Consider the following 116918-nt stretch of genomic DNA (forward strand, 5'->3'; position numbering starts at 1 on the left):
AAATAATTATGAAAATTTATGACATAAATTGTGCTGGTAATGTAATCAATCTTTGGCTATAATGCTGACATGGACCACTAAGTGCACTGATGAAGTAAGAATCTGTTTTTTCTTTAAACTGAGAGGCTGAAAACTTAATTTCTTAACTATAACTAGGCTGCTCAGCTGGCTAACACTTAGCAAACAGGCTTTAAAATGCCATCATTGATTTTACAGCCTTGAATTGATGTATTTATGATTCACCCTATAAAAGTCTAAAATAACTCTTCAAATGCCTTTCAGTCAGAAGTATCATCAAACACAGGCTAAATCTCAAATGGCTCTATGTTGCCTAAATAGTGAACAGGGTTGGGTAGCTACTGAAAACTTACTAGCTATGTGCTTAGTACTTTAGCTACTTTTCCAAAATATGTAGCTAGCTACAGTTTAGCTATCTTCCAGAAAATAAGTACTGGCATCTTTTTAGCTACTTTTTGAAAAGCAGTGTACTACTTTTTTGGTTACTTTCAAAGTGTGATTGCATTTCACTGCACAGATGGGTTAAAATGCAGAGGTGAAATTTCCCCACTGTGGGATTAGTAAGGGTCATCTAACTTAAATATTAATATTAATTATTTTTCCAGCTTTTGATATTTTGACCATGAGACCATTTCAAAATTCAAAATGTAAAGGTCAAAAATATAAAATAACAGGAGCAATAATAATAACTAGAAACTGATGAAACTTGTGTGAAGTGTGATGCCCACTGTAACAACATGAAAACTATGCTAAATGACAATCAGTACCCATATTGAGGTATCCTGAGTGCACCTGGGCTGAGGTGGGTGGGAAAGTGAGAACGTTCAACTGAGCAGGAACAGCGTTTAGAGCTGCCTATGGAAACCTCGGCTTCAAAGGTTTTAAAATGCGTTTGATGAAGATCAGCTAGATTGGTGGACTGGTTCTGTATAACCATGCAGTTCTCTAGAATTCAGAACATTCTAGTGTGTGATATTTTATAAAAACTAATAAAAGTAGTTAGCAAAGTTGCCAAAGCTTAAAAATAATAAACTGCATATAAATCATGCTGAAGTTAATTTGGAAAAGCTCCCCTCAAATAAACAGAAAATGTGTTTTATGATCACACATATTTGCTTACAATTTACTGCTGAAGTCTAAGTCTAAGTCCAGTCTTATATATATATATATATATATATAAACATTTTTATAGAGCATATCACTGCAGAGACACCATCTGGGATCAAGTTTATAGCTCAGCTTTATGGAAGATGGATCAACTTTCAGTAGGAAAAAAAGCTGAAGACTTCAGCTTCTTTCATCACAAGGGTTTAAAATTACATTACCCATTTATTTGACTGGAAAGAAGACAGTTTCAGCTCTCATATGACATTCACCTTTAGAATGTAGATTATGAAATATGAAAGTTAAGAAGAATATGATCGGGTGTTTTGGAGACCATTGGTGGTCCCAAAGAGTTAAAAAGGTTAAATGTTGCTGCAGTTACTCTGAGGTGCCTTACATGTAGAACGAATTTAAAAGTTGGCGAATACGAAGCCACATCAGCTCAATAAATACATCAGTTTACCTCAATAAATAATCCTTGATCAACAAATGACCTCAGACTTTTGCTCGGAGACGTTTACTGAGCAGTTAATGTGCAGCACAGCGAAGCTACAATCAGCCGTTGGAGCTGCTGATCGCGTCTCACTGGCTGATCTAACGCTGCGACCCAAACCACACACTGCTGTACTTCACCTACTACACTAAAGAGTGCAGTTCTGATAGTACAGGCGGTATGTTTGTACACTATTCAGGGTGCTAGTGTGCGGTTTGGAACACGAAAATAATATCCCTGCGGAAATGTCAGCCGTTTAGAGTTCAGCTATCGTTTGTCATCAGTACAAACACAAACCGAAAGAAATGAAGTCAGTAGACTCAAATACACTGATTAATGTGCTTTACACATTTAAAAAGTGCTTCAAAAATGTTTTTCTGTCTTTGCTGGATCGGTTTTGGCTTTATTATGTCATTATAAACCGCCACAGCACCGCTGAGTGAACTTGAAGTTGACAATCAGATTGGTGGTAGCGCGACTGTGACGTCATCGGAATACTATCTGTATGAAACTGCAGGCATTAGAATGTTGGGGTTTGCTGCAGAATGATTGGATAATACAAATAGTTATAGTGAATGGCGTCAGAATGGCCGTTTGTGACATCATTCGGAAAAACCTATATATTCGCCAGTAGAACATCAATTCTTGAGTACCTAACAAACTATCACAAGATAAAGAAATTAGGCATGACAGCAGCATATTGTAAATGAATGCATCAAGGAATTTAAAGAGCATAAAAAAGGCTGCTTCTACATCATATACCTGTATATGCATCACACTGATTATAACTATCACTCAGTGAAGTAAAGAAAAGAGTAAAATCAAAATGAAAATACACACATCATACCACTATATGCAGCTTATGCAAAGTGTAAACCAAACACATCAGTCTCTGCACCACAGTTGAGGCAACCCATGAAATGAGAGAAAAAGCAGGTTAACTTCTTTTTAGCCTTAAAAAAAAAAGAAAAGAAAAATACAATCTTAAAAATTAAGCTGCCAAAAAGGAGTTTTATATATTAAGGATACCCACGGTGGAATGAATAAAGATCACGAAAAGAATGAGCCACCTGCCCTGGCCGATCAAGAATAATGAGTAACTGAGTCCAGACTCGACCGAAGAGGGTGCTCATCATAGGATAGAGTCTCACACGGACATGATGTTGGATGATTACTGGAACTTAAAGTGTGCACTGCCTCCAGTTCTGCATGAGAACACATTGTCCATCAGGAGTTCACTAGGGACTTGCATGACCCTCTCTGTAGCCAGAAAACAAAAACAAAGTAAAAGTTAGATGCTTTGCTTGAGCATGATGCCCACACAAAGATAAACACAAGGCCTTCTGCTGTTAAATTGAGCAGTGTAGTAAATATATGAGAAATCAGCATTCAGCAATACAGTTCTGCAGGTCACTTTTTGGGAGTGAAACATAAACAAGCACACATTTCAACACGACATCATCAGCATTTGTTCCACCTCTGTCGACTAGTAGACTAAATCCGCAGATGCCTCCAGTCAGACACCTAAGCAACAACTTAGAATCATCCCAGCTGCCAATTGGTAAATCCTAGTATACACCCTAGCAACTGCCAACAAACACAGTAGTTCACCTTAACAGGCATAACAACCTGGCAGCCACCTTGTGCACCTAAACTGTAAAAGTTTGCACAAGAAAAAAAAAACAAAAACCTAATATCAATTAAACCCCTGGCTTTATCTTGTTCAGTCAACTTCCATAAATGACTGGCTTTACTGTCTGATATGTCAGCACTAAAATATTTATTTGAGCTAACATAAGAATATTTACTAGTTTATTTAGTACAACTAGTCTCAAGCAAAGAGGAGAAGAAGAAGTACAACACAGGTGAACACAGTTAATTCATATCAAAATCCAAATACAAAATAGAAAACATGAGTAAAGTGTCTTAAAAATCACAAATACATAATCAAGCTTCAAAATAGAAATGTAATGTCAAATATGAAGCAATTTATTTTATGTTTTAATTCGTCTTCCAAGTGAGACAAAGGTGCATGACACACTGGACATGTTAAGGTGGTACAAGTAGCAGCTAATGAATGCATGATTTACTCTCAGCTGTGTTGAACTGTTCAGGGCAAATTATGCTGTTTCACTATATCATTCAATAATTTAAATATACAATAATCATGAATTTATAAGACATCAAAACCTTTTGACAATCCAGAAACTGTATGTGTGTGTATGTGTCTGAGAGAGGGGGACTCTTTGTATTGCTGTGTCCAGCAAGCCACCGTGGCATCATCACATTCAACCGTCATACACAAACCTGCAGTTCTGAACAATAAACCTAAAAATGCACACATTTAGTATTAAGTCCTGCATACAAAGAGCTGATAAAAGTAGCAAATATATTCATGTCTTAATTTCATCTTTTATAGGAGTAAAAGTCGTATGCCATTTAATCAAAATATTGAACAGTTTGCTCTGTCATAGAAAATGTCCTGATTGAAAACCTGCAGTGCTGAATTAGTACTAAATTCCAACTGAAGACAACTTACAGAGCTCTGCAAGAGTTATTAAAAGCTGGTGATTCTGCTATGTGGTTACACCTGTTGGGGAATTCTGCAATTGTTAAAATTTGATTTTCTGCTTAGGTTCATTTACCTAATGTTTTGCTTCTGTTTTTATTTATATTTTAATTTTCCACAAAGACAGAAAGCTCAGTGAAGCAGTTTCCCAGAGCAGGAGTTTCCTGTTGTAGTTTCTCATAACTGCACTCACTTCAGAGAGACTCACACTAACACACAGATCAGCATTAGAGCACTGAGAGCTTAAACACACTACTGACTCCATCTGATCACATTCACAATGAAGAGAAACCTCCTCATCATCCTCATCATCACATCAGGTACTCACTGTGAGGATGTGCTTAGAAATATTTAAACAACATTTTATTAAAATTTTAAATAATCTTCAAATTCTACTTTTCTTTCAGGTGTGTTTGGTGCTGAATATATTAGACCATCAGAAGATCAGGAGACTGATGTTAATATAAAAGAGGGAGAACCTGTTATACTGAAATGCTCTTATGACTCAAGTAGTGATTATGTCTCTCTCTACTGGTACAGACAGTATCCTAACAGAGCTCTACAGTATTTACTGTATAGAGGGGCTCGATCATGGAGTAGTTATAGCAACACTGCAGACAGAAGATTTGAGTCTACTGCAACCAGAATACCCACTGAACTCAGAACAACAGAACTAAGACTGTCAGATACAGCTCTCTACTACTGTGCTCTTAGAGTTGGAGCCCAGTGATACAAAGTCTCAGAGACGCTTTACAAAAACTCACACACCATCTGTTTGCTTTGAACACAAGTAGATCAAAGTAACATCCAAACCACAATGTATTATCTGTTATTACACTCTCTCTGAAATGGCTGTGGTAAGAAAAACAAAAAAAAATTAGCTGCTTTTTTGGTGGGACAAGGTTTCCCATTGTCAGCAGCTAAAAGAACAATACATATCTTGGCCGTGGAGTTCACAGACCTTTACAAGGCCAGGGGCTGTGTTGTTTGAAAATAATAATAATATTATTCTAACAACAACAACAACAACAACAACAACAATAATAATAATAATAATAATAATAATAATAATAATAATAAATATTAGTAGTAATAGTAGTAGTAGTAGTAGTATTTTCTGTAACAGGAAGCGAGGAGGCAGATGCATGTGCTGAGATAAGCAAGATTTATTAAGAGTAAATCCAAAATCAGGGTTGAGACAGTCCAGGGTCATAGAGCCAACATGGATAGATCGGGGGGCAGACATGACATAAACCAGAATACAACAGAGCAAACAGAACATCCAACACAGCATATAACAACTAACAAAGATCAACACAAAGACCAGCGAAAACAAAGGGCAAACACAGGGCTTAAATACGACACCGGGAAGACAAGGGACAGGTGAAAACAATCAGGGGCGGGGTTACAAAACAAGGGGCAGGACTACGGATACCAAAACAATGAAGCACGTGGACTATACCAAAACACAAACACGTACAGGACTGGGAGGGGCCAATCATGACATTTTCAGTGTTTGAAAATTAGAATATATTAAAATTATAGTCAAAGTTACTCTGTTATTCTAAGCAGATCTGTTATTCTGTAAGCAGATCAAATTCTAAATTGAATGTGAATGTTCGAGTAAATTTTCTTTTTGCAGGAATCAAGAAAAGACCTAATCCTAAAAATACCCTTTTAAATAAACAGTTAAAATGTAATATTAAAATTCCCAGGCTAATTACACACTAAGGCTTATTAATCAGCCTTCAACTACAACTACAACTACAGGGACTCCAATGCAAACTTGAGATATTCTTATGTTATAAAAGTTTGTAATAAAACTGGCCTTTAAATGGGTCAATTAGATTATAGCTTGCTTGTCATTCAACTATTATTATTAGAAAGTGATAAACACTGCCTTCATCTTTTCCGACTAGTTTTTGCAACCGTTTTGTAAAAGGTACTGGAAAAAAAGGCAGTAAATATCAAAACGTTCTTGATTCACCTATAGACTTGATAGTCATTATCCAAAGTCGAATCAAAGGTATGTGTTAAAGCTATAAAACTTATCTTTAAAAAAAACAACACATGCACACACACATGCACACACCCTAGCAAACCCCTAGCAATCTCTAGATACAACCTAGCAATGGTGTAGAAACATTTTAGCAATTACTTGCGTGACATTACTCTGTGTTGTACTTGAAGTGAGAGGTTGTACAGGTTGAAATTTTATTTCCACTTTAAAAATGACTTACAGTAGGTCAGCATTAGACCAATATTGTGTCTCACTTAAATTTAGAAACAATCCTTAAACAGCCTGTCTGAGTTATTTAGTTCTCCCCTTAGAGAACTGTGTTATATAACCTAAAGAGAATCATAAGCATTAGAGCCTGTTTAGTTCAGTGAGATTTGCCCAGTAATCATTGTACACCTGGAACAACGTGTCCCCTTAAATAACATATTGAAGTCATAAATTTTGAATATGACCCTGTGTTTCTAATATAGTCAGTCATACGAAATTTATCACCCATATCACTGAGCCTAATTTCAAAGTCTGAATTGTGGACAAATGAGATGCCTGTTTATTAGCCAAATTACCTTGTGTCTGAACAGCGTTTAAGTTTATAGATAAGTCTAAGACCTGAATATTAATGTTCACAGTTTCGGTAATAAATGTTCACTAACGACACAAATACCAAACTCTACTAACAACCCACAGATGACTCACACGTTAAGAACAATGATGTCATATATCATCATGGCACATCTTCAACTCAGTGGTCATGACAGCAGCCAAGCTTCTGCTTCACTTCAACATCACAGGCTTAAGATGATTATCTGACTGTAGCTTGCCCAGTTGTTTTGATGAGAAGCATGTTCATCAATTTAAAGATTTAAAAGCTCAGTCGTTGGGGCGAGGTTCACCACTTTGTGAACAACTGCGTGAGCAAATAGTCCAACAGTTTAAGAACGTTTCTCAACGTGCAATTGCAAGGAATTTAGGGATTTCATCATCTAAAGTCCATAACATCACCAGATTCAGAGAGTCTGGAGAAATCTCTGCAAGTAAGTGGCAAGGCAGAAAACCAACATTGAATGCCCGTGACCTTCGATCCCTCAGGTGGCACTGCATTAAAAACCAACATCACTCTGTAACGGATATTACCACACGGGCTCAGGAACACTTCAGAAAACCACTGTCAGTGAACACTGTTCGTCGGTCCATCTACAAGTGCAAGTTAAAACTCTGCTATGCAAAGCGAAAGCCATATATCAACCACACCCAAAAAAGCCAGCATCTCTGATGGTATGGGGGTATGTAAGTGCCCATGGCATGGGTAACTTGCACATCTGTGAAGGCAACATTAATGCTGAAAGGTACGTACGGGTTTTGGAGCAACATATGCTGCCATCCAAGCAACGTCTTTTTTAGGGACGTCCCTGCTTATTTCAGCAAGACAATGCCAAGCCGCATTCTGCACGTGTTACAACAGCGTGGCTTCGTAGTAAAAGAGTGCTGGTACTAGACTGGCCTGCCTGCATCTCCACTGGTACAGACAGTATCCTAACAGAGCTCTACAGTATTTACTGGATAAAGGGGCTCGATCAAGGTGTAGTTATAGCAACACTGCAGACAGAAGATTCGAGTCTACTGCAACTAGATCATCTACTGAGCTCAGTACTAGAGAACTAAGACTGGCAGATACAGCTCTCTACTACTGTGTTCTTCCCATCATAGCCCAGTGATACAAAGTCTTAGAGACGCTTTACAAAAACTCTCATACCTTCTGTTTGCTTTGAACGCAAGGAGATCAAAGTAACATCCAAACCACAATGTATTATCTGTTATTACACTCCCCGAAATGAGTGTTTGTGGTAACATATGCAGGAAAGAAAAAAAAAAACAGATCTTTCCAGTGATGTACACAGACTGTTCAAAAGATAATATTTTGGATCTATTTGTGGATAAGACCATGTTAGGATTTTTCATCATTATATGAAAATACCAGACAAAATATATAAAAATTAAAATAAATAAAAATCTAAATTATTGACAAATTCTAATATAACAGAGTATAACATTATAATATAACATATAACAATATAACATTCTGTAAGCAGATCAAATGTTAATTATAGAAATGTTATATATGTTCAAATACATTTTTCTTGTTGCAGGAACCAAGAAAAGTCCTAATGATAATAAATGCCCTATAAAATAAATAGTTAAAACTTGATATTCAAACACATTATTTAATCCCTTAAAATCTCAGGTTTATTATATACTCAGGCTTATTATTCAGTAACTACATGGACTCTAGTGCCACCTGGATGAGCTATACTTAGGTTACAGAAGTGTGTAATAAAACTGGCTTTTTAATTTTTTTATAAAAAATTATATTTAACTCATAATTCAACTATTATTATTAGAAACTATTCGCTCCGCCTTTGTCTTTTTTCACTCGTTTTTTTTTTTTGATTGAAAAAATGCTGGCAAATGACAAATTAAGTATAAAACTTTCTCAATAATCTTACAAATGTCATAATCATCAACCAAAACACAAACACACACACACACACACACACACACACACATATGCATTAGCAATCCCCTAGCAAAGTCCAGATATAACATAGCAATTGATTACTTGGTGTAACATACCAACAGACCGGCTTAGCAAACACCTCGGTGACACTTTATTTTGAGTGGTCCTTTTCAGATGAAACAAACACTCAATGCCCCCCTTGAATAACAGTAACGGATAATAGCAAATGGATAATAACAGAAACACCTTTATAACCTCCTAGGATACAATTAATGCCCTAGAAACAGCTTAATACTCACCTGGGGTAACATAGCAAAGGTCTAGCATCACCTTAGCCTGGAATTACAACAAAGCCAAATACTAAAAAGTTGACACAGTATAAGAAACACAAATAAAGACAGAAAGCAGTGATTTATAAATTTACTTTGACCTGTATTTGAACAAAGACACTTTGCTAAAAATCCATTAGCGACCATCCAACAGTTAAAATATTTTGCTCCACAAATGATTGCAAGAATTTGAGGTATTTTACCTTCCATGTTGCATAATAACCAGAGATATTTCTGTAAAGGGCAAAGCTTAAAGCAGCTGAATGCCTGAAGCCTCAGTCAGTAGCAAAGTCAGTTTACTGGAACGTCCTGTACTGATTAACTGTAATAGAAAGTGTTTTATATGGTTCTATGCAGAACCTTTCTAAAAAAAAATGGTACTTTATTGTTACATTGTCAACTTTATAGCAATATAAATATAATATATAATATAACAATAGAAGAACCCTTTTGGTGCTATATAGAACCATTTTATCCATCAATCTGAAGAACCATTTCACCATGAAAAGAACCATGTTAGCATGCCAGTGGTTCTTTGAGTGTCCATGGCTTTAAATAAACCGTTGTCCTAACAGATGAACCTACATGTCTGATGTATTGGTATGCACTGGTATGATCATTCTAATTCACTGTATCTAGTGATGTGTAGATGCTATCATAGGGTCTCAAACTCACTGGGGGTGGGTGTGCAGCTGTAACAGACATGGAATCCTCTGAGAGTGTCAGAAGGTGGAGCTGTGTGCTTTCACAGAAGACAGGCCTCATTTCTGACTTTTCCTCTTGCTGTTATTTTCTTTAACCATCATGTTCTTCTGTGCATTTCTGATTCTTTCAGTATTAACAGGTAAGAGATACTTTAAACCCCTGTTTTTCAGTTTATCATCAAAATTTCTTAACATTAGTGTTTCCACTTTCGTTTCTAACAGGTGACTCTTTTGAACATGTGATAACGTCTTTACAGAAACTTAAAACACCTTCTATTTGCTTTGAACACAATCAGATTGAAGTAACATCCAAAACACAATGTATTATCTGCTATTACACTCTCTCTGAACACAAAGTGAAGCAAGGTTGTAAGACATCCCACTATTCTTCAGATTAAAATGCATGTAGTTTGCACCCCAATCTTATCAATAATAAATCACGCAATAATAATGCAAACTCTAACATGACTAGAGTGACATACAATGAAAGCTTTATTTAATCACAAGAATACCAATGTATCTGGATACTGATGCTACATTTGAAAAGGGTTAGTGTAAACCTGCCATATCTGCACTAAATCATGATCCAATATCCATGATAAGTAGTTGCATGCTGTATTTACACCATTACATTTACTTAGGTAACTCTCTGAATGAACTGTACTTAGACAAGTCATTTTAGATGATAATTTATATTCTTCAGTTTATGGCAGTTTCCTATTTGGGTTACTCTACTAAGTTGTATGTGTCATATTAAAGCTATATGGGTTTTTGCTTGTATGACTTCTGGATATTAAGTGAATCTGAAAATTTGAATCAATACAAAAACTGAACACTTTTTAGAAATTGAATTTTGAGAGACTGTAGATCATCATCTGTACATTTTAGTTACAGATTTAATATTACTTTACTGCAAACCCTAATTCAGTTTCAGTTTAGAATTCAGATTTTTTATTTCAAATTCAAATTTCTAATGACATGAATCTCAACTCCATCTCATTAGCTGTCGAAAATACCCAGCACTGAATCATATGCTGTTTTGATGTGAATGTGTTTTGATTCACAGAGGCATAATTATAGGAATCTTCCAGCAGAGGGCAGATTTATTTAAGAAATTCTTTAAGAACTGACAGATGTTGTCATGTGTTCCTGTTTTAGGGGAAACTGAAGTAACATGAAGCACACACAGCAAAACTGAGCTACAATCAACTGCTGTTCAGTCATGGCATGCCTTGGTGGATGGTGGCTTCTTTTTCTCATGTTAGGTAAGATACATACAACTAATGCAGCACTTTTTATGCAAAATCTCCAAACATGCAGTGGAAAAAGGGTTTAATTTGTTAAATGAATCCTTAAACCTAATTTTTTAAAAATCTTATTGATGATAGATGATTTATCTCTTCAGCAGGCAACACGTCTGGTGAAGGAATAGAACCAAGTTCTTCCACTGTTAATGTCCTAGAGGGAGATTCTATAACTTTGTCCTGCAAATACAATGGATCTATAACAACTGATGAACTGCTGTGGTATCGTCAGTATTCCAGATCCAGACCTGAGTTCCTGATCTTGGTCAATGAAGCTAACATTACACAAAAAGCTGTTCCTCCAGTTGCAGGAGTGTCTGCGAAAGTAAATGAACAGAAAAACCGTGTGGATCTGTTGATCTCCTCTGCTACAGTATCAGATTCTGCACTCTACTATTGTGCTCTGAGGCCCACCGTGACAGGAAACCATGAAACACTGTACAAAAACTCTTTGGCACTCAGAACTCAGAAGCATTTAAGAAGGTTTCTGTCTTGTTTAATCCCATGCCGCATGTGTGCTCAATCCTAGTCCTGAAGATCTACCACCCTCAAGCTTGCATGTACCATGTCACGTCCCACCTCAGTACACTATGGATCATATACAGCTCATCTTTAACCAAAATGTAGTGTAACTGATGTGTGACGTCTGGTGTCAAATTTAGCTCTTCAGATCAGATTTTCTTTATCTCTCAATGTAGTGTCATGTTTTTGTTTTCTTTTTTAACACACAATGTGATTTTGGACAGTGTCATTTTGGTTAGTTATTTAGAAAGTAAGCCAACTTGCTTAATTTAGTAAACAATTAAGCTGCTCAGGGACTGAAATAGCCAGATCTTATTAAGTTCAGTCATTTGATCTGACTCACTGAGAAGAACTACAACAACCACATAGTCAGTATTTCCAGAATTTCCACTGATTTTCATAAACTCATAATTACACTCATAATGACGCGCATGCGTGGAGCAGCGTTTAGAGTAACCGTTACCATGACAGCGAACATCCCGTGAGGTCCAGTTGTGTTGAACGGAATAAACCTTTCACTATGACGCGACGCGCATGCGCAGAACGTACTCACACATTCCGTTTGGAGTGTAATCGGATTCAGGCGTTTCCAGGACTAATATTCTTCTATTTAATGGGTTATTTTGAGGTTTACCCACCTCATTCAATCAGACAGAAATTGTATTCCGAATGGCATCAATCGGACTAGATCATTCCGATTAAGGTGTTTACATGGACGTATTCTATTCCGATTGAGCTATTATTCGGATTATTAATGCATTATTAGGCTGCATGTAAAAGTGGCTAATGAGTAGCCACGTTTACATGCTGTTTACAATGCTGTAGCACTGTGGTATGACACTACATGTCTTTAATGAAGTCCAACTTTGTGTAATTTATTTTTGTTTGCGCAGGACTGTGAAGTCCTATAGGCTGTGACTGAATACAACTTCAGCACAATTGAAGATTTATGTAGTTTTTATTTTCCTTTGTTACACATATCTGAGCTGAGACACAGTAGTATGAGACTACATGTCTTATATTTGAGACTACAGCTCCCCAATCTACTACGAATCCAATTTTGTGTTTTGTAGGTTCAGTATTACTGCCTAGTATGTGAGTGAATAAAACTCCCTTACAGTTTTCTCTTGTCCCAGCAGTTTTTAATGTAAGTACATTTAGCATAAATGAGTTCACCATTTCAATTGTAACATTTCACTTAAAAATCCTTATTTTCTACAACATTTACACAGATTTAAAAAAAATGTGATTAATCATGATTAACTATATGAAATTCTGAGATTAATCACGATTAAAATGTTTAATCATTTGACAGCCCTAATATATATATATATATATATATATATATATATATATATATATATGGAAAGAAACTTGAGAATATGGAATGAAATCTGACATCATCGAGGCACTTGCTGCACCGTCTTGTGTTTTTGATGTGTGAGATTCTTTACGGATGCAGCCAGAAAGTTGCTTTGAGTGAGTCAGCAGGAAATCTAGTAGCAGCAATCCTAAATAGTGAGGAGAGTTAATGCCCTGGTGAATGCATGCGCAAGCCAAAATAGTACTGGTAACCATATTTAATACTGTTCTACTGATTAAGTTCAGTCACTGTTTTACTGTGAAAGGCTGAATGCAGTGAACTTTACAGGCCAGACAGTTAACATTAATCAGGCAAATGTTAACGCAGACAGAAAAAGCAAACATTCTTCATTTTTAAGGTGGGTTAATGTAAAGAGATTTTGAGATCATGAAATTTTCACACACTGTGCACCATGAAAAAGTATTCACACCCGATTTCCTTTATTTTTGCTGGTTTGTCACATCAGATAAAGATAAAGACAACATGATTAAACACAAGAAGCAGCTTTTAAATGATTAATCTATTCATTGAAGATAAAGATTTCAAAACCTGTATCACCCATATGAAAAAGTAATGGTTGTGGAACCATTGTCGGAAACACACACACACACACACACACACACACATATTTTCTAAGCCGCTTCTCCCTCAGAGTTGCAGGGGGGTGCTGGAACCTATCCCAGCGGTCATCAGGCGGAAGGCAGGATAGACCCTGGACAGGTGCACTGAAGACATTGCACCAAAAATCAATGTCAGATCATTTCCCAAACAGAAACCCTGGATCAATGCTGAGGTTCAAGGCAAACTAAGAGCTCGGGCTGCCACCTACAACTCTGGTGACCCGGCTAGCTACAAGAAGGCCAGATATGACCTTCAAAGAACCATCAAGCAGGTCAAAAGGAGCTACAGGGACAGAGTGGAATCCAGCTATCTTGGCTCTGATCTCAGACATATGTGGAGTGGCCTGCTCACTATCACTGACTACAAAGAAGGTGTGATCTGTGATAGGGGCTCTTCCTCCTCACTTGCAGATGAACTCAATGCTCATTATGCTCATTTTGAGGCAACTAACACCTCACCTGCTGAAGAACTCCCAGTAGATGAGGAGAGCTGTGCTCTAGCCATTCCCCTATCTGAGGTGGTAAGATCCTTCAGGACAGTTAACCCATGCAAGGCACTGGTCCTGACGGCATCCACAGCCGGGTGCTTAAAGCATGTGCCAACCAGCTGGCTGAGGTTTTCACTGACATCTTTAACCTCTCCTTAAGACTGTCAGTGATTCCCAAGTGCTTTAAGGAAACCACAACTGTTCCTGTCCCCAAGAAATCGTCTGTCACCTGCCTGAATTACTGCCACCCTGTTGCACTGACATCTACAGTCAAGAAATGCTTTGAGCGTCTGGTCAAAGCTCACATCTGCTCAACGCCCTCCTGTACTCCCTGTATACACATGACTGTGTAGCCAAACACACTTCTAACATCATCTTCAAATTTGCTGATGACACCACCATCCTAGGCCTCATCACTGATGGAGATGAAACAGCCTACAGAGACAAGGTCAGCGCTCTGTCAGAGTGGTGCCATGACAACAATCTCTGGCTCAACATCAGCAAAACAAAGGAGATGATCGTGGACTACAGGAAGCTGCAGAGGGGTGGTCACTCTCCCCTATCCATTAATGGAGCCGAAGTGGAGAGAGTCAGCAGTGTGAAGTTTCTCGGCGTACAGCTCACTGATGACCTCACTTGGACCCACCACACAAAGACTATTGTGAGATCTGCCCGTCAGCGTCTCTTCTTCCTGCGTAGGCTTAGGAAGTTTGGTCTGCATCCTCAGATCCTCACTAACTTCTACAGGTGCACCATAGAGAGCATCCTCATGGGCTGCATTACTGTCTGGTATAGCAGCTGCACTGCCTGTGACCACAAGGCCCTTAGAGAAGTGGTGAGGATGGCAGAAGCCATCATAGGCAACAGACTACCAGCCTTACCGCACATCTACCAGTTCCGCTGCTTCATCTACCAGTCCCGCTGCCTCAGGAAAATCAAAAAGATCCCGTCAGACAGCGGTCACCCAGCACACAGCCTGTTCACCATCCTGCCATCAGGCAGGAGATTCCACAGCATCCAGGCTAGTACAACCCGGCTAATGAACAGTTTCTGCCCACAGGCTGTCAGGCTTCCTAATACGCTCAAGTCACAAGTCACTTTTAATGTACAGTATATTGTCTCTGTGTCTTGTGTGTATTGTGTCTATATTTAGTGTATAATTTCTCTAGATATTGTGTAAATTTAATATATTTCTTTTTTTAACATATATTTTACTTTCTGTAGAGTGATTATCTGAGCCTCAACACAAGCATTTCAATGCATGAATGTTCTGACATGTTGTGCAAATAACAAATAAACTTGAAAACATTGCCAGCAGCAACTGCAGTCAAACAATCGCGATAACTTGTAACGAGTCTTTTTTACACCATTGTGGAGGTATTTGGACTCTGTAATTTGGCTACACTGGAGGCTTTTCAAGCACGAACTGGTGTAAGGTCTTAAGATGGGATTCAAGTCAGGACTTTGACGCGTTTGGTGAAGATCAGCTAGATTGGTGGGCTGGATCCGCATAACCTGCAACTCTCCAGAGTTCAGAACATTCCAGTGTGTGATATTTTACAATAACTAATAAAAGTGGCTACCAAAGCTCATTAATAATAAACCCATGCATAAAAATCAAGCTCAGCTTAGTTTCTCATTTGAATTTTCCGTTCCACCTTAAATGTTGCTGCAGTTACTCTGAGGTGCCTTAAATGTAGAATGAATTTAAAAGTGACGAATACGATGCCACATCAGCTCAATAAATACATCAGTTTACCTCAATAAATAATCCTTGATCAACAAATGACCTCAGACTTTTGCTCGGAGACGTTTACTGAGCAGTTAATGTGCAGCACCGCGAAGCTACAATCAGCACCTACTACACTAAAGAGTGCACTTCTGAAGGTATAGGAGATATATTTGTACACTATTTAGGGTGCTAAGTGTGCGATTTGGAACACGAAAACTATATCCCAGCGTTTAGATTACAGCTTTCGTTTGTCATCAGTACAAACACAAACCGAAAGAAATCAAGTCAGTAGACTCAGATACACTGAATAATATGCTTCACACATTTAAGTGTTGCAAAAATGTTTTTCTGTCTTTGCTGGGTCGGTTATGACTTTGTTATCTCATTACAAACCGCCGCAGCACCGCTGAATGAATTTGAAGGTGACAACCAAATTGGTGGCAGCGCGACTGTGACGTCATCGGAATATTATCTATAAGACACTTCAGGCATTAGAATGTTGGGGTTTGCTGCAGAATGACTGAGTAGGACAAACTTCTATATGGAACTACGTCATAATGGCTGTTTGTGACATCAATTGGGAAAATCTATATGTTTGCCCGCTTCTCGTCCAGTTACAGTAAATATTTCTATCGAACAATAAGGAAGTTGTGGCTGATTTGACCCTGAGACTCAATACACGGAAATTTGTTCACAAGCAGATCTTGACCGCTCCAAAATGGCGGACGCGCAGACGTATCGCACACCAGAACACCAGAGATTTCGACTTATGCAGAAAATATCTGGAAGTGAATGAAGTGAGTAAGTTTTGCTGGCTGGGCATGTTAATATCACGGAGTACCCGGGTGTTAGTCGAGCATTTGGGCCAGAATTCGGCCTAGATTCAAACCAAAGTCTCAGCCAATAAGGTTTGAGATCGGCGTGCAGTATTGGGCCGAGATGTGGCCAGAAGGAATTTTAGTATCTGCCAGTTTATAGTTTGAAAGGTAAGACATTGAATTAACAAGCTGGGTCTATTACATTGCTGTTATCTGGATTCAGGTTACAAGAGTAACTATAAATTATCTTCTTATTCTGCAGTTGGCTTAGCAGCCTACTGTTCTTCAGATTTTTCTTCATTAATACTTTACACTCAAAAATCTGTAAACAAAACAATCTGTAAAACAATCTGATGTACAGTGTTCACACAGTGACTGTCCAAACTGTTTTTTTCTTAAATGAAATGAATGACAGACAGTTCAGAAAATCCAAATCTACCTGCCACAATGTCACAATGGACGACCCTCACAATGACCTTCATAGACATTACATCTATGTGTGTGTGTGTGTGTGTGTGTGTGTGTGTGTGTGTGTGTGTGAGAGAGACTCTGCTGTGACCTGAGTCACTGTGACATCATCACAATCAACCCCACAAGCCCACAAATAAACCCGTTAGCTTCATGTTACAATCAACATACAATCCACATATTCAGTATTCAACCCTGCTTAAAATGTCTTCAATGTTGTTGTTTAAAGAAATGTAGCACAATCCAGGATTTAAGATTCTATTTCTGTGATATGAATTAGTAAATATTTTTGTTTTCTTTTTAGCAACATATGTCTGTCCTCTGTACTTTCTATAGTATTCCTTAGTCTCCCAGCCTCTGAGACTAGTAAGAGTTATAAAAACATGTATAATCAACATAAGCTGAGCAGTTAAACATTAAACTGAAACTCTATGCTGATCAAACTGCTGGTCTAACAAATGGCCAAATGGTCAACTGTACCTGCTTTTCATGTTTTGATGGGAAAATGTGCATCAGTTTTTACTGGTGATGCCAACACTAATTGATTAACGTAGGAAGCAATCAGTATTGTTTTGTAACAAGAGTCATTGTGTGTGTGTGTGTGTGTGTGTGTGTGTGTGTGTGTGTGTGTGTGTTGTATGTATGTTCTTGTTATGCCCATTTTAGAAACTTGGGGTCTAAGGGTTTTAGAACAGTCACCTCTATTGATCCTGTGTTAAATTAAAATCTCCAGAATTTTTGTCTACCTGCAAATTTGATGTCACTAAGCTACACAAAACTAAGGTGGGCTGTATCGATGCTCTGACGAGCTGTGCTGTCTTATCAAAATGTTCTACTTTAGCACATTTACAGGTATACTAATAAATAAAACCTCTAGGTGGGATATTTTGTTAGGCTAAAACTCATTATCAAAAATACTACCCGTGTTAAAAACTACGAGGCTGAATTTAAGCTTTAATAATGAAACCTCCCCATATCACGCCTTTCAACCCTCCATGAAGCTGAAGTCAGCTTCTTTTTCGCCAGGTGCTTGTCATGTTCTGAACTGATGCGCAATTAAAGGTGGAACAGGAAAAGTTGAACAAAAAGCTGGAGAATGTCCTACCAGCATTAAAATAATAATTAGGATATTCTGAGAGCCTAAACCAGTTTATCAGTGGTGAGCAGTGATATTAAACTGGGTCTTACTGGATCAGCCAGAATTAAGGTATGTTTGAAGATCTTTTCAATTCAAACTAAAAGGAGAGATCTATCGTGTTTCATTGAGAATCAGATGAAGAACTGAGAACTGCAGAGAAACCTCCTGATTTTGTTCTGACTTCTGTTCAGCTGCCCTCAGTCTGTACATGGAAATGTGCGCTGCCAAAACCCACTTAAGGTGGCTGCCAGTCAAATGACGTGAATTCAGTGCACAGTAGCTTTAGCTCACATGTAGCAATATTCATATTTTAACTTTAATGACATCGTAATTCAGAGATAATTGAGAGAAGAATGTTCACAAGACAAAACGTATCAGGTTCTGAACGTTTGTATTTAACACAGGGGGCGATAGAGACGATCTTTCAAAACACCCTATGAATTCTGGCCATAGAGAAATGAAGCTTAGACCCAGAGTTCCTAATATGGGCATAAGAACATGGCACCAACTACAAAATGACAACACGACTACAGTGGTCTATTGGGTGCAAGAAAGGCACAACTACCATGAGTGCACAAAGGTCTGTAGCTGTTTGTGGTAGGGCTTTATGAGTTCCTGTGTGGAAAAGGTCCAAGACAATTCAGAGCCAGGTGGAAAAGAATGTATATCTCTAGTTCTTTCTGTACTTCTGAATGTATATCTGAGTTCTTTCTGTACTTCTGAATGTATATCTGAGTTCTTTCTGTACTTCTGAATGTATATCTGAGTTCTTTCTGTACTTTTGAGTGTATATCTGAGTTCTTTCTGTACTCATGCTGTAGTTTCCAGTAGAGAAAGGATTTTACTGAAACTTTTCCAATTGAATCTCCAATTGAACTTTTCCAATTGAATCTCTGCTCCAGTATCCTTGCCAATACTGCCCCCAAGTATAATCTATTGGTGTTCCTCCAGTGTGGATAAAGACACCAGGATGTCAGTGATGTTCATCACTGGTTATAAACTGTCCAGCATAGTTTTCTCTGGAAAACCACACCTGAACCAGGTAATTATCAAGCTATTCATGAGATTCGTTCTTATGCTAGGATTCTTCAAACATGTTAGCGAGCAAAGTTTCCTGTCTGAGGGTATATTTAGTGATGCACAGGGTCAAACACTGACACTGTTCATCAAAAGATTTACATAGACCTGCTATTAACATGACATGAAAGGTAGTTTTAGTCTGTTGCATAATTGCATTTTCTTTTTTTCTTTTTTTTGTCCCACCAGTTTTGGAAATTTGTCACCGCCCTTGTGTTTTTTACTTTGTTTTGTTTTATTTATTTCTTTTAAACGTCCACACTGACTGTGTATACACTGATTCATTGGTATGTTTTAAATTGTACATCTATACTTGATTTATTACTTATTTAAGTAATTTTATAAATCAAAAAGAAACCAGGAATTGTGGTCTACACTCTCAAAATAGACCAATTCCTATGATTCCCACCATCATACAGTCAGCAAAAATCTGGGCTTACTGATTAATATAGATACACGTCTCTCAGTAAATAATGACCATGAAGTATTCAGCCAAGCCACAATATAAATAGTATTTTATATTTGAAAATGTATAAAATTAAGTCTGAGGGAGGCAGTTTGAATGAGTCTGATGCACTAATAACATTAATAATAGTATTACCTGTAATTCATTAGGTGTACTTAATCTTAGCCCAGCACATTTTGGAGTCTGACAAGTAATTTTCTATGGAATAACACATTTATAATATATTATATAATGAAATACATACTTGTTCTGGTACATATAATAATATATAAGAGCAGAGCCTGGAGATAAAAGTTTGAAAAAGAAGTGGTACGAGAGCAGACTTTGATCAAATAAATTTAAAAAACAATGGGACTGTTTAGTTCACTGTAATCTGAGACATCAACATGAGCTAGCCCACCTGTTAAATTTACTTTCTTTTGCCAGTGTTAGCGTGAGACTGGCTGCTGTCTTCTTTTGCTGACTTATAAGGACTAATAGCAGCATTTTAAGAATCTACTTTACAACATTGTTAATTTAACATTTAGCCAAAACAGTCTAAAAGGCATCAAATGAAACTACAGCTACAAAAAGGATTTAGTCTATAGTTAGGATTTAGTCTATTTAGTTAATAAAGCTACAAGGTGAAAAAGTTGCAAGCAGGTGGCTTTGGCCCCTGTACACGTGCCCATAAAACCCATGGGATGATCCAGGCCTGACCCAAAAACAAAAGACATCAGTTTTTATGATCTGAAAATAGAATATCAATTTCATATTCAACAAATATATTATAAAATATAATATTATGAAGTTATATTGTGTTTTTTTTTCACCTCATGTGTACTCAGCAGCTTATCATTCCCCTTTTTGATCTCAGACTAAGAACTGAAGAAGTATATGATGTGCCAACAGAGGGAGCTATTTTAACATCTATCATACTTCTAGCCTTGAAAATGCTGCTCTAAAAGAATGTACCTCAGTAAAGAATAAACATAGCGGCAGAGAGCAGCTTGCATGGTTTGCTGTTGATGGGTTTTCATGATGAACTGCTTTACCAGGACACATTTTCTGAGGACTCTGTTAATACTTCTTGCATGTTGTTTAGGTAATGTATGATCTCCATTAATAAAGTACTGCTTTACTGTTCATGTCAGATACTGCAGTTTTAGAAACACTGACATATTCCATCTTCACAGAATGTCGAGGAAAGGACACAGTTTTCCAGCCAAGAAGACAGCAGTGGGCATCTGAAAGAGAAACAGTGACTTTAGATTGTGAATACAACACCACAAGCTTAGATCCAACTCTGCTGTGGTACCAACAGAAAGATCAACACCCTCCAAAATATATTTCGCTAAAATCTAAATTTGGGGCTGGAGATACAGCAGCAGAGTTCAGAGAGAGATTTCACTCCAATTTTAGCACAAGAACAGCTCCACTGATGATCCAGAAGCTGAGTGTGAGTGACTCTGCTGTGTATTACTGCGCTCTGCAGCCCACAGTGACTACATAACACTCACAACTCCAACAAAAACCTACTCAGCTCAGCTCACTCTGATGATAAGATACATGTAACATTCAAACCAGCAGTGTGTGTGGAACTCTCCAATAGGAAATAAATTATTATTGTTTATGTTTATGATATCAGACATTAAATTGAATATTGTTATTTTACTTTATATGTATTATTATTCATATCATTTCTATCATCCTTCCATTACAAAAATATGTAAATACTATTAATTTTTAATGCAGGAATGAAACCACTATAGAGACCTCAGAATGTGTAAGTGTGAATATTTGTGAAATGGTTTTCACCAGCAACACTGACAGTTACAGCTTGTTACTGTAGAAAAGCACAACCTACGTTTAGGTTTGCTGAACTCAGTGTAGAGAATCTATACAGGCAGCAGAAAGACAGACTTGACCACATTCAACATACAGAGCACTGCTACTGATTTATACAATCAAGTCAAGTCAAAAGGTCTTTATTGTCATTCCTCAATATAATTTGTATACTGTTAGAGGATAGCTGAGTGGAGGTTTAAAAAAACTGGAAAACTGGAAGTTCCGATGCCGGAAGGTTTATTAAGTCCATAGTAAAAAGTGCACGGTGTTCCAAAATCCCAAAAATAATTAATTAGAAAAAGAAAAATGAAAATAAAGGGAAAACAAAACAAAATAAACTGATCAACTTGATACAAACTCATATCAAAAAATGCCTTCAACCATGGCCTTACAAACAGATCTGCACGCCCAAGCCAGCTTCCCCCTGACTAACAAAACATGCAGAGTTCTCCATTTTACAAACCCCTTAACCTATTGGATTCACAGGTGTTTGCAGGTAAGTTTTAAAATGTACAAATTCAATTTATATTTATAAATTTTACTTTAGTTAATCTATTTTATTATTTAATCAATATTTTAATATAAATATAAAACATTTAATATTAAAACACTCCTACTGCAACACTACTATTTGGAACCATGAAAGCTGGTCCCCCTCCCCCTGCTAAAGCATGGGAGATGGAACACTCCACTTGTTGTACAATGCCAAGACTACATAACCCACGAACCCCCTAGGCTCGGATCCTTTGACCTGCAACAGGCTGCTGCCATGCTGGAACAAGGAGGTAAGTCAAACTCATTTCAAAACAAACAGTTATTTCAAATAAATAGAGTCATAGATAAATTGGTCATTATCTACACCATCAGTTGGCCACCCTGAACAGTGCAAGATAATCACAATTGTTTTGATTTGTTTTGCAGAGTCTCAAAAAGGTCCACCTGGTGTTTGCCACTGCAGCCATGTGGGAAACAATAAAAGAGTCTTTAAAACTTTGAGGTTGTCTTGTGTTTTTGTCCATTACACTAGCTAACAGCATGGAACGGACGAGAGCTCCGTTACATATACACTGAAATGAAATTTCATTCCTCAGACCCCGTAGTGCTACACACAACAGCAGTACGTTATACAGCACTACATACAGTGCAGATACAGGACAGTGAGAAACAAGTGCAGAATACACAATAAATACACAAGGCAATAAATACTACACAGGACAACAAAACAATACATACAAACAGCATCATACATGTATATACACACATACACATATATACATGGGTGAGCATCAAAGCAGCATGTCTTTATATTTGGTCTTTTTTCAGGTGTGTTTGGTGCTGATCAAATTGAACTTTCAAGAGATCAGGAGACTGATGTTTTTAGAAAAGAGGGAGAATCAATTACACTCACATGCTCTTATGAAACAAGTAGTGAGGAAGTTGCTCTCTTCTGGTACAGACAGTATCTTAACAGAGCTCTACAGTGTTTACTGCTGACAGGTGCTCAATCAAGCAGTGGTGAGCAGCACACTGCAGACCATCGATTTGAGTCTTCTGCAGCCAGGTCATCCACTGAGCCCAGTCTCAGCAAAGTAAGACTGACTGATACAGCTCTCTACTACTGTACTCTTCTAGTCATACCTCAGTGATACAAAGTCTCTGAGACGCTTTACAAAAACTCTCACACCATCTGTTCACTTTCAAGATCAAAGTAACATCCAAACCACAATGTATTATCTGTTATTACTCTCTGTCCCAAAAACACCCAAAAAAGTTTTGCAAAAAATAATGCAAATAATGCAAATTCTAGACTGACATGACATGAGTACATTATCACATCAGACAAATATATATATGACCATTAGCTATGACCAATCTAATGAAACGACTATAAGAAGTTGCAGATACGCATGAAAAGTTGAAAAGTTAGATTCAACCCATCCTAAGAATAATAGAGTAAATTAAAAATGTAATCAGTGAAATCTTTGATGGACCCAGAATCAAACTAAAGGAAGCAGAGTAATATTATCTGGACTGTGCAGAATAAACTGACCAAATGATACACGTTGGGGAAGTGATGATGCTGCATTGTGTGGGGTTATTTATTGCATATGTGATGTGCCTGTAAGTATTATATTGTGAACGAACTTTGCAAACTTAAAAATAACCAGTGTGAAATGTAGATCAACAGCATCCATGTTAAATACTTTGAAATACTTTGATCAAATAGTTTGATCTATTTGATATAAAAATGTAATGAACTGATTTATGTTTACTTAATTATCTCAGTGAAATATCAAGCATTTTGTCTTTGTGTTTTGCCTCATTCATTTGGGCTCAGGTCTTCACTCTCCAGTCACAAGTCTATTTAGAGATGCACCAAACTCAATCAGAGTCACCTGCCATCCAAACCTCTGAGATCATTTTGTACATCAGCATCATTTCTTTACATTTATATTCCTGTTGAATGAAGATGATCAGTTTGACAGCAGATGAATCTTAGGACAACTTACATACAGTGAGGGAACAAACAGGGCAACTCATAATCCTGTCTTCTCTAACACCTCAACCTCCTTGTTACCATTTGCAGCCTTACTTCCATCCAAGCATCTGATAACACATATTTAATTTGGTCAAAGGGCATAAGAGCAAGAACTGTTAATGGATATTTATAAATGAATGTATTTCTTTTTTTATCATCCACCTTTGTAATTATGTTGTGTTTATTAAAAGTCATACAGTGACTGAGCTGTTTAAAATATATTCCAGTCACTGTTGATTAATTTCAGTATTTAGCTAATGAAGTGATTATAAACTACTGGTAAAAGCAAGAGATTAAGTAGGTAATATGATCACTTTGCTTTTATGTTTTCTTGTAATATTTTGAGCAGATCACTTTCTGGGAAAACGGTACACATTTTCTGAGTACTGTGATAATCCTTCAAGGATGTTGTTTAGATTATGAATAGTCTTCATCTATAAAGTACTTATTTACTGTTCATGTTAGCAATTTTGCAATAGAGAAGAAATAATACACAACATCTTTACAGAATTTACATTAGGAGCAAATACTGTATAAGAAGAGGTATATAGACTTATATTCACAGTGTTTTTCACAGTCTGTCTCTTTTTACCTATAAAAGACTTGAGCTCATCATTCTTTGGCTCAAAAAGCTCAAACAGAATGATTTTCAAAATTATATGAAAGACCTTGACATCATCATCCTACAGGCTGGAACAATCACTCACTGTCCCAGAGAATACAGAAACATTGTAGTACCGTCCCAACAGCTGAACACAGTACACCAAAGCAGATGCTCAGGATGCTTAATGATCTGGTACAGATCAAATTTACACCAATTCATGAACAATTTGAAAACAGGGCCATACAGTATTTGACTTAAAATACTAAGTCAATATCAGAAATACTAGTCTTTTCACATGCAGATGGGAGTTTTAGCTATTGTGTTCTGAGGGCACAACAAAAATGGTTGGTTCAGAGAGATAAGCAATGAAATTGTAGAGGAGGTGGGGAAAAAAGGCTGAAACCAAAAAAAAAAAAAAAAACAACATCTCTGGCAGTTGGAGACCTGCCTTTTGCATAGACACTTACTCCTCTGTGCCAGATACCTCCCCTTCTCTCAGAGTCACCCTACTCCTCAATCCATGTTCTCTGAGTTGGAAAAAGAGGTGTGCCATTTCCAGGCCCAGGGAAATGTGCTTGTCTGTGGTGATCTAAACAGCAGAACAGGGTACAACCTGACTTCATACACACACAAAAAGATCATTTTCACTACAGAGGAAATGTCTTTTACTAATCACAATTCTCTTCACCCCCACAGAAACACTGCCAGCGTAACAGACAGATTCTGAAAAGAACTGCAGCTCACTCAACTGTCAGTCCACGTCTGCATCTTATCAATAGTAACACTTGACTCTTTATGAAAAACACATTTTGCTCTCTTCTTGGGAATAACATAGTTGACCATATGATGACAGATTTAGACCTTTTTATTTCAGGGCATAAACCACTGACCCCTCTGTCTGATCACAGCCAAAAGGACAGTTACAATATTTAGGTATTCATCTGGAAATGTTAACTTAGAATTCCGCCAAAAATTAGGTTAAAAATATTTGAATCAATCGTTGAACTAATTGCCCTTTATAGCTGTGAAACATGAGATGTGCTTATAAATCAGTAATTCATCAAATAGAACAAACATCCAACATGGATGCTGCATACAGAGCTCTGCTAAATGATTTAAAAAGTGCACAGGAACATCACAAACAATGCACGTCGAGCAGAATCAGGGCAGTTTCCATTGGCTACCCAAAGAGGAAACACTGTGCCTGCACAACCGGCAGAATAAGACTAAGAAAGAGCTGCAGTACAAAATATTTGTCATACCAATGAAGCAAACTTTAACTGAACAAATTAATGAACAGATGCAGCAGGTGCAAATAATTTAAAATATTATAACCCTACAGTTAAACTAAAATAGCATAGTTAAACCAGACAGGTACATCCAGAGCAGAGTCCAGCAAAGAGATATAGAATGGGGGCAGGGCCTGGATCGGCAATTGACATAAAAATGGATAGGACTGTGGGAGTAAATGGGACTGTATGCAACTGCATATGACCTGGATCAGGACAAGAGACAGGACAGATCCTGGCTCAGGGTCAGGGATGGAGCCAATGTCTGGATTAAGCCTAGAGTGACAGCAGAATCCAGGTTGAGAACCTGTTCAGCAGCAAAAGCCACAGGTGCTGTTTCAGTGGCAGATGATGGAGTCACTGGTTCACTGGTTGAAGCTGGTTGAGCACAGCAACTGCATGAGGGGCTGGCAGAGGAGCTCTACAAGACACAGGAATTGGAGTGGTGTAGCCCACTCCAAAATGTTCTTTGGGTTTTTCTTCCACTACTTCTCCAGAGAGCGCATTCACCTGCAGAGAATGTCCTGCAACTGGGCCAGCAGTCAGTTGCTGACACACGCACCCCAATCCAAGATGTCACTTTTCATCACATTATGCAGCATTCTACCTGAAGGTGGAGCTCTAGGCTTCGTTTTAACTAAAGCACATGGACCACAGTGAGATTAACACATTGGCATCCTTGAAGGGTAAATTCACTACTGCAGTCATTTTGTCTGTCTGAAGATCAGTCATGATGTTACTCTGTGTCTTACTGATCTTTACTCAGTTTGAAGGTGAGTAATTCAGCTGTGTTTTGATGCCCATGACATGTGTTTCTAAATTCAGCCTTAAAACCACGATAGTTGATACATCTCACACATAACCATGAAATTTAATTTGAAAAACTTCAGTGTTTCTTTTTCTTTCTTAGTAAATACTGCTGCAGATGGAATATACTCACTCTCCTCTGAAAAGCATGTTTTGGAGGGAGCAGATGTCACTTTCTCCTGTAACTACAATGTAACTGCACCACAAGGCTTGCAGTGGTATCGTCAGTATCCTGGATCCAGACCAGAATTCCTCCTTTTTCTTAATGAGTACAATAACATATCTGAACCTGCTCTCCGTCTGACAGCATGGGCAAACAGACAGATGAAACATGTGGATCTGAAGATCTCTCATACTGTAGTGTCAGACTCTGCACTGTACTACTGTGCTCTGGTGCCCACAGTTACAGGAAACTCAACCATACTGTACAAAAACACACAGAGCAAAAGGCCTATTTGTGGCTTAATATGTTCTTACAACTCTATAAAATGATTTTATCTAACAAAGCAAATGTTTTAACAATACAAAGACAGGTGAACTATAAAAGGATCAAGTTTGTCAGCAATATATCAACAAAACTGAACTGGTTTGATGTTGTTGTTAAATATCTTATTTGGGAAAATGACTGTCAGAGTGTCATATGCATCAGCTGTGCTGTGACCAAGTCAGGGCATGAATTAAACATTTAAAGAACAGGAAAAAAACTTTTAGAAATGCTCTTATTGTAATTTCACTGTTCTTAAAGTTACTGCATGTAACTTAATTCACAATTCAAAGACATGTTACTGATGTTATTGCAAAATGAGCACAAATTCTAAAAAGAAATCTTTCTGAGGCTCTAGGAAAAGTTTCTTCATCTATGCAAAAACCTAGAACCTTTTCCAGTTATCACCACATGTAACACCTACAGCACTCCCATTACTACATTCATCTGTCTTATATAGTTATTTTACAAAATCTTAGGGGTGGCATTCAATCATTTTGCTCTCAGAACAGCCTAAATGTGTCAAGACCTGATAATGTGTTGAAAGGACCTCAGGTGTAATTCAGCGGTTGTGTTTAGTTCTGTTTACTTCAGATGGAGATCAGGTGACTGGAAATATTGATGCAATAAGTGAAATTCACTGTCAAGTCATGTGGACAACTTTGGACTTCTGACTGTGCATCTGATTGACAATAAGGTTCCCATGTAATACGTTGTTCAAATGTCATTCCAAAGAATCAGGAAAGACGTGTGTGTGCCAGGAAAATATACCCCATACCATCAAGCCACCACTAACAGACTGACAGAGGCACAAATTCATGTGTTTTCTTCATACTCAAATTTGCATTACCAACTGTTGCTTAATATTTTGTACAATGTGCTGTTTACTTCATTGTACCCACATATACAACCTTCCATCCATCCGTCCATTTTCTAAGCCGCTTCTCCGTCAGGGTCGCGGGGGGATGCTGGAGCCTATCCCAGCAGTCTTCGGGCGGAAGGCAGGATACACCCTGGACAGGTCGCCAGTCCATCGCAGGGCACATATACAACCTTTTAGAGTCAAAGACAGAAATAGATGAAAAATCTGAGAGATAATATTTAGCATTTATGTGATCTCACAGAGTGGTGGAGTTACACACATTTCTACTGAAACCTCTAAAAATAAAATGTTCTCCAAGCTGTCTATTGATTGGCCTGTACTGGTCAGTGAAAGTTTTCTAATACTGTGCAACAAAAAAGGTCCTTTCTCATGGATGAACTGTAGTTTAGCATAATTTAGTAAACATTTATCTAAAATTTATCTATATAAACTGCTAAACTGAAGATCAGATTCCGATGTGTTATTATTTTTTTCTCTATCATGAGCTGAGTTTTGTGTATTCTGGTATTCTGGCTTTTTAGCAGTTTTTTTTCTCTACTGCATTTTGACTGAGGCTTAGCAAATGTTTCCGATATAGTTTTGTCTTGTAACCTGTATGTTAACCAAAGAATCATAGAGTCCACACACACGTATAAACTCCACTTGGCATTTTGCAATATGTAGCAAACTATCTACCCACCAGTTCTCAGATTATTGTGCTGCAGAACCATCTCTTGACATCAGATTGTTTGTGTTCCTGCTTAACATGCTGAACTCCTGGAAGCCATGTCCACTAATGCTCTTAGTCTTCTGTGAAATGTTTTCTTTGAATGTACATTGTGAATAGACTTCTGATTCTGCCTGATATGCAGGGCAAGTAAAATAAAACAAGATCATACTTTGTTCTATAAAAACAAATGGATAGTCTAATCACAATAATTGTAGTCAGAACAGAGATGTTCAGAAATTCTGCCATAATATGTAAGCATTACAACAATCTCATTTATTTATTTATTTATTTATTTATTTATTCATTTATTTATTTATTTATCAGATGACCACTACTGAAACATCTTATCCAGTTTATTATTCTAATCAGGAATCATGTCAACTGACTTCCAGTGTTTACATGTTATCATTGATTTAATAAGTGTGAAACACAGGGGATCCGTGGAGTTCCAGGACCCAACAAGTGTACTAATTAAGTAAGAACCTGTTTTTATAATTTAACTGAGGAGCTAAAAACTTATTTTCTTAACTAGAACTAGTTTGGTCAGCTAACAGCTAGGAAACATGCTCCATTATTGAATTCACTGACTTGAATTTAAGTACTTATGATTCACTGTAAAACTGCAGTGTATAAGTCTAAAGATAATCTCTTGGTTAGTTTACATCCTTCAAATGTCTGTGTTTCAGTCAGATGTATCATCTAATCCAGGCTAAATCGCATACGTCTAAACACAGCCAAAATTGTGAGCTATGTAAGTTTTGAAATTCTGCAGCCAGATAGTTCACTGTTTGTCCAGTATGGATGTGGCCCAATGACTAATATCATGTCTATATATCGTGTCTCTCAGATCTCAATGCACTGTATTCCCTAAACTGGCTTGACAAATCCAACTTACTTTTCTTTGCTAACCTCTTCTTATTTTGCAGTTGGCTTAGAAGCCTACGGCAGAATGTTCAGAAAATCCAAATCTATCTGCCACAAATGATGTCACAATGGACAACCCTGTAACATTGGGGAGCAATGATGAGGCGGATGCATATGCGAAGATAAGCAAGATTTATTTGGGGCAAATCCATTCTCAGGGTCAAGATGGTCCAGGTTCAGGTAGCCAACATGGAGAGATTGGGGTACAGACATGACAAACAACACAAGAATACAGACTAAACAAAAACAGAGACGAGGACAAATAATGGAGGCCGGAAGAACGAACACCAAACAATATCAAACACTTCAAACAACTCAAACAGCACAAACAAAGACCAGTGACAAACCAGGACAGATGGATAACAGGTGGTAACAATCAGGGTCAGTGTCTGGAAAGTGTCTGGGCAGGACTGGGAAGAAACAAAAACAAATGCACGTGGACAGGACTGGGAGGGGCCAATCATGACAAACCCTCACAATGACCGGCATTGACATTACGTGTGTGTGTTTGAGAGAAAGAGAGAGAGATAAATTAGTAATTATATTAGGAGAGGGTCCATCAACGTCCACTGCAGCCAGATATGTGAACGAGTGCCATACACTCAGGGACAGTGAGTGACCACCAAACCACAGCCTGTCCATCCATCCATCCTCCACCGCTTATCCGAATCCAGGTCGCAGGTGCAGCAGCCTAAGCAAAGAGGCCCATGCCTCCCTCTCCTCCGCCACCTCTTCCAACTCTTCCGGGGGGATGCCGAGGTGTTCCTAAGACAGTCGAGAGATATAATCCCTCCAACATGTCCTGGGTCTTCCCCGGGGTCTCCTCCCCATCGGACATGTCTGGAACACCTCCCTAGGGAGCCTGTTCTCACAGTTATATATGTATACATGTAATATAGATGTCCTTTTTTTAATTCTATTCTTTCCCTGCTTAATCACAGAAATATAATTGATTAAGTTTTTTCCTCTTTATATGTTATAAACTACATACAGATATTCAGAAGGTTTTAGTTTATTGTTACATATACTTCTATATTATTAATTGATAATTAACACTTTTTCCTCTTAATTATTAAATGATCATATATTAATCTTGGTTTATATTTTGTTTTATATTTTTTTATTATTTATTAACTTTTGATATATATATATATATATATATATATATATATATATATATATATATATATATATATATATCAGAGAGAAAGAGAGAAATAGAGAGAGAGACTGAGTCACTGTGACATCATCACAATCAACCATCATACACAAACATGAAGTTCTAAACAATAATCCTAACTTCAATCCTAAACACAAACAAATGATGGAAAAGGTTTTTTAGCAGGCTTGGATAGTCCCTTCATACAATTTTCAGTTTTATTTCAAATTTAAGTTCTTGTTATACATTACTTTGAGTATTTGTTGATCATTAAGTTTTAGCTTATGCTTGTGGTTCTACTATTATTTCTGCTTTGATCTTCCACAAAGAGAAAGCTCAGTGGAGCAGCTCCCCAGAGCAGGAGTTTCCTGTTGTAGTTTCTCATAACTGCACTCACTTCAGAGAGACTCACACTAACACACAGATCAGCATTAGAGCACTGAGAGCTTAAACACACTACTGACTCCATCTGATCATATTCACAATGAAGAGAAACCTCCTCATCATCCTCATCATCACATCAGGTACTCACTGTGAAGATGTGCTTAGAAATAATTGAAAAATGATACTTTATTAACATATCTAATATTATTTCTCTGCTATTTTTCTTTCAGGTGTGTTTGGTGCTGATGAAATCAGACCATCAAAAGATCAGGAGACTGATGTTTCTGGAAAAGAAGGAGAACCTGTTATACTGAAATGCTCTTATGACTCAAATAGTCAATATGTCTATCTCTACTGGTACAGACAGTATCCTAACAGAGCTCTACAGTATCTACTGCTGAGAGGTGCTCGTCAGCGGAGTGACAGTAATATTGCCGACCACAGATTTTCATCAACTACATCCAGCTCTTCCACTGAGCTCACTCTTAGAGAACCAAGACTGGCAGATACAGCTCTCTACTACTGTGCTCTTAGAGTTGGAGCCCAGTGATACAAAGTCTCTGAGACGCTTTACAAAAACTCACACACCTTCTGTTTGCTTTGAACACAAAGAGATCAAAGTAACATCCAAACCACAGTGTGTTATCTGTTTTTATTCTCTCTCTGAAACCACCAAGGTTAAATTTCTGAGGTAAAAAAAAGTGAAAGCTTGTGTGGCAGACACAGGATATAGTTTCAGCTGCGCTGTCTGACAACAAACGCAGCAAGAAACTAACACAGTAAATGTACACGGTGCCCATCGTCATGAAATCCGTTCACATGAAGTCACTGGAGACGCGCTTGAGATTCATAGAAATACCAGCTGTAAATGACTTCACATCTCACTGTCCACTTATAATCAGATAGATGTTAATACCCTGTGAACTGTGGGATAATGTTGAGTATTCCAGTGATTTAACTATTAACATCAGAGGCCAGTGAAGAATATGACACTGCTGTAAAATTCATTGACCACACCCTAACAGTGGAGTGAGGAGGGTCATCAGTTAGCCAGTCTATGAAGATACAAACCATCTGACAGAATTTTCTGTTCTAGACTGTGTGATTTTGGCTCTATTGGTCAGTACATGTTCTCTGAACTAGAGTATCATGATACTATACTGTTCTAAGACAAACCAATGTTACTGTTAAAATACAGGTCAGTTTGAAACAAAACCTTGTGGAAATGAGGTTATAGCCTAATTTAGTAACACAGGGAAAAGATTCCAATTCATCCATGCTTCTATTTTTATTTAGGAACACAAATCATAGTACAGACAAATCATGGATGAAACAAATTCAGGGAATGTGAGGCAAGAATAATAATCTAAACATAATGAAAAATTATACCTTCATTACCTTAATCCATTTAAAATCAAAAAGTTTGGTAACACTTTATTTGGATGGTCCACTGTAGGTTCTTTGTAAGTGTGAAGTGTATATTTAAGTAACATTGAACTAAATATCTGTTAAATTAATCTGAATTTCAAGTTTAGTGTGAAAGGGTTTATTAAATCTATCCCTAACCCTAAACCTAACCCTAACCTTAAGCTCAAGGTAAAACCTACACCTACTCATAGCCCTAACCCTTACCATAATGTTATTGATAATCAACTGAATATCACCAGAAAGTTTGTTTATGACCTGTAGAGCATGTAGGGGACCTTTAAAATAAAATGGGAACAAAGGTTCTTATGTATAAATTTGGAACATAAGACACATATTCATACAAAACCCCTTAAATTATGATTAGGATCAACCTGTAGATGAAAAGATCAGAAGATGAAGAAATGAGGCATGACATCAGTGTATTGTGATTGAGTGTATGAGCTGCATTATGGGTGGAGCTGTGTATCTCAGCAGAGAGCTACACTGATCCCATTCAGCTCTGAGTGACTCAGTCACTTCACATCTCTATCAACATGCTGCTCTCTATCCTTTCTCTCCTAGCACTGCTTTTAGGTAAGAGAACTTCAATGATATTTCCGAAATGTTACAAAAAATAATGAGAAACACGAGAAACATGTTTTTTTTATTTTAAATATAATAGTAGGTACTTTTAATTGTTGTGTGAGAGATTCCAGGGTTTTATATCTTCAATATTGTTCTGTTTCCAGGGGAAACATCAGCGCAGACAATTGAGCCTCTTGTAGGAGAAGTGCATGTTTCAGAGGGTGATCATGTTACTCTGTCCTGCAAATACAGTAGCACTTCTTACCCTCTTCAGTGGTATCGTCAGTTTCCCAGATCCAGGCCAGAGTTTCTCCTGTACATTACCCTACAAGGAACTATGAGTGATCCTCGTCCTCCTCGTATGTCTGCTGAAGTGTTTACTGACAAAATGCAGGTGGACCTGGAGATTTCCTCTGCTGCAGTATCAGACTCTGCCCTTTACTACTGTGCCCTGCAGCCCACAGTGACAGGAAACCCAGATACACTGTACAAAAACCTGCCAGTGTTCCCCTTAAACCCACTGTGTCAGCTTTACACTATTGTTTATACTCTCTCTGGCATTTTCATGTTTGTTGCTGCATAACCTTGATGTCTGAAAATGCGCTTGAATACTGTTTTTAAAAATAATCCTTAAAAAATAATAATTCATTAATAATTTCAGTCTTAACCATACTTCTATGCATGTTTATCACTGCAGTTCAAAATCTATCCAGCAGGTGGCAACAGTGCATAAATAAGTTGAAGCCTTATTTGCTTAGGCACTGTTTGCTGATATGATAATATCTGTGATCAATGTTCTCATTGCAGAAAGCTTTTATGAGACATTCTATCACTTGTACATCACTTACACAGGTTGGGTTGAGCTCAGTCATGAGTCGCTGGCTGGAGTGGCTAAAGTTATTTTCATTCCTGATCCAGACTCATCTGTTTGAGAATGACCACAGCAGCGTGTTCTGTCGTTCAGTACTGCCAGAACTCACTACAGCAAGCACACATGTTTAGCTGCATCTTTACTACAGACCAGTAATACTGCTCCTCTAAAAAAGATGGTTCTTCAAGGGTTCCTTAGTAAAGGAAATGTTCTAATTAGAACCATGAAGCTTTGCATGGTGAAATGACTGAGAATGTGTTGTGTGTGATTCTGTACAGAAAGTTTTATAAAATGGTTCTATATAGCACCAAAAAGGGTTCTTTAATAACAAAATAAGAACCATTTTGGTGCTAAATAGATCAATGTTCATTCTGTATAGAACCATATACAACACATTAACAATCAATCTGAAAATCCATTTCACTATGCAAAGAAATATTTAACAATGACAATTATGGTTCTAAACAGATCCATTCTCTTTTCTAAAGAACCCTTGAAGAACCATCGTTTTGAATACTGTAGTATTATTAAACGTATGTATGTGTAAGTATTTAGTGTGTGATAGACTGGGTCTCCAGGAAGATGATGTGAAGAGGAGCTTGTTTAAGCCGTGTATTTACACTCATTTCTATTGGCTACTGATGCATCATGTTAATGGAGCACATCTAAAGAGACAGACAGAGCTGCTGTACTACCGTGTAACTATTCACAGTTAATCAGTACTGGAGAAAATGTTTTTTGGGCTGAGGGGTGACCTAATGAGGAACATCTGGTGTAGCATTCTAAAATAAGTCAGTCCTCTGCCAGAGGCGAATTCCCTGAAATATCCATCCATCCTTACAACAGGCACAGATGAAGCAAAAGTACTGAAGGCCGGCAGTGCTATCTCCTCTAACTTAGACACAGATTATAGATCAGTTCAGTCTGATTTTTCTCTGTAGGCATGGTTAATAAGCTAGGTGAGAGAATTTCATGGTCATGATGACAAATATTACATTTTCTCAGTCAAGTTAAATTAAATTCAGTATTACTTTTAACCAATATTCCAGTGTGTGGCAAAAAAACTGAGAACTGAAGAGAAATTTAAAAACAAAGAAAGTGAACAGCTGTCAATAAAGTTATTTCTATCTCACTTGTTCTTTCACACTCTCACACTCATTATGACTTGAAGTTAAACTAGTTGGCTTGTCAGCTTGTTCACTCTGTTTCACACTGTTTCACTCTGTATATTATAGATTTTTAATAAAGTCTAATGTTTATTTTAGTGAGCTTTCAGACAAAATCCTGTTTTCGGCTTGGTTATTGATTACTTTGCAGTGCATAACCAGAAACCCTCCTCCCGAGGTCTGATATGATTGGTTTACAATGTATAAGGTCTTATATGATTTGCAGAATGATAAGTTGGTCAGTCTCTGGTAGCAAACACAGAGCCTTCCCCAGGTCACGCCCTGCTATTACAGTATATTGGGAATGAGAATAAACTATAGATGATTTGGACTAATAATGTACATCTACTCAGGAAGGGGGGGCTAAATAACATCTACATTAAAACTGGCCTGCAGTGTCCAAGATACACTATATTCCAGTTCATTTATTCATCCACATCATTGAATTCAGGTGTTCCAATCACTTGCATGGCCACAGGTGTATAAAACTGAACACCTAGGCATGCAGACTGCTTCTACAAACATTAGTGAAAGAATGAGTCGCTTTCAGGAGCTCAGAGAATTCCGGTGTGGTACTGTGATAGGATGCCACCTGTGCAACAAGTCCAGTCGTGAAATTTCCTTGGTACTAAATATTCCACAGTCAACTGTCAGTGGTATTATAACAAAGTGGAAGCGATTGGGAACGACAGCAACTCAGCCACGAAGTGGTAGGCCATGTAAAATGACAGAGTGGGGTCAGCAGATGCTGAGGCACATAGTGCACAGAGGTCGCCAACTTTCTGCAGAGTCAATCACTACAGACCTTCATGTGGCCTTCAGATTAGAATAGTGCATAGAGCGCTTCATGGAATGGCCTTCCATGGCCAAGCAGTTTGGCCGAGCCTTACATCACCAAGAGCAATGCACAGTGTCAAATGCAGTGGTGTAAAGTGCCACCGTTGGATTCTAGAGCAACGGAGACGTGCTCTCTGGAGTGACGAATGACGCTTCCCCTTAGCTTCTTCTGATCTTCTTCTTCTAGCAATCCGATGGATGAGTCTGGGTTTGGCGGTTGCCAGGAGAACAGTACTTGTCTGACTGCATTGTGCAAAGTGTAAAGTTTGGTGGAGGGGGATTATGGTTTGGGGTTGTTTTTCAGGAGTTGGGCTCGGGCCCTTAGTTCCAGTGAAAGGAACTCTTAATGCTTCAGCAGACCAAGAGGTTTGGGACAATTTCATGCTTCCAAATTGATGGCCCCTTCCTTTTCCAACATGACTGCACACCAGTGCACAAAGCAAGGTCCATAAAGACATGGATGAGTGAGTTTGGTGTAGAAGAGCTTGACTGGCCTTTACAGAGTCCTGATCTCAACCTGATAGAACACCTTCGGGATGAATTAGAGTAGAAACTGTGAGCCAGGCCTTCTCGTCCAACATCAGTGTCTGACCTCACAAATGCGCTTTTGGAAGAATGGTCAAAAATTCCCATAAACACACCTTGTGGAAAGCCTTCCCATAAGAGTTGAAGCTGCTATAGCTGCAAAGGGTTGGCTGACGTCATATTAAACCCTATGGATTAAGAACTGGATGTCACTGAAGTTCATATGCGTGTGAAGGCAGAGGAGCGTACTTTTGGCAATATAGTTTACATGTTTCTGCTCTGCAGCTATGTTTAAATTTTAAAAATTACAGACCAAAACCATGTGATCAAAACTAGGTATAGATCTTTCCTCTGTATCATGAAACTTCCTTCATTCTACTTTTTTGCAGCCCATGCAGCCACATATTGGTTAATCTGTAATCTAAAAAATGAATATATAAACAATGATCACAATTAGAGTGATTTCATTTCAAATGGAATCTCCTGAACAAATAGATGACAGATTAAATAAAAAACAATTAAATAAAATAAATACATTTTGAAAAATGCTTTCCGCTCACAAATCACCACTCAGTACAGTTTTCTACTTAAAGCTCACAATTAATTAATAAGAGATACTCGGGGTCTGACTGATGTAAAGGTCAGCTTTTCTAAAGAAGATTACTTCAGCTATCATGCTGCTGTGTTTAATGATCTTTATTCAGCTTTATGCTGGTCTTACACCAAACGACTTTTCAAGCAATTTCACTGTCGCAGACAAATTTCCAAAGTCAGAATAAAACCACAAGAGTCGTGTTAGAGTCGCAACTGTGTTTAATATTATCGTAAAGTCTTGGCTCATGCACATAGTGGCATGGCAGGGGTGCTCGTGAGTGCATGCGGGCTGCGCGGCAGAAAGAGAGAGACTGAGTGAGCTAACTAGTTGCAGTCTTATAAATAGTGACACTGCAGAAGACTTCAGCTTCTTTCATTACAAGGGTTTAAAATTACCCATTTATTTGGAAAGAAGACAGTTTCACCTCTCATATGACATTCACCTTTTGAATGTAGATTATGAAATATGAAAGTTAAGAAGAATATGATTGTGTGTTTTGGAGACCATTGGTGGTCCCAAGGAGTTAACCCTCCTATCGTCCTCAAATATAATAACAAATTTGGTCCTTGGGGTCAATGTGACCCCAGGGATATTTACCTCCAGAAAATGATTTACAGAATATTGTTGACCACGTTTGTGTGACAGGCACTTTGTTTATTTGTTGAATACATAAATAACCCCTTGAAAATCACTGAGTTGACCTGTCCTCTAGCGCCACCATCAGGCCAAACCTTTAAATTAGAATTAATTTATCTTGAATTTTTCATACAAATCTTCTCAAATTTACTTCTCAACATTAATGACCACAAGTCTTGTTTTGGTGATGATGGATAGGACCTTTACTGTAGCGCCACCATCAGAAAAACGTTCAGGTTGAGAGCACATTCATGACTCTCACAGAATGACCATGTTGATTAATGTTGGTGACTCCCCCTTTCCTCTCATAAACATATTTATTTACTTATTTTTTTATTACATATTTTTTATTTACTATTTTTGTACTATATTTGTTTCTAGTTACTTTAAGATCTCGCTCACCCCTCCTCTTTTATTATCCGGGCTTGGGACCGGCAGTGGCAGAGTTATAGAGTTTTTTGTTTGTTTGTTTTTTATTTTTTTGCTTGTATGTGGGGGAGGGGGGGGGCGCATTTGTGAGACAGAAAATGGATAATGAGAACATGTCAGATACTAGTTAAAACAGGGAATGGGTTTTTATGCCCACAGTAAACTTTTAGTCTTTAGAGACACACAACATGAAAACAACATGAAAATCCACCCATTTGCGAAACATTGGGAACATGATAGTAGTCAAAACATGAAACAGTTCTTTATGCCCACAGTAAAGCTGTTAGTCTGCACTACTGTACACAGGATGTGCAGAGTGTATGTGCACGCTCCTTGCAGAAAAAATCTTTGCGTTTTGAACAGGTGATGCTGGTCGTACAATCGTTTTGGGTTGGACAGACCTGACACCTGCCACGTTTCATGATATATATCAATGATATATATATGAAATATATCAACTCAAATGTATCAACTGCACCTGCAGGTATGGTCATGTTAGGTCACACACACTGACAGACAGGTTTTAACAGCTTGGGGTCAAATTGACCCCTGAGGATGACCAATGTGTGCAATATGTGTTCAGCACATTGAAAAAATATCATCATGACAATTTTATGCTTTATCAGTTGTCCCCATCAAATTAGGAAAAGTCATGAAATATGAAGCAAAAGAAAAAAAGTTAACTACTATTTTTTTAAATGATAAACATTGAATGGGCTCAAATTGACCCCAAGGACGATAGGAGGGTTAAAAAGGTTAAATGTTGCTGCAGTTACTCTGAGGTGCCTTAAATGTAGAATGAATTTAAAAGTGGCGAATACGAAGCCACAGCAGCTCAATAAATACATCAGTTTACCTCAATAAATAATCCTTGATCAACAAATGACCTCAGACTTTTGCTCGGAGACGTTTACTGAGCAGTTAATGTGCAGCACAGCGAAGCTACAATCAGCCGTTGGAGCTGCTGATCGCGTCTCACTGGCTGATCTAACGCTGCGTCCCAAACCACACACTGCTGTACTTCACCTACTACACTAATGAGTGCACTTCTGATAGTACAGGCACTATGTTTGTACACTATTCAGGGTGCTAGTGTGCGGTTTGGAACACGAAAAAAATATCCCAGCGGAAATGTCAGCCGTTTAGATTACAGCTTTCGTTTGTCATCAGTACAAACACAAACCGAAAGAAATCAAGTCAGTAGACTCAAATACACTGATTAATGTGCTTTACACATTTAAAAAGTGTTTCAAAGATGTTTTTCTGTCTTTGCTGGATCGGTTTTGGCTTTATTATGTCATTATAAACCGCCACAGCACCGCTGAGTGAACTTGAAGTTGACAATCAAATTGGTGGCAGCGCGACTGTGACGTCATCGGAATACTATCTGTATGAAACTGCAGGCATTAGAATGTTGGGGTTTGCTGCAGAATGATTGGCTAGGACAAATAGCTATAGGGAATGGCGTCATAATGGCCGTTTGTGACATCATTCGGGAAAACCTATATATTCGCCAGCAGAACATCAATTCTTGAGTACCTAACAAACTATCACAAGATAAAGAAATTAGGCATGACAGCAGTATATTGTGAATGAATGTATCAAGGAATTCAAAGAGCATAAAAAAAGGCTGTTTCTACATCATATACCTGTATATGCATCACACTGATTATAACTATCACTCAGTTTGAAGTAAAGAAAAGAGTAAAATCAAAATGAAAATACACACATCATACCACTATATGCAGTTTATGCAAAGTGTAATCCAAACCCATAAGGATCTGTTATTCTGCTCTGCTGGGGTATCAGACTCTGCACCACAGTTGAGGCAACCAATGAAATGAGAGAAAAAGCAGGTTAACTTCTTTTTAGCCTTAAAAAAAAAGCATGAATTCCCATCAGTCTATTGTAACCCTGTAACCCATAAAATGTATATTTGAATTTCCCTTGGTCTGAGCTCAACCTTTTACAGGCAGTGTTTAGTGATGTTGCTGCTGAGATCACACTCTAGGATTGGCTGCTGTGATGCTAAATGTTTACAAGATGAAAAATACAATCTTAAAAATTAAGCTGCCATAAAAGAGTTTTATATATTAAGGATACCCACGGTGGAATGAATAAAGATCACGAAAAGAATGAGCCACCTGCCCTGGCTGATCAAGAATAATGAGTAACTGAGTCCAGACTTGACCGAAGAGGGTGCTCATCATAGGATAGAGTCTCACACGGACATGATGTTGGATGATTACTGGAACTTAAAGTGTGCACTGCCTCCAGTTCTGCATGAGAACACATTGTCCATCAGGAGTTCACTAGGGACTTGCATGACCCTCTCTGTAGCCAGAAAACAAAAACAAAGTAAAAGTTAGATGCTTTGCTTGAGCATGATGCCCACACAAAGATAAACACAAGGCCTTCTGCTGTTAAACTGAGCAGTGTAGTAAATATATGAGAAATCAGCATTCAGCAATACAGTTCTGCAGGTCACTTTTTGGGAGTGAAACGTAAACAAGCACACATTTCAACACGACATCATCAGCATTTGTTCCACCTCTGTCGACTAGTAGACTAAATCCGCAGATGCCTCCAGTCAGACACCTAAGCAACAACTTAGAAACATCCCAGCTGCCAATTGTTAAATCCTAGTATACACCCTAGCAACTGCCAACAAACACAGTAGTTCACCTTAACAGGCATAACAACCTGGCAGCCACCTTGTGCACCTAAACTGTAAAAAAAAAAAAAAAAAAAAAAATTTGCACAAGAAAAAAAAAAAACTAATACCAATTAAACCCCTGGCTTTATCTTGTTCGGTCAACTTCCATAAATGACTGGCTTTACTGTCTGATATGTCAGCACTAAAATATTTAGTTGAGCTAACATAAGAATATTTACTAGTTTATTTAGTACAACTAGTCTCAAGCAAAGAGGAGAAGAAGAAGTACAACACAGGTGAACACAGTTAATTCATATCAAAATCCAAATACAAAATAGAAAACATGAGTAAAGTGTCTTAAAAATCACAAACACATAATCAAGCTTCAAAATAGAAATGTAATGTCAAATATGAAGTAATTTATTTTATGTTTTAATTCGTCTTCCAAGTGAGACGAAGGTGCATGACACACTGGACATGTTAAGGTGGTACAAGTAGCAGCTAATGAATGCATGATTTACTCTCAGCTGTGTTGAACTGTTCAGGGCAAATTATGCTGTTTCACTATATCATTCAATAATTTACATATACAATAATCATGAATTTAAAAGACATCAAAACTTTTTGACAATCCAGAAACTGTATGTGTGTGTATGTGTCTGAGAGAGGGGGACTCTTTGTACTGCTGTGTCCAGCAAGCCACCGTGGCATCATCACATTCAACCGTCATACACAAACCTGCAGTTCTGAACATTAAACCTAAAAATGCACACATTTAGTATTAAGTCCTGCACACAAAGAGCTGACAAAAGTAGCAAATATATTCATGTCTTAATTTCATCTTTTATAGGAGTAAAAGTCGTATGCCATTTAATCAAAAATATTGAACAGTTTGTTCTGTCATAGAAAATGTCCTGATTGAAAACCTGCAGTGCTGAATTAGTACTAAATTCCAACTGAAGACAACTTACAGAGCTCTGCAAGAGTTATTAAAAGCTGGTGATTCTGCTATGTGGTTACACCTGTTGGGGAATTCTGCAATTGTTAAAATTTGATTTCTGCTTAGGTTCATTTACCTAATGTTTTGCTTCTGTTTTTATTTATATTTTAATTTTCCACAAAGACAGAAAGCACAGTGAAGCAGCTTCCCAGAGCAGGAGTTTCCTGTTGTAGTTTCTCATAACTGCACTCACTTCAGAGAGACTCACACTAACACTCAGATCAGCATTAGAGCACTGAGAGCTTAAACACACTACTGACTCCATCTGATCACATTCACAATGAAGAGAAACCTCCTCATCATCCTCATCATCACATCAGGTACTCACTGTGAAGATGTGCTCAAAACTTTAGCATAATGACATTTTATTTAAATCTATTTGTTAATTCTATTCCACTTTTAGGTGTGTTTGGTGCTGATGAAATTCGACCATCAGAAGATCAGAAGACTGATGTTTTTAGAAAAGAAGGAGAACCTGTTACACTGAAATGCTCTTATAAAACAAGTAGACAGTATGTCTATCTCTACTGGTACAGACAGTATCCTAACAGAGCTCTACAGTATTTACTGTACAGAGGTGCTCGATCAGGCACTGGTGCTGGCAACACTGCAGACCATGGATTTGAGTCTACTGCAGAGGTGGACGAAGTACACAAATCATGTACTTGAGTTAGAGATACCAAGGTAAAATATTACTCCAGTAAAAGTAGAAGTCCTTACTCTAGACGTCAACTTGAGTAAAAGTACAAAAGTATTCAATGTACCTTCAAATGTACTTAATTATCGAAAGTAAAAGTACTAAAAGATTAATTATGGCTCTGATGTCCTGTTATCATTTTTATAACAAGACTCGCTTCATGAACTCATTTTAGGTGAAAATCCTCCAGTGTCTCTGTTGTTAAACCAGTCTTTTAATAGAACGTCATTAATTAGTGACGTTGACATCTATTTAAATGATCATAAGCACAAAACACTGAAGGCAAACAGTTTCCATCAGGGAGAACTGAGTGGCTCTGAAATCACTTTATACAAACAAGCAAAGTTTCAGTTTAAGATTACTTTGTAAATTAGTTACAAGCTGAATAAAACTGTCTTTAAACTCTTTTACGTTTACTGTGTTGATGTATAGGTCTCTGTCTCTGAAAAAAAAATGCCAGTCACAACTGCATATGTGTACATATTTCTATATTGTGGTCTATTTACACAAAGTTAGGTTAGGTCCATCATTTAGGTCGACGTATGTGCTCCCACATTTTTACGTTGCTGAACTGACATTGAACCGTGTGCTTGCACTGGGTCAGTATGACCAACAGGTCAAAGCTGAGAACAAAGTGACCACTGTGCCCTGATTAGTGTTCACTTTTTGATTTTGACATGTTACGTTTTTATACACACAAAAACCAAAAGGAACGACAGATTTCTCAATGGAGTAAAATGTAAGATATTTGACTTTGAAATGTAGTGGAGTGAAAGTAAAAAGTCGCCCAAAATGGAAATACTTAAGTAAAGTACAGATACACAAAAAAACTACTTAAGTACAGTAACGAATTACATTTACTTAGTTACTGTCCACCAAGTTGAGGAATGCTCAAAAAACACCTGTTTGGAACATTCCACAGGTGAGTGTCATGACTGGGTACACAGGGAGCATCCCTGAAAGGCTCAGTCATTCACAATCAAGGATGGGGCGAGGTTCACCACTTTGTGAACAACTTTGTGAGCAAATAGTCCAACAGTTTAAGAACAACGTTTCTCAACGTGCACGACGATATTACCACATGGGCTCAGGAACACTTCAGAAAATCATTGTCTGTGAACACAGTTCGTCGCTCCATCTATATGTGCAACTTAAAACTCTGCCATGCAAAGTGAAAGCCATATATCAACAACACCCAGAAACACCGCCGGCTTCTCTGGGCCCGAACTCATCTGAGATGGACTGACGCAAAGTGGAAAAGACATCTTTTTCAGGGACGTCCTGCTTATTTCAGCAAGACAATGCCAAGCCACATTCTGCACATGTTACAACAGCATGGCTTTGTAGTAAAAGAGTGCAGGTACTAGACTAGCATGCCTGCAGCCCAGACCTGAAAACCTATGGCACATTATAAAGCGCAAAATACGACAACGGAGACCCCGGACTGTTGAGCAACTGAAGTTGTACATCAAGCAAGAATGGGAAAGAATTCCACCTACAAAGCTTCAACAATTGGTGTCCTCAGTTCCCAAACACTTATTGAGTGTTGTTAAAAGGAAAGGTGATGTAACACAGCGGTAAACATGCCCCTGTCCCAACTTCTTTGGAATGTGTTGCAGGCATCAAATTCAAAATGAGTGAATATTTGCAAAAAACTATAAAGTTTATCCGTTTGAACATTAAATATCTTGTCTTTGTAGTGCATTCAATTGAATATAGGTTGAAAAGGGTTTGCAAATCATCGTATTCTGTTTTTATTTCTGTTTTACACAACGTCCCAACTTCATTGAAATTGGGGTTGTAGTTTTTAAAAAGACCACTTTCACCAAAAGCTGAATAAATACATACATACATAGATGTGTGATCATACAATGATCCGCTATTATACTGTTTGCTTGTAGGTGTGCATGTTATGTATTTGAAAAAATAAATAACATACAAAATAAAATAACATCAATATATTGGATTACAGGGACTGTTTCTCTTGCATTTTGTAAAAGATGCATATGTCCACCAGGTCAGGGGAGGGTTCATGACAGGCTGGACCTTTTAAGGTAAAGTTATCATCTGAAGAATTAATGTTGTTGTGTTAAACTGTGCAAGACTACTTCATACTGTTTCACAATATTATACCATAACACATTTTTTTCTTTGCTGAAGTGAATATTATGTTTAATGTAGTGAGTTAAAGTTCCAGTGACTGGATGTAAAAACAACAGCAAAGACTAATGTGAAATTTCTTAAGCCAGAAGAGAATTTTACCAGAAGTAATTTTTTCTTGGCCAAAAATTGCGGTTCTATGCTCATTACCTGTTTAGTAGTCAAACATTTGAGACTTTCGTAGCAGTTTAAAAAGTTCTAACTATTTTAATTGTTCTAGATTTTGATCTTCCACAAAGACAGAAAGCTCAGTGGAGCAGCTCCCCAGAGCAGGAGTTTCCTGTTGTAGTTTCTCATAACTGCACTCACTTCAGAGAGACTCACACTAACACACAGATCAGCATTAGAGCACTGAGAGCTTAAACACACTACTGACTCCATCTGATCATATTCACAATGAAGAGAAACCTCCTCATCATCCTCATCATCACATCAGGTACTCACTGTGAAGATGTGCTTAGAAATATTTAAATAACATTTTATTAAAATTTTAAATAATCTTCAAATTCTACTTTTCTTTCAGGTGTGTTTGGTGCTGAACATATTAGGCCATCAGAAGATCAGGAGACTGATGTCAATATAAAAGAGGGAGAACCTGTTACACTGAAATGCTCTTATGACTCAAGTAGTGATTATGTCTATCTCTACTGGTACAGACAGTATCCTAACAGAGCTCTACAGTATTTACTGGATAGAGGGGCTCGATCATGGAGTAGTTATAGCAACACTGCAGACAGAAGATTTGAGTCTACTGCAACCAGAATATCCACTGAACTCAGAACAACAGAACTAAGACTGTCAGATACAGCTCTCTACTACTGTGCTCTTAGAGTTGGAGCCCAGTGATACAAAGTCTCAGAGACGCTTTACAAAAACTCACACACCATCTGTTTGCTTTGAACACAAGTAGATCAAAGTAACATTCAAACCACAATGTATTATCTGTTATTACACTCTCTCTGAAATGGCTGTGGTAAGAAAAATAAAAAAAATTAGCTGCTTTTTTGGTGGGACAAGGTTTCCCATTGTCAGCAGCTAAAAGAACAATACATATCTTGGCCGTGGAGTTCACAGACCTTTACAAGGCCAGGGGCTGTGTTGTTTGAAAAGAATAATAATATTATTTTAACAACAACAACAACAACAACAATAATAATAATAATAATAATAAATATTATTAGTAATAGTAGTAGTAGTAGTATTTTCTGTAACAGGGAGCGAGGAGGCAGATGCATGTGCTGAGATAAGCAAGATTTATTAAGAGTAAATCCAAAATCAGGGTCGAGACAGTCCAGGGTCATAGAGCCAACATGGATAGATCGGGGGGCAGACATGACATAAACCAGAATACAACAGAGCAAACAGAACATCCAACACAGCATATAACAACTAACAAAGATCAACACAAAGACCAGCGAAAACAAAGGGCAAACACAGGGCTTAAATACGACACCGAGAAGACGAGGGACAGGTGAAAACAATCAGGGGCGGGGTTACAAAACAAGGGGCAGGACTACGGATACCAAAACAATGAAGCACGTGGACTATACCAAAACACAAACACGTACAGGACTGGGAGGGGCCAATCATGACATTTTCAGTATTTGAAAATTAGAATATATTAAAATTATAGTCAAAGTTACTCTGTTATTCTAAGCAGATCTGTTATTCTGTAAGCAGATCAAATTCTAAATTGAATGTGAATGTTCGAGTAAATTTTCTTTTTGCAGGAATCAAGAAAAGACCTAATCCTAAAAATACCCTTTTAAATAAACAGTTAAAATGTAATATTAAAATTCCCAGGCTAATTACACACTAAGGCTTATTAATCAGCCTTCAACTACAACTACAACTACAGGGACTCCAATGCAAACTTGAGATATTCTTATGTTATAAAAGTTTGTAATAAAACTGGCCTTTAAAGGGGTCAATTAGATTATAGCTTGCTTGGCATTCAACTATTATTATTAGAAAGTGATAAACACTGCCTTCATCTTTTGCGACTAGTTTTTGCAACCGTTTTAGAAAAGGTACTGGAAAAAAGGCAGTAAATATCAAAACTTTCTTGATTCACCTATAGACTTGATAGTCATTATCCAAAGTCGGATCAAAGGTATGTGTTAAAGCTATAAAACTTATCGTTAAAAAACACAACACATGCACACACACATGCACACACCCTAGCAAACCCCTAGCACTCTCTAGATACAACCTAGCAATGGTGTAGAAACATTTTAGCAATTACTTGCGTGACATGACTCTGTGTTGTACTTGAAGTGAGAGGTTGTACAGGTTGAAATTTTATTTCCACTTTAAAAATGACTTAGGTCAGCATTAGACCAATATTGTGTCTCACTTAAATTTAGAAACAAGTCCTTAAACAGACTGTCTGAGTTATTTAGTTCTCCCCTTAGAGAACTGTATTATATAACCTAAGGAGAATCATAAGCATTAGAGCCTGTTTAGTTCAGTGAGATTTGCCCAGTAATCATTGTACGCCTGGAACAACGTGTCCCCTTAAATAACATATTGAAGTCATCAATTTTGAATATCACCCTGTGTTTCTAATATAGTCAGTCATAAGAAATTTATCACCCATATCACTGAGCCTAATTTCAAAGTCTGAATTGTGGACAAATGAGATGCCTGTTTATTAGCCAAATTACCTTGCGTGCTCATGTGTCTGAACAGCGTTTAAGTTTATAGATAAGTCTAAGACCTGAATATCACAGTTTAATAAATGTTCGCTAACGACACAAATACCAAACTCTACTAACAACCCACAGATGACTCACACGTTATCAGTTGTATTTCAGAACCCACCACCCCATCATGTAGAGTGACAGATGGTCATCGTACCCACCCAGAGAGAGAGAGGCCAGTTGTGATCTCTTTCACTCCTGGTCACAGACAGCTGTAGTAATGCTACTTCTTTCAGTTTTAATAAAACAAGCTTTAATAATGCAAACTCTAACATCACTAGAGTGACATACAATGAAAGCTTTATTTAAACACAAGAATACGAACGTATCTGGATATTGATGCTACATTTGAAAAGGGTTAGTGTAAACCTGCCATATCTGCACTAAATCATGATCCAATATCCACAATAAGTAGCTGCATGCTGTATTTACACCATTACATTTACTTAGGTAACTCTCTGAATGAACTGTACTTAGAAAAGTCATTTTAGAAGATAATTTATATTCTTCAGTTTATGGCAGTTTCCTATTTGGGTTACTCTACTAAGTTGTATGTGTCATATTAAAGCTATATGGGTTTTTGCTTGTACGACTTCTGGATGTTATTGTAAAAAGCGAATCTGAAAATTTGAATCAATACAAAAACAACACTTTTTAGAAATTGAATTTTGAGAGACTGTAGATCATCATCTGTACATTTTAGTTACAGATTTAATATTACTTTATTGCAAACCCTAATTCAGTTTCAGTTTAGAATTCAGATTTTTTAATTCAAATTCAAATTTCTAATGACATGAATCTCAACTCCATCTCATTAGCTGTGGAAAATACCCAGCACTGAATCATATGCTGTTTTGATGTGAACGTTCTTTTCATTCACAGAGGCATAATTACAGGAATCTTCCAGCAGAGGGCAGATTTATTTAAGAAATTCTTTAAGAACTGACAGATGTTGTCATGTGTTCCTGTTTTAGGGGAAACTGAAGTAACATGAAGCACACACAGCAAAACTGAGCTATAATGAACTGCTGTTCAGTCATGGCATGCCTTGGTGGATGGTGGCTTCTTTTTCTCATGTTAGGTAAGATACATACAACTAATGCAGCACTTTGTATGCAAAAAAGTTACATCTCCAAACATACAGTGGAAAAAGGGTTTAATTTGCTAAATGAATCCTTAAACCTAATTTTTAAAAAATCTTATTGATGATATATGATTTATCTCTTCAGCAGGCAACACGTCTGGTGAGGGAATAAAACCAAGTTCTTCCACTGTTAATGTCCTAGAGGGAGATTCTATAACTTTGTCCTGCAAATACAATGGATCTACAACAACTGATGATCTGCTGTGGTATCGTCAGTATTCCAGATACAGACCTGAGTTCCTGATCTTGGTCAATGAAGCTAACATTACACAAAAAGCTGTTCCTCCAGTTGCAGGAGTGTCTGCGAAAGTAAATGAACAGAAAAACCACGTGGATCTGTTGATCTCCTCTGCTGCAGTATCAGATTCTGCACTCTACTACTGTGCTCTGAGGCCCACAGTGACAGGAAACCATGAAACACTGTACAAAAACTCTTTGGCACTCAGAACTCAGAAGCATTTAAGAAGGTTTCTGTCTTGTTTAATCCCATGCCGCATGTGTGCTCAATCCTGGTCCTGAAGATCTACCACCCTCACTCAAGCTTGCATGTACCATGTCACGTCCCACCTCAGTACACTATGGATCATATACAGCTCATCTTTAACCAAAATGTAGTGTAACTGACGTGTGACGTCTGGTGTCAAATTTAGCTCTTCAGATCAGATTTTCTTCATCTCTCAATGTAGTGTCATGTTTTTGTTTTCTTTTTTAACACACAATGTGATTTTGGACAGTGTCATTTTGGTTAGTTATTTAGAAAGTAAGCCAACTTGCTTAATTTAGTAAACAATTAAGCTGCTCAGGGACTGAAATAGCCAGATCTTATTAAGTTCAGTCATTTGATCTGACTCACTGAGAAGAACTACAACAACCACATAGTCAGTATTTCCAGAATTTCCACTGATTTTCATAAACTCATAATTACACTCATAATGACGCGCATGCGTGGAGCAGCGTTTAGAGTAACCGTTACCATGACAGCGAACATCCCGTGAGGTCCAGTCGTGTTGAACGGAATAAACCTTTCGCTATGACGCGACGCGCATGCGCAGAACGTACTCACACGTTCCGTTTGGAGTGTAATCGGATTCAGGCGTTTACACGACTAATATTCTTCTATTTAACGGGTTATTTTGAGGTTTACCCACCTCGTTCAATCAGACAGAAATTGTATTCCGAATGGCCTCAATCGGACTAGACCATTCCGATTAAGGTGTTTACATGGACGTATTCTATTCCGATTGAGCTATTATTCGGATTATTAACGCATTATTAGGCTGCATGTAAACGTGGCTAATGAGTAGCCACGTTTACATGCTGTTTACAATGCTGTAGCACTGTGGTATGACACTACATGTCTTTAATGAAGTCCAACTTTGTGTAATTTATTTTTGTTTGCGCAGGACTGTGAAGTCCTATAGGCTGTGACTGAATACAACCTCAGCACAATTGAAGTTTTATGTAGTTTTTATTTTCCTTTGTTACACATATCTGAGCTGAGACACAGTAGTATGAGACTACATGTCTTATATTTGAGACTACAGCTCCCCAGTCTATTACAAATCCAATTTTGTGTTTTGTAGGTTCAGTATTACTGCCTAGTATGTGAGTGAATAAAACTCCCTTACAGTTTTCTCTTGTCCCAGCAGTTTTTAATGTAAGTACATTTAGCATAAAATGAGTTCACCATTTCAATTGTAATATTTCACTTAAAAATCCTTATTTTCTACAACATTTACACAGATTTAAAAAAAAAATGTGATTAATCATGATTAACTATATGAAATTCTGAGATTAATCAAATTAAAATTTTTAATCATTTGACAGCCCTAATATATATATATATATGGAAAGAAACTTGAGAATATGGAATGAAATCTGACATCATCGAGGCACTTGCTGCACCGTCTTGTGTTTTCGATGTGTGAGATTCTTTACAGATGCAGCCAGAAAGTTGCTTTGAGTGAGTCAGCAGGAAATCTAGTAGCAGCAATCCTAAATAGTGAGGAGTTAATACCCTGGTGAATGCATGCGCAAGCCAAAATAGTACTGGTAACCATATTTAATACTGTTCTACTGATTAAGTTCAGTCACTGTTTTACTGTGAAAGGCTGAATGCAGTGAACTTTACAGGCCAGACAGTTAACATTAATCAGGCAAATGTTAACGCAGACAGAAAAAGCAAACATTCTTCATTTTTAAGGCGGGTTAATGTAAAGAGATTTTGAGATCATGAAATTTTCACTGTGCACCATGAAAAAGTATTCACACCTGATTTCCTTTATTTTTGCTGGTTTGTCACATCAGATAAAGATAAAGACAACATGATTAAACACAAGAAGCAGCTTTTAAATGATTAATCTATTCATTGAAGATAAAGATTTCAAAACCTGTATCACCCATATGAAAAAGTAATGGTTGTGGCACCATTGTCGGAAACACACACACACATTTTCTAAGCCGCTTCTCCCTCAGAGTTGCAGGGGGGTGCTGGAACCTATCCCAGCGGTCATCAAGCGGAAGGCAGGATAGACCCTGGACAGGTGCACTGAAGACATTGCACCAAAAATCAATGTCAGATCATTTCCCAACCAGAAACCCTGGATCAATGCTGAGGTTCAAGGCAAACTAAGAGCTCGGGCTGCCACCTACAAGTCTGGTGATCCGGCTAGCTACAAGAATGCCAGATATGACCTTCAAAGAACCATCAAGCTGGCCAAAAGGAGCTACAGGGACAGAGTGTAATCCAGCTATCTTGGCTCTGATTTCAGACGTATGAGGAGTGGCCTGTGCACCATCACTGACTACAAAGAAGGTGTGATCTGTGATAGGGGCTCTTCCTCCTCACTTGCAGATGAACTCAATGCTCATTATGCTCATTTTGAGGCAACTAACACCTCACCTGCTGAAGAACTCCCAGTAGATGAGGAGAGCTGCACTCTAGCCATTCCCCTGTCTGTGGTGGTAAGATCCTTCAGGGCAGTTAACCCATGCAAGGCACCCGGTCCTGACGGCATCCACAGCCGGGTGCTTAAAGCATGTGCCAACCAGCTGGCTGAGGTTTTCACTGACATCTTTAACCTCTCCTTAAGACTGTCAGTAATTCCCAAGTGCTTTAAGGAAACCACAACTGTTCCAGTCCCCAAGAAATCATCTGTCACCTGCCTGAATTACTGCCACCCTGTTGCACTGACATCTACAGTTATGAAATGCTTTGAGCGTGTGGTCAAAGCTCACATCTGCTCAATGCCCTCCTGTACTTCCTGTATACACATGACTGTGTAGTCAAACACACTTCTAACATCATCTTCAAATTTGCTGATGACACCACCATCCTAGGCCTCATCACTGATGGAGATGAAACAGCCTACAGAGACAAGGTCAGCGCTCTGTCAGAGTGGTGCCATGACAACAATCTCTGTCTCAACATCAGCAAAACAAAGGAGATGATCGTGGACTACAGGAAGCTGCAGAGGGGTGGTCACTCTCCCCTATCCGTCAATGGAGCCGAAGTGGAGAGAGTCAGCAGTGTGAAGGTTCTCGGCATACAACTCACTGATGACCTCACTTGGACCCACCACACAAACACTAATGTGATCTGCCCATCAGTGTCTCTTCTTCCTGCGTAGGCTTAGGAAGTTTGGTCTGCATCCTCAGATCCTCACCAACTTCTACAGGTGCACCATAGAGAGTACCAGTCCCGCTGCCTCAGGAAAATCAAAAAGATCCCGTCAGACAGCGGTCACCCAGCACACAGCCTGTTCACCATCCTGCCATCAGGCAGGAGATTCCACAGCATCCAGGCTAGAACAACCCGGCTAATGAACAGTTTCTGCCCACAGGCTGTCAGGCTTCTGAATACGCTCAAGTCACAAGTCACTTTTAATGTACAGTATATTGTCTCTGTGTCCTGTGTGTATTGTGTCTATATTTAGTGTATAATTTCTCTAGATATTGTGTAAATTTAATATATTTCTTTTTTTAACATATATTTTACTTTCTGTAGAGTGATTATCTGAGCCTCAACACAAGCATTTCAATGCATAAATGTTCTGACATGTTGCGCAAATGACAAATAAACTTGAAAACATTGCCAGCAGCAACTGCAGTCAAACAATCGCGATAACTTGTAACGAGTCTTTTTTACATCATTGTGGAGGTATTTGGACTCTGTAATTTGGCTACACTGGAGGCTTTTCAAGCACGAACTGGTGTAAGGTCTTAAGATGGGATTCAAGTCAGGACTTTGACGCGTTTGGTGAAGATCAGCTAGATTGGTGGGCTGGATCCGCATAACCTGCAACTCTCCAGAGTTCAGAACATTCCAGTGTGTGATATTTTACAATAACTAATAAAAGTGGCTACCAAAGCTCATTAATAATAAACCCATGCATAAAAATCAAGCTCAGCTTAGTTTCTCACTCGCCAGCTTCTCATTTGAATTTTCCGTTCCACCTTAAATGTAGAAATAATTTAAAAGTGACGAATACGAAGCCACATCAGCTCAATAAATACATCAGTTTACCTCAATAAATAATCCTTGATCAACAAATGACCTCAGACTTTTGCTCGGAGACGTTTACTGAGCAGTTAATGTGCAGCACAGCGAAGCTACAATCAGCCGTTGGAGCTGCTGATCGCGTCTCACTGGCTGATCTAACGCTGCGTCCCAAACCACACACTGCTGTACTTCACCTACTACACTAAAGAGTGCACTTCTGAATGTATAGGCGATATGTTTGTACACTATTTAGGGTGCTAAGTGTGCGGTTTGGAACACGAAAACTATATCCCAGCGTTTAGATTACAGCTTTCGTTTGTCATCAGTACAACCACAAACCGAAAGAAATCAAGTCAGTAGACTCAGATACACTGAATAATATGCTTCACACATTTAAGTGTTGCAAAAATGTTTTTCTCTCTTTGCTGGGTCGGTTATGACTTTGTTATCTCATTACAAACCGCCGCAGCACCGCTGAATGAATTTGAAGGTGACAACCAAATTGGTGGCAGCGCGACTGTGACGTCATCGGAATATTATCTATAAGACACTTCAGGCATTAGAATGTTGGGGGTTGCTGCAGAATGACTGAGTAGGACAAAGTTCTATATGGAACTACGTCATAATGGCTGTTTGTGACATCAATTGGGAAAATCTATATGTTTGCCCGCTTCTCGTCCAGTTACAGTAAATATTTCTATCGAACAATAAGGAAGTTGTGGCTGATTTAACCCTGAGACTCAATACACGGAAATTTGTTCACAAGCAGATCTTGACCGCTCCAAAATGGCGGACGCGCAGACGTATCGCACACCAGAACACCAGAGATTTCGACTTATGCAGAAAATATCTGGAAGTGAATGAAGTGAGTAAGTTTTGCTGGCTGGGCATGTTAATATCACGGCGTACCCGGGTGTTAGTCGAGCATTTGGGCCAGAATTCGGCTTAGATTCAAACCAAAGTCTCAGCCAATAAGGTTTGAGATCGGCGTGCAGTATTGGGCCGAGATGTGGCCAGACAGAATTTTAGTATCTGCCAGTTTATAGTTTGAAAGGTAAGACATTGAATTAACAAGCTGGGTCTATTACATTGCTGTTATCTGGATTCAGGTTACAAGAGTAACTATAAATTATCTTCTTATTCTGCAGTTGGCTTAGCAGCCTACTGTTCTTCAGATTTTTCTTCATTAATACTTTACACTCAAAAATATGTAAACAAAACAATCTGTAAAACAATCTGATGTACAGTGTTCACACAGTGACTGTCCAAACTGTTTTTTTCTTAAATGAAATGAATGACAGACAGTTCAGAAAATCCAAATCTACCTGCCACAATGTCACAATGGACGACCCTCACAATGACCTTCATAGACATTACGTGTGTGTGTGTGTGTGTGTGTGTGTGTGTGTGTGTGTGTGTGTGTGTGAGAGAGACTCTGCTGTGACCTGAGTCACTGTGACATCATCACAATCAACCCCACAAGCCCACAAATAAACCCGTTAGCTTCATGTTACAATCAACGTACAATCCACATATTCAGTATTCAACCCTGCTTAAAATGTCTTCAATGTTGTTGTTTAAAAAATGCAGCACAATCCAGGATTTAAGATTCTATTTCTGTGATATGAATTAGTAAATATTTTTGTTTTCTTTTTAGCAACATATGTCTGTCCTCTGTACTTTCTATAGTATTCCTTAGTCTCCCAGCCTCTGAGACTAGTAAGAGTTATAAAAACATGTATAATCAACATAAGCTGAGCAGTTAAACATTAAACTGAAACTCTATGCTGATCAAACTGCTGGTCTAACAAATGGCCAAATGGTCAACTGTACCTGCTTTTCATGTTTTGATGGGAAAATGTGCATCAGTTTTTACTGGTGATGCCAACACTAATTGATTAATGTAGGAAGCAATCAGTATTGTTTTGTAACAAGAGTCATTGTGTGTGTGTGTGTGTGTGTGTGTGTGTGTGTGTGTGTGTGTATGTTCTTGTTATGCCCATTTTAGAAACTTGGGGTCTAAGGGTTTTAGAGCAGTCACCTCTATTGATCCTGTGTTAAATAAAAATCTCCAGAATTTTTGTCTACCTGCAAATTTGATGTCACTAAGCTACACAAAACTAAGGTGGGCTGTAGCGGTGCTCTGACGAGCTGTGCTATCTTATCAAAATGTTCTACTTTAGCACATTTACAGGTATACTAATAAATAAAACCTCTAGGTGGGATATTTTGTTAGGCTAAAACTCATTATTAAAAATACTTCCCGTGTTAAAAACTACGAGGCTGAATTTAAGCTTTAATAATGAAACCTCCCCATATCACGCCTTTCAACCCTCCATGAAGCTGAAGTCAGCTTCTTTTTCGCCAGGTGCTTGTTGTCATGTTCTGAACTGCTGCGCAATTAAAGGTGGAACAGGAAAAGTCGAACAAAAAGCTGGAGAATGTCCTACCAGCATTAAAATAATAATTAGGATAATCTGAGAGCCTAAACCAGTTTATCAGCGGTGAGCAGTGATATAAAACTGGGACTTACTGGATCAGCCAGATGAAGGCATGTTTGAAGATCTTTTCAATTCTAACTAAAAGGAGAGATCTATCGTGTTTCAGTGAGCATCAGATGAAGAACAGAGAACTGCAGGGAAACCTCCTGATTTTGTTCTGACTTCTGTTCAGCTGCCCTCAGTCTGTACATGGAAATTTACGCTGCCAAAACCCACTCAAGGTGGCTGCCAGTCAAATGATGTGAATTCAGTGCACAGTAGCTTTAGCTCACATGTAGCAATATTCATATTTTAACTTTAATGACATCGTAATTCAGAGATAATTGAGAGAAAAATGTTCACAAGACAAAACGTATCAGGTTCTGAACATTTGTATTTAACACAGGGGGCGATAGAGACGATTTTTCAAAACACCCTATGAATTCTGGCCATAGAGAAATGAAGCTTAGACCCAGAGTTCCTAATATGGGCATAAGAACATGGCACCAACTACAAAATGACAACACGACTACAGTGGTCTATTGGGTGCAAGAAAGGCACAACTACCATGATTGCACAAAGGTCTGTAGCTGTTTGTGGTAGGGCTTTATGAGATCCTGTGTGGAAAAGGTCCAAGACCATTCAGAGCCAGGTGGAAAAGAATGTATATCTGAGTTCTTTCTGTACTTCTGAATGTATATCTGAGTTCTTTCTGTACTCTGGCTGTAGCTTCCAGTAGAGAAAGGATTTTAGTGAAACTCAAGATTTTCCAATTGAATCTCTGCTCCAGTTACCTTGCCAATACTGTCCCCAAGTGTAATGTATTAGTGGTCCTCCAGTGTGGATAAAGACACCAGGATATCAGTGATGTTCCTCAGTGGGTCTAAAGTGTCCAGCATAGTTTTCTCTGCAAAAACATACCTGAACATAAACCAGCAGGTAATTATCAAGTTATTCATCAGATTCATTCTTATGCTAGCTAACATGTTCTTCAAAAATGTTAGCTAGCAAAGTTTCCTGTCTGAGGGTGAATTTAGTGATGCACAGAGTCAAACAAACACTGACACTGTTCATCACAAGATTTATATAGACCTGCTATTAATATGACATGAAAGGTAGTTTTAGTCCGTTGAATAATTGCATTTTCTTTTTATTTCTTTTTGTCCTTGACTTATAAAGACTAATAGCAGCATTTTAAGAATCTACTTTACAACATTGTTAATTTAACATTCAGCCAAAACAGTCTAAAAGGCATCAAATGAAACTACAGCTACAAAAAGACTTTAGTCTGTATTTAATAAGGCTACAAGGTGGCTTTGACCCCTGTGCATGTGCCCATAAAACCCATGGGATGATCCAGGCCTGACCCAAACATGTAAAAACAAAAGACATTAATTTTTATGACCTGAAAAGAGAATATAATTTTCATATTCAGCAAACATATTGTAAAATATAATATTATGAAGTTATATTGTGTTTTTTTTCACCTCACATGTACTCAGCAGCTTATCATTCCCCTTTTTGAGCTCAGACTAAAAACTGAAGAAGTATACGTTGCACCAACAGAGGGAGCTATTTTAACATCTATCATACTTCTAGCCTTGAAAATGCTGCTCTAAAAGAATGTACCTCAGTAAAGAATAAACATAACGGCAGACAGACAGAGAGCAGCTTGCATGGTTTGCTGTTGGTTTTCATGATGAACTGCTTTACCAGGACACATTTTCTGAGGACTCTGTTAATACTTCTTGCATGTTGTTTAGGTAATGTATGATCTCCATTAATAAAGTACTGCTTTACTGTTCATGTCAGATACTGCAGTTTTAGAAACACTGACATATTTCATCTTCACAGAATGTCGAGGAAAGGACACAGTTCTTCAGCCAAGAAGACAGCAGTGGGCATCTGAAAGAGAAACAGTGACTTTAGATTGTGAATACAACACCACAGCTCAAATCCAACTCTGCTGTGGTACCAACAGAAAGATCATCACTCTCCAAAATATATTTTACTGAAACGTACATTTGGGGCTGGAGATACAGCAGCAGAGTTCAGAGAGAGATTTCACTCCAAACTCAATTCCAGCACAAGAAGAGCTCCACTGATGATCCAGAAGCTGAGTGTGAGTGACTCTGCTGTGTATTACTGCGCTCTGCAGCCCACAGTGACTACATAACACTCACAACTCCAACAAAAACCTACTCAGCTCAGCTCACTCTGATGATAAGATACATGTAACATTCAAACCAGCAGTGTGTGTGGAACTCTCCAATAGGAAATAAATTATTATTGTTTATGTTTATGATATCAGAAATTACATTGATTATTCTTATTTTACTTTATATGTATTATTATTCATATCAGTTCTATCATCATTCCATTACAAAAATATGTAAATACCATACATTTTTAATACAGGAATGACTTCACTATAAACACCTCAGAATGTCTAAGTGTGAATATTTGTGAAATGGTGAAATGAAACTAGTAACACTGACAGTTACAGTTACAGTAGAAAAGCACAAACTATGTTTAGGTTTGCTGAACTCAGTGTAGAGAATCTATACAGGGAGCAGAAAGACAGTAGCAGGGTAGCAGTCAGTACTGATCAGATTCAGTGCATTTTAAACACAATGTAGTGTAACTGCTTATCAACAACTGACTAATCAACTACAGCCACATTTAGCTCTACAAGCCAGATTTATTTTTTGTTCTCTTTCTGTAGCGTCTATGTAGTTTCACATCTATTTAAATTGGTTTTATTTCTTTATTTTTTTAAGAAATACAATGTAACTTCAGATAATTAGTTATTTTACAAAATCTTAGGGGTGGCATTCAATCATTTTGCACTCAGAACAGCCTAAATGTGTCAAGACTTGATAATGTGTTGAAAGGACCTCAGGTGTAATTCAGCGGTTGTGTTTAGTTCTGTTTACTTCAGATGGAGATCAGGTGACTGGAAATATTGATGCAATAAGTGAAATTCACTGTCAAGTCATGTGGACAACTTTGGACTTCTGACTGTGCATCTGATGGACAATAAGGTTCCCATGTAATACGTTGCTCAAATGTCATTCCAACGAATCAGGAAAGACGTGTGTGTGCCAGGAAAATATACCCCATACCATCATGCCACCACTAACAGACTGACAGAGGCACAAATTCATGTGTTTTCTTCATACTCAAATTTGCATTACCAACTGTTGCTTAATATTTTGTGCAACGTGCTGTTTACTTCATTGTACCCACATATACAACCTTTTAGAATCACAGATAGAAATAGATGAAAAATCTGAGAGATAATATTTTGCATCTATGTGATCTCACAGAGTGGTGGAGTTACTTTCTCATGGATGAACTGTAGTTTAGCATAACTTAGTAAACAGGCCTATTATCTAACATGTATCTATACAAACTGCTAAACTGAAGATCAGATACCGATGTGTTATTTTTTTTTTCTCTATCATGAGCTGAGTTTTGTGTATTCTGGTATTCTGGCTTTTTAGCAGTTATTTTTCTCTACTGCATTTTGACTGAGGCTTAGCAAATGTTTCCATTATAGTTTTGTCTTGTAACCTGTATGTTAACCAAAGAATCATAGAGGCCACACACACGTATAAACTCCACTTGGCATTTTGCAATATATAGCAAGCTGTCTACCCACCAGTTCTCAGATTATTGTGCTGCAGTGATATAAAAAAGTGAAAAAATGCTGGAATGAAAGAGATGAACTATGCCTGCTATGCTAAGATACCTTGCTGATGGCAGATTAGCTAACTTAATCAGTCACTTGGCCACTTTTGTGTGAAAATGTGTTTAACTTTCTCCAGAAAAATATTAACTCACATTATCGACTCACCTGGCTCTGCATCGATGCCCTTGGTCAAAGTGCCATAAGCACCACTACTGTTTTTATTTGTACATCTCTATTAATATTTATATTGGTTATAATTTGAAAATGTTTGAATCTCATATTTTTCATTATTAAGGAAAACTTTTTTTAAACTTTCCACCATTTTTATGACTTAAAGTGACGTTGCTGACCCTCCACAAACTACTGCTTCCCCTGAGTATAGTCCCATGGACCACAGGTTCTTCACAGCCCACTGGTGGTCTGCAACCCACAGGTTGAGAAACCCTGGTGTGAAGCTCACCTGCACTGGACAGTGAAGTGAACTGTTATATAATTCATACAGAGAACCGCTGGTGTCATGTAGGAGGAGCTGTTTGCCTTTTTTCAATGAGACTTTTTCAGCCTACTGATTACAATAGCAGTCAGGCAAAATTCTGCCCTAAAATGTAAACGTTACAACAATTTCATTTATTTATTTATTACTGGGATGACCACTACTTGAATTTAAGTAGTTATGATTGACTGTAAAACTGCAGTGTACAAGTCTAAAGATAATCACTTGGTTAGTTTACTTCCATCAAATGTCTGTGTTTCAGTCAGATGTATCATCCAATCCAGGCTAAATCTCAAATGGCTCCACACTGCCTAAATAGTGAGTTATGTAAGTTTTGACTATTATCACCTCATATCATGTATCATGTCTCTCAGATCTCAATGCATTGTATTCATTAAATTGGACTGACAAATCCAACTTACTTTTCTTTGTTATCCTCTTCTAATTTTCCACTTGACTTAGCCTTCTGTTCTTTATGTTTCTCCTTATTAATATTCTATGCTCAAACATTGGTAAACAGTTTAAAGCCCATAATGCTTGAGATACAACTATACAGTTTAAAACAGAAATTCATCATATACGGGAATACTATGCTTGTTTTTTTAGACTGATCTGACATATGATCATACAGTGACTGTCCAAAGCTGTTTTTTCTTGTATGAAATGAACGGCAGAATGTTCAGAAAATCCAAATCTATCTGCCACAAATGATGTCACAATGGACGACCCTCACAGTGACCAACATAGACATTACGTGTGTGTTTGAGAGAAAGAGAGAGAGATAAATTAATAATTATATTAGGAGAGGGTCCATCAGCGTCCACTGCAGCCAGATATGTGTACGAGTGCCATACACAGGGACAGTGAATGACCACCAAACCACAGGCTGTACTCACAGTTATATATGTATATATGTAATATAGATGTCCTTTTTTCATTCTATTCTTTCCCTGCTTAATCACATAAATATAATTCATAATTAACTATTTTTTTTCTTTTATAAACTACTAGTTTATTATTACATAAACCTTTAAATTATTAATTGATAATTAACACTTTCTCCTCTGAATTATTACATTATCATATATAAATCTTATTTTTTAAATTATTTTCTTATTATTTATTTTAAACTTCAATCCTAAACACAAACAAATGATGGAAAAAGTTTTTTAGCAGGCTTGGATAGTCCCTTCATACAATGTTCAGTTTTCTTTCAAATTGAAGTTCTTGTTATACATTACTTTGAGTATTTGTTGATCATTAAGTTTTAGCTTATGCTTGTGGTTCTACTATTATTTCTGCTTTGATCTTCCACAAAGAGAAAGCTCAGTGGAGCAGCTCCCCAGAGCAGGAGTTTCCTGTTGTAGTTTCTCATAACTGCACTCACTTCAGAGAGACTCACACTAACACACAGATCAGCATTAGAGCACTGAGAGCTTAAACACACTACTGACTCCATCTGATCATATTCACAATGAAGAGAAACCTCCTCATCATCCTCATCATCACATCAGGTACTCACTGTGAAGATGTGCTTAGAAATAATTGAAAAATGATACTTTATTAACATATCTAATATTATTTCTCTGCTATTTTTCTTTCAGGTGTGTTTGGTGCTGATGAAATCAGACCATCAAAAGATCAGGAGACTGATGTTTCTGGAAAAGAAGGAGAACCTGTTACACTGAAATGCTCTTATGACTCAAATAGTCAATATGTTATACTCTACTGGTACAGACAGTATCCTAACAGAGCTCTACAGTATCTACTGCTGAGAGGTGCTCGTCAGCGGAGTGACAGTAATATTGCCGACCACAGATTTTCATCAACTACATCCAGCTCTTCCACTGAGCTCACTCTTAGAGAACCAAGACTGGCAGATACAGCTCTCTACTACTGTGCTCTTAGAGATGTTAGAGCCCAGTGATACAAAGTCTCTGAGACGCTTTACAAAAACTCACACACCTTCTGTTTGCTTTGAACACAAAGAGATCAAAGTAACATCCAAACCACAATATATTATCTGTTTTTATTCTCTCTCTGAAACCACCAAGGTTAAATTTCTGAGGTAAAAAAAGTGAAAGCATGTGTGGCAGACACAGGATATAGTTTCAGCTGCGCTGTCTGACAACAAACGCAGCAAGAAACTAACACAGTAAATGTACACGGTGCCCATCGTCATGAAATCCGTTCACATGAAGTCACTGGAGACGCGCTTGAGATTCATAGAAATACCAGCTGTAAATGACTTCACATCTCACTGTCCACTTATAATCAGATAGATGTTAATACCCTGTGAACTGTGGGATAATGTTGAGTATTCCAGTGATTTAACTATTAACATCAGAGGCCAGTGAAGAATATGACACTGCTGTAAAATTCATTGACCACACCCTAACAGTGGAGTGAGGAGGATCATCAGTTAGCCAGTCTATGAAGATACAAACCACCTGACAGAATTTTCTGTTCTAGACTGTGTGATTTCGGCTCTATTGGTCAGTACATGTTCTCTGAACTAGAGTATCATGATACTATACTGTTCTAAGACAAACCAATGTTACTGTTAAAATACAGGTCAATTTGAAACAAAACCTCATGGAAATGATGTTATAGCCTAATTTAGTAACATAGGGAAAAGATTCCAATTCATCCATGCTTCTATTTTTATTTAGGAACACAAATCCACAAATCTATTCTCCTAGAAAGGTTAGAAAACATGGTTGGAGTCACAGGGACGGCCCTATCATGGTTCAGATCTTACCTATCAGAACGTTATCAGTTCGTTAGGGTAAACAATTTATCTTCCACTTATTCAAAAGTGAGATGTGGAATTCCGCAGGGGTCTATATTAGGACCATTACTATTTACACTATACATGTTACCGTTAGGCACAGTTATAAGTAATCATGGCGTAAACTTTCATTGTTATGCAGACGACTGTACATATCAGCCAAGCCTGATGACCAACACAGGTTAAAGAAAATGGAGGACTGTGTAAAAGACGTGAAAGGCTGGATGTCACGCAACTTCCTCCTATTAAACAGTAACAAAACAGAGGTTCTCCTTCTGGGTCCAAAATTAGCAAGAAGTAAATTACCAGATTTAATCTTAAATCTCGCCGACTTTCCAGCCGCACCTGGACTAGAAGCAAAAAATCTCGGCGTTATAATAGATTCAGATTTATCATTCGATCAACACATAGGCAGCATCACTAGGACAGCTTTTCTACATCTTCGCAACATTGCCAAGATCAGAAATGCCCTATCCCTGCGTGATGCGGAAACACTAGTACATGCCTTTATTACTTCTAGGCTAGACAACTGTAATGCGCTACTGTCAGGATGTACGAGCAGGAATTTAAACAAACTTCAACTCAAAAAGCTATCATCACTTCATTGGCTACCTATTAAATTCCGTATTGATTATAAAATAATTTTACTGACTTATAAAGACCTACATGGTCTTGCCCCTGAATACCTGCAAGACCTTATTTCTCATTATGAGCCATCACGACCACTCAGATCCCAGAGCGCTGGCTTATTAATAGTTCCTAGAATTCAGAAGGTTTCATCTGGGGGAAGAGCTTTTTCTTATAAAGCCCCCAAACTCTGGAATGATCTTCCTGAAACTGTTCGGGACTCAGACACAGTCTCAATCTTTAAGACTAGGCTGAAAACTCACTTGTTCAGTTTAGCTTTTGGTAGGTAATGTTCCCCCTTAAATAAGGGCAACAGATCCAGGGGTCCATGGACACAGGGAATTATAGTAAACTGAGACGCTGGTGCTGTCGTCCCGCTGCTCGCACGCGGTCACTCAGGTTTGTGGACGGTGGAGTGGAGGGATGCCGAACTGTTTCAGAGTGCTGCCGTGTCTGTGTGTCCTTCTGGTTCTCTCCTTTTAGTTAAGCTGTCATAGTCAGATCTGCCGGAGTCGTTAGCCACACTCTGTAAATGTTTACATTCCCTGTTTATGTACAAACGGATAGAACAAAACTAATCCCATTTACCTGCTTTTTTTTTCCGAGTATACAACCGCCCACATGTCCGGCTGGACACTGAAGGACGACTGACTGCCGAGCCCCCCTGCTACCCACTTCAGACCAGCTGCCCACGCCTCAGCTACCACCAACCTCCTTGGATGAGCTGCCCACCCTACCCTGATGTTCTCATAGACTCCTAGATATTCCTAATATCAATATTACTGCTATTAATATTAGTAGTATAATCACTTGTAGGTAGTTTGACCAGAGGAGGATGGGTCCCCCCTGGTGAGCCTGGTTCCTCCCAAGGTTTCTTCCTCAGTTCTGAGGGAGTTTTTCCTTGCCACTGTTGCCCCTGGCTTGCCCACTGGGGGGTTTCTGTACATTCTGTACATTCTTTCAGTCCTGTGGAAACTTTGTCTTTTCTGAAATCCTGTAAAGCTGCTTTGTGACAACATCCGTTGTAAAAAGCGCTATACAAATAAATTTGATTTGATTTGATTTGAAATCATAGTACAGACAAATCATGGATGAAACAAATTCAGGGAATGTGAGGCAAGAATAATAATCTAAACATAATGAAAAATTATACCTTCCTTAACTTAATCCATTTAAAATCAAAAAGTTTGGTAACACTTTATTTGGATGGTCCACTGTAGATTCTTTGTAAGTGTGAAGTGTATATTTAAGTAACATTCAACTACATATGCATTAAATTCATCTGAACTTCAAGTTTAGTGTGAAAGGGTTTATTAAATCTATCCCTAACCCTAAACCTAACACTAACCTTAAGCTCAAGGTAAAACCTACACCTATTCTTAGCCCTAACCCTTACCATAATGTTATTGATAATCAACTGAATATCACCAGAAAGTTTGTCTATGACCTGTAGAGCATGTAGGGGACCTTTAAAATAAAATGTGAACAAAGGTTCTTATGTATAAATTTGGAACATAAGACACATATTCATACAAAACCCCTTAAATTATGATTAGGATCAACCTGTAGATGAAAAGATCAGAAGATGAAGAAATGAGGCATGACATCAGTGTATTGTGATTGAGTGTATGAGCTGCATTATGGGTGGAGCTGTGTATCTCAGCAGAGAGCTACACTGATCCCATTCAGCTCTGAGTGACTCAGTCACTTCACATCTCTATCAACATGCTGCTCTTTATCCTTTCTCTCCTAGCACTGCTTTTAGGTAAGAAAACTTCAATGATATTTCCGAAATGTTACAAAAAATAATGAGAAACACGAGAAACATAAATATAATAGCAGGTACTTTTAATTGTTGTGTGAGAGATTCCAGGGTTTTATATCTTCAATATTGTTCTGTTTCCAGGGGAAACATCAGCGCAGACAATTGAGCCTCTTGTAGGAGAAATGCATGTTTCAGAGGGTGATCATGTTACTCTGTCCTGCAACTACAGTAGCACTTCTTACCCTCTTCAGTGGTATCGTCAGTTTCCCAGATCCAGGCCAGAGTTTCTCCTGTACGTTACCCTACAAGGAACTATGAGTGATCCTCGTCCTCCTCGTATGTCTGCTAAAGTGTTTACTGACAAAATGCATGTGCACCTGGAGATTTCCTCTGCTGCAGTTTCAGACTCTGCCCTTTACTACTGTGCCCAGCAGCCCACAGTGACAGGAAACCCAGATAGACTGTACAAAAACCTGCCAGTGTTCCCCTTAAACCCACTGTGTCAGCTTTACACTATTGTTTATACTCTCTCTGGCATTTTCATGTTTGTTGCTGCATAACCTTGATGTCTGAAAATGCGCTTGAATACTGTTTTTGAAAATAATCCTTAAAAAATAATAATTCATTAATAATTTCAGTCTTAACCATACTTCAATGCATGTTTATCATTGAAGTTCAAAATCTATCCAGCAGGTGGCAACAGTGCATAAATAAGTTGAAGCCTTATTTGCTTAGGCACTGTTAGCTGATATGATAATATCTGTGATCAATGTTCTCATTGCAGAAAGCTTTTATGAGACATTCTATCACTTGTACATCACTTACACAGGTTGGGTTGAGCTCAGTCATGAGTTGCTGGCTGGAGTGGCTAAAGTTATTTTCATTCCTGATCCAGGCTCATCTGTTTGAGAATGACCACAGCAGCGTGTTCTGTCATTCAGTACTGCCAGAACTCACTACAGCAAGCACACATGTTTAGCTGCATCTTTACTACAGACCAGTAATACTGCTCCTCTAAAAAAAGATGGTTCTTCAAGGGTTCCTTAGTAAAGGAAATGTTCTAATTAGAACCATGAAGCTTTGCATGGTGAAATGACTGAGAATGTGTTGTATGTGATTCTGTACAGAAAGTTTTATAAAATGGTTCTATATAGCACCAAAAAGTGTTCTTTAATAACAAAATAAGAACCATTTTGGTGCTAAATAGATCAATGTTTATTCTATAGAACCATATACAACACATTAACAATCAATCTGAAAATCCAATTCACTATGCAAAGAAATATTTAACAATGACAATTACAGTTCTAAACAGATCCATTCTCTTTTCTAAAGAACCCTTGAAGAACCATCGTTTTGAATACTGTAGTATTATTAAACGTATGTATGTGTAAGTATTTAGTGTGTGATAGACTGGGTCTCCAGGAAGATGATGTGAAGAGGAGCTTGTTTAAGCCGTGTATTTACACTCATTTCTATTGGCTACTGATGCATCATGTTAATGGAGCACATCTAAAGAGACAGACAGAGCTGCTGTACTACCGTGTAACTATTCACAGTTAATCAGTACTGGAGCAAATGTTTTTTGGGCTGAGGGGTGACCTAATGAGGAACATCTGGTGTAGCATTCTAAAATAAGTCAGTCCTCTGCCAGAGGCAGATTCCTTAAAATTCCCTGAAATATCCATCCATCCTTACAACAAGCACAGATGAAGTAAAAGTACTGAAGGCCGGCAGTGCTATCTCCTCTAACTTAGACACAGATTATAGATCAGTTCGGTCTGATTTTTCTCTGTAGGCATGGTTAATAAGCTAGGTGACAGAATTTCATGGTCATGATGACAAATATTACATTTTCTCAGTCAAGTTAAATTAAATTCAGTATTACTTTTAACCAATATTTCAGAAGGCAGAGGAGTGCGTACTTTTGGCAATATAGTTTACATGTTTCTGCTCTGCAGCTATGTTTAAATTTAAAAAATTACAGACCAAAACCATGTGATCAAAACTAGGTATAGATCTTTCCTCTGTATCATGAAACTTCCTTCATTCTACTATTTTGCAGCCCATGCAGCCACATTTTGGTTAATCTGTAATCTAAAAAAAAAGAATATATAAACAATGATCACAATTAGAGTGATTTCATTTCAAATGGAATCTCCTGAACAAATAGATGACAGATTAAATAAAAAACAATTTTTCATACAAATCTTCTCAAATTTACTTCTCAACATTAATGACCACAAGTCTTGTTTACTGTACCTTTACTGTAGTGCCACCATCAGAAAAACTTTCAGGTTGAGAGCACATTCATGACTTTCACAGAATGACCATGTTGATTAATGTTGGTGACTCCCCCTTTCCTCTCATAAACATATTTATTATTTGTGAGACAGAAAATGGATAATGAGAACATGTCAGATACTAGTTAAAACATGGAATAGGTTTTTATGCCCACAGTAAACTTTTAGTCTTTAGAGACACACAACATGAAACAACATGAAAATCCACCCATTTGCGAAACATTGGGAACATGATAGTAGTCAAAACATGAAACAGTTCTTTATGCCCACAGTAAAGCTGTTAGTCTGCACTACTGTACACAGGATGTGCAGAGTGTATGTGCACGCTCCTTGCAGAAAAAATCTTTGCGTTTTGAACAGGTGATGCTGGTCGTACAATCGTTTTGGGTTGGACAGACCTGACACCTGTCACGTTTTATGATATATATCAATAATATATATATGAAATATATCAACTCAAATGTATCAACTGCACCTTCAGGTATGGTCATGTTAGGTCACAAACACTGACAGACACAAATTGACCCCTGAGGATGACCAATGTGTGCAATATGTGTTCAGCACATTGAAAAAATATCATCATGACAATTTTATGCTTTATCAGTTGTCCCCATCAAATTAGGAAAAGTCATGAAATATGAAGCAAAAGAAAAAAGTTAACTACTATTTTTTTAAATGATAAACAATGAATGGGGTCAAATTGACCCCAAGGACGATAGGAGGGTTAAAAAGGTTAAATGTTGCTGCAGTTACTCTGAGGTCCCTTAAATGTAGAATGAATTTAAAAGTGACGAATACGAAGCCACAGCAGCTCAATAAATGCATCAGTTTACCTCAATAAATAATCCTTGATCAACAAATGACCTCAGACTTTTGCTCGGAGACGTTTACTGAGCAGTTAATGTGCAGCACAGCGAAGCTACAATCAGCCGTTGGAGCTGCTGATCGCGTCTCACTGGCTGATCTAACGCTGCGTCCCAAACCACACACTGCTGTACTTCACCTACTACACTAAAGAGTGCACTTCTGATAGTACAGGCACTATATTTGTTCACTATTCAGGGTGCTAGTGTGCGGTTTGGAACACGAAAATAATATCCCAGCGTTTAGATTACAGCTTTCGTTTGTCATCAGTACAAACAGAAACCGAGAGAAATGAAGTCAGTAGACTCAAATACACTGATTAATGTGCTTTACACATTTAAAAAGTGTTTCAAAAATGTTTTTCTATCTTTGTTGGATCGGTTTTGGCTTTATTATGTCATTATAAACCGCCACAGCACCGCTGAGTGAACTTGAAGTTGACAATCAAATTGGTGGTAGCGCGACTGTGACGTCATCGGAATACTATCTGTATGAAGCTGCAGGCATTAGAATGTTGGGGTTTGCTGCAGAATGATTGGATAGGACAAATAGCTATAGGGAATGGCCTCATAATGGCCGTTTGTGACATCATTCGGGAAAACCTATATATTCGCCAGCAGAACATCAATTCTTGAGTACCTAACAAACTATCACAAGATAAAGAAATTAGGCATGACAGCAGTATATTGTGAATGAATGCATCAAGGAATTTAAAGAGCATAAAAAAGGCTGTTTCTACATCATATACAGTGGGTTGCAAAAGTATTCATACCCCTTGAACTTTTCCATATTTTGTCACATTACAACCACAAACATAAATATATTTCACTGGAATTTAATGTGAAAGACCAACACAAAGTGGTATACAATTGTGAAGTGGAAAGAAAATTATACATGAATCAAAACATTTTTTACAAATAAAAAACTAATAAGTGCGACGTGCAAAAGTATTCAGCCCCCCTGAGTCAATACTTTGTGGAGCCACCTTTTGCTGCAATTACAGCTGCAAGTCTTTTAGGGTATGTCTCCACCAGCTTTGCACATCTAGTGACTGAAATTCTTGCCCATTCCTCCTTGCAAAACAGCTCAAGCTCAGTCAGATTGGATGGAGAGCGTTTGTGAACAGCAGTTTTGAGATCTTGCCACAAATTCTCAATTGGGTTTAGGTCTGGACTCTGACTGGGCCATTCTAACACATGAATATTCTTTTTTTTAAACCACTCCATTGTAGCTCTGGCTTTATGTTTAGGGTCGCTGTCCTGCTGGAAGGTGAACCTCCGCCCCAGTCTCAAATCTTTTGCTGACTCCAACAGGTTTTCTTCCAAGATTGCCCTGTATTTGGCTCCATCCATCTTCCCATCAACTTTGACCAACTTCCCGATCCCTGCTGAAGAGAAGCACCCCCAGAGCATGATGCTGCCACCACCATATTTGACAGTGGGGATGGTGTTTTCAGAGTGATGTGCAGTGTTATTTCTCCGCCACGCATAGCGTTTTGCATTGTGGCCAAAAAGTTCTATTTTGGTCTCGTCTGACCAAAGCACCTTCTTCCACATGTTTGCTGTGTCCTCAACATGGCTTCTGGCAAACTGCAAACGGGACTTCTTATGGTTTTCTTTTAACAATGGCTTTCTCCTTGCCACTCTTCCATAAAGACCACATTTGTGTAGTGCATGACTAATTGTTGTCCTGTGGACAGTTTCCCCCACCTGAGCTGTGGCTCTCTGCATTTCATCCAGAGTCACCATGGGCCTCTTGGCTGCCTCTCTGATCAGTGATCTCCTTGTTCGGCCTGTAAGTTTAGGTGGACGGCCTTGTCTTGGCAGGTTTACTGTGGTGCCATACTCTTTCCATTTCCGGATGATGGATTGAACAGTGCTCCGTGAGATGTTCAAAGCTTGGGAAATCTTTTTATAACCTAAGCCTGCTTTAAACTTCTCCAAAACCATATTCCTAAACTGTCGGGTGTGTTCTTTGGACTTCATGATGCTGTTTGCTCCCCAATATTCTCTTAACCAACATCTGAGGCCGTCACGGAGCAGCTGTATTTGTACTGAGATTAGATTACACACAGGTGGACCCTTTTGAGTCATTAGCAGTCATCAGGCAACTTCTGAATGCAATTGGTTGCACTCAGGGAAAAGGGGGCTGAATACTTTTGCACGTCGCACTTATTAGTTTTTTATTTGTAAAAAATGTTTTGATTCATGTATAATTTTCTTTCCACTTCACAATTGTATACCACTTTGTGTTGGTCTTTCACATTAAATTCCAGTGAAATATATTTATGTTTGTGGTTGTAATGTGACAAAATATGGAAAAGTTCAAGGGGTATGAATACTTTTGCAACCCACTGTACCTGTATATGCATCACACTGATTATAACTATCACTCAGTGAAGTAAAGAAAAGAGTAAAATCAAAATGAAAATACACACATCATACCACTATATGCAGTTTATGCAAAGTGTAATCCAAACCCATAAGGATCTGTTATTCTGCTCTGCTGGGGTATCAGACTCTGCACCACAGTTGAGGCAACCCATGAAATGAGAGAAAAAGCAGGTTAACTTCTTTTTAGCCTTAAAAAAAAGCATGAATTCCCATCAGTCTATTGTAACCCTGTAACCCATAAAATGTATATTTGAATTTCCCTTGGTCTGAGCTCAACCTTTTACAGGCAGTGTTTAGTGATGTTGCTGCTGAGATCACACTCTAGGATTGGCTGCTGTGATGCTAAATGTTTACAAGATGAAAAATACAATCTTAAAAGTTAAGCTGCCATAAAAGAGTTTTATATATTAAGGATACCCACGGTGGAATGAATAAAGATCATGAAAAGAATGAGCCACCAGCCCTGGATGATCAAGAATAATGAGTAACTGAGTCAAGACTTGACCGAAGAGGGTGCTCATCATAGGATAGAGTCTCACACGGACATGATGTTGGATGATTACTGGAACTTAAAGTGTGTACTGCCTCCAGTTCTGCATGAGAACACATTGGGGAGTTCACTAGGGAACACATCAGGAGTTCACTAGGGACTTGCATGACCCTCTCTGTAGCCAGAAAACAAAAACAAAGTAAAAGTTAGATGCTTTGCTTGAGCATGATGCCCACACAAAGATAAACACAAGGCCTTCTGCTGTTAAACTGAGCAGTGTAGTAAATATATGAGAAATCAGCATTCAGCAATACAGTTCTGCAGGTCACTTTTTGGGAGTGAAACGTAAACAAGCACACATTTCAACACGACATCATCAGCATTTGTTCCACCTCTGTCGACTAGTAGACTAAATCCGCAGATGCCTCCACTCAGACACCTAAGCAACAACTTAGAAACATCCCAGCTGCCAATTGGTAAATCCTAGTATACACCCTAGCAACTGCCAACAAACACAGTAGTTCACCTTAACAGGCATAACAACCTGGCAGCCACATTGTGCACCTAAACTGTAAAAAAAAAAAAAAAAAAAAGTTTGCACAAGAAAAAAAAAAACTAATACCAATTTCCCCTGGCTTTATCTTGTTCGGTCAACTTCCATAAATGACTGGCTTTACTGTCCGATATGTCAGCACTAAAATATTTAGTTGAGCTAACATAAGAATATTTACTAGTTTATTTAGTACAACTAGTCTCAAGCAAAGAGGAGAAGAAGAAGTACAACACAGGTGAACACAGTTAATTCATATCAAAATCCAAATACAAAATAGAAAACATGAGTAAAGTGTCTTAAAAATCACAAACACATAATCAAGCTTCAAAATAGAAATGTAATGTCAAATATGAAGTAATTTATTTTATGTTTTAATTCGTCTTCCAAGTGAGACGAAGGTGCATGACACACTGGACATGTTAAGGTGGTACAAGTAGCAGCTAATGAATGCATGATTTACTCTCAGCTGTGTTGAACTGTTCAGGGCAAATTATGCTGTTTCACTATATCATTCAATAATTTACATATACAATAATCATGAATTTAAAAGACATCAAAACTTTTTGACAATCCAGAAACTGCATGTGTGTGTATGTGTCTGAGAGAGGGGGACTCTTTGTACTGCTGTGTCCAGCAAGCCACCGTGGCATCATCACATTCAACCGTCATACACAAACCTGCAGTTCTGAACAATAAACCTAAAAATGCACACATTTAGTATTAAGTCCTGCACACAAAGAGCTGACAAAAGTAGCAAATATATTCATGTCTTAATTTCATCTTTTATAGGAGTAAAAGTCGTATGCCATTTAATCAAAATATTGAACAGTTTGCTCTGTCATAGAAAATGTCCTGATTGAAAACCTGCAGTGCTGAATTAGTACTAAATTCCAACTGAAGACAACTTACAGAGCTCTGCAAGAGTTATTAAAAGCTGATGATTCTGCTATGTGGTTACACCTGTTGGGGAATTCTGCAATTGTTAAAATTTGATTTTCTGCTTAGGTTCATTTACCTAATGTTCTGCTTCTGTTTTTATTTATATTTTAATTTTCCACAAAGACAGAAAGCTCAGTGAAGCAGCTCCCCAGAGCAGGAGTTTCCTGTTGTAGTTTCTCATAACTGCGCTCACTTCAGAGAGACTCACACTAACACACAGATCAGCATTAGAGCACTGAGAGCTTAAACACACTACTGACTCCATCTGATCACATTCACAATGAAGAGAAACCTCCTCATCATCCTTATCATCACATCACGTACTCACTGTGAAGATGTGCTCAAAACTTTAGCATAATAACATTTTATTTAAATCTATTTGTTAATTCTATTCCACTTTTAGGTGTGTTTGGTGCTGATGAAATTGGACCATCAGAAGATCAGAAGACTGATGTTTTTAGAAAAGAAGGAGAACCTGTTACACTGAAATGCTCTTATAAAACAAGTAGACAGTATGTCTATCTCTACTGGTACAGACAGTATAATAACAGAGCTCTACAGTATTTACTGTACAGAGGTGCTCGATCAGGCACTGCTGCTGGCAACACTGCAGACCATGGATTTGAGTCTACTGCAGAGGTGGACGAAGTACACAAATCATGTACTTAAGTTAAAGTAGAGATACCAAGGTAAAATATTACTCCAGTAAAAGTAGAAGTCTTTACTCTAGACGTCAACTTGAGTAAAAGTACAAAAGTATTCAATGTACCTTCAAATGTACTTAATTATTGAAAAAAGTACTAAAAGATTAATTATGGCTCTGATGTCCTGTTATCATTTTTATAACAAGACTCGCTTCATGAACTCATTTTAGGTGAAAATCCTCCAGTGTCTCTGTTGTTAAACCAGTCTTTTAATAGAATGTCATTAATTAGTGACGTTGACATCTATTTAAATGATCATAAGCACAAAACACTGAAGGCAAACAGTTTCCATCAGGGAGAACTGAGTGGCTCTGAAATCACTTTATACAAACAAGCAAAGTTTCAGTTTAAGATTACTTTGTAAATTAGTTAAAAGCTGAATAAAACTGTCTTTAAACTCTTTTACGTTTACTGTGTTGATGTATAGGTCTCTGTCTCTGAAAAAAAATGCCAGTCACAACTGCATATGTGTACATATTTATATATTGTGGTCTATTTACACAACAATAGGTTAGTTCCATCATTTAGGTGACGTATGTGCTCCCACATTTTTACGTTGCTGAACTGACATTGAACCGTGTGCTTGCACTGGGTCAGTATGACCAACAGGTCAAAGCAAAGTGACCACTGTGCCCTGATTAGTGTTCACTTTTTGATTTTGACATGTTACATTTTTATACACACAAAAACCAAAAGGAACGACAGATTTCTCAATGGAGTAAAAAGTCAGATATTTGACTTTGAAATGTAGTGGAGTGAAAGTAAAAAGTCGCCCAAAATGGAAATACTTAAGTAAAGTACATATACACAAAAAATCTACTTAAGTACAGTAACAAATTACATTTACTTAGTTACTGTCCACCAAGTTGAGGAATGCTCAAAAAACACCTGTTTGGAACATTCCACAGGTGAGTGTCATGATTGGGTACACAGGGAGCATCCCTGAAAGGCTCAGTCATTCACAATCAAGGATGGGGTGAGGTTCACCACTTTGTGATCAACTTTGTGAGCAAATAGTCCAACAGTTTAAGAACAACGTTTCTCGATGTGCACGCCGATATTACCACATGGGCTCAGGAACACTTCAGAAAATCATTGTCTGTGAACACAGTTCGTCGCTCCATCTATATGTGCAACTTAAAACTCTGCCATGCAAAGTGAAAGCCATATATCAACAACACCCAGAAACACCGCCGGCTTCTCTGGGCCCGAACTCATCTGAGATGGACTGACGCAAAGTGGAAAAGACATCTTTTTCAGGGACGTCCTGCTTATTTCAGCAAGACAATGCCAAGCCACATTCTGCACATGTTACAACAGCATGGCTTTGTAGTAAAAGAGTGCAGGTACTAGACTAGCATGCCTGCAGTCCAGACCTGTGTCCCATTGAAAACCTGTGGCACATTATAAAGCGCAAAATACGACAACGGAGAACCCGGACTGTTGAGCAACTGAAGTTGTACATCAAGCAAGAATGGGAAAGAATTCCACCTACAAAGCTTCAACAATTGGTGTCCTCAGTTCCCAAATGCTTATTGAGTGTTGTTAAAAGGAAAGGTGATGTAACACAGAGGTAAACATGCCCCTGTCCCAACTTCTTTGGAATGTGTTGCAGGCATCAAATTCATAATGAGTGAATATTTGCAAAAAACTATAAAGTTTATCAGTTTGAAGATTAAATATCTTGTCTTTGTAGTGCATTGAATTGAATATAGGTTGAAAAGGGTTTGCAAATCATCGTATTCTGTTTTTTATTTCTGTTTTACACAACGTCCCAACTTCATTGAAATTGGGGTTGTAGTTTTTAAAAAGACCACTTTCACCAAAAGCTGAATAAATACATACATACATAGATGTGTGATCATACAATGATCTGCTATTATACTGTTTGCTTGTAGGTGTGCATGTTATGTATTTAAAAAAAATAAATAACATACAAAATAAAATAACATCAATATATTGGATTACATGGACTGTTTCTCTTGCATTTTGTAAAAGATGCATATGTCCACCAGGTCAGGGGAGGGTTCATGACAGGCTGGACCTTTTAAGGTAAAGTTATCATCTGAAGAATTATTGTTGTTGTGTTAAACTGTGCAAGACTACTTCATACTGTTTCACAATATTATACCATAACACATTTTTTTCTTTGCTGAAGTGAATATTATGTTTAATGAAGTGAGTTAAAGTTCCAGTGACTGGATGTAAAAACAACAGCAAGACTAATGTGAAATTTCTTAAGCCAGAAGAGAATTTTGCCAGAAGTATTTTTTTCTTGGCTAAAAATTGCTGTTCTATGCTCATTACCTGTTTAGTAGTCAAACATTTGAGACTTTCGTAGCAGTTTAAAAAGTTCTAACTATTTTAATTGTTCTACATTTTGATCTTCCACAAAGACAGAAAGCTCAGTGGAGCAGCTCCCCAGAGCAGGAGTTTCCTGTTGTAGTTTCTCATAACTGCACTCACTTCAGAGAGACTCACACTAACACACAGATCAGCATTAGAGCACTGAGAGCTTAAACACACTACTGACTCCATCTGATCATATTCACAATGAAGAGAAACCTCCTCATCATCCTCATCATCACATCAGGTACTCACTGTGAAGATGTGCTTAGAAATATTTAAATAACATTTTATTAAAATTTTAAATAATCTCTGTTCTACTTTTCTTTCAGGTGTGTTTGGTACTGATCAAATTGAACTATCAAAAGATCAAAAGACTGATGTTTTTAAAAAAGAGGGAGAACCTGTTACACTGAAATGCTCTTATGACTCAAGTAGTGAAGATGTCTCTCTCCACTGGTACAGACAGTATCCTAACAGAGCTCTACAGTATTTACTGTATAGAGGGGCTCGATCAAGGTGTAGTTATAGAAACACTGCAGACAGAAGATTCGAGTCTACTGCAACTAGATCATCTACTGAGCTCAGTACTAGAGAACTAAGACTGGCAGATACAGCTCTCTGCTACTGTGTTCTTCCCATCATAGCCCAGTGATACAAAGTCTCAGAGACGCTTTACAAAAACTCTCATACCTTCTGTTTGCTTTGAACGCAAGGAGATCAAAGTAACATCCAAACCACAATGTATTATCTGTTATTACTCTCCCCGAAATGAGTGTTTGTGGTAACATATGCAGGAAAGAAAAAAAAAAAAAAACAGTATAAGAACATTACAGATCTTGGCAGTGATGTACACAGACTGTTCAAAAGATAATATTTTGGATCTATTTGTGGATAAGACCATGTTAGGATTTTTCATCACTATATGAAAATACCACAAAAATAAATAAAAATTAAAATAAATAAAAATCTAAATTATTGACAAATTCTAATATAACAGAGTATAACATTATAATATAACATATAACAATATAACATTCTGTAAGCAGATCAAATGTTAATTATAGAAATGTTATATATGTTCAAATACATTTTTCTTGTTGCAGGAACCAAGAAAAGTCTTAATGATAATAAATGCCCTATAAAATAAACAGTTAAAACTTGATATTCAAACACATTATTTAATCCCTTAAAATCTCAGGTTTATTACATACTAAGGCTTATTATTCAGTAAGTATATGGACTCTAGTGCCACCTGGATGAGCTATAGTTAGGTTACAGAAGTGTGTAATAAAACTGGCTTTTTAATTTTTTTATAAAAAATTATATTTAACTCATAATTCAACTATTATTATTAGAAACTATTCGCTCCGCCTTTGTCTTTTTTCACTCGTTTTTTTTTTTGGCTTGAAAAAATGCTGGCAAATGACAAATTAAGTATAAAACTTTCTCAATAATCTTACAAATGTCATAATCATCAACCAAAACACACACACACACACACACACACGCACACATATATGCATTAGCAATCCCCTAGCAAAGTCCAGATATAACATAGCAATTGAGGGGTTGTGGGACAGCGATGTGAGCTGATGAGGATCAGGTGTGTAAGTAGAAAGGTGGGGGGGGGGTGGCTTTGTTGTGGTGGCGTTTCGTCAAAGAGTTTGAGGACTCGTGATAGAATGGGGCAGCTGGAACGCGGTTGCAAGACTTTTGTGAACTTTGTGTGATGAACTAAGCTATTATTTTGGGTGACTATTTAACTAATAAAAACCGAGCGAGACGCTGACCGGAGGAGGGCAAATATTATCTGGACGACGATGGACTTCGGCATTCCACGGGGGGGTCTCGACGGCCACCCGGCGAGGGAAGTCTGGAATATTTTTATTAAATTTTGTAGGTGTGAATGTGTGTGTGTGTGTGTGTGTGTGTGTGTGTGTGTGTGTGTGTTGTATATAGTGTATTGTCATTTAACTGCTCAGGGCTATCGACCTCGTCAATCACAGTACAGGGTGTATCGAAGTGTTTTATCACAAGCGTGTGTGCGTGCAGTGTTAGTTTGCTGTGAGATATTTACATTTTGGAAAGAGTGGCACGTGTTGCAGTGAAATTTACATCCTGGACTATTGAGGGACTAAATTTTAGCCCTTGTATGTTTTAACACATTTGATTGTTAATAAAGACTGTTATATGGAGACAATTTATACTTGCTGTGTGTGCAGGTGTGTTATCGGGCTCACCCGGACCAGACCGGGTATTTAAAGATGGTGGCAGCGTATAATATTGGTCCAGTGGTTGAAAGCCCTCTAGTGGTTCCCAAAGGGAATTATAGGTATTCCTTTAGGGACACCACATAAAAAAGTGGGGGGTCATTACAATACCAACAGACCGGCTTAGCAAACACCTCGGTGACACTTTATTTTGAGTGGTCCTTTTCAGATGAAACAAACACTCAATGCCCGCCTTGAATAACAGTAACGGATAATAGCAAATGGATAATAACAGAAACACCTTTATAACCTCCTAGGATAGAATTAATGCCCTAGAAACAGCTTAATACTCACCTGGGGTAACATAGCAAAGGTCTAGCATCTCCTCAGCCTGGAATTACAACAAAGCCAAATACTAAAAAGTTGACACAGTATAAGAAACACAAATAAAGACAGAAAGCAGTGATTTATACATTTACTTTGACCTGTATTTGAACAAAAACACTTTGCTAAAAATCCATTAGCGACCATCAAACAGTTAAAAAATTTTGCTCCACAAATGATTGCAAGAATTTGAGATATTTCACCTTCCATGTTGCATAATAACCAGAGATATTTCTGTAAAGGGCAAAGCTTAAAGCAGCTGAATGCCTGAAGCCTCAGTCAGTAGCAAAGTCGGTTTACTGGAACGTCCTGTACTGATTAACTGTAATAGAAAGTGTTTTATATGGTTCTATGCAGAACCTTTCTAAAAAAAAATTGGTACTTTATTGTTGCATTGTCAACTTTATAACAATAGAAGAACCCTTTTGGTGCTATATAGAACCATTTTATCCATCAATCTGAAGGACCATTTCACCATGAAAAGAGCCGTGTTAGCATGTCAGTGGTTCTTTGAGTGTCCATACCTTTATATAAACCGTTGTCCTAACAGATGAACCTACATGTCTGATGTATTGGTATGCACTGGTATGATCATTCTAATTCACTGTATCTAGTGATGTGTAGACCCTATCATAGGCTCTCAAACTCACTGGGGGTGGGTGTGCAGCTTTAACAGACATGGAATCCTCTGAGAGTGTCAGAAGGTGGAGCTGTGTGCTTTCACAGAAGACAGGCCTCATTTCTGACTTTTCCTCTTGCTGTTATTTTCTTTAACCATCATGTTCTTCTGTGCATTTCTGATTCTTTCAGTATTAACAGGTAAGAGATACTTTAAACCCCTGTTTTTCAGTTTATCATCAAAATTTCTTAACATTAGTGTTTCCACTTTCGTTTCTAACAGGTGACTCTTTTGAAAATGTGATAAGATCTTATGGGTCTGTTATCCCTGCCAGAGATGGTGAGACTGTTACTCTCTCCTGCAACTACAGTGTTTCTCCATATGGCTTCTTTTTGGTATCATCAATATTCCAGATCCAAACCAGAATTCCTCCTCTCTCTTCATCAGCTCGGTTATGTAAGTACTGGTTGACTCATATGAGCATTTCAAAGAACCAGCATCTGCTGCTTTTCTAACAATGTTGGCATCCTGGTACAGACAGTGTGTTAACTAAAGCTGTCAGACTCTGCGCTCTACTACTGTGCTCTTAGAGTAGACCCAGTGATACAAAGTCCCTGAGAGGCTGTACAGAAACTTATTTCCTTATTACACCATGACATCAGTGAACCACAAACCCAGACAAAGACACCGCTAACACTTATTTATTTATTTTTATAGAATGAATAGTTATTTATGTGTGTTATTTGCAAACATCAGGTACCCACTGAAGATGTGCTCAGAAGTACCGTATTTTCCGGATTATAAGTCGCACTTTTTTTCATAGTTTGGCCAGGGGTGCGACTTATACTCCGGAGCGACTTATAGTCCGGAAAATACGGACTTCACGGCAACCGGGAGAATGCGCCACGCTACGTTCTCGGAAGTCATTGAATGGATCAGCAAAGCATGGGCTTCCGTGAAAACCGAAAGCATCCTGCTGGGATTCAGAAAGGCTGGAATAATTGCAAATGTAACTGACGACGAGTCTGACAAAAGCGATGAAGAAGAATAAGCGGCGCTTCGTCCACCTCCAGAGTTAGCGGAGTTGTTCATAAGTGACACTGAGGATGAAGAGTTCAATGGATTTGATGATTTGGAGTGATATAAACTTTGATAAAAATGGTTTGATAAACTTGTTAGCATGTTCTTTGTTATAGTTTGTCATTGTTATCTGAATAACTGTTCATGTTACGTTAACTTGGATTTTATTAAATCCCCCCCCCCCAAAAAATGCGACTTATACTCCGGTGCGACGTATATATGTTTTTTTTTCTTTACTGTGCATTTTTTTGGCTGGTGCGACTTATACTCCGGAGCGACGTATAATCCGGAAAATACGGTATTAGAAAAAATAACAGTTTAGTAAAATGTTCAATTTTCTTTCTCATCTACTTTTCCTACAGGTGTGCTTGGCGCTGACCGAATTGGACCAGATGATCAGGACACTGAAGTTTTTAGGAAAAAGGGAGAATCAGTTACACAGAAATGCTCTTATGTAACAAGCAGTGAAAATATCTTTCTCTACTGGTGCAGACAGTATCCTAACAGAGCTCTACAGTATTTACTGCAGAGAGGAGCTTGACGGGAGAGTTATAGTCATACCTCAGACAGCAGATTTTCATCATCTACATCCAGTTCATCCACTGAGTTCAGTTACAGATTAATTATGGCAGATACAGCTCTCTACTACTGTGTTCTTAGAGATGGAGCCCAGTGACAGAAAGTCTCTGACATCCTTTACAGAAACTTAAAACACCTTCTATTTGCTTTGAACACAATCAGATCAAAGTAACATCCAAAACACAATGTATTATCTGCTATTACACTCTCTCTGAGCACAAAGTGAAGCATGGTTGTAAGACATCCCACTATTCTTCAGATTAAAATGCAAGTAGTTTGCACCCCAATCTTATCAATAATAAATCACGCAATAATAATGCAAACTCTAACATGACTAGAGTGACATACAATGAAAGCTTTATTTAATCACAAGAATATGAACGTATCTGGATACTGATGCTACATTTGAAAAGGGTAAATCTGCCATAAGGTGTGTAAATCTGCCATATCTGCACTAAATCATGATCCAATATCCACAATAAGTAGCTGCATGCTGTATTTACACCATTACATTTACTTAGGTAACTCTCTGAATGAACTGTACTGGACCAAAAGTCATTTTAGAAGATAATTTATATTCTTCAGTTTATGGCAGTTTCCTATTTGGGTTACTATACTAAGTTGTATGTGTCATATTAAAGCTATATGGGTTTTTGCTTGTACGACTTCTGGATGTTATTGTAAAAAGTGAATCTGAAAATTTGAACCAATACAAAAACTGAACACTTTTTAGAAATTGAATTTTGAGAGACTAGATCATCATCTGTACATTTTAGTTAGAGATTTAATATTACTTTATTGCAAACCCTAATTCAGTTTCAGTTTAGAATTCAGATTTTTTCATTCAAATTAAAATTTCTAATGACATGAATCTCAACTCCATCTCATTAGCTGTCGAAAATACCCAGCACTGAATCATATGCTGTTTTGATGTATAGCTGAATGTTCTTTTCATTCACAGAGGCATAATTACAGGAATCTTCCAGCAGAGGGCAGATTTATTTAAGAAATTCTTTAAGAACTGACAGATGTTGTCATGTGTTCCTGTTTTAGGGGAAACTGAAGTAACATGAAGCACACACAGCAAAACTGAGCTATAATCAACTGCTGTTCAGTCATGGCATGCCTTGGTGGATGGTGGCTTCTTTTTCTCATGTTAGGTAAGATACATACAACTAATGCAGCACTTTTTATGCAAAAAAAGTTACATCTCCAAACATGCAGTGGAAAAAAGGTTTAATTTGCTAAATGAATCCTTAAACCTAAATTTTAAAAAATCTTATTGATGATAGATGATTTATCTCTTCAGCAGGCAACACGTCTGGTGAGGGAATAGAACCAAGTTCTTCCACTGTTAATGTCCTAGAGGGAGATTCTATAACTTTGTCCTGCAAATACACTGGATCTACTGCAACTGATGATCTGCTGTGGTATCGTCAGTATTCCAGATCCAGACCTGAGTTCCTGATCTTGGTCAGTGAAGCTAACTTTACACAAAAAGCTGTTCCTCCAGTTGCAGGAGTGTCTGCGAAAGTAAATGAACAGAAAAACCGTGTGGATCTGTTGATCTCCTCTGCTACAGTATCAGACTCTGCACTCTACTACTGCGCTCTGAGGCCCACCGTGACAGGAAACCATGAAACACTGTACAAAAACTCTTTGGCACTCAGAACTCAGAAGCATTTAAGAAGGTTTCTGTCTTATTTAATCCCATGCCGCATGTGTGCTCAATCCTGGTCCTGAAGATCTACCACCCTCACTCAAGCTTGCATGTACCATGTCATGTCCTAACTCAGTACACTATGGATCATATACAGCTCATCTTTAACCAAAATGTAGTGTAACTGACGTGCAATTCAGTAAAATTTCTTCACACTCAGAGATGTAATTGTTGGGGTAGAAGGTAGGCATAGCTAGTAACCTGTCAGCTCATTGAGGTTGAAACCAGGGCTGTCCAGTCTGATCCACAAAGGGCCAGAGTGGCTGCCATGTTTCATTCTACCAAAGCAGAAGCTCACATGATCAGTTATTTGAAGACTGATTAAACTTGTAGAATCAGGTGTGTGACAACCCATTTGGAAACTGTGTTTCACAATCAGTAGCACCACTAGAGGACAAAATGCAGGTTCATGTTCTTGAAGATGAGAGAGCTAATCTCCCCTGCAGGTATGATTGCAGTGTGCAAACTCTGCAGTGGTATTGTCAGTATCCTGAATTCAGACCAGAGTATTACTGGAAATCCTACCACAGCAAAAAATAACCTGATGCACGCAACACCTCCAGTCTAACGACTAGATGCTGAAGTGGATGTAAATGTAAAAACAGTGGATGTTGATCTTCTCTGCTGCAGTATCAGACTCCGCACTCAACTACTATGCTCTCACTCACAGTGACAGGAAACCCAGCTACACTGTATGAAAAGTGTTTCATATGACTCACGCAGAGCAATGCTGTCATCAGGAGAGGGAGCTGTTTGCCTCTTTTCATTAAGACATTCAGGTTCATCTACCTCAGATTATAATGTCAGTCTGCTTTAGAAGACAAATGATCATCTTGCTGACTACTGAGCTCACATCTTAAACCACTCATGTGTAACACCGTATATAAACATATTTTCACAAATTTACACAATTTATGTAGTAGTAGATGAATTAAAACAAATAAAACAAAAACTCTAATTAAGGTACATCCTTTTTTCACATGAGCCACCAGAACAGCCTCCATGTGGCTTTACATACTTCACGTCTCTGGAACTGCACTGAAGGGATGAAGCAACATTCTTGTGAAAGTTGTTGCTGCAGTGATGATGGTGGTGTAGAGCTCTGTGTAAGATGTCTGTCTAAAATCCCCTAAGTGTTCAACTGGCTTCAGATCTGGTGACTGAGCAGGCTATATCCTATGACTCATTCATTCATTCATTCATTCATCATTCATTCATCAAACCATTCCTGGAGCACTTGTGCTGTGTGAATGGGGGCAGTGCCATTCAAGAAGAGATCATTAACATCAGGAAAGAAACATTTCATCATAGCACACACAGAAAAGTGATCAGTCAGAGCAACTTTGGATTGATTTGCAGTGAACCTTTCCAAACAATGGCAGAAAAATGTTCCACACAGCATAATAGAACCCCCTGATCCCAGTCACTGTACAGGTCAAGCATTTAAGCCTGTGGCGTAAACTGCACATGAACTCAACAGCTTGTCAAGAATATGGTGAGGGATGACTCTTGTCACTGTATCACTTTTTTCCAGTGTCTGTGCCCCTCACATGTGTATTCATCTTGAAGGAGTTTACACTACAATCCTAATATAATGTCACTAGTTGGACTGATGGACTGTTCTTGCTGATATTCTAAACACATCCTGGATTTATATTCTCAGGAACGGCTGAGGAACAGCTGCACTTCTGTTTTTACTTACACATTACATTAATGTATCTCACTGATGCTCAGGTGGTACACTATAAGAGTGAAACAGAGCATAACTATTTCCATGATTAGTGTGTGTTATTCTTCCTTTGGTCCTTCATCAGTGGACCACTGTTGGCTGTATATTTTTGGTTCGTGGAAAATTCTTAACCCAGTAGTGACACTAAGTGGTGTAGAACTCCCTGCAAGACCACTGTGCCTGAATACAGTCGTGCCCTCACCATATATGGTGATGGATATGTTGCGGTCTTTTTACATTGATGAACAGCGTGGAGAGGTGGGTGATACATTGTACAGCAAGAGGGACTATAGTCCATACCTAAAAACCTACAATGACTAATTAAACTTGCATGACTATAACTCAATTCACAGTAGCAATAAAAAAGGACACACAGAAATAATCTACAGATAACTTTCAACAATGAAGATGTTTTTCTGCTCTACATTCCTCTGTTTTTCTAACAGATCCACTGACAAATGTAGGAGGAGTCTTTACATGCTTGAACAGCAGCACCAAATCTCTCCTCATTATCTGAACACTGGAACCACCATGATGTTTCTGTGCTCTCTGACTGTCTTTATGACTGTCTGTCTGCTAAGTGAGTGTAGCTGACTCAGTTTTTTCAACTAACTTTTAAATCAAGCTATTCTATTTTTGTTTTTATAGTGATTTGTATGTCAGTGATATATTTTGTTATGAACACTGAACATTAAAATTTTTATTATTATTATAATTATAATTTTATTTTTATTTTTTTTTCTACAGGGAACTGTGTTTCACAGTCAATAGCACCACTAAAGGATAGCATGCAAGCTCATGCCCTTGAAGGTGAGAGAGCTAATCTCTCCTGCCAGTACAAGAAAGCAAGCTCTCTGTTTTGGTATTGTCAGTATCCTGAATCCAGACCAGAGTATTTACTGACGATCATCCCATCAACAAAATCTGTATCTCTAGCAAGTTCTCTGCTCCAACAGCTGAACGCTACAGTGGATGGAAACAGAGTGGATCTGTAGATCTCCTCTGCTGCAGTATCAGACTCTGCACTCTACTACTGTGCCCTGACGCCCACAGTGACAGGAAACCCAGCTACACTGTACACAAAGCGTGTCATATGACTCACACAGGGCAGTGCTGTTATCAACAGGGGGAGCTATTTGTCTTTTTTCATTTAGACTTTCAGCTTTTTAAACCTCCAGGCAATAATACTAGATTGCTCTGGAAGATAAACCAATATCAAGTTCACAAAAAGCTGATGCTGCTTTTCTAAACTTTACATACATTTATCATATTAGTGTTTAATCAGCAAATACACAGAAAAACATTTCTGGAAACATATGACAATAATATACTACCAACATGATACAAACAGATTGCATTTTACAATGTGTGATGTAATCTACTGAAACTTTTCCTTTTTCCTAATTTTAAGTACTTAATATAATTCTATGCATAGACAGAGCCCAGTGGCCCTCCATCATATCCTGTCTCAAGCTGTGGTGTTGCCTACTCTCTCCCAATACTTAACCCTCTGGGGTCTGAGTGTGTTTTGTCAATTCTTGCATATCTCCTTAAATTTTCCCTTTAAAGGCACTTGTATATTATATGATGCCCGTATGTTTCATGTCAAAATGCTCTGTAATCTTCATCACTACTTTCCAAAACCACAGCAGCACATTCAGTGGCTGAAAAAGTTTTGCACTGCATTTCACAGTGAGATTATTTATATTCTACCTTAGCAACTTCGGCCTCAGTAATGGACAAGCCTATTCCCATGTCCCCAGACTCTGCCTCCTCACTGGAGAACGTGTCGGTGGGATTGAGAAGGTCCTCAAAGTATTCTTTCCACCGCCCAATGACGTCTTCAGTCGAAGTCAGCAGCACACCATCTCCACTATATAGAGTGCTAGTGGCACACTGCTTTCACCTTCTGAGTCGCCTGACAGTTTGCCAGAATCTTTTCGGAGCCGACTTAAAGCCACTTTCCAAGGCCTCACCAAACTCTTCCCATACATGGGTTTTTGCCTTGGCAAGACTGAAGCCGCAGATCGCTTGGCCTGTCGATACCTGCCAGCTGCCTCTGGTGTCCCACAGGCCAACCATGCCCGGTAGGACTCCTTTTCAGCTTGATGGCATCTCTCACCTGGGGTGTCACTACCATTCATGGAAAATAGTGGAATTAAACCCTATAAAGACTAAAGAATGAGTAACTGTGAATATGTCACATCTATATTTGTCATATGGATTCACTCCACACAGCAAGATCAGCTTCAACATGACATTACAACTTAGCATCCCAAATATCGTGCTGATATTTGCTTTACTCCTTAATGATCAGAAATTTGATTCAAACAAGAAATTTACCAGACTCAATTTACCAGAATTTTCTTGAGAGTGAGCTAACATTAGTAGCATTTGCTGCTCATGCTGTAGCAGCACTTCCTGAATTTTCATTTATGATCTCAGTGTAGAGAGACAGAGAGCGAACTGATGATGTTCAGCATGGAGAGAGCACTGCTACTGATTCTCATCATGGCATCAGGTACAAAAAATAAAAATATATATTTAAGAGAAAAATTCTAATTTTGTCCATTTTATCATAAGGACCATCTGTTTCTATTCCAGCTGGACTTGGTGACCAAATTGAACCAGATCAATTTAATGTCATCATGAAGGAGGAAGAGATTGTAAAACTGAGCTGCTCATATGGTTCAAGCAGTGAAGATGTTGATCTTTACTGGTACAGACAGTATCCTAACAGAGCGCTACAGTATTTACTGCAGAAAGGTGCTCGCTCTAGGGGTCATTTAGGGCATTCACGTGATCCTCAGTTTGAGTCTGTTACATCCCAATCCTCCACTGAGCTCACTGTTAAAAATCTAAATCTGGCTGATTCAGCGTTATACTACTGTGCTCTCTGGAGAAACACAGTGTTACAAAGTCCTTTAGAGGCCGTACAAAAACAGCATCAGAATATCTGCTTTGAACTTTTATCATTCAAACCACAACTGACATTACACTGCCGATATAAATAAGACTGTGTGGGAACATCTGCAAGAATAATGAAAAGTAGTTCAACTGTACACAGAAATGCCTTAGCTGTCAACATCCATTGTACATTATAAATATTTTATTATAAATTTTCTCTATTTTAAGCTCATAATCATGCCCATCTTCATCTCGCTAGGGCTAAAATCTTTAGTAGACCAGTAGACAAATATCATATTTATAGGAGGGGGTATTTCAATACCTTTTAAAGTTCTAGTATTAGAAATGCTGCTCCACAATATTTTTAACCCAGTAAAGAATAAACTAAAGGCAGACAGACAGAGAGCAACTTGCATGGTTGACTGCTAATGAGTTTTTATGATGAACTGATTTACAAGGACACATTTTCTGAGGGCTTTGTCAATATTTCTTTTGTTTAAGTAATGTATAGTCTCCATCAGTAAAGTGCTGCTTTACTGGTCATGTCAGATACTGCATTTATAAGGAGAAGCAAGACCAACAAATTGTGGACACAATTGTAGCATCAGAATGGAGATTTAGGGGGATTCATAAATTAATATCAGTGACAGTAATGATAATCTTCTGTTTATATAGTGTAAAGTGTGAAACAGGAGATACATCAACAGGAATGTGATTGTTTCACTTTTTGTGCTCTGGACAAACTTCATTTTCTTAACATTCGAAATTGGTGGAATGAATAACAACAGCTTTATGTCTGTATAATAACAGAAAGCCACTACATATTCAGTTCAGTGCAGCAAACTAATGTGATATTCTTGTTGGTTTGTTTGGGTTATGATGTCAAACATATTAGACGCTTACAGAATAAAAAAAAACAGGGTCTGACTTTACTTGAGGTTTCAGGGTTAACACAAAGAGCATAGTCATAACAGGCCAAATGTCAAAACCAGGGAGCACAGTCAACAAAACAAAAGGAGCATCAAGAGAGATTTCACAGTAAGCAGTCCAGGTCCAAAAACACACAAACAAAGATCATGGCCATAACCACCTATGAGGACACCAAGGCTCTCCACACCAAGGCTGGAACTCTATAATTTCAGAAGGCCTTTTTTCACTTTGATCCATTCATGAAATTAAACATAGAACAGTGCCATTATAATAATACAGCCTACTCAGGGGCGCAGCCAAAGTATCACAGGCCTACCCAGTCAAATGAGGACAGATCCATTGCTATTCACAACTGCCTCAATAAACTATCAGCGCCTGCCATGTAAGTGCTTTACGACACTTAGGTCCTAGGACGTTTCTGAAGGGTATTATGAGATTCAATGTGCATAAAGCAATGTAACCACACAATGAGCATGTTCTCAGCAGACCTTAGAACAGCTGTGGTTTCACCCTAGACTTAACTGCTCACTCTGTTCATCTCTGTACGAGACGCTAGTAACCCTGGCTTCTTAAGATATTCAGATATGCAGCACACATGCTGTAGGCTAACATATGACCCTGCTATGGTAAAAATGTAAGTGTTTTGTTTGGAGCATTCACAATGTTGCTGCCTAAATCAGCATGCTTTAGTCTAGTTCCAGTAGCTGCTCAGTTTAGGCTACAGGCTCCATAGTAGGCTAAATTAGTGATCATGATACATATAACATGCTGCATAATCACATACTACAGCTGGCATGAGAATGTTCACTGTTAACCAGTATATTAATGGTATAGTATGACATAGTTAACATTATTAAGAAATCAGCAGGTACGTTACACTGTATAAGATGTCCTTAACTGTAAAAGAGACAAGCAGAAAGAGAGGTAAATTAAATAAAATCAATTTATCACTTGATTTAGTTTATGTTTCAATATGTATTTTGAGCTCAAAATAAACATATACATAATTAGTTAAATTATCAACAGAAAACAGGTGTGTAAACACAAAACTCTGGTGAGGAGGAGCATTGACTTATGGGAAATGGAGTCAGTACAGTCCATAGATTCAAGTAAGCCTGCAGGAGAGAGGGAACACACAGAGGAGGTGTGACAGTTCCCCTCCTCAGAACCTGTTCTATTCACTGATGTGTTGATGCCCAGACTTCTTCGCTTGTTCATCCATCCATCTATGGCTGGAACATCAGTAGTAGCAGCAGTCCAGGGCGTAAGTGGAGCTAGTACTCTAGCAGCATGCACTGGAAAAGTCTGTAGCAGAGCAAAGGAGGGAGTTCTGTGCCATCTCAGTCCAAAGGAAAGAACCAAGCCCAGTCAGACTGGTTCTCATGACAGCATTTTCTGAGGAATTTAACTAATTTTTGCACTTTCGCATTGTCCATTTAACTGGGCATGATATCCAGAAGTCGAACTTAAATTGACATCAATGCATTTAAAAAATGCTGACCATATACTGGATGAAAACTCAGGGCCACCGTCTGATAGTGGCTATTAGAGGCCAAACGGGCACAGGCCAGGGAACCAATTTCCCAACAGACTTTGAATACAGCTGTGAAGCAGTCTATTGGTTGATGGTGATGACAGAGATGTCAGGTGATTCTCTGCTGACTAGTGGGAAATTGAGTCTTTAACACAGTTCTTAGACTTAAGTGAGTCTCCAAGAGAGAGAGAACAAGGAGAGGAGGCATCCTCGGTGGAAGGCATGACGGCCTGTTGTCGATTTGGCCATAAAGAGCAAAAATAAATAAATAAATAAAATTTGCCATACAATTTATGTTCATGTGCAGCTCTAATAAACCATTTAAACAGAACTTAAAGTGTTAAATATCTATATTGTTTTGAGTTGTATGTATTATGTGAATCTATGTATGATGTAATATATCACTGGACATAGATGATGTTATATCACTATTACACACTATTGCAATATTCCAGAACAATATCTTTAACTTTTCTGGAGATTTGAATATTTGTTGACTTATACTTACAGTCTTGTTTTCATTTGAGCATTTACTGATTAATTATCTTGGTTTATATTTGTGGTTCTATTGATTCTTTGATCTTCCACAAAGACAGAAAGCACAATGGAGCAGCTCCCCAGAGCAGGAGTTTCCTGTTGTAGTTTCTCATAACTGCACTCACTTCAGAGAGACTCACACTAACACACAGATCAGCATTAGAGCACTGAGAGCTTAAACACACTACTGACTCCATCTGATCATATTCACAATGAAGAGAAACATCCTCATCATCCTCATCATCATATCAGGTACCCACTGTGCTTAAACCTTTAGCACAATTACATTTTAATACAACTTTTATTATTAATTCAGCTCTACTTTTCTTGCAGGTGTGTTTGGTGCTGATCGAATTGAACCAGATTATCAGGATGTTTCTGGAAAAGAGGGAGAACATGTTAAACTGAAATGCTCTTATGAAACAAGTGGTGAATATGTTCTACTCTACTGGTACAGACAGTCTCCTAACAGAGCTCTACAGTATTTACTGCGTAAAGCTGCCCGAAAACAGGGCTATGGTAGTGATACTACAGAACACAGATTTGAGTCTATTACATCCTGGTCATCCACTGACCTCACTGTCAGAGAACTAAGACTGTCAGATACAGCTCTCTACTACTGCGCTCTTAGAGTTGGAACCCAGTGATACAAAGTCTCTGAGATGCTTTACAAAAACTCTCATACCTTCTGTTTGCTTTGAACACAAGAAGATAAAAGTAGCATCCAAACCACAATGTATTATCTGTTATTACACTTTCTCTGAAATTACTGAGGCTACATTTCTGAGGTGAGGTAAAAGAAAAAAAGTGCATGCACGTGTGGCAGAGACAGGATGCAGTTTAAACCTCCTAATGCTGCATAGTGTCCATCCCAAAAGGTACACTTTTAATTAACCTTAGAACTGTTTTTCCTTAACTATCAGTCTCTGAAGCTATTTTGAATTGCCAGCAAAATAGGCCGTTGTAGTTACTTGTGGACGCACATAGTCCTTCAGCCAACTGGGTGGTTTGACCTTTCTCCCAGCCAAGCTCGCATTTTGGGACTGAAAGCTTTGTTGCAGGTTGCACAGGGGATAATCAATCAATCAATCAACCTTTATTTTGACTCGGAAGTACATTGAGGGCAACCCTCATTTTCAATGTAGCCGAGCATTTACAAAAACAGGGATTGACATGACAAAGAAAATAATAACTACATTTAATCATTTTAAATTAAAAGAAAATTTAAAATAACAGTGAATAAAAGATAAAAGTAGATAAAAACAGAACTTGAGATTTTAAATGGTAAGAGATTAAGATCGAAATAGATAAGAAATTAGTAAAGTAATAGTACAATATCACAAATTAAAAAAGTAATCATAAAAACTTAAAATAAAATGAGAGGAAATAAATAAATAAATAAATAAAAAGAGATAAAAACTAAGGAGAACTAATACAAAAGTAATATAAAAGTTACGAATAAATATAATTAAGTAAAACAGGTACAGGCTGTCTGTAGGTGGTTTGATATTAAAAGTTTAAAATGACTGAGTGACACCAGTGACCCGAGTTTTAGTGTTTCCTGTAGTGAATTCCAGCTCACTGGTGCGCTGTGACTAAAAGCAGATTTTCCCAGTTCTGTAAAACTCTTGGTACCTGGCAGCTGATCCAATTACAAGAGCGAGTCTGATAATTACTGTTATTTGTATTCATCAATGAGGTGATGTATTCTGGCAAATGTGTCTTATAAATAAAAATCAACCAGTGTGTTTCCCTTCGTACCGTTAAAGAGGGCCACCCAACTTTTGCATACAGCTCACAGTGGTGAGTTCTGTACGCATCTCCAGTGATGAACCTCAGGGCAGAGTGATACACGGGGTCCAGTAATTTGAGAGAGCTGGAGGGAGCTTTGACTTTACTAGGGTCTGGTCTGATGCCATTCTTCCCGATTACATGTCCTATGTATTGGATTTCTTATTTCCTGTATTGGCATTTGCCTTGATTTAAGTTCAGCCCATACTCCTTTATTGTCTGAAGTAGTGCCCTGAGGTTTTGGTCATGTTCCTGTTTGTCCCTACCATAGATCAAAAATGTCATCCATCACGCCCGACAACTTTGGTGCTGTGTCCTCAAGTGCTGGGTGTATAAATCTCTCCCGTTTCACAGCCTCATTTAATCTTTTCAAGTCCACACAAATCCTCACCTTTCCAATTCTCTTCATCACTGGCACCATGGGTGCACGCCAATCATTAGGTTCTTTGACTTCTTCAATAATGTCTGTTGCATGCCTCTTAACTCCTCTTCCACTTTTGGTAACATTGGGAAGGGCACACGGCGGGGTAGTGGATACTTTTAGCTGTTTTTTTAAAAGTAGTGTGCTACTTTTTAGCTACTTTCAAAGCTCAATTATCAGAATGACTTTGAATCTCCACCTGACACACCAAACAGGCCCAAGTGAAAGTGTGAACAAGAATTTGATCATGTGCCAGAAAGAAACAAACAATTGAAAAGCTGCAAATATACAAAAAGATCACCAAAAACTTTGTTAGCCTCCTTTTACCCTCTTCTTCAGTGGTCAGGACCCCCATGGGGAGCAGGTTCTATTTGGGTGGTGGATCATTCTCAGCACTGCAGTAACATTGATATGGTGGTGGTGGGGTGTTAGTGTGTGTTGTGCTGGTCTGAGTGGATCAGACTCAGCAGTGCTGCTGGAGTTTTTAAACACCTAGTCCGCACATAGTCCACCAACCAAAACTATCCAGCCAACAGCGTTCCTGTCAGCAGCGTCCTCTGACCACTGACCACAGTGAGTGTTACTGCAGTGCTGAGAATGATCCAAATAGTGTCTGCTCTGTGAGGGTCCATGGGGGTCAGGTTTCAGATAAAGATAAAGACAAAAGCATTAAACACAAGATGCAGCTTTTAAATGATTAATCTATTTATTGAAGATAAAGATTTCAAAACCTGTATCACCCATGTGAAAAAGTAGTGGTTGTGGGACCATCGCCAGCAACTGCAACCAAACAATCGCGATAACTTGTAACAAGTCCTTTTTACATCATTGTGGAGGTATTTGGACTCTTTTCTATGGAATTATTTAATTTGGCTACACTGGAGGCTTTTCAAGCACGAACTGGTTTAAGGTGTTAAGATGGGATTCAAGTCAGGACTTTGACTGGGTTTGGTGAAGATCAGCTAGATTGGTGGACTGTATCCGCATAACCTGCAACTCTCCAGAGTTCAGAACATTCCAGTGTGTGATATTTTATAATAACTAATAAAAGTGGCTACCAAAGCCCATAAATAATAAGCCCATGCATAAAAATCAAGCTCAGCTCAGTTTCTCACTCGCCAGCTTCTCATTTGAATTTTCCTTTCCATCTTAAATGTTGCTGCAGTTACTCTGAGGTGCCTTAAATGTAGAATGAATTTAAAAGTTGGCGAATACGAAGCCACATCAGCTCAATAAATGCATCAGTTTACCTCAATAAATAATCCTTGATCAACAAATGACATCAGACTTTTGCTCGGAGACGTTTACTGAGCAGTTAATGTGCAGCACAGCGAAGCTACAATCAGCCGTTGGAGCTGCTGATCGCATCTCACTGGCTGGTCTAACGCTGCGTCCCAAACCACACACTGCTGTACTTCACCTACTACACTAATGAGTGCACTTCTGATTGTATAGGTCCTATGTTTGTACACTATTCAGGGTGCTAGTGTGCGGTTTGGAACACGAAAATAATATCCCAGCGGAAATGTCAGCCGTTTAGATTACAGCTTTCGTTTGTCATCAGTACAAACACAAACCGAAAGAAATCAAGTCAGTAGACTCAAATACACTGATTAATGTGCTTTACACATTTAAAAAGTGTTTCAAAAATGTTTTTCTGTCTTTGCTGGATCAGTTACGGCTTTGTTATCTCATTACAAACCGCCACAGCACCGCTGAATAAATTTGAAGTTGACAACCAAATTGGTGGCAGCGCGACTGTGACGTCATTGGAATATTATCTATAAGACACTTCAGGCATTAGAATGTTGGTATTTGCTGCAGAATGACTGAGTAGGACAAACTTCTATATGGAACTACGTCATAATGGCTGTTTGTGACATCATTTGGGAAAATCGATATATTTGCCCACAAAGTCAGCGCCTCTTGTCAAGTTACAGTAAATATTTCTGTAGAGTTTATAAAGGCATTCAATTTACAAAAGCATACAGTGAAATTTTTGCTTACCTTAATGGCCTAAAAAAGGTTACATTTCAGTTTCTCGCTTACATCATTTCTATGAGTTTTACTTAGAGGACAATTCATTGCAGTTACTGAAAAAGTTTTAAATGCTTTTTAATAATGACACTAAATTTACAGTCCCTTGCACTGAAACACAGAACAATTCTGGATTGAATTATTGGACAATTCAAATGAACTTCTAAGAACCCAAAATTGTTATGTTGGAGCCGTTGGGGCAGGATGCTAGTGCGAGTTGATTTTATTAAAACACAGTTCAGAGTTCACAAACACAGGAGCAGAGGTGAACAGATAAATCCATTACAAGGCAAAACAAAGCAAACAAGAAACAAAACCAACAACAAGGGGAAACAAGCAACAGGATATAAAGACACAACGCAAGAGAAAGAGGTATAAATACTAACACCTGAGACCAATGAGAGGGCGGGGCCGGGAGACAAAGAACAGGTGAAGACAGGGCAGGGCAAGGGAGGAGCCAACATGACAACAAAAGCACATGTCAAAAGAAGCAAAAGCACATGGCAGATAAACAAAAAACAACACAGCAAACCAAGAAAAAGGCAAACACTAAAAGAGCAGGACAAAGTGTGAACAGATATTACAAAAATTCTCATAATTTTGAAGAATCTGGAAGAAAAAAAAACTTTAACAATAACAAATGCTGTTACAGACATTGAGGTAAGATATTTGACATTCTTTCCTTGATTTCCCACGAAATAATTTCCATCAAATATCAAAGCGACATTTTCTGACTACTGAAAAACAGCGAACTGTAATTAAATATATTTCAAAATTTCTCTGAACATGATGTTTCAGGAAGGCAGATGACTGATATTTGAATAATTAAGGAACCATCTATACAGGGCAGAACACAATTCCAACATATTTAGCTAAAAGAATTCAAGTTCACATCATATCAACTGCAGTAAATAGATTTGTAGTAGGATTAAAGGAAGCCACTCTCTTTACAACACATGTTTTTTTAACAAATACATGGGAAATAAAACTTCGTAGATGGTCCTTTAATGACTAAAGTGCTAATGATCTGTGTGAACTGTTTTGTTTACTATACATTTCTGGAATAGATTTTTTTTATTTTTTGTTTTCCTGAGAGCAAGACAATTAGATTTGATCATGAGAAATTGAGGAGACAAGGTGAATATCCAACAAAATGTATAGTATAAAACCAGTCTCACTGCAGTGCCACAGAGAGCCATAAATATTTTGCAATCTCAGGTTTAGCTCAACTTTTTCAATAGTGCAATAAATGCCAGATTAATCTGAATGTGGTTGTGTTCAGTTAGTCTGTAAAACATTTTACAACTCATTCTCTTAATTTCTGATCAGTTCCAGTTTGTTTAGTTGTTCTACCATCGCACATATTTTGGCTGCAAAGCAATCATTACTTAGCATCAGATGCTTAATGGAGTGATAAAGTTATTGTGGGGAAAAAACCTTCTCAAAAAATCTTCTTCAGAGTCTGGCCAAATGGACTGCAGGTCATATGTCATTTATTTTTTCAGTTTCTCATTTTGTAGAAGCACAAATACATCTTAGTATAAATTATCTTCTTATTCTGCAGGTGGCTTAGCAGCCTACTGTTCTTCAGATTTTTCTTCATTAATACTTTACACTCAAAAATCTGTAAACGTTTCGAAGCCCACAATGTTTAAGGTACAACTACAAACCTGGACACAGAAATTCATCATATATGGAAAGAGCGCGCTTGTGCTTTTTAAAACAATCTGATGTACAGTGTTCACACAGTGACTGTCCAAACTGTATTTTTTCTTAAATGAAATGAATGACAGACTGTTCAGAAAATCCAAATCTACCTGCCACAATGTCACAATGGACGACCCTCACAATGACCTTCATAGACATTACGTGTATATGTGTGTGTGTGTGTGTGTGTGTGTGTGTGTGTGTGTGTGTGTGTGTGTGTGTGTGTGTGAGACTCTACTATGTGAGCCACTGTGACATCACAATCAACCATAATACACAAACATGCTGTTCTAAACCACAAGCCTACTTAGCTTCATATTACAATCAACGTACAATCCACATATTCAGTATTCAACCCTGCTTAAAATGTCTTTAATGTTGTTGTAACATAACCCAGGATTTAAGATTCTATTTTTGTGATATGAATTAGTAAATATTTTTCTTTTTAGCAACATATTTCTGTCCTCTGTACTTTCTATAGTATTCCTTAGTCTCCCAGCCTCTGAGACTAGTAAGAGTTATAAAAAACATGTATAATCAACAAAAGTTGGTAGAGCAGTTAAACATTAAACTGAAACTCTCTGCTGATCAAACTGCTGGTCTAACAAATGGCCAAATGGTCAACTGTACCTGCTTTTCATGTTTTGATGGGAAAATGTGCATCAGTTTTTACTGGTGATGCCAACACTAATTGATTAATGTAGGAAGCAATCAGTATTGTTTTGTAACAAGAGTCATTGTGTGTGTGTGTGTGTGTGTGTGTGTGTGTGTGTGTGTGTGTGTGTGTGTGAGAGAGAGAGTGTGTAGTCCTCATTATGCCCATTTTAGAAACTTCGGGTCTAAGCTCCATTTCTCTATGGCCAGAATGAACAAGGTTTTAGAAAAGTCGCCTCTATCATATCCTGCATTAAATAAAAATCTCCAGAACCCAATGTTTTGTCTTGACTCATTGTCTACCTGCGAGTTAAAACTACTGCGCATTAATTTGATGTCACTAAGCTACACAAAACTAAGGTGGGCTGTAGCGGTGGTCTGACGAGCTGTGCTGTCTTATCAAAATGTTCTACTATAGCGCATTTACAGGTATACTAATAAAAAAAACCTCTAGGTGGGATATTTTGTTAGGCTAAAACTCTCTATCAAAAATACTACCCGTGTTAAAAACTACGAGGCTGAATTTAAGCTTTAATGATGAAACCTCCCCATGTCACGCCTTTCAACCCTCCATGAAGCTGAAGTCAGCTGCTTTTTCACCAGCTGCTTGTTCAAATTTTCCTGTTCCACCTTAAATGCACAGCGGTCACATTCTGAACTGCTGGAAAAAGCTGGCAAATGTCCTGAGAAAATGTCCTCAGAAAAATGTTACCAGCATTAAAATAATAATTAGGATATTCTGAAAGCCTAAATCAGTTTATCAGGGGCGAGCAGTGATATAAAACTGGGACTTACTGGATCAGTCAGAATGAAGTTATGTTTGAAGATCTTTTCAAACCAAACCTGCCAGTCAAATGACATGAATTCAGTGAGCAGTAGCTTTTGCTCACATGTAGCAATATTCATATTTCAACTTTAACTTTAATGACATCATAATTCAGAGATAATCAAGAGAAGAGTGTTCACAGGACAAAACATATCGGGTTCTGAACATTTGTATTTAACACAGGGGGCGATAGAGACGATTTTTCAAAACACCCTTTTCATTCTGGCCATAGAGAAATGAAAGTTAGACCCGGAGTTCCTAATATGGGCATGAGCACATGGAGCCAACTACAAAATGACAACACGACTACAGTGGTCTATTGAGTGCAAGAAAGGCACAACTACCATGAGTGCACAAAGGTCTGTAGTTGTTTGTGGTAGGGCTTTATGAGATCCTGTGTGGAAAAGGTGACAAGACCATTCAGAGCCAGGTGGAAAAGAATGTATATCTGAGTTCTTTCTGTACTTCTGAATGTATCTGAGTTCTTTCTGTACTCTGGCTGTAGCTTCCAGTAGAGAAAGGATTTTAACTCAATATTTTCCAATTGAATCTCTGCTCAAGTTACCTTGCCAATACTGTCCCCAAGTGTAATGTATTAGTGTTCCTCCAGTGTGGATAAAGACACCAGCATGTCAGTGATGTTCCTCAGTGGGTCTAAAGTGTCCAGCAAAGTTTCCTGTCTGAGGGTGAATTTAGTGATGTCAAACAAACCCTGACACTGGTCATCACAAGATTTATATAGACCTGCTATTACCATGACATGAAAGGTAGTTTTAGTCTGTTGCATAATTGCATTTTCTTTTTTTCTTTCTTTTTTTTTTTGTCCCACCACTTTTGGAGATTTGGCACCGCCCTTGCGTTTTTTTTACTTTGTTTTATTTTATTTTATTTATTTATTGTAAATGTCCACATTGTGTGTACACTGATTTATTGGTATGTTTTAAATTATACATTTATACTTGATTTATTACTTATTTAAGTAATTTTATAAATCAAAAAGAATCCAGGAATTGTGGTCTACACTCTCAAAATAGACCAATTCCTATGATTCCAACCATCATACAGTCAGCAAAAATCTGGGCTTACTGATTAATATAGATACACGTCTCTCAGTAAATAATGACCATGAAGTATTCAGCCAAGCCACAATATAAATGGTATTTTATACTTGAAAATGTATAAAATTAAGTCTGAGGGAGGCAGTTTGAATGAGCCTGATGCAGTAATAACATTAATAATAGTATTACCTGTAATTCATTAGGTGTACTTAATCTTAGCCCAACATATTTTGGAGTCTGACAAGTAATTTTCTATGGAATAACAAATGTATTATATCAACCAACAGAAAGATCATCACTCTCCAAAATATATTTTACTCACAAATTCATATGGAGCTGGAGATACAGCAGCAGAGTTCAAAGAGAGATTTCACTCCAATCTTAGTTCCAGTGCAAGAACAGCTCCACTGATGATCCAGAAGCTGAGTGTGAGTGACTCTGCTGTGTATTACTGCGCTCTGCAGCCCACAGTGACTACATAACACTCACAACTCCAACAAAAACCTACTCAGCTCAGCTCACACTGATGATAAGATACATGTAACATTCAAACCAGCAGTGTGTGTGGAACTCTCCAATAGGAAATAAATTATTATTGTTTATGTTTATGATATCAGACATTAAATTGAATATTCTTATTTTACTTTATATGTATTATTATTCATATCATTTCTATCATCCTTCAATTACAAAAATATGTAAATACCATTAATTTTTAATGCAGGAATTAAACCACTATAGACACCTCAGAATGTGTAAGTGTGAATATTTGTGAAATGGTGTTCACCAGCAACACTGACAGTTACAGCTTGTTACTGTAGAAAAGCACAACCTACGTTTAGGTTTGCTGAACTCAGTGTAGAGAATCTATACAGGGAGCAGAAAGACAGACTTGACCACATTCAACATACAGAGCACTGCTAGTGATTTATACAATCAAGTCAAGTCAAAAGGTCTTTATTGTCATTCCTCAATATAATTTGTATACACTGAAATGAAATTTCATTCCTCAGACCCCGTAGTGCTACACACAACAGCAGTACGTTATACAGCACTACATACAGTGCAGATACAGGACAGTGAGAAATGAGGGCAGAATACCCAATAAATACACAAGGCAATAAATACTACACAGGACAACAAAACAATACATACAAATCAGCATCATATATGTATATACACACACACATATGCATGGATGAGCATCAAAGCAGCATGTAAGTGATGAAAGAACTAGTGCAAATATTAAAATAAAGTGCAGGTGTGCAGTGATGAAATAGGGCTGTCTATTGTGGATGTGTATATCAGTCCAGGTGTATATCAGTCGGTGCATCAGTGTGTTCAGTAATCAGACCACCTCAGGAAAGAAGCTGTTACAAAGTCTGGTTGTGGTGGAATGAATCTCCTGCACCAGGAGGGTGAAAAGTCCATGAGAGGGGTGAAAAGGCTAGTCCACAATGCTGGTTTTCTTGCAGAAGTGGTAGGATGTGTCGATGGTGGGTAAAGACTCCCTGATGATCTTCACAGCTCTCCTCACAGTACTCTGGTTAGGATGCTCTCTATTCTTCCCCTACAGAATGTAGGATGGAAGGGAGGACCCTCAGTTGGTGTTCAGGGTCAAGGTCATCAATTAAATGGATCTTAGAGCTTCTGACTCTCTCTACAGTTTAACCATTGATGTACAGTAGAAGATGATGATGATAGTTGTTTTTGAAGCCATCTTATACAACTGCCTGGCTCAGAGAAATGTTGAAGATGTTTAATTAGGACATCTCCAGGCTGGTCTGAACATTTATGTTCTCTGGAAAGGGTAGCCCTAACAGGAGTGGTCTTCATCAAACCACAGGTTGAAATCTTTCAGTGCTTCTGGAAGTGAGGCATCACCACCACAACCATGTGAATCTGTTGTTCTCCTCTGCTGCCATATCAGACTACTCTACTACTGTGCCCTGAGGCCCACAGTGACACGAAACCCAGCTACACTGTACAAAAAGCCTTGTTTAAACCCTTAGCTTGTTACATTTGTGGTTATTGCCAGACATCTTTGAAGCATCTCTTACTACCATTATCCTGTTTACTCCACCAACATCATACGTGACATCACCACACACGAAGAACTCTGAAGAAGGCCCTTTTCAAGCTGGCTGGTTCTTATGATGCTGTAGTAAAAATGTCCTCTTTGTTTTGTATGTTTGTCATTTCTCTTAATAAAACTCTTTCAACCTCGTCTTCCACCTGGCTTAGTAAACAGTCAGTATTGATCAGATGCAGTGAATCTTTAACACAATGTAGTGTAACTGCTTTTCATCAACTGACTAATCAACTACAGCCACATTTAGCTCTACAAGCCAGATTTATTTTTTGTTCTCTTTCTGTAGCGTCTATGCAGTTTCACATCTATTTAAATTGGTTTTGTTTATTTATTTTTTTAAGAAACACAATGTAACTTTAGATAATTAGTTAACTGGAGTGTAGACTAATTTATTTAATTTTAACAAACAAACAAATCAATTATTTGGAAAGTAGCAAAAACATGCCTACACGGTACAGACATCAGGCTTCAATTGTACAAACATAAACAATGGTCTCTATATCTGTGTATTAGATGTATTGAAAGATATCCTCCACTTGACAAGGTGGCCTTAAGTGAACTAATGAGTAAGCCCTGTAAATATTCAATTAACTACAGTGTTCATGGAAGTCCTGAACACAAATTGTCACTGAATGAGTTAAATCAGCAAATAATCTGCTGTGTCATTCCATCTGTTAGAGAATAGCCCAGCTTGGGGGCAGTCATGATCTGGAGGTTAGGGATCTGGCCCTGTGACCGGAAGGTTGCCGGTTCGATCCTCAGGGCCGATAGTCCATGACTGAAGTGTCCTTGAGCAAGACACCTAACCCCCAACTGCTCCCCGGGTGCCATGGATAGGGCTGCCCACCGCTCTGGGCCCACTGCCCCCTAGTGTGTGTGTTCACTAGTGTGTATGTGGTGTTTCACTTCACGGATGGGTTAAATGCGGAGGTGGAATTTCCCTGGTTGTGGGATCAAAAAAGTATCACATAATAATAACAAGCTTGAATGCTAATAGTGTTGGGTTTTTTCATTCAGTAATGCATTTGTTTACTTATTTGTTGATGATTTGGTGTACATGCTTATCCCCTTCTAATTCTGCTTTAATCTTCCTTTAAGACAGAAAGCACATTAGAACAGCTCCCCAGAGCAGGAGTTTCCTGTTGTAGTTTCTCATAACTGCACTCACTTCAGAGAGACTCACACTAACACACAGATCAGCATTAGAGCACTGAGAGCTTAAACACACTACTGACTCCATCTGATCACATTCACAATGAAGAGAAACCTCCTCATCATCCTCATCATCATATCAGGTAATCACTGTGAAGATATGCTTGAATTTAATTGAAAATTATGCTTTGAAATTGAAAGAAAAAAAATCTATATATATATTTCAGGTGTGTTTGGTGCTGATCAAATTGAACCTTCAAGAGATCAAGAGACTGATGTTTTTAGAAAAGAGGGAGAACCAATTACACTGACATGCTCTTATGAAACAAGTAGTGAGGAAGTTGCTCTCTTCTGGTACAGACAGTATCCTAACAGAGCTCTACAGTATTTACTGCTGAGAGGTGCTCGAACAAGGAGTGGTGAGCGGCACACTGCAGACCATCGATTTGAGTCTTCTGCAGCCAGGTCATCCACTGAGCTCAGCCTCAGCGAAGTAAGACTGACAGATACAGCTCTCTACTACTGTACTCTTCTAGTCATACCTCAGTGATACAAAGTGTCTGAGACGCTTTACAAAAACTCTCACACCTTCTGTTTGCTTTGAACACAAGGAGATCAAAGTAACATCCAAACCACAATGTATTATCTGTTATTACACTTCCTCCCAAAAACACATGTGGCAGAAAGAAAATATCATTTCATTGCATGGTTGGAGGTGATATTGTGAGATGATGATGATAATGATGACGATGATGATGATGATGATGATGATGATGATGATGATGATGATGATGATTGCAACAATGATGATAATCAACTCTCAAAATATGGCAGTGTGAAATTAATATGCTGTATTAATTATTATTTACATTAAAATAATAAAAGTAGAGTTTTGCAAAAAATAATGCAAACTCTAGACTGTAGGTGTTTACATTGTGCAGTGGACTTGACAATGTGCTGACCTGGCATAACAGCTTTCCTCTGTCTGCAAGCTATTCTGTTGGTCTAGTTTACTGTCCCTACTGTCTCTACTTTCCTGTTGGAGTCTTACTGCTCTGCACCTCTATCACTCTTCCCTGCTCTTTCTTTATAGCAGAAACCTAACATAACCACACCTGTAACATACCTAACCTAACATAACCACACCTGTAACATACCTAACCTACAACCCCAATTCCAATGAAGTTGGGACGTTGTGGGACTATATTCAATTGAATAAAACCTTATTGTTTTTTGCAAATATTCACTCATTTTGAATTTGATGCCTGTTTATCCGCGGGAACATTAAATATCTTGCCTTTGTAGTGTATTCAATTGAATATAGGTTGAAAAGGATTTGCAAATCATTGTATTGTGTTTTTATTTATGTTTTACACAACGTCCCAACTTCATTGGAATTGGGGTTGTAACATAACCACACCTGTAACATACCTAACCTAACATAACCACACCTGTAACATACCTAAACTAACATAACCACACCTGTAGCATACCTAACCTAACATAACTACACCTGTAGCATACTTAATCTAACATAGCCACGCCTGTAACATACCTAACCTAACTTAACCACACCTGTAACATGCCTAAACTAACATAGCCACACCTGTAACATACCTAACCTAACTTAACCACACCTGTAACGTACCTAATTTAACATAACCACACCTGTAACATGCCTAAACTAACATAGCCACGTCTGTAACATACCTAACCTAACTTAACCACACCTGTAACGTACCTAATTTAACATAACCACACCTGTAACATGCCTAAACTAACATAACCACACCTGTAGCATACCTAATCTAACATAACCACACCTGTAACATGCCTAAACTAACATAACCACACCGGTAACATACCTATCCTAACTTAACCACACCTGTAACACACTTAATATAACATTACCACACCTGTAAGATACCTAACCTAACATAACCGCACCTGTAGCATACCTAATATAACTAGACCTGTAACATGTCTAAACTGACATAACCACACCTGTAACATACCTAATCTAACTTAACCACACCTGTAAAATATCTAAACTAACATAAACACACCTGTAGCATACCTAATCTAGCATACCATACATGTAGTAGCAGAACCAGCACACCACATGGCTGAGGGGAAAACAGGATTCCCACAAGAACTTTAATATTTTTCAGAGGTTTAAATTGCTGGGGTCAAATTAACCCCAAAGATAAAAGAAGTTAGTAAAATGTAGTAAGTTTGAAGATAACAGGATAGTGAATTTGGCTTATTATGACTTTTTCTTTTTTTTAGTTAGAAAATGTGGATTAACTTTCAATGTAGCTTGAAAACTTTGCAATGGCCCTGTAATTCTCTCTGTTTTATTTCATTATTTTGATGTCATCTCTATTATTATGTTAAAGTGTGGTCACTCATGAAGAATAAAGAAAAAAAACATCAGAGGGTGTGACCTTTTACTCAGCTAACAGTTACAGCTTCTCAGAGCAGCCAACCACATGCTGAATTAAAAAAAAACAAAAAAAAAACCAAACAAAAAAAAAACACTACATTACCCACAAGCATTTCCTGAGTGCATTTCCACAAGCTTAATCTCTTTATGTTAAATGCTAAACTCAGAGCCCACTGTGTTTCAAAATGGCTCAACAATGCATCACACTGCAAATGGAGAAATACTTAACCATTTGTCTCACAGGTGCATTTGGAGATACAACTGGTCCGAAGGAGGAAGATGCGATGTGAGATAACAGAAACAGATGCTCGTACTCTGAAATGCTCATATGAGTCAACCAGCACTTACATTTGGCTTTACTGGTTCAGACAGCATGTTAAAGAAGCTCCAGAGTATTTACTGTATACAGGAGCAAAATCATACAGTAGCAGAGGTGGACAAAGTACACAAATCATGTACTTGAGATAAAGTAGAGATACCCAAGGTAAAATATTACTCCAGTCTTTACTCTAGATCTCAACTTGAAAGAAAGTACAAAAGTATTTGGCTTCAAATGTACTTAAGTATCGAAAGTAAAAGTACTAAAAGATTAATTATGGCTCTAATGTCCTGTTATCATTTTTGCAACAAGACTGGCTTCATGAACTCATTTTTGGTGAAAATCCTCCAGTGTCTCTCTTGATAAACCAGTCGTTTAATAGAACGTCATTAATTAGTGCCGCTGATGTCTGTTAAAATGATCATAAGCACAAAACACTCAAGACAAACAGTTTCCATCAGGGAGAACCGAGTGGCTCTGAAATCACTTTTACAATCAAGCAAAGTTTCAGTTTAAAATAACTTTTAACTTTGTAAATTAGTTACAAGCTGAATAAAAACTTGCTTTAAACTCAGGATCACAAAGAAGTTTTCCTTTACTATATTGATCTGTAGGTCTCTGCTCATAAACATAAACTAACCAAAACTAATTTATTATAAAATGAAAGTGTTTGTATGAATTCAGAAAAAAAGAAACATGCCAGTCACGACTGCATATGTGTACATATTTCTATATTGTGGTCTATTTACACAAAGTTAGGTTAGTTCATCATTTAGGTCGACGTATGTGCTCCCAAATTTTTACACTGCTGCACTGACGTTGAACCGTGTGTTGCACTGCAACACACAACTGTGCCCTGATTGGAGTTCTTGCTTTGCACTTCTTTTGTTTTGAAATGTTATGTTTTTATACACACAGAAACCAAAAGGAATGACAGATTTCTCAAAATGTAGTGGAGTGAAAAGTAAGATATTTGACTTTGTAATGTAGTGGAGTGAAAGTAAAAAGTCACTCAAAATGGAAATACTTACGTAAAGTACAGATACACGAAAAAAATACTTAAGTACAGTAACTAATTACATTTACTTAGTTACTGTCCACCACTGTGCAGTAGTCAGAAGAGCACTCCCACTGACCCTCGACTTGAAGCACAAACAAATGATACATCTTCTGAACTTGCTGTCAGACTCTCCACTCTACTACTGTGCTCTTAGTTTAGACCCAGTGATACAAAGTCCCTGTGAGGCCATACAATTTCCTTACTACACCATGACATCAGTGAACCACAAACCCAGATAAAGACACCACTGACACCTGCTGCTGGAACAAAAAATAAAAGGAAACATACATAAAGTGTTTCAAAAATGACAACTACACTTAACCCTCAAAACTGAAATACAGTGTAAAATGTGAAATTATTCCTTTTATAGTTTACTTTTTTAAAATAGTGCTGTCAACAGAGTGTATGTGAAACTAAGCACAGACACCAAAACATGTACAGGCAAAGATTTGTAAACAATCAACTATCATTCTGTTTATTTGTATATATGTGTGTTTGTTATGTACTTTTTATATTATGAATATGTTGTGTTAAATGGAATGCATCTCATATTTTTTAAGATGCATATATCCACCAGTTGATGGAAGGGTACATGATAGAGTGGATATTTTAAAGTAACATTAGAATCTCATAAAATTCATAGTTTACTGTCTTTGTTGAAAGCCAACTTCATACTGTTACACAATTATTATTCAATAAAACAATTACATAGTAATAATATGTTCAAAAGAGAAATAAATTTTAATCAATTTTACAGACAATCCAGAACCTACATGTGTATGTGACTGTGTCCTGAGAGTCACTGTGACATCATCACATTTAACCACCATGCATAAACACTCACACACACACACACAGAATTTCTAAGCCGCTTCTCCCTCAGGGACGCGGGGGGGTGCTGGAGCCTATCCCAGCGGTCATCGGGCGGAAGGCAGGATACACCCAGGACAGGTCTTTGATGAGGTGAATATTGTGTTAGATGCATCTAATTAAAGAGTCAGTGACTGGATGTAAATAAATAGAACACACTAGAGTGACCAAACCAGAAAATAATTTTGTAAATGTATTTCTTCTTGGCCACCATTTGCTGTTCTCTGTTATTTTCCCAAACCATAAGGTTGTTTTTCAAGGTTAAAATTTTATTATCTTCAACCCCGTGAGTGAATAAATAATGCAATAAACAATTGAAGAATAATGTTTTGAAAAAAAATTAAAGAAATCTTTGTATGCAAGGGACAAGCCTGTAAATCAATACTGGCTTGCCATGATCTTTGGGCCTTCAGGTGGCACTGCATTAAAAACAGACATGGTGGAAGTCATTGAATGGTCTCACTAACACTTTCAGAAACCACTGTCTGTGCACACAATTAACCCACAACTGCAAGTTAAAACCCTATCATGTAAAGAACAAACCATTTATAAACAGGATCCAGAAATGCCGCCGCCTTTTCTGGGCGCGAGTTCATTTAAGATGGACCGAGGTGATGTGGAAAATGGATACTGCAGCCAGGGTCCTTACTAAATCTAGAAAATTTGACCATATTAGTCCAGTCCTATCAGCTCTTCACTGGCTTCCAGTCAAATTCCGCATAGACTATAAAATTCTCCTGTTAACGTATAAAGCCCTACATGGGCTCGCTCCTGAGTATCTGAGAGACCTTATCTCCTATTATGAACCACCACGATTACTTAGATCACAGGGTGCTGGCTTCCTAGTAGTTCCCAAAATTCAGAGAAGCTCTGCAGGAGGAAGAGCTTTCTCTTATAAAGCGCCCCAACTCTGGAATAATCTCCCCGATAATGTTCGGGACTCAGACACAGTCTCAATCTTTAAGTCTAGACTAAAAACTTACTTGTTTAGTTTAGCTTTTGGTAGTTAATGTTAATTCCCTTTAGATAAGGCTGCAGATCCAGGGGTTCATGGACATAGTGAATTGTGGGTAAACTGAGATGCTGGTGCTGCTGTCACTCACTACATGCAGTCACTCAGGTTTGTGGACGGTGGAGTGGGTGAATGCCAGTGTCTCAGGGAGCCTCCGTGTCTATGTTACCTTCTGGCTCTCTCCCTTTAGTTAGGCTGTCATATTCAGACCTGCCGGAGTCATTAGTCACACTCTGATAATTTTTTACATTTTCTGTTCTTCATAAATACAGTCTAAACTAATTCCTAAATCTTTCCTTCCTCCGAGTTACTGACTGTCCACCGGTCCGGCCCAATACTGATGGATGTCCCACCCTCAAGTCCCCCTGTCCCCCTGATTGACCAGACTGATGGAAGTTTCTGGAACGCAGCTTCTCCACTACAGATCACATCCAAATCTATATGAACTCTAATTGTTTCCACTGTTGATTATACACACCTGAATATATTAGAACTGCGTGGATGTAAAATTGACTTTTCAATGTTTAACTTATAAGTTGTCTGACCAGTGGTAGGATGGTCCCCCCTTTAGATGTGAGTCTTGGTCCTCCCGAGGTTTCTTCCTCCTCCAGCTCTGAGGGAGTTTTTCCTTGCCTCAGCGCTCACGGGGGTTCTGTATATTCTGTATATTATGTTCAGTGTTTTGTCTGATTCTCTGTGCTGTGATTCCCATTTTTGTAAAGCTGCTTTGTGACAACATCAGTTGTAAAAAGCGCTATATAAATAAATTTGATTTGATTTGATGATTTGATACTGTGTCTCCTCTGGGCTAAAGAAGAGAGGGACAATCTGGCTTGTTATCAGCACACAGTTCATAAGCCAGCATCCATGATGATATAGGGGTGCATTAGAACACATGGCATGGGTGGCTCACACATTTGTGAAGGCACCATTAAAGTTGAACAATATGTTTTGAGGAACTTTTGCTGACATTCAGACAACGTCTTTTTTGGGAAGGCCTTGTTTATTTCAGTAGGGCAATGCCAAACCACATATTACAACAGCATGGCTCTGCAGTAAAAGAGTTTGGGTGCTAAACTGACCAGCCTGCAGTGCAGACCTGTTACCTACTGAAAACATTTAGTGCATTATGAAACAATAAGGAGACCTCAAACTGTTGAACAGCTGAAATCATGTATAAAGAATGTGAAAACATTACACTTTCAAAACTACAGCAGTGCCTCCTCAGTTGCTGAATGCTTAAAGAGTGTTGTTAAAAGAAGAGATGATGCAGCACAGTGGTAAACATCACCCTGTCCCAAATTTTTTAAATGTGTTGCTGGCATCCATCCATTTTCCAAACTGCTCCTCCATCAGGGTCATGGGGGGGGATCCTGGAGCCTATCCCAGCAGTCATTGGGCGGAAGGCAAGATATACCCTGGACAGGTCGCCAGTCCATCACAGGGCAGACAGACAGACACTCACACCCAATTGACCTGACTGCATGTCTTCAGACTGTGGGAGGAAACTGGAGAACCCAGAGGAAACCCTGGGGAGAACATGCAAACTCCATACAGAGAGGACCACCGATCACCCAGCCGGGGAATCAAACCCAGGCCCTCCTCGATGTGAGGCAACAGCGCTACCCACCGCGCCACCGTTGCTGGCATCAAAGTCAAAAGCATATATTTTAAAATAATAATTAATTAATTATTAGACATATTGTCTTTGTATGACAATTTGTATTGCCACACATTCATTAAAATATTCTTGAGCAGTTTCTTCAGGCTTATACTCGTGGTTTTACATGTATTTATTCTTTAACCTTCCTTAAAGACAGAAAGCACAGTGGAGCAGCTCCCCAGAGCAGGAGTTTCCTGTCGTAGTTTCTCATAACTGCACTCACTTCAGAGAGACTCACACTAACACACAGATCAGCATTAGAGCACTGAGAGCTTAAACACACTACTGACTCCATCTGACCATATTCACAATGAAGAGAAACATCCTCATCATCCTCATCATCACATCAGGTATTCACTGAGAAGTTCCATTGAGAATAAGATGCTAATTAAATTTGACCCTATTAAATAAAAACTTCTACTTTTCTTTCAGGTGTGTTTGGTGCTGATCAAATTGGACCATCAGAAGATCAGAAGACTGATGTTTTTAAAAAAGAGAGAGAACCTGTCACACTGAAATGCTCTTATGAAACCCTCAGTCAAAATGTCTGGCTCTTCTGGTACAGACAGTCTCCTAACAGAGCTCTACAGTATTTACTTCTAAGAGGAGCTCGATTACAGAGTGGTGATGAGCACACTGCAGACAGAAGATTTGAGTCAGCTGCATCCAGTTCATCTACTAACCTTACTGTTAGAGAACCAAGACTGGCAGATACAGCTCTCTACTACTGTGCTCTACAAGTTGGAGCCCAGTGATACAAAGTCTCTGAGACACTTTACAAAAACTCACACACCTTCTGTTTGCTTTGAACACAAAGTGAACAAAGTAAAATCCAAACCACAGTGTATTATCTGTTTTTATGTTCTCTCTGAAAGAGCTGAGGTTAAATTTCTGAGGTGAATCAAATGAAAAAAAAAAAAAAAAAAAGTGAACACACACACAACAGACACAGGATACAGTTTATGCTGGGACATCCAAACCACAGTGTATTATCTGTTATTACACTCACTCTGACAGAAAGAGGTGAATGCACATGTTGCAGGAAAAGGAAACACTTAAGCTTATGTTGTTTTTTAATTTTACTAAGATTAACTTTGAGCTCTCACACTATCAGTTTCCTCCTGCATTTGCTTAGGAACTAAAGCAAAATTACAGGAAGAACAAGTGAGCACAAACTGTTGGAAATCAAGAAATGGCACACACTTATATTCAAACAATCTAAACATTAAACATTAAATATTTATACATTCTTGCAAAAATGTTCATGTCTGACCATTAATTGTTTCATTATTTTGTTCCTAGTATAACTTACCAGTTTAACAGATGAACTGATGGAACTGATAAACACTATAATCTATAAGCTCCATTAGCTACCTAGCTCAGTCGAAATGTCTGCTTTTGAGTACTTTTAACACAAGTCAGATGGCAAAACAATACAATAAACATCACCTGCAGGCCTGAATTGAACTACTATTTGATGTAGCAGCTACCTCATCTGTGCATATTAGCAATTAGCTGTGTACACTCAGCTATCAGATACCAATGTGACAGAATGTTTTAGAATTACTCACAATTGAACGTGACAAACAATGTCAAGTAATCTCTAACTATTTAAAAATTAAGGCATAATGTATGTAGGAAATCAAAATAGCATCAAACTGCAGGAAGAATATATCACTGTTGTCAGAACAAAACCTTGTATCTCCAAAATGGTAACTTTACAGGAAAAGTAAAAAACTTACATTAACTTCAATATAAGTTAATGGAACCAGACCTTTTTGCAAGTAATTCTGGGACATTTTTTTGGTCTGACAAAAATGGAGATTTTGTTCCGACAGCAGCGGTATGTACTTACATGTTTGTGAAAATCAGTAAGACTGAAATACCTGCATGAGGGTGGGGGGGGTGGGTGCAACTGTTTAAATGTTGTCTGTTCATATGTTTTAATCATGTTGAACATTTAAATGGTTTTACAAAGTTTGTTTTGATAAAGATCTGTTTGTCAGTACCAGATCTCATCTCTGTCACCTGAACCAGGTGAGCTCTAGCCCAGTTTGACCTCTGTAATTGTGCAAAAGGCTAAAGTTCATATCTGTTTAGGATACATTGTCTGTTTACTCTGATTAATGCATTAATATTTGGTTACTTCATTACATGGGGAAGTCCATTCCACCAAGGACAGTTGAGTCAACTAATACATATATTTTTTTCTCATTCTCCAAACGTTTTTGCTTCTACCTGGTGGAAATGGGTTCTAATAATAAGGGAAATACCTAACACACACACACATGCACACACACACACACACACACCTTCTAAGCCGCTTCTCCTTCTGGGTCGCAGGGGGTGCTGGAGCCTATCCCAGCTGTCATTCGGCAAAAGGCAGGCAGACACATTCACGCCAAGGGGCAATTTAGCATGTCCAAATGGCTTAACTGCATGTCTTTGGACTGTGGGAAGAAATCCACGCAGACACGGAGAGAAGATGCAGACGCCACACGGAGAGGACCGTGGTCGCCCGGCCAGGGACTCAAACCCAGGCCCTCCTTGCAATGAGGCAACAGCGCTACCCACCATGCCACCTTGACGCCTGTATCTAAAACAAGAGGAGCTCATTTTTGTCATTTCTACACTATAAATCTGACATTTCACTCTATTCCTCCCTGCAGTTCTGCTATTTAGCTTGCAGTCACTGCACTGTAGTAATGTTAACTTTAGTCTTATACATGTGTTAATGCACACATGCATGTTAATTCATATTGTAATTATTTATTGTAGTTATTTATTCATATTGAGTATTTTTAGATTCAGATTCAGATTCCTTTATTGATTCCAGGGGGAAATCCAGTTCCAGTTGTTACAGTTGCAGCCATTTATGTAAAAATAAACACTTTACTAATCATTTAAGACAATATAGAGAATTTACAGTATGTACACCAGATTTAAGTACTTAAGAATATAGTAAGGTGGCGGTGATTGTGATAGTAATATGAAACATCAGGTATAAAGCAGTTACAATTATTTAAATTATTTAAATTAAGTTAGTGTCCCTCTGAGTTATTGCACACACAATTGTTATTATTGCACATATGAACAGTTTCGTATTGAGTTTTGTGAATCACACACTGAGGGAGGAGTTACAGAGTTTGATGGCCACAGGTAAGAATGACTTCCTGTGGTGCTCTGTGGTGCATTTTGGTAGAGTGAGTCTTGAGCTGAATGAGCCCTTGTGTCTCATCACCGTGTCGTAGAGTGGGTGGGAGCCATTGTTCATAATGGCCTGCAGTTTAGACAGCGCCCTCCTCTCCGACACTGCCTTCAGCGAGTCCAGCTCCACACCCACAACATCGCCAGACCTCAGGCGCCTCAGAAAATAGAGACGACTTTGGCCCTTCCTGTAGAGGGCGTCAGTGTTCTTAGCCCAGTCCAGTTTATTGTCAATATACACACCCAGATATTTGTAATAATAAAATAATAATTTGTAATTTTATTATGTTCAGTATTCCTCTGCATATGATAGAAATACAAAATCAAAAACTAAACTCTGCCTTCAGTTGGTGAAACCAAACAGCCACCATTTTTGGAATCAGCCAACCAGCACTGGCTGTATTTCACTCATTTTCTCAGTTTCCTCTCAAGACTTGAAGATGACCATGACCAACACAAACTGTGCAGCAACAGATCAGCTAGTCTCTTTGACTTTACAAGGTGGACCAAAAAGGTAGGAGTGTCTAATAGAGTGGACAGTGAGTGGACGCAGTGTGTAAAAACCGCAGTAGCACTGCAGTGTGTGATACAGTCATACCAGCGCAACACACACTAACAAACCCCCTGCAGTGCTGAGAATGATACATTGTTTGTCCGTACAGATTTTGGAATTTTTTTATTTATTGTTTTTTTTGCCTTTGTATTTTCCAGTCATTTGTACTGGAAAGAGATCAAGACAAATTAAGGTTTGGTCTTAAATGGGACTCCATTTTCGTCCATTTGACCCAGTCTTGCTCTCATTTGGACTCAGGCTTGACTTGGTCTCACTTTGACTTGGACTTGGTCTTGACCCCATTTAGACTGAACATTGACTTCTCATGGTTTTGGACCTCAAACACTATAGCAATATTTACTTTTCAATAGCTGTGAATATCCACACTGTACTTTTACTGTACTTCTTTCAGTAAAACTGCAGAAACTCTCAAAGTTCTTGCTGCCAAACTACTGTTTTCATTTTAGTTATCAGAAGCTTTTACTTCCTTCTACTCACAGGAGAGTGTGTTATGCCAGGAGAGTGTATTATGCCAGGAGAGTGTGTTATTTTATTGACAATTTGCTTACTTGTATGAATGACTCATGAAAAGACCCAGAAAAGTCTCTAAGCAAAAAACCAAGTTTCTAAGTAGCCAACATGGGACCCCCTGAATACCAGGGGGTGTTTTGTAGACTGCATGAACTTGTGGAATTTCTCTATTCTCTAGTTTGTGCTGCATAAGTGTGTTTTCTATATTGTAGTAAAAGAGATAATAGTCTAAATGAAAGAGGAAACAAATGGGAATATCTGAATAATAAAAACATGAACAATTCAAAACAATGTTTAAAAGTATTTGTAATATGGAAACATGGAACATCAGAGATATATCCACATAAAACTTTAGATTAAGATGAGGGTAAAGCTCTATGTGAAATGATCACAAGAAACAGAACTGAGTCATGACAGCAGTGCATTGTGTATTGTGATGTGAGCTGCATTATGGGTGCAGCTGTGTATCTCAGCAGAGAGCTACACTGATCACAGACTGCCATTCAGCTGACACTTGTTTTTTTTTTTTTTTTTTAAACTGTCATGAGACAAATAGAACATTTTACTTATATATACATATATATATATATATATATATATATATATATATATATATATATATATATATATATATATTATACTGTTTGCTTGTAGGTGTGCAGGTTATGTGTTGAAGCGGGAGGGTGCTTGACAAGCTGGACATTTTAAGGCAAAGCTGTCATCTGGTGAATGCAGAATTTAGTGTTGAACTGCTCAAGGCAACTTCATACCGTTTCACAATATTATACCATAACACAATTTTATGATAATGATGATTTACTAATGTGTGTGAGACTGCTGTGTGCAACTTCTTCCTATTGAATATTCTGCTTTGTTACAATAGATTTTATGTTTCAATTAGGTAATTGTTTTCTTAGTTGTCTTTGTTTAAGTGAACACTGTGTTGTGTTTAATGTTGTGATTTAAAGTTCCAGTTGCTGGAAGTAAACATAACAGCAAAGACTAGAGTAATGTGTCAAAGTATTTTTTTCTTGGCCACAAATCATTGTTCTATGTTCACCACCCGCTATTTAGTAGTGAGACATTTGAGACTTTCATTGCAGTTTTAAAAAGTCTTAACTATTTTCTAAAGACAGAAAACACAGTGGAGCAGCTCCCCAGAGCAGGAGTTTCCTGTTGTAGCTTCTCATAACTGCACTCACTTCAGAGAGACTCACACTAACACACAGATCAGTATTAGAGCACTGAGAGCTTAAACACACTACTGACTCCATCTGATCACATTCACAATGAAGAGAAACCTCCTAATCATCCTCATCATCACATCAGGTACTCACTGTGAAGATGAGCTTTGAAAACATTGCTAAATTATACTTTATTAAAACATTTTAAATTCTTTCTCCACTATTTTTCTTTCAGGTGTGTTTGGTGCTGATCAAATTAGGCCAAATGATCAGGAGACTGACGTTTCTGGAAAAGAGGGAGAGTCTGTTACACTGAAATGTTCTTATCAAACAAGTAGTTCGGGGCGTCAGCTCCACTGGTACAGACAGTATCCTAACAGAGCTCTACAGTATTTACTGTGGGAAAATGCTGGATCATGGAGTGGAAGTGATACTTCAGACCAAAGATTTGAGTCTACTGTATCCAGTTCATCCACTGAGCTCACTGTCAGAGAACTAAGACTGTCAGATACAGCTCTCTACTACTGTGCTCTTAGAGTTGGAGCCCAGTGATACAAAGTATCTGAGACGCTTTACAAAAACTCACACACCTTCTGTTTGCTTTGAACACAAAGAGATCAAAGTAACACTCAAGCCACAATGTATTATCTGTTATTACACGCTCTCTGGAATAACTGTAAACCAACAAACCACCAAATGGGGGTTATATTTCCCCATGTATTACATATGTTTTGTGCCTGTAAGTATAATTAGTATTTAGAACCATTTGTCACTGTGTTTGCACACTGTGAAATTAGACCTCTGCATTTAACCCATCCGTGCAGTGAAACACCCACATACATACCCACTAGTGAACACACACACTAGGGGGCAGTGAGCACACTTGTTCGGAGTGGTGGGCAGCCCTATCTATGGCGCCTGGAGAGCAACTGTGGGCTAGGTGCCTTGCTCAAGGACACTTCAGTCATGGACTGTCAGCTGGAGTGATCGAACCGGCAACCTTCCGGTCACAGGGCTGGTTCCCTAACCTCCAGCATTGTGGATGAATACTCATTGTGAAAGTATAAAATCAATATTTATGTAAACTGCTTATAAAATATCTATGTGAAATTAAGTTGGTAAAGTATGGTGTATTTGCATGTTTCAGATCATTATGAAACAGATTAATGATTACCTTATTTCTTTGCTTTTACCTGAGATCAAGTAGATCAATGAAATAAAGCATTTAGCTCTTGTGCTTTACCTCATGCTCTTGGGCTCCACATTTGACTAACCACAAAGGGTGATTAAGTCCCATGTCTTTTTAGAGATGTACTAAAATCTGTTAGAAAAATTAAGCTGCTTTCTCCCTTTGGCACAACTGCATATTTCGGATTGTATTAACATGTATGTTGCATCTTGTAGACCCAGAACATGCTTCATAGGAGAACACTGACAGCAGACGAAACTCAGTACAACTTAGTGTAGTATAGTGTAGTATTTAGTGGGGGAACAAACAGGGCAATCCATAATCCTGTCTTCTCTGAAGATTTTTCAAAGAGGTGTTGGATGCTCTGAAGCATGTGACGAAGCTTCCACTAACATCCCTTGGGTTGTGAACACAGCTTCATTTTCAACCTAGGTGAGAAATGTTTCAAACTGTTCAGAGTTTATTTTGACTCCATCATCAACAAGAAAGGCTTCTGTGAGGTCATATTTCATTTCATTTAACACCACAGCCTCACTTCCTCAAATAGCAGATGTACTTCCTGTTTATATCCTACCACAAGGCCTTAGAACTATCTGAAGTAGCTCACATTGCTTCAGACTATACAGCTAAAGTCATTTATTATTAAAGGTTCTAATGCATTTGACACCAGACAGAGTCAGGGGCATCACTAGGCCAGCTTTAGCTTTAGCTAACATTTCAGAAGTCTGACCAATGAACCTGACTGTAGCAAGAGCTTCTCTTCATACATGGTGGTGTACACAGATCCTCCAGTAGAGGGCAAATTTCTTCTAAAATTCATGCCTCACTGTTTTAGGGAAAACATAAAGCACGGTTTCAAACAGCGTAGAACAAACTGAGCTAGAGACGCTGTTCAGTCATGGCATGTCTGAGTTGTTGGTGGCTTTTTCTCATGTTAGGTAAGATACATACAATAAACGCAGAGCTGTTTCAAACAGAAAATATCTCCTCCTCTTAAACATGCAGTAGGAGAAAATTGATTTGTAAAGCATTTTTCTGATACAATTTTAAAACAAAATCTCATTTGTACATTTATAATAATTCTTTTCAGCAGGTTACACGTCTGGTGAGGGAATAGAACCAAGTTCCTCCACTGTCAGTGTTCTGCAGGGAGATTCTGTTACTCTGTCCTGCAATTACAATGGATCTGCTGTAGTTGATTCTCTGC

The 116918-nt window shown here is 38.1% G+C and overlaps 1 pseudogene and 4 gene segments (V, D, J or C); all 5 read left to right on the forward strand.

Annotated features, from left to right (window-relative positions):
- Positions 1 to 31454: 31454 nt before the first annotated feature.
- Positions 31455 to 32049, forward strand: LOC119262079. The segment is given in 2 exon segments: positions 31455 to 31494; positions 31585 to 32049. Coding segments are annotated over 2 exon segments (360 nt in total).
- Positions 32050 to 33298: 1249 nt separating this feature from the next.
- LOC108416780 lies at positions 33299 to 33935 on the forward strand. The segment is given in 2 exon segments: positions 33299 to 33355; positions 33511 to 33935. Coding segments are annotated over 2 exon segments (459 nt in total).
- Positions 33936 to 42312: 8377 nt separating this feature from the next.
- On the forward strand, positions 42313 to 58001 carry LOC119262069 (annotated as a pseudogene).
- A 3405-nt stretch (positions 58002 to 61406) lies between these two features.
- On the forward strand, positions 61407 to 62665 carry LOC119262072. The segment is given in 2 exon segments: positions 61407 to 61446; positions 61537 to 62665. Coding segments are annotated over 2 exon segments (363 nt in total).
- Positions 62666 to 65058: 2393 nt separating this feature from the next.
- LOC108416740 lies at positions 65059 to 65675 on the forward strand. The segment is given in 2 exon segments: positions 65059 to 65115; positions 65257 to 65675. Coding segments are annotated over 2 exon segments (459 nt in total).
- Positions 65676 to 116918: the final 51243 nt, after the last annotated feature.

The sequence above is a fragment of the Pygocentrus nattereri genome, chromosome 2 (assembly GCF_015220715.1).
Source record: "Pygocentrus nattereri isolate fPygNat1 chromosome 2, fPygNat1.pri, whole genome shotgun sequence".
Lineage (NCBI taxonomy): Eukaryota > Metazoa > Chordata > Actinopteri > Characiformes > Serrasalmidae > Pygocentrus > Pygocentrus nattereri.